The sequence below is a fragment of the Ruditapes philippinarum genome, unplaced genomic scaffold, assembly GCF_026571515.1.
Source record: "Ruditapes philippinarum isolate M1 unplaced genomic scaffold, ASM2657151v2 ctg569_1_1_1_1, whole genome shotgun sequence".
NCBI lineage: Eukaryota > Metazoa > Mollusca > Bivalvia > Venerida > Veneridae > Ruditapes > Ruditapes philippinarum.
The window spans coordinates 71,218-177,181 of NW_026855503.1; the positions used below are offsets into that span (position 1 = coordinate 71,218).

General features: G+C 32.0%; 4 protein-coding genes across 9 annotated transcripts; 2 read left to right on the forward strand and 2 right to left on the reverse strand.

Moving 5' to 3' along the window:
• Positions 1-1,411: 1,411 nt before the first annotated feature.
• Positions 1,412-28,988, reverse strand: LOC132743570 (inhibitor of nuclear factor kappa-B kinase subunit alpha-like). The gene is made up of 20 exons (XM_060732100.1): positions 28,879-28,988; positions 24,341-24,457; positions 23,294-23,509; positions 19,736-19,894; positions 19,220-19,309; positions 17,662-17,786; positions 16,486-16,593; positions 14,771-14,903; positions 13,594-13,785; positions 12,583-12,717; positions 10,230-10,321; positions 9,453-9,554; positions 8,815-8,867; positions 8,364-8,428; positions 6,893-7,005; positions 6,132-6,181; positions 5,466-5,568; positions 4,604-4,748; positions 3,903-4,123; positions 1,412-3,249 (listed from the first exon to the last, which is right to left on the reverse strand). Exons 2-20 carry the CDS (start codon positions 24,428-24,430, stop codon positions 3,147-3,149), a joined length of 2,295 nt encoding a protein of 764 aa, XP_060588083.1. The 5' UTR covers positions 24,431-24,457; positions 28,879-28,988; the 3' UTR covers positions 1,412-3,146.
• A 2,902-nt stretch (positions 28,989-31,890) lies between these two features.
• Positions 31,891-34,277, forward strand: LOC132743571 (agrin-like). Its single transcript, XM_060732101.1, has 4 exons — positions 31,891-32,021; positions 33,027-33,143; positions 33,607-33,771; positions 34,128-34,277. The coding sequence occupies exons 1-4, from the start codon at positions 31,982-31,984 to the stop codon at positions 34,265-34,267; spliced, it is 462 nt and encodes a 153-aa protein (XP_060588084.1). The 5' UTR covers positions 31,891-31,981; the 3' UTR covers positions 34,268-34,277.
• Positions 34,278-39,892: 5,615 nt separating this feature from the next.
• On the reverse strand, positions 39,893-89,782 carry LOC132743572 (protein NDNF-like). Of its 6 annotated transcripts, none has more exons than XM_060732106.1 (4): positions 89,672-89,782; positions 65,530-65,754; positions 46,527-46,642; positions 39,893-42,363 (listed from the first exon to the last, which is right to left on the reverse strand). In XM_060732106.1, the coding sequence occupies exons 2-4, from the start codon at positions 65,745-65,747 to the stop codon at positions 40,997-40,999; spliced, it is 1,701 nt and encodes a 566-aa protein (XP_060588089.1). In that variant the 5' UTR covers positions 65,748-65,754; positions 89,672-89,782; the 3' UTR covers positions 39,893-40,996. The 6 variants fall into 6 exon arrangements, with proteins under 6 accessions (XP_060588089.1, XP_060588085.1, XP_060588086.1 ...); XM_060732102.1 differs by lacking the exon at positions 89,672-89,782 and adding an exon at positions 84,785-84,935; XM_060732103.1 differs by lacking the exon at positions 89,672-89,782 and adding an exon at positions 76,606-77,032.
• A 9,498-nt stretch (positions 89,783-99,280) lies between these two features.
• On the forward strand, positions 99,281-105,868 carry LOC132743565 (putative ankyrin repeat protein RF_0381; the record flags this gene model as incomplete). Its single annotated transcript, XM_060732094.1, is given in 6 exon segments — positions 99,281-99,356; positions 100,312-100,581; positions 102,416-102,534; positions 103,298-103,511; positions 103,977-104,123; positions 105,755-105,868. Coding segments are annotated over 6 exon segments (895 nt in total), but the record flags the coding sequence as incomplete, so codon positions are not given.
• Between the last annotated feature and the right edge of the window lie 96 nt (positions 105,869-105,964).

The window sequence follows — 105,964 nt, forward strand, 5'->3', positions numbered from 1 at the left end:
ACATTCTAACACGACCCGCATTTTTCCCTATTGAACATAGAAGAACCGAAAGTGTGTGTGATTATGCAATGGAGTCACTGTTTGACGTTCTATATTTAGACATGTGACGTAATCATTATACATGTGTCGTAACCACTATAAAATCCGACGCGCTGACAATAAGTACGGAAACTAATCAGGTGCAATTTTGCTTAATAGCAGGTGCGGCAACATTTATTTGTTTCTTTCGTGTTAGAATCGAAATAATATATCCAAATCGGTGATTTTATCACTGGATAACATCACTGTTTGTCATTCGGATGGGCATCATTATATCACTCGGGCTACGCCTTCGTGATATAATTCCTCGCATCCAAACTCCAAACAGTGATGTTATTGAGCGATAAAATCACAGTTTGGGATATATTATTTCTTAAATATATGAACATATTAGCAATGCTTTAAAGTATAAATACAGACAAAAGATGACCTACCTACAATTAGTTACAATAGCTGTCTGTAAAACATCTTGATAGTAAAAAAGAGCCTGGATAATTTTTTTAAAGGATTTTTTAAAAAGGGCCATAATTCTGTTAAAATCAATGTCTGAGTAATGGGCCTTGGTCAGTAACCTATTATGCTCTCAAGTAAGTGTGTAAAGTTTCAACCGATTTTCTCTTTAATTAATAGTCTTGCAGGCAAAACCTTCAATTAAGAGTGACACTGACGCCAGAGTAAGAATATTTGTTCTCCTTTTTCTTCAAATAATCCAGCTAAAAATAATATTAAAAAACAACAACAATGAGATGAAATCATAAGACCTACATTAAACACAGAACAAGCAGAGATAAAACACAAAGTATAAATATAGTCCAATAAAATATAGTCCAATAAAATACAGTCCAATAAAATATAGTCCAATACATAAACAGGGAATGGTTGAAAAACATATATTTACAACAATATACAATAATGCACATGGAAATCAGTATTGGAAATTTTGCATAATTTTCACACACTGCTGTAACATTTTAGAACATTTATACAGTAACAAAAAATGAGCATTAATTAACATCACCTGGCAAATAGAACAATCGTAATGTTGAAATTAATATAGGTCAACTGAGGAAAGTCAAGGGAGGTGACTATAAGAGCCCAAGAAACTTACTGAAGTTAACATATGGACCTTATATAGGACTGGGGATCTCTTTTAGAACAAACAAGTATATAAGGGGAGCGGTGGCCTAGTGGTTAAGGTGTCTGCCTCTCAACCCAGAGATCATGGGTTCGAGCCCTACTCGGGTTACGACCATGTTTCTTCATATGACACCAGTACTGGTTGGTTCCAGGAAGCGGACTCGAAAGTGATTAATATAAGTTGCAAGAACTTGTTTCGCAATCGAGCTTAAATAAATATGTTTAAACCAACAAACAAGTAACAGGTTATTTTTAGCGTTTTCATCAGGTAAGTAGCAATTTAAAATGAAATGAAATTAAGTGCTATCCATTTTTGATTTCTTCCATCCATTAAGATTACAGGTTACCCTGGCAAACATTGTATGTGTAACAATACAAGAGGTGGCTTAGTAAATCTTGTGAATGCCTATTCATACTGGGATAGAGGATTCAACCCCATGTTCAAGTAACAACCATATAAGGCAATGGTTGGTTCCAGAAAAGGACTAGATAATGATTAAAGTTACAAAATCTTGTTTTACAATAAGTATTTGTATGTAGAAATTATCAATCTAAGACGAAAAAAAACCTATTTTCCAGTTAATGATTGGAAACTAAATAATTTTATTATAATAAATTTTAGCCGCCATTATGTATATCATGCATTCATAAGGTAAAGGTAAACTTAACAAGCTATAGGCATTTAGATAATGTATAATAAAACCTTCTAAATATCTTCACTCACACATATACACTGATCCCTTGAACTAAAAAAAAAAAAAAAAATTTGGAGACACAATTTTTGACACCATAGGAAGCCTTTTATGATTGTTATAGAAATACTAAATGTAATATTAGACATGAAAAAAATAAATCTTAAACAGATAATAATGGAAATGTCTATACGAGTTCAATAATATTTCTTAGTGACTACATAACTTAATAGGTATACATATATCTACTACTACAATGTAAGACTAAGATTTAAATGATTTTAAATGAATAATATAAACAATATGTCTGTGAATGTGGCAGCCATTTTTTACCCAATTTAAGAGCATTTTTCAAAGATATTTTTAAATATAAAGTAAGCAAACTGAAATGTACAGGAAAATGAGTTTATCATAAAAATAATGGAAAGATATTGAAAAAGAAAGGCAATTAAAAAAAAATGTACTGTACAATATATTATACAAGTATCCAAGTATCTACATGATCACATAACATCACTTGCATTTACTGTAATTTAACCGTAATATAACCATTAAATATTTCTTTCCATTACACATGTTTCATTGCCTCTCAAATTGCAAATGTTGGATTTTTTACATTTTCTGGCATTACAATTAAATCGTGTCACAAAAAAAAAATTACATTTTCTTCACATTTCATAAAAAATAATTTAAATTTAATCCGGGAATTTTGTTTGTTTGTTTTGGGTTTTACGTCACATCGACACAGTATAGGTCATATCGCGACGTTCCAGCTTTACTGGTGGAGGAAGACCTCAGGTGCCCTTCCGTGCATTATTTCAGGCACGAACAGGTACCTGAGTAGAACCACCGATGTTCCGTAAGCTAGCTGCATAGCTTCCTCACATGAAAGAATCCAAAGTCCCTGTCGAGATTCGAACCCACAGAGGTGAGGGGCAAGTGGTTTGAAGTCAACGACCTTAACCACTCGGCCACGGACGCCCCTTAATCCAGGAATATTATAAGTTTAAAGTAAGCCATTGTTTAATATAACGATTACTCCTGTAAGATACTATATAGGTAAATATTGCATTTATAGCTAATATACATGTTTTAAGACATTTTCACAGATTTCTGTAAAGTAAATGACAAACTGTATTGCTCCTTGTCTGTCTTTGATTCTTCATAACAAATTCTTCATCTAATTGTATTGTTCCACATAGGCCAGGAATCATTCTATGTTAGAACTATTTTGTTTCAATGCAAGGGATGTGTTAAGGAAATGTAATGCTGCAGACGTCATGTGTTTACTGAACTTGCTGTTGTAGATACTTGAAGGTCACTTATCATTGTTGTAAAACTCTCCTGCTCATCCAAAAGGTTTCCTAAAGTCTCTTCAAACCTGACAAGGTATAAAATTCATACAACAAATTCAAATAATCTATTATAATTAGCATTAAAGGTATTTAATTAATACAGTCATCATTTCAATTTGATTTTTCTTAACTTTATAAAGGAGAATTTCATTTAAAAGATTCAGAAATGACATCAGCAAAATAAGGCATCACCCTCAACAGTAGATGCTCCTCCTAGTATTATTCTAGCCACAAAACACTCAGCACTGCTGACAGTCCATACAAAAAGTAGCTAAAGAGCTTTATTACCTTGCAGAATTCTGCCGGAAGAGATCAAAATTAACAACAGAGTATGGTGACATCCAAAATCCAGTTGACAGATGATTAATTCAGTACTTCATTTATCAGGCATTCACCGGTTTTATTTATTTTGTTGGATTTTGTAGTTAAACCAACACACAGTATGATGGTGATTTTCCAATTATACTGATGAACAAATAACTCAAGCGCCAATTAGATATATTATGTTTAGCATGCACCCACAAGTGAGTCGAACCAACAAACCACTATAAGCTAGCTAGTAAATTTCTACTACAACATTGCAATGACTCGCAAGACATTAAAATATTTAATCATACCCTCTTGATGGACAGTTGTAAAGGTCATAAAATAAAAAGACAATAACAAATTTATAACTTACATTTTAGAGGTAGCCCTGCAGTCATCTAAGGCTTTCAGAGACTCTACACTAGCTGACATGCTCATTATAGACTGTAACATACTCGGTGTGCTCATATTACTGTGAGTACTGGTTGACAACTCCGGACTCGGCAACACTGGTGGGGCAACCATACGTGACACATCCATAGAGTCTGTAGGACCCTGTGGTGAGTCTGGTTGAGATTTCTTAACTTGTTGGACCTTGAAGATGAAATAATGAAAAGGGAGTTTCTATTGATAAAGAATATCTTTTGATCTTGGCATGTAATATCATGGTTACACTCAAAATAGAAATCTCTGAGTAACATTAATTTTATAACAATATTTTATCTGCATTCAATAAAACAGATTGATGTAACACACAAATCCACTTAACAAACTGAATAAGTAAGAATGACAATGTTGAAATACAGTAAGTAAAACTTTTATTAAGAATAATCACTAAATGAAGACACCATAGAAAACTTGGTGGTTCCCACAACCATTCACTTCAATGCCTAAGGCAAGTAACTCGACGATAAAAACCAGTTATTTTTCAAACGTTATCTTTCTTTGTGCAACTGTTTCTGAAAAGCAAGATGTTGCATCAATTCTAAGAGTATGTCTTTTAAGGCCATGTTAAAATGTATTTATATGAAAACCTATAACATAAGTTATAGCCTATATGTAAACAAATCTTACAGTGATCTCAAGGAGTTTCCATATTGCAGTTTGTCGTTGTTTTTGATATTCTAACAATTTCTTCGAGTTAGCTTGTATATGTTGTATACATTCCTCTACTTGAGGTAATAACATATGTACATCAGCTTTACAAGCACCAATTTTCCTGAAATGTAACAATTCTTGCACATGTTTACCTCAATTTTAATCACATGTTTACCTCAAGACGTACTCACATGTTTACCTCATAAATAACTCACATGTTAACCTTAATATTTACTCTATTTTTTTTTTTGGTTTACCTCTGATTTACTCATATGTTTACCTCATAATATTTTTTTTTCACATTTACCTCGTAATTTACTCATATACTTACCATGGGTAATTAACCCACATGTTTAACTTTGATTTACTCATATGTTGACCTCATAATGCACTCACATGTTTACAGTAAAATTTACTAATATGCTGAACATATTATTCACTCATATATTTATCTCTTAATTTACTCAAATGTTTAGCAAGTAATACACTCATATGTTTACCTTGTAATTTACCCACATGTTTACCTGTAATTTACCCCCCATGTTGATCTCATAATTTACACATATGTTTACCTCATAATTAACTCAAATATTTACTGTATAATTTACTCATAAACATGTATGTTTAATTTTTTATTTTCCGGAAAGCAAGATTAAATTTTGATCTCTGTCAGCCAATAGTATAGAGCCTGGTCAGGCTGCACAGAATTGCAAACATTCTGTAAGCTATCTGGATAGCTTTGCCATCTGAAAATATCTCAAGTCCCTTGCATTATTTACAACCACAACGGTAAGGGGCAAGTGGTTTAATATAGGGAAAATAACAACATAATAGTTACCCTATATGAGCATATAAATCTGGTAATTTCTTGTCTCTCCACAACACAACCTTCACAACAACAGTAACCATTGGTTTCTGGTCCTTCACAGCATCTCTGTTCTCTACAAGTATTAGTGTAAAACATTTTAGCTTTTAACTATCATGCTACATGTATATGGTTTGATTATATATATATATATATACATGTATAAAAAATATAAAATTAACACGAAAAAGGTAAGACAAGGCAACGTTTCTATTCTATTACAACAGCATGTGTCAACAATTTAAGTATAACACAAGATGGTGTGATATTAAACATTTATTTGGAGAGATTGAGACAGGCAATATCCCTGCTTTAAAGGCATTAAGAAAATGTGAGCATCAACATACATTACAGATGTATTTACTTTAATGATACATGTGAAATACAGAAAATCAATTTTTGTGATGTTATGTATCTTATAACAGTTAGAACCATTGTTTATGTGGTTCATGTATTAAATCTTGTAGCAGTTACAACCATTGTTTATGTGGTCAAAGAAATAGAGAACAATTGCAATCATTGTTTGTATGGTCAGTGTATTTTTTAGCAATTAATTATTTACATCTGACATAAACAAGCATTGTCGATGTTGTACATGCAAAACAGAGTGGTTATTTAAAGAAAAATTTATTTATTTACCTCTGGCAGTTTGTCTGAATTCTTGATAAACACTTCTTGCTTGCTTTGATCTAAAAGTAAATGTAAAAGCCTTTAAAAGGTAATATTCAAACTAAGCTACATCAGAAAATTTAATCTTCCTATTAAGTATATGAAACTTGAATAGTCAGTTCTCAATTTATTGATTCAAAAAGAATTATAAACAGACTATTACCTTGACCTATTGACCTAAAATTAATAGGGGTCAGTTGTTGCCATTGGCAATGTTCAGACCATGTTAAATAAACTTAAACTTATTCCTTTTCAAATTATTGATAAGACAATGATATCTATTAAAGTGTCACTGTGTCTTTCACCTTTGGGCTTATTACAAAAATAAGGCTGATCTACTGGCAATGTCCCTACAAAGATTCACAAAGTTAGGCTGATTACTTTTCAAAATATTTTACTGATAGGACAATGATTTTATTTCAATGGGAAAACTGAATTAGCCCAAAACAAGATACTATGCATAACTAGGCATGGTGACAAACAATCCTGTGAAGTTTCACTGAAATCCCCCCCAGCAGTTTTGGAGATGAAGCGCGGACAAGATTACAAGACAAACAGAAAGATGGACAGTGCAAGTACTATATGCCGCCATTCAGTGGCATAAAATTAGAATCCAGGCTTGACTGCACATTAGTGGCATAGATATTTTATCAACACTGTCAGTGTTACTGATTTAATATATCTAATCAAATATACTGGAACATAAAGTAACAATCAAGATCTATACATACAGTATCTCCAGTGTATCATCCTGCTTCGTTCTAGCAAATGGACTTTTCTGTAGTTCTACTATTTTGGTTTGTAAGGCAACTGCTTGACTTTCTAACTCTGACACTCTTTCTTCCTGCGAAAAAAAAAAAATGTCAGTTAACCATTTACCTGTTGTATCCGAAAGTGATAAGCCTTTGCCAACCGGTAAAGAGCTAGGTTAGCTTTCACTTCTGTATAACCTGACCAGGTGCTTTACTTTAAGTAACTCCTCAATTTTTGTATTTGTTACTGAAATCCCTTAAACTTTGAACACATTGTAACAAATTATAGACATGGCAAATGTATTACACAAATTCAGTATGTTAAGTATTACAATATTAAGAGATAGTTTAATGTTATCTACAATATTTTGTACAATCATAGAACAGAAAGGTTTGATAATTTTGCTAGTTGAAAAGTGCGAGGGTTGTCCCAAAAGTCTGTGAGAAATTTTATAGACAGTTCATTTTTAACGTTAATAGATAATAATTCACACCTATAACAGTTAAGTTTATTATTTAACATTACAACAAATCATTTACAAAATATTTACTCTAGCTACTTAGAAATTTTCAGTATTAACGACATTGGTTTGATTTGCCAGCACATATCAAATAATTTGCATTTTGTTATGAATAGGCTAAACTTAATTATGTATATTTCAAATATCTGATGATGTGTCTGCACAATATCATGTTGACTTCCTCTGCTGCTATGTTTACATCACCTCAGAAAATTTTAGTTAGATAACTTAATAAACGAACAAGTTACAGATAAATTAGAATATCTAATAGAAAATAGGAAGGTTAAAATGGCGACGTTCGAAGAATTTGCGGCCAATGAATAGGTCACTCAGGTTTCATGACTATTTGGAGATGACACATATTACGATTTCCAACAAATATGCCAAATAGAACAGTTTAGCAACATATCCTGAGCATTTGTTTACTAAAGGCATGAACGGAACAAGAGTTCTGCATTACAAAAAGCCGAAATAAGGAAAGCACGGATAGGAAAACCGATCCCTGTCGCCTATTTCCTACAGCTAAAAGCAGGTGCTCCGAGACCCGAGGTTCGCGTATAACAAAAATTAATGTATGCCATCCAAACATTCTACAGACATTAACAACCACATGATACAAGTTTGTAATTGACGATTTATGGATAAAGTTGCACCATTATTGAGTTGAAAGCCATTGAGAGTATTTGAGAAACGAGACTTATGTAGATTTAACTCCGTCTTTGACGTTTGACGTGCGTCGGTTTCAGATAGTTGCCATGGTATTTACGGCATACTTTTGTTGTTTGTTGATATTTTTCGATTTTAATTTGTGAAAGTGTTTCAATAACATGGTTTTATAACATATCAAAATATCAGATGCATACCTCTTTCACTTAGCTTTTAAACAATCTTGTCACAGTATATTTGGACAACCCACATACTATACTTACTATCTGTAAAAATGTCTGGACTTCTTTCTGCATCTTTAACCATTTTGAAAACATAGCGTCTGAACCTTTGATAAAGAAATACAGTTTGTAAATACACATTATACACCACACACACATACATTCTCCTCTTTAAGTAGTGTAGGAATCATTTTCAATATTACTATTACTAAATATAAAAGTCAAATACAATGTTAACGAATCCTATTTCTTACTTATTTTTTTCAGCATATTATATAGCATTTAATATTCGTGTTTTTAAATTGAGACCATAAAAAGTTGTTTGGCAAATGCCCCCGGCCCAGATTCTTGATGGTAACAAACTCATTAATTAGACCAACCAGCTATTAACACCAGATTTGCAAAGTCCCTTCAGTGGCCTCATTAACGAAGTTTTACTGTACATGAAAAATTCAAATTTCAAAGTCAATAAAGGTAGTTTAAAGATACATACTGACTCCACCATTGCTGGCCTGCTCATTGTAAAACATCTTGTCATGCTCTAAGCTGTAAACAAACAAATGTAAATGTCTATATCTTTTTTTTAAAACCAAACATTATTGACAACTGTTAATAGCTAAAATCTGCCTAAAACCCTTTTACATAATTGAAATATTGACATGTTGATTAGTGAATGAAAATGGCTTAATTTTTTTATAGTTAATGGGAGATATGGCCATATAGTTCATGTGTTTGCCAAACAACCCAAGAACTGTGGATTTGAGCCATACATATGTACCTCATGACATAAGTACTGGTTAGTTTCAGGAAATAAACTCTAGATTTGAAGCATGGTGAAGTGGTTGACATGTCAGACTAGTAATCTAGGATCGCTTTTCTGCGTGGGTTCAATCCCATACAGGGGAACTTTGTTTCCTTAAGCAAGAAACTTTTCACTTGTTGCTTAGTACTGGTTGGTTCGAGGAATGAATTCTAGAGTGTGTGTATAAGATATAAGCTTCCTATACAATCAAACTAAAATAAATTCTGAATTAATCAATATCAGGAGTGGTACAAATAAACTTCAGGTCTTCATTACAATTTAGCAAACTATTGATTTAAGTAACAGAAAAGCACCAAGTGCTGACATACCTTTCTAAGAAGAATTTACACTTTGTTTTCATTTGATCAACTTCGTAAGTCATCTTGTTCTTTGCCTTCACAAATATTGAATCTATTCTAATTAAACTTAATCTGAAACATATCAAGACAATTTTTAAATTACATGCTAGTTTATAAGATTATTATACAAGATCATAACAATTTTATCAATAAATTTCGTTTCTACACTCACAATTTGCCATAGAAATGGTTATTATTTGTATCTCTTAAAAGCTTTTTTATTTTTGGTGTACTTTTATAATTTCCAAAAAAAGTTAATCATTGACCAATAATCTTAATCTTTTGCATCTGTTTCTCTTTGGCAATTAGTACAGTTATGGTGAGTTTCTATTTTGCATGGAAGTCAAAATACTACTTTGTTTACATTTCATTTTCTTTATGACAAATAATTTCACATTCAGCACTTTTTCTTCTAGTGATATGAATCTAACCACTCTAAAACCATTATATGAGCCGCGTCACGATGTTGGTTTTGTCCTGACGCGGCTCAATTATGTTTTCATATGCTATATGTTAATTCTAAGATCTACTGTAAAATATGCATAAATGGCATTTGCTCTGCCAGTTACAGGGCAGAATTATAGCGATAAAAACATTTAATTTTGTCAAATACAAAAGAACATGTACATCATTACACATTCAAAAGGTACATTTGATTGGGGATTGGTAACACTTCCATTTGAATTTTTGAACATTTTTGTAATCTTTCATGCAGCTTTGGATATATACTAAATGATTCTAACTTACATTGCAGCTCTTTGACTAAGGACAATTCTTTTAAATTCTAAATACTGATCCTCACAGTAGAATACTGACTCTGCCCAGCATTTCTTTTGATCCTGAAAAGAATATTAGAATTTTAAACATATATCAAAATAAGGTTAAATTGATAGAGAGGTAAACAGGAACATGTTTGTTAAACAAAAATGCCCCCGGCTCATATTCTTGTCAGTAACAATATTTCAAAAAATGTTTAACCATTCACTCAGTTATGGACAGAAAAATTGTCAAAAAATTGTAAACACAAGTTATATAGCTTGACAAAGTCATGGCATTTTGTAATTGTGAAAAATATAAGTTGCCAAGTCATTGCTCTGACTTGTGAAGTTGAAAAATATTCAACATCATGCAAGTTATCTTCCTACCAAATATGAAATACATCTGTCATTAAATAAAGGTTGTATGGGCAAAAGTGTAAAAATCTATTTTGAGCACTGGTGACCTCTATCAAAAGGAAGAATACCATGTAAGTTATCTTCCTACTAAATATGAAATATTTTGTCAATAAATAAAGGCGGTATGGGCAAAAGTGTAAAAATCTATTTTTAGCACTGGTGACCTTGACCCAACTGACCCTTTACTCCAACCAAAGGAAGAATACCATGCAAGTTATCTTCCTACCAAATATGAAATACATCTGTTGATAAATAAAAGCTGTATGGGCAAAAGTGTAAAAAATCTATTTTTAGCACAAGTGACCTTGACCCACTGATCCCTACCCCTATCAAAAGGCTGAATACCATGCAAGTTATCTTCCTACCAAATATAAAATATATATGTCACTTAATAAAGGCTGTATGAGCAAATGTGTAAAAATCTATTTTTAGCACTGGTGACCTTGACCCAACTGACCACTAACTCCATCAAATTTTATGTTTCTATCAATTATAAATAACATCTGTCTATAGAATAAGGTTAATAGACCTGTAAAAATCTATTTTTAACATTGGTGACCTTGACATTGGTAACATTGACCTTGACCCAAATGACCCCTTACTACACCCAAAGGAGGAGGACCTCCCTTGGCATGTTTGTATTAAACTAAGACATCAACTAAAAAATAAAGCCGGTATGAGCAAAAATGTTTATATTTATTTTTTAAACCAGTGACCTTGACCTTGACCCTAGAGACCGCTTACTCCACACCATCAAAGGTATCAACCTTCTAAATATGAAAGATATCATTAAAGAAATTAAGCAATTAGGAGACATTTCAGATGAATCCAACTTGCCGAAATAGGATAACCAGACAAGGCCCTATTTTCAAAGTGAAAAAAGGGAAATAACTGGGAAATATGGATGACACAGTTATATAACTTGGCAATATCATGTACTTTGTATTGATAAGTAAGTGTGGAAATTATAAAGCCATTAGTATAGATAGAACTTAGATATATCAACTTGCCGTTTTAGGTTAACCATTATTCATTTTCTAAGTGCTGAAAAGGGCCATAACTTGGTGCAAATGGAAGCCATAGTTATGTAACTTGCCCAGATCATATACTTTGTATGGATTAGTAAGTGTGTAAATTATGAAGCCATTGGTACAGGTAGAACTTAAGAAAAATCCAACTTGCCGTTCTAGGTTAACCTTGTACGGACAGATGGACAGACAGATGGACGGACAGATGTTCCAACATTTTGGCTTTGGGGGCTATTTTCTTTGTTATTTTCTTTGTTTTCTTAAGGGCTACTAGCCCATAAACCCTTTAATCACGGAATGAACTTATTGTTCTCTTTTGTTCTCTTTACTGTTATATAGCCCCTAAACCCAAATGTTTGCTCAGACAGACGGACGGAGCCTATTACTATATCCCCCTTTTATCTTCGAAAAGGTGGGGGACAATAAGTTGATAGTATTTAGCAGACACAACAACAAACCATGAAAAATTCAAGTTGTTGGCAAGTGCAAGATATATGACCTGCTATTACATATATTTATATAGCAGATAATAAAATGTTCTAGAACAAAATATTATTGTCCATCAAACAAATGTTCATTGTAAATCACTAAAAACTTTATCCTTATTTTTTTTTCAAACAACATTTTATAAGAATATCAAAATGAAACATTTCTATTGTTTTTATCAATATTTGAAATACGTATTGAAAATGTGCCCATTGTACACAAATCCACTTTAAAGTTTTAAATTAATCTCAAAAACAAATCAGTTAGTTAGACATATAAATCACTAATGCTAAAAAAGATATCTTTGTTATTTCACAAAAATAGTATTACATTTTACAGTTTCATATATAACACCTAAAAAATAAAAACAAAAACAAAAAAAAACACCCTGCATTTGTTTGAAAGTCTTACATTAAATGGTATCATAGCTTGAGGTTCTTTGACAATGGTCTGTACTGCCGCAGGTAATAGTTTATTCTTGGTTAGCCCTGCCTCAAAATCTCTGCTACCGTGTTGAAATAAATATACATAACTTCCCTCCTCAGTCTGAAAATACAAGTATAATTGAGCCGCGTCACAACAAAACCAACATAATGTGTTTGCGACCAGCATGGATCCAGACCAGCCTGTGCATCCGCGCAGTCTGATCAGGATCCATGCTGTTCGCTATCAGTTTCTCTACTTGTAGTAGGGTTTATAAGTAAACAGCATGGATCCTGATCAGACTGCGAGGATGTGCAAACTGGTCTGGATCCATGCTGGTCGCAAACGCATTAAGTTGGTTTTGTCGTGAAGCGGCTCATATAGTTATAATTCTGATATCTCAGCAAACTTGGAATTCAAGGTTATATTTTGTCAAGCATTTACAACATTGATGAAGAACATCTAATTGGAAGAGAGAAGAGATCAATATGCCGTGTTAAAACAAAACTTGTCAATAACTGCCAAAGTTAATACTGCCAGAAGGAAGAAAATTGCACCTGAGCAGAACTACCATCCTCTTATAAGCCTGCTGGATATTTTTTTGTCAGAAGTTATCAAAGTCCATTTAGAGTTTTTAAACTAATAGCATTTAAGGGCAAGTAATTCTCTCTATCAGTCACGCTTTCTACTCATTTACCAAGGCCCTTAAGGGTAATATAGTTCAAAAGCATAATCCTAGTCAAGAAATATTCAAATTATGCTTTGATGTAAAGTTAAACAAGGAATAAACAAGGTTATCACTTCTTTTTTTATCAATAACAGATTGTTTAACAATGATTAAATTGACTATTGTTGCTATATATGCAAAAATCTGCACATTATAATCATTTGATCATACAATCCCATTACGAGAGATATATAGTACAACTACACTTCGTACACTGTAACCACTCAGTACAAGTATACAACTCATAATGTGAAATTTCAAACAGAACTTACAGGTTCGAGCCAGCATTGCGAGGCCGGTTTTTCCTTCTCAGGAGTGACCCCGTTAGCGAGTATAATATCTTGTTCTGGTACAGGAATCTTTGTTTCCTCCTCTATACGTTTATGTAGGTCGGACATGTCGTGTTGGTCTATCACAGGGTAGGTTAACAACTCATTCGAAGCTACATTTAGTATGTATATAATCTACAACAAAACATAACAAATGTTTGAATGAATGAATTAACATGTCTTCTTAACATTTACATTGATAGCTTTATACAATAAATACTATACAGCTTAGATCTTTACAAGATTCAAATTCATTTCAATAAATTTCAAATTCAAAACTATGCAGAATTATGTACATGTACATGTATATGGTAAAACATACAAAGTATATAGCCATAAAGTCAAGCACTGGTCTGAACTTTTAGTTGTAATAATCTATTATTAATTTATTGTTCAGGTAACTATTTATTATGTAACTTGATGAAATATTTTCCAATTTGAAAACATTTTTTATCAATGAAATTCCAATTATAATTAGAGACTGACTTTTTATTTGATATGGTCTCAAATTTTGAAACTTTTCAGATCATTTATTTCCATCTAGCACAAAAAGCTACATTCAGAACACAAATCAAACATCTGTATCATTTATCATAAGATCTTAGTCAACCAACACTCTAGCTTTGACCACCCTGAGTTTGTGTAATGAACTAGTCCTTAACTGAAGTTGGCTTAGTTTATTGTGAATTTATGGGATTTCAATATCATATTGTTGTAATAAGTTTAAACCACCTTTAATGTATAAGAAGCTCACAGTATTTTCTGACCATTCTTAGAGCTAAGCTGAGAGGCATACACCTTAACTACTTAGAGTGGAGGGCAAATCGCTAATGTTGAAAGAACTTGGGCCCAACCCATTTGCTATTCATTATTTCAAAAACCTGTTGTCTCTGTTATATTAACATGTATATATTAGCAATAAAATATGATTAAATCAACCACCAGGTGATGGTTTCCCTTAAATGTTTGAACTAAGCAGGCAACAGTGTACAATCAGGTCAGATTACCCAGATAAAAGTCAGATTGCTGAGATAAGCATGTTATACTGGTGACATACACAAGTCAATATAACTGCTGGTAGACTACAGTTAAAACAGATTAAACTTATTGTGATGTTTACCTTCATTTGAAGAATATTATCTAGCATTTGAAATACTGCTGGTCTCCCTGCCTTCACAAGCCCGCCCCCTCTAGCCTTGGGATCCCATCGTAACATGTTCCGCAGCCACTGTTCAAGGTATGTTTGCATAGATCTAGATATAGGGCAGAAAAGTTCAAAATCATGAAACAAATACTCTGAAAAGGTTATCCTGTGCTATAAAATACATATTTAACGAAATGGTTTCTAAACAAATGTCATCTACATAAAATTCTGGTATATAACACTGACATACTTGTATAATATTTCAACATTATGATATATTACATCAACATACTGGTATATTACTTCAACATACTAGTATATTACTTCAACATACTAGTATATTACTTCAACATACTAGTATATTACTTCAACATACTGGTATATTACTTCAACATACTAGTATATTACTTCAACATACTGGTATATTACTTCAACATACTAGTATATTACTTCAACATACTGGTATATTACTTCAACATACTGGTTTTTTACACTGACATACTGGTATATTACTTCAACATACTGGTTTTTCACACTGGCATACTGGTATATTACTTCAACATACTGGTTTTTTACACTGACATACTGGTATATTACTTCAACATACTGGTACATCATACCGTCATACTGGTATATTACTTCAACATACTGGTTTTTTACACTGACATACTGGTATATTACTTCAACATACTGGTTTTTCACACTGGCATACTGGTATATTACTTCAACATACTGGTTTTTCACACTGGCATACTAGTATATTACTTCAACATACTGGTAAATTACTTCAACATACTGGTTTTTTACACTGGCATACTGGTATATTACTTCAACATACTGGTTTTTCACACTGGCATACTGGTATATTACTTCAACATACTGGTATATTACTTCAACATACTGGTACATCATACCGACATGCTGGTATATCACACTGACATACTGGTATATTACTTCAACATACTGGTTTTTCACACTGGCATACTGGTATATTACTTCAACATACTGGTACATCACACCGACATACTGGTATATTACTTCAACATACTGGTTTTTCACACTGGCATACTGGTATATTACTTCAACATACTGGTTTTTCACACTGGCATACTGGTATATTACTTCAACATACTGGTATATTACTTCAACATACTGGTACATCATACCGACATGCTGGTATATCACACTGACATACTGGTATATTACTTCAACATACTGGTTTTTCACACTGGCATACTGGTATATTACTTCAACATACTGGGTACATCACACCGACATACTGGTATATTACTTCAACATACTGGTTTTTTCACACTGGCATACTGGTATATTACTTCAACATACTGGTTTTTCACACTGGCATACTGGTATATTACTTCAACATACTGGTTTTTCACACTGGCATACTGGTATATTACTTCAACATACTGGTATATCACAGGAAACTTACTTGTATATCAGACAAACATAAAGGTATATCACTTCATTATACTGGTATATCAATCTGACAAACTGGTATATCACATTAAAATACTGGTATATAACACTGTCCTATTGGTATATCACTGACATACTGGTGTACAATCAACATAATGGTACATCCTTGACATACTGATATATCAATGAACCATTGGTTAAGAGCATAAATGTTGTCCTGGTGTGCACTAGTGATATAGATTATGTACTATTACCTGCTTAATCTATTTGTTGTTGGTACTGTTTTATAAAACTTTACTTCTCCATGATCATCTATTTTTGCACAAATATCTTCTGGAGATTTCTTGCACACTTCTTTATGCCTAAAAACAATAATTTTTTAGTTTAAATTAACCTTTTGGTACAATGTACTTGACTTTATCACATATAGGGTTGGGAGGCGAAGAAAAAGTTTGAAAGTATTCCTCAAGAACTAATTAAGTAAAAGTAAAAAAAAATTATTAACTAAAGGATAGTTTGTAGTTCATGAGGGAGATAGTACTATAACAATTGGAGCAGGAGTAATGAGACTTTCAGATAAATTTACTGTAAAAGTCTGTGTAAAAACTAAGTTACCACAAGGATGGGGCAATTTTTGACCACAGGATAATTAATTTTGTCACTTTTGGAAAGGTCTACTAGGCAATGCTATGTGCCACTACTAGGCAATGCTATTTGCCAAACATCTAGGCATTTCAGTATTAAACAAGAAGACTTTAACGCATTTTTCAGTATAAGTCTAATTAAACTAAGGGACCATATTTTGACCTGAGGGACAATGTGTATATAACTTTGGTAGAGGACCACAAGGTGATGCCAAGAGCCAAATATCCATGCTCTTGGCATAGTGTTTGTGAGGAGAAATTTTCAAAGATTTCATTATAAAGTCTAATTTAGCTCTTGTGAGTTGTGATCAACTTATACATAAGAATGGAACCATTTATATATCTTTTCCATGGGGAAACCTATGAATCATTCTTGAGAAGTTCAGTCAAAATCAGCTAGTTAAAATGGAGATGTTTAAAGACATTTCGGACATCTGCCATCACGAAAGCTCACATTTGAGCTTTGTGTGCTCAGGTAAGCTAAAAACTATTACAATATTGCTGGTTTCTTCAAGTATGCTTGTAATATAAGCAGTATAGCAGTGTATCATGTAAATATTGTATACATTAAAATCTATGTAGGGCAAACAGACTATGGTATCACCATGAGATTGCTTAAGACAGAAAACTGCTGGTTAATTTGAACTAAAAATCAATATAGAATTCTGTTTAATGGCTAAATGAATGAAAAAAGTATATTTAACATAAAATGACAAATACAATTTGATAGTGATTAAAGTAAAAGTAGCAAAAATCATCAAAATATTCTTAAAGAACTGTACAAACCATTGGACGGGCGGGCTGTTAGGAAGGAATGGACGGTAACCTGTTATACACTCAAACACTACAGTTCCAAATGACCAGTAATCTACTGTGCATGTATACTTCTGACTGGCAAACAGCTCAGGAGCCTATAATAAATTGTGTTATATATGTAGATCAAAAATTTCTTGATATGATACTGGTATTAGTTCAAGAAAGCAAACTCAACAGAGGTTCAAATAAGTTACAGTTGAAACTATAGTAGATTTAAATGTAACAAGTCTTACACATATATTTAAACCTTAATAGAGATTTTCAAGAATTTTATATTCGATAATCTTGTTTAAACACATCATAGTCTTGGTACGATTTTTATGTACAATCCGGTAATAAGGTATGTAACCGTATCGAGTTGGCATTAGAAAGAGAGGTAAAATTTAATTTCATCTGGGTTCTTGTCTCGCTTTACTTTGTTAAAAACATTACAAATAAATCTTAACAAATGAACATTATGAGTCAGCAATAAGAAAATACACATAATTAATTGAAATTACAAAACAAGTGATGGCCCTAAAATTGTTCACCCGTATATAGGCCCCCGAGGCGGGTCAATTCCAATTTTGACCCCAGGGCTTTTATTTGAACAAACTTGGTAGACACTCAGTAGAAGATATTTCAGGCTTAGTATCTCAACTCTAGCTCTTTGGGTTTTTTTAAAAGAAGATTTTTTAAGTTTTTACTATACACATTTAAGGAAAATCAATGACCCTGGGGCAGGGCCAATTGTAATCCCAGGGCCCTTATTTGAACAAACTTGGTAGACACCCATTAGAAAATTTTTCATGCTAAATAATATCTTAGCTCTAGCTCTTAGGCATACATGCCATAACTTAGGGGTTTTTTTTGAAAGAAGATTTTTTTAAGTTTTTATTTTACTATATACATAAAGGGATAAACAATGACCCCCTGAGGTGGGGCCAATTTTGACCCCAGGGCTTTTATTTGAACAAACTTGGTAGACACTCACAAGAAGATATTTCATGCTTAATATCTAAGCACTAGCTATATGCGTTTTTTTAAAAGAAGATTTTTTAAGTTTTTACTGTATACAAATAAGGAAAATCAATAACCCCCTGGGGTGGGGCCAATTTTGACCCCAGGGCTTTTATTTGAACAAACTTTGTAAAAACTGACTAGATGATGTTCCATGCCAAATATTTAAGCTCTACCTCTTTCGTTTTTTTAAAAGGAGATTTTTTAAGTTTTTTCTTTTGGTTGCCATGGCAACCAGAGTTCTGCATGGAATTAAATTCTTTGAACAAATTTTAAAGATGACTACCAAAGTACATTCCTGTGAAGTTTGGATGAAATTGGCTTAGCAGTTTATGAGGAGATGTTGTTTAAAGTAAAAGTTTACAGACGGACAATTGACGCCAGACGAAAAGCGATCACAAAAGCTCACCATGTCATTTTGTGACAGGTGAGCTAAAAAAGATAACTCTATGATGGCAGCCATTACATCAAAGATCTCCAAGAATCATTTTAGTATAACATGTGTATCAAAACTTAGTTAAATACTTACAAGATATTGCAATGTTCCCACAAATGATGTACATACACTGCCCTGATCCAATTCTTTGGCATAACCAAGATCAATTATCTTATACACAACCTATAAAAATCACCAACAAAATAATTCTTACAGATCTATCACTTTAAAGTGCTAACAAATGTTACATATATCCAACTTATATATATACTGGTATATATATCTTACAGCAATTTGATTGGCATTCCTTTATTCAGTCATATACATGTAGTTATAAATTATTTATAACATATTAAAAGAAAAAAATTGGAACAGAAACTGTTGGGTATCTCAGCTATTTTTATTATTCTTTGTTTTGTAGATGAAAATATGTAAAGCTTTGACATTATACCAGTCTGGACTTTTATCTTACAAATATTCATACATAAGTATTACATTGTACCAAAACAAAAATCACTTGAATTTGTCATTTTACTTGAATATGGTATAATGTTATCTATCATTTTCATAAAAACTATAAAATAAGAACTGTTCAGCATTGTTATATACCCTCTCTTCCACGGTATTAAGGACAATATTTTCTGGTTTTAAGTCTCTATGTATGATCTTTTTTCCATGTAGATATTCTAACCCCGCAGAGACGTCATGTATCAGTGAGCGTATTGCAAACTCCTTCAATCCACAACAATTCTGTGGCTGATTTAATATCTGCAATAAAACATTTTTCTTTTTTGTTCATTTCTTTTAAGAAATAAGATATGGTACATTATATCACTATTACGTGACTACACATTAAAGGATTTTTCCTGCTTTGGTGGAGAGAGACCAAAGTTTTCTCTCTGTGATTTACTCCAGACATAAAATGACATCCCAATTGAAGAAATAAGATGAAATTACATACCGTACACTTTTAGCAGGACAGATTTGTGGACTTCAATGAAAATAAGGTGAAGGAAAAATGTATCAAAGTCAAAGTATTTATAAGACATGGCTTCACTGGAAATATATATTTCATCAAAACACACATATGATGTTTCATTCTGACCGTATAAAAACATTTTTCAAGGCTAACATATCTGCCTAACATTTCCATGATGTAGTATTGAATCTACACATATATAATTTTCTGTTTATCACATATTCTAAATAACAACAGTTTACAGAAAGAGTATCATTTTTCATTGACGCACCTGTAGTGTAACGATAATATAAGCGCGCTTCTAATGCTATACTTGTATATAATGTCAAAATAATGATGTCACGTCAAACAGTTTTACACTAGCATGATATTGTTTTTATTAAATGGCTTTATTACACTGCTGCACCATGGTATAGCAGAGATCTGCCAAGAATTTGAAAGTACTGGGCCCAGGGCCCACTTGGTCTGAAAATGATGGGCCATTTTTACCAAAGTATGGGCCTTGGGAAAATAAGTAAACATTGACCAAAATAACTGTTAAAAAGTTTGTAGATAATTGAATTTCCCCCGTAATAAAACTCAAATCATATTTTATGACAAGTGGTTCACTTATAATTCAGTACTTTACCAATAATTAACAAGAACTGTCGGAGGACAGTAAAGCTCGACTATTCGAAAATTTGTCACAAGGGTGTTTCATTGAGTATAATAATGCTTACCTATATGAATACATAAAATTGTCCGAAAAGGTACAAACTCTTCAAGTTTCAATACATTCCCTTCAGTAGTTATGGAGATACAAGCTTACATACAAAAACTTAACCAAGATTTTCTAAGTCGAAAAAGGGGCATAATTATGAAATAAAACAATTCAGAGTTATGGGACTTGTACCAATCACCTTAGATAATCACAGAGACCAAGTGTGTGAAGTTTCAATCCATTCCCTTCAGTAGTTATGGAGATACCAGCTTACACGCAAAAACTTAACCAAAAATTTCTAAGTCGAAAAAGGGGCATAATTATGTTAAAAAGCAAATCCGAGTTATGGGACTTGTGCCAATCATCTAAGATAATCAGAGAGAACAAGTGTGTGTGAAGTTTCAATCCATTACCTTCAGTAGTTATGGAGATACCAGCTTACATGCAAAAACTTAACCAAGACTTTCTAAGTCAAAAAAGGGGCATAATTATGTAAAAAAGCAAATCAGAGTTATGGGACTTGTGCCAATTATCTTAGATAATCACAGAGAACAAGTGTGGGAAGTTTCAATCCATTCCCTTCAGTAGTTATGGAGATACCAGCTTACACGCAAAAACTTAACCAAGAATTTCTAAGTCGAAAAAGGGGCATAATTATGTAAAAAAGCAAATCAGAGTTATGGTACTTGTGCCAATCGTCTTAGATAAACACAGAGAACAAGTGTGTGAAGTTTCAATCAATTCCCTTCTGTAGTTATGGAGATAACAGCTTAAATACACAAACTTAACTAAGAATTTCTAAGTCGAAAAAGGGGCATAATTATGAAAAAAAGCAAACCAGAGTTATGGGACTTGTGCCAATCATCTTAGATAATCACAGAGAACAAGTGTGTGAAGTTTCAATCCATTCCCTTCAGTAGTTATGGAGATACCAGCTTACATACAAAAACTTAACCAAGAATTTCTAAGTCGAAAAAGGGGCATAATTATGAAAAAAAGCAAATCAGAGTTATGGGACTTGTGCCAATCATCTTAGATAATCACAGAGAACAAGTGTGTGAAGTTTCAATCCATTCCCTTCAGTAGTTATGGAGATACCAGCTTACATACAAAAACTTAACCAAGATTTTCTAAGTCGAAAAAGGGGCATAATTATGAAATAAAACAATTCAGAGTTATGGGACTAGTGCCAATCATCTTAGATAATCACAGAGAACAAGTGTGTGAAGTTTCAATCCATTCCCTTCAGTAGTTATGGAGATACCAGCTTACATACAAAAACTTAACCACAGGGACGCCGACGCCGACAAATGGGTGACTGCATTAGCTCGATTATTCTGCGAATAGTCGAGCTAAAAATTATGCCTACATGGTAACTTTCTAACTAATATTAATTGCAGGCAAAAATGAAAATATTTTTTAAATGGCTGCTCAAAAATTTGATATGCAAATTTATTCACATAATTGCTGGTTCTTACTTGTAATGTCTTATATTGTGCATTATCCATTTAATTGTTCCTACTTTGCACCAAATGTCCCTTACCACTGTATATTGACGAATTTTATTGCCCCTTGTATGCCTCTGTGTAGACAGCATACATCAAAGACATTTGCTGACAGACCTTTTGATAATGAAAAAAGTCATGCACAATGTTTCTCTGATTGGTTAATCACCCTGTCAAACATTCTGATGACGAAATATACAACTTTTTTTTATGTACACTTCATCAGCCGAAACTTACGTGAACTTTAGTGACCTAAGCTTAGGGTTGATCAAGTTGAACACCTGTCATATTATACTGTAAATTACAGCATTTCTTAAAATAGCAACACTTTTTTTTTCAGTTACCGATAATCATTTTAAATATTAAGTAGTTGTATAATTTGTTTGTTTGTTTTATCGGATTAAATTTACGGTAGTAGAAATGAGTATCTGTGTGGGAAAGGGATTATGAGAAGAAATGCGGTAAGTAGATAACATGGACAAAAGCTATAGGGGAATGGATAAACTCAAGAATATGCGTAATTACAGGAGCATGGGTAACATGTTGCTGTTGGTACCAGCTTTGACTGGATGACTGAATAACCCAGCAGACAGTTGTGTTTTCTTATAAGTCTGGCACAAATTTTAGATGCGCCCATGGCCCTTTGCTGCCGATTTTCCTGCGCCATTCTCATTTTTTTAGCGCCAATGGCGCAAAATCGCGTCCTCGGCAGATCTCTGGTATAGGATAAAGACAATTTATTACTAACATTGCCAAATCTGTTTGACTCTTTCAATAAATTATTTAAGCTTTTGTATGTCAGCCATTTAGTTGATAATACTATCTGTAATACCAAGTCAATGTCTAAACTAGAAGGTGAGGTATGATTAGTTCAAATTCAAAGAAAATTAATTTCTAAAGATTGAACAATTACTAGCTTGTACTTGTTATCCTCATAAATATCTTACAACTTTTTAAAGTAATACAAAATTTACGACACATACCCTCCTTAAATCTCCCCCAGAGCAGTATTCCATGGCCAGTAACGGTAATTCATTTGGCATAACATCAAGAATGGTTGGTACATCCATGGCAGAGATGACATTCTCATGTTGTAACTTCTGCATAATCTGAATTTCTAAAATCCACCTCTGTTTATGCTTCTCTGTCATCTCATTCTGTAAACGACATCGCTTCAAAGCTATCTTCTCATCAGTCTCCTATATAATACATGATTAATGAACGCAAGAAAACAAATGTAAACTTTGCTTCTTGGCTGTAGAGGTGTCAGTAGGACAGTATGCTTGACTATTCTCAGTGCTTTGTAGTACAACAAGAGCTTGAATAATGTCAGAATTAACAAATAGGAATATTTCATTTGAAATATATATTAACATGTTTAATGAGTCTTGGAAATTGAAAAAGAAATTTAAAAGTTCACAAGTCCTTAATGAATCTTGGACACTTACTTTCCATAATAATTTCAAAGACATGAATTGGATTTCAAGTAAATACCTTCAATAATTTTTAATATTAATGTAAGACAGGTATTAAGTTTTAAATTTACCCTCAGTTGTTTTCTTGACTGATGTTGGATTCAAAATCAAGTTTGCAAAGGGTCATTATTCAGTCAAAATCAATGTCAGAGTTATGGATCTCAACTAATAGACTATGAAAATTAATACCAACCAAAAGGGTATATTTCATCTTCAAATAACATATCAAAGACTAAATCAAACAAATTAATTGCAACATTAAATTTACAAATATGTAAAAAATGATACATATCAATTTTAAAATAGCCAATCCAAAGTCCATTAACAAATGAGGGCTCTTTGACATAATAGAACTGAGAACAACATAAATACTACTTTTCAAAACACTAAGAAAAATTTAATTTTTTATATTCACCACAATGCTTTTGAAAAACAAAAATCAATATGTGAATATATGTCAGTATATATTATATGATTTAAGTTCCTTGTGCAGTGTTGAAAAATAGTTTTATTAAAGAATAATATTAAACTCAATTCTGTATGTGCTGTATATACCTCATTTTTCCACAGTGTGACAGCCCCAAATCCACCTGATCCCAGCATCCTCTCCTCACTCCATGGCCCTTTCTTTATAACCTGAGACATCCTTAACTATTCCTGCACCAGGATGACCTGCAAGTAGTCCAATTACTACAATATTACATCAATATGACACATTGATACATGTATGACTATTCCATATTAGTGTTTGAAAAGTTATGTGGATTACCACAGTAATGTAGAATATTTTGTGCATTTCAAGATAAGATATATTTGTTGATTTGTAAGAACATTAGTCTCTGCTTTGTATGTTGCATGTTTAATTGCATGTAAATAGAAAAAGGCCTTGAGTAAAACTGTGGCTATGAGTCTATAACACATTCTCAGTTGATCATCGTCCCTTTTATTCTGATATATTATGCTATATATTTACCACTACAGGAAGCCACAGGATGTTTTGGAATTAAAAAAGGGGCAAGCCAACTTATTTCCATGAGCAAGAAACTTTACATTCGTTGCATAGTACTGGTTGGTTCAAGGAGTGTTTCATTAAGCTAATACATAGCTTCCAACACAATCGAACTAAAATAAATTTGTATAAACTAAACGATTTATATCAGTATTAAAGTTAAGCATATTTATTGTTGAAATAATAAACAGCAATGAATCTGAGTAGCATTAATTTATTTTTTTTAAGGAAAACAACTAGATGCAAAGTGTGTACAAATGTTCCCAACTATTATTCTTCAAATATCAATTAATCTATGAAGTAAAAGCAATACCTAAATAAATGCTGGTTGGACATGTTGTGATTGTTGCATGTACAATAAATAAACTATAATTATGCCGATTACACAAAACTTTACATGAACCTCTGATTAATGGAAAAACCTCATGCTCTGATTGGCTTAAGAACAAATTGTAAAAACTAGTTAAGCACAGACTTAAAAGTATTAAAACACACTTGCAGATGTGGTATTGTGTATTACTAAAACCAAACCATGACACTCCAATAGCATAACACTATTCTAAAAATAGATTTTATCCAAACACCACTCCATCACCTGTGCTGACTTTTGGACAAGCAATTATGTACACAAAATACATGTTGTTAATCAGCGAATATTAACATTGTTTAAATGCAATATTTTAAGAAATTTTACACAATTGTAAGAAGAAATTAAGTTGGAAATAGAATTTAGTGTGAAAAGGAAAGGGACAACTTAACACTGTCCTTTTAAAAGTGACATTTAAATATAATTGCTGATGATTTTAACCACAAATATTTTGTGTGAGACATATCCAAGGGAAATAAAAATACAAATGACTTTTAATTTATAAGTCATGGTTCTGGTAAGGAAGAGCACGGGACATTAGCATTTTTAGGGGGAAAAATACATATTTTGGGCTAGGGGAAACAGCCTTTAATCGGCTGTAAAATACTGTGAAAAAAATTCATTGAGGTAAAATATTGCTTATTGTAAGATATTAATCTAATGCTAGTAGGACTTGGTGGATAGATTCATGACATCTCCAATCTTCGTATTTTACATAGAAACAAAATTTCCAATGGTATAGACTTAAAAGTTAAACCATACAATATCATCTTACCATTTCAAATTTTGAAACAAAATACTGAAGTAAAACAAAAACAAATTGCCAAGTGCCGGCATTTTTCTAAAATTGACTTGCAGGGAAAGTCTTGTCCCGAAGGTAATTTGTTTTACACCAGATCATCTTTGTTTCCAGATGTTTTTAAAACCCTACAATATAACCATCATCGTTGTTGTACATAAGAATGCTTCCAATCATGCTTTACGTAAGTTTTGCTCCAGGAACATCATTTGCATTGAGAGAATTTGTGAATAAAAGTATTAGTAACCATTATCTTGTATAATCTACATGTAGATTAATCCAGATTCTTTGTCCGAAACTTATCAATGTGTTTAAGAACAGATCTCTTATCAATGACGTAAACGATGCATATGATGCCATATCTCAGATCGTTGCCTTCTTAATTTTGAAGTGGTGCAAGATTTCTAACATTCAACCAATTTAAATGATTTATATGCAGAAAGTCAGTAAATCTTCACCAAGAATGATCCCTGCAGTGGCTGAAATACTACATGATTCTTGTATCAGCATTTCACTCTGTCTAGTGTTTTGCCAAAAGTAACAAGGAACATGAGTGTAGGACAAAAGCCCTCCCAGACAAAAGCCCTCCCGTCAAAAAGTTACAAGGCGGACAAAAGCCCTCCTGTGAAAATGACAAGGCGGACAAAAGCCCTCCCATGAAAATGAAACTGACAGGGCGGACAAAAACCCTCCCGTAAAAATGACTTGGCGGACAAAAGCCCTCCCTTGAAAATAATAGGGCGGACAAAAGCCCTCCCGCAGCAAATACATATATGTATGTTGAATAGTTTATATTTTCTTTTCAATGCACTCAACATATTCACATTGTAATCAAGAATATTTTTGTTTTCCATTGCCATAAGGGTGTTTGTATGAGCTTGAGAACATTCCTGAGAGGCATCTGAATAATTAGTGCTAAAATCTGTAAGTGCATATTTATTCATGTAAATATGAAGGATTACTCCTATCTGAAGTTAAGATTAATAGAGTAATAAATGATGAAAATAAGTTAAAATTAACTTAAAAGTTAAAGACATTTATAACGTGCCTTGAAATGAGTCAATTACTTTTAAAAGTGACTTTGTTTTTAACGACATTCGTGTAAAAAAGTTAAATCGTTAAACATTTCAGGAAGGTATGTGCAGAATAAAAGGTGGTTCTAGCTCATACATATACTTAGGCCAATTGAAAACAACAAGAAATGTACATGTATGTACCAATTTCATTATGTTGAGTGCATTGAAAAAATCACAAGTATTCAACATACATTTTTAATTTTGTTACGGGAGGGCCATACATGTGACAAATGAAATGGACCAAATCTGGATTTTCAGCTGGATTTTGAGGCTCAAAACTGGATTTTTTATTGACTCTAATTTCAATGCGTATTTGGCACATTTGGTTCAAAGAATCTATATTACCCTAAAACCAATAAATGATTATATTTTTTATGATTTTTTTGTTAATCAATATTAATTTATTCACCAAAAAATAAATAAATAGATAAATAAATAAGTGTAGTCATACAGGCTATTTCTAAAACAGGCTATTTCTAAAACAGTCACATTTTCACATTTCATTATTTTCAGTTTAAATTATTATATCTGTCTTTTCAGTCATACAATAATTGGCTAATAATTTAAAACACAAGCTACTTGAAACTACCCGCCTATATGACTGAAATACTGTAGGAAAAAGGCGTAAAATGAAACAAACAAACAAACAAAAATTTGAAAACGTGCAACAACTATTCATGAGCATAAGACTGACAGTTAAATAACATAACGTAAGTAGAAGACTCAAAATAAATGCAAAAATCATTCAGTTAATTAAATCCACATTCTTGCCTCGATGATTGTGTAATTCCTAAACAAAACAAAAAAATTACCCACTCAATGAAAATAGGTTAATTAGACATGGTTTTGCCGCATCTCAAACAGGTTTTTGAACGATCCACTTTAAATGATTCTGCTCACCTTTAATCTTTATCAGTGCGGCACTAATCAAAGGTTGAGCCGAATTCATGCATGTAAATTTACAGGGTCGTTTTGATGACGTAGCGTGTAATACCTTCTGCCAAATTATAAAAGAGGTCAATTGACGGACACACAACACGTGTTAAGTTTAACTTTGGGTGATGGAACTGTTTATTACGACACCTTTCCGTCAATTAGCGACACAACATTTAATCCGCTATAATTTAGGATATGGACAGATAACAATCAATGCCCGGAGGCACGGTTTACATAAAATTTTAGGAACAGGTGCTGTGTTTGATATATTTTATGTTGATTTTTTTTTAAAAATCGGGAATTCAAGCTGTAATATCGGGAATCAGGATCAGTGTCGAAATATCGGGATTTTTAAAAATCTCGCCGGGATATCACATGTATGGAGGGCTTTTGTCCACCTTGTTAATTTGACGGGAGGGCTTTTGTCCTCGCAGTCATTTTCATGGGAGGGCTTTTGTCCGCCTGGTATTTTCATGGGAGGGCTTTTGTCCGCCCTGTCAATTTCACTGGAGGGCTTTTGTCCGCCTTGTCATTTTTTGACGGGAGGGCTTTTGTCCGGGAGGGCTTTTGTCCGTTTCCCAAGGAACCTTATTAAGGTATCATTTCATTTTACTAAATTGACTATTTAAAGCTCAGTAATCATACCGAATATCATGTATTGACAATGGAACAATAGGTGACAGAGGAATCACTAAATTGCTTAATTATTAAACTTAAACAGCGATATTATATCGCATATAATTTGTGTTTTTAAACTGTTAAACTTCGTGTCCGAATATTTGATGTCCGATTACGTAGTAATCTGAAGTAAGTGTGTTTTAAGTGACTTACAACGCATTTCCTGGCTTTATTGTTATATATGTCTTTAAAACACATGATAAATAAGCCCAGACTACAAAATATTACCTTTTTCTTACGAATGAAAGTGAAACTGATACATTTTCGTAAATGAAAACTTTGTCAAAATGGATGGAAATTCCCGTAAGTCACGTGATAAAATCTATTTTAAGCACGGGAAACCCCCAACAAAAAATGAATACACGGTACTAAATTAAATGAACCTGTAGTCTAGAAAATGATAATAAGAACTTGAAGGAAAAGAAATGATTTAAGAATTTACTAAGACAAAGTATATTATTGTAGTATATTACACTCATCTACTTATAACCTGTACAGTAGACCTGGCAGTAAACTTCAGTTAGTTGAAGGTGGCCAGTATATTGGAAGAAGAAGAAGTAGAAATAGTACTTTATTTACGAGAATTATGGTGGTTTCGTCGAACTACCGGTTCGGCGAACTTAATTTTTGAAGAGGTGCGAAAGTGGTTTCGTCGATCACATGTTATATTTTAATTAAAGGCAAAGTATACATGATTCATATATATATATATATAAAGTAGTATTAAATAAAATCCTACATGTTGAAATAACATATATATTGAGACTGTGACAAAAATGTCTATATACCGTACTGGGATCCTTTTTTGACTGGATTTTTGTGAGCAAAAAAGGATCCCATTATTGATAATGCAAAAGAGAAAAGAATCTGAAGTGACATTTAAACCACAAAAACTTAAACTCAACGTGTCGGTTGTCGTCATGATTAATACTTTTGCTAGTAGCACGCGGTTCACCCGACACCCTAGCTTAAGATGAAATTCAATAGTGAATAATAGAACAGAAACATCTTAATTGTTCCTTTAAAAACTAAAGCGCACACTCTCACTCTAGTAACTAAATCGCACCAAATTTGGAAAATATGTTATATTAAATCAAATTGAACGTTTCGAGCCATTTGGCATGATACAAGATTCAATTGATATTCATTTTCCACTCAAGCGAAACGCAATATGTAATCTTGGTCTTTTCGCACGAGAAAATAGCAATGGCTCTTACATGTGACTACTTTAACGCAAACATATTAGCCTCTTATTGGCTAGACGGCATATGAGGTTCACCAGTGTTGATTGTGCGATTTTCTTATTCGTCGATGACAGGAGGATAAAGTTCTGAGAAGTACAATGTAGATGGGTGCACGTGTGTTTCCGGACGCCGTGGGGAACGTAACTGTGATTCAAGCGGATCGTTCAGGTGGTCCCTCGATCATGGTCTGGGCAGGTATCTCTATACATTCCAACACAACGCTTGTTTACATGAAGGTTAGCCTAATTAATTCGGCGTGAACGGTTTGACACATTTTACAGACTTTTTTTCTTACTGTCAACCCGAAAAAGACAGCGCCCGTTCAAAATTATCTCGGTGTCTCTTTGACAAGTCTAATTAGTTGGACTAGATGAAGGTAATCTCAACGGGACCAAGTTACTAGACCAGTTCCTCCGCTCCTTGCCACGCAGCTAGGTCAACACAACCCATGCTGACTGAGAACCGCATACGTGTGCTTCTTGGCCAGCCAAAAGTACGAATTTTAATCCGATTGAAAGTTTGTGGAACTTGTTCAGGAACGTCGACAACCCTTAGATTTGAACGATTTGAACAATCTTTTCAATGTAAGTCATTCAAGTTCGGTACAAATATCCTTAGAGCTTTATCCACAGATACATCCTACCCATAAGAGCCAGAGGCCGTTATGGGGTTGTGGTTGCTACTAAATGATGCCATTAAAAGTTCCCGGTTGTTGATGAAATTTACCCGGAACTTTTTATTCTGTTGGTAATTGTGGCTAAACTCGACATTGATTTTTTTTTTAAATTGCTGTATGTTGGTTAGTATTTATATCAAATAGTAAGCTAAAATCTTGCGTAGAACTTCCCTGATCTTTTTGCTAATAAACAGCACGTTACTATATATGTACTGATAAAATATTACATGAACTACTTCTATATACTGTACATACATTGAAACAAAATTTAAAGAGTCATCGAGTACTTTTAGTGAGATGTTTGCCGGTGTTACTGTAAAGGTCATACAATTTGCCAATTACAGACGTCATCAAAACTTATCTGAAATAATGGTTCAACCTCAAACAAATTCCAATAGCATGAATTTTTAGATTCTTACATGAGTGACGTTGAAAAAGTTAAGAAAAAAAGTCCTTAATTTTGAATGGGAACTTCATAAAAATGGCACATGTTTATCGGCCGCATTTTTCAACAATGAACCGGATGTTTGTCGGCTCTCATGCGACCAACATTATGAAGGAGCAGTGTGTGAAGTAAAACCAAGTACGGTTACAAACGAATCAGCTGCCGTAGCAATAACTTACGTAATATTCCCTGACAAAAAATAAAAAAATAATTGCAAATAAAATATGTAGGCATCGCACACGATACAGAAAGTTATTATCAATAGATAAATAGATTAAATCTGAGCAAATGCATCACAATTTTGCTTCAACTTAAAATTAAACGAAGGTCTGCAACCCGACTTGATATTTTGCATAATAAAAACCAACAAACCATAAGAAAACAAATGAAATGAAATTATTTAATAGTAAAATATAAAACTCATAGTCGTTTAAAAAATGTATACACAAACAAGTCTAGAGTCGTGCATTAAAAAGTACTTGTATTTAAGATGTTTTTAGCACTTGCCGCTCCAGAAGTCAAGTACTGTATTTTATACATATTTTATTGTGTATCTAATTTTAGTTGAACCAGGATAAGCACTCATTCTTATCTCCTACAAATAACATGGCAATACTTTGTTCTATTTCTGTTCTATCCATGGTCGTAGTCAGCTATTGTTTCAAGTGGCCTTCCCCCAGATTATTTTATGTGGAAAATCACTTTGAAAATCAGCTACCTTCATTAAAGACAAGACAGCAAGAAGGAAAGAAAGAGGAAACAGGCGACACAAAACACTACAAAATGAATGATTTTTCAAAATAAATAAAGAAATAAAGAAATAAAAAATATATAAATAAATAAAAATGACAACATATTTTAAGAATGGCAAAACACAATTGATACGTCCCTGCTTACGATGTTTACAAATTGTATAAATTCTTCACAAGGTTCGTGTATTGTTATTATTGACTTGAACACTTGAATATGATTGCTAGAAGTCTTGGTTTTCTACTTTTATTTTGCTGTAAGTTTGAAATTTCTTCTACAGATTTTAGGTGCAATGTTTTTTTTTCAATTAAACGTGGCTTTGCTATCATTGTTGTGTTTGTGGTATTTTTAGTTTTAACTATTTTTGCTTAAATAAAGTTGAAACACCCATAGGACATTTTGCCTGCTTTTTAACTTTGTCTTTTGACGTCTTATCTGTGATACGCTAGCTTCATAACATCTGATCCTGTTTTGTTTAGTTCTGTCCATTGTTTACACGCTTTCTATTATTTGGGGATCATACGCGGCTTCAATCTCCTACGCAGTGATCTCCAATTACAGGATAAGTTACTGGCCGTAGCGTAACCGGTGTGCGGAGTTTGACGCGGCTTATCATAGAATGGACACTGTGTCGCATTGAAGGTTTCATGATAACCGGCGTATGAACGCATCTGCGCATGTTTCTAAATTCAAAATTTTACCATTTCATGTTTAAATGCTGGTGCTATGAGGCGTGGACGATAGTTTGTACTTGGCAGTACCGTCTATGAACAGGCTCAATCAAAACGAGTCTGCAACATTTTCAGTTTTGGCGTTTTAGGCTTTCTTTAGGGATTCTTATTTTCCTTATTTATGTTAAATGCTTTTATCACGTTATGAATATGAATACATTTTATTAAACTCTTTCTATGGAGAAAAAGAAATACTCTTACTATATAAGAAAAAGTTGGTAAATGGACCAAGTTCGGACTAACTGTCTATTAGTAGAGAGATCGAAAATTCGGTAAATATAAAAAAGATATGAAACGGTAACTTTAATAGATTTGACAAGCGCTCTAGCTCATATTTTTATGAAATGGTTGGTTTCTGCCAAGTCGTTGTTTCGTTGTGTCTCCCTGACACCATTCCAGAACACCACACAGGGTGTCAATATGGTACGAACATTTCGTTTTGGTGGGTGCGGAACTAGGTCACATGATTATGAGTTAATATGCCTTTTTCTGTTGTCTCACTAGCTCTAGAATTTCTCTTTTTTTCACAGATGTATGTGCAGGTCCAGTTGACCGAGTCCCTGCTCTGACGGTTGTAAATGATTGTCCTCTTTTTTGTGACGAGAATATTGTGGAACCAATATGTGGATCAGACGGACGAACATATGGTATGAACAAAACTTATTTTTTAGCTATTTCTGTTCAAAAGTACGTATCGTAAAATATCAATATTGAAGATCTGTTGAACTCAAAATGACACGGTAGCAGTGACAATTTGTTGTTACATTAACATATGCTATCACTTAATTATTTGATATGGATATAACGAAAATAAAAAAGCATCGCCCTGGTAAAGTTATATGCTTGAAAGAATGACATGAACGTGTAAATGCAGAACCTGAAATCATCATTTCTTTCTTTAGGTGACCTCTTTCACAACAACAAATCTGGGCCTTTAGAATTAAACTCTATAATTGTTTCAAAATAAGATATACCATTTTCAAAACATTTACTAACATTACTAACATATAAGTACAGTGTACATTGCTTACATATTACATAATATAAGAGCTTTTGACGCTTTATATACTTATCTTCTCACGTCATAATTTTACTTTAATTTTGATATAGATAACGAATGTGAACTTAATCTGGCACAATGCAGAAACCCACGTCTAAAATTTGCATTCAATGGACGCTGCCCAAATCGCGTCGATTCTAGAGGGATAATTTGCACAACGCCCATGTGTCCCCCTTTTGGTGACCCGGTGTGCGGTTCGGACGGACTGACGTATCGTAAGTCAATTTCTATTTAATAATATATAAAATACACGTAACGTATATAAAAAAACATGGCCTTGTGAATTGGCCAATTCATGGTGAACATCGTGTTATTTTATATAATGTATCCGATAAGTTTAACATTGAACACTTTCTGATTTCATGCCCCCCCCCCGCCTATATACATATAATTTTCACATTTTTCTTGACAATACAGTGCTAATATTACAAACACCACGTGTTGTATTCTTATTTTCACAAATATTATACGTCGTATTTTTACATGTTTTTAGTTTTTTTCTTTATATCTAGAATACTAGATGAGGGGTTTGGTTTTGTTTTACTAGGATTACAATTTAATATGTTTTCAGAAAACGAATGTGAGCTGAACAATGCGATGTGCGGCAATGAGAGTCTAAAGAAGGAGAATGAAGGGCCATGCAATCCTGCAGCTTATTTTCCGAAAGTATTTGCTACCTTACATACGTATTTCAAAACATCAACAGATTGATAACCTGAAACATGTGTTGTTGTTTTTTTTTTGTATTTATAACATTGCATTGCTCGTACGTGCGAATACTCATTGCTATGGAAAAAAAAAATCGATACTTATTTTTGGGTAATCGTGATTGTTCTAAAACATTTCCTTAGACAAGTTTAATATCTCGAAAAATATCGTTCTTTGGGAGATTTAATGGTCGCCTGGTACAGTTAAATGATAAAGTATCGAATAAATTAAAATGATGGATTGTGATATTGAACTACATGTCATCGTATAGAGTAAGGGTTCCATACATTTATTTGAATCTTGCCCAATATTTCCACTTCAGCACTAGTGAGGTATCACTATTTGGCATCTCTTCCGCCGTGTCCACTGATAATATTTTACTGATAGAGGACAAAATCATCATTTAAAAGTAAGGTTTTATCAGCGACTTTTTACTGCACCAAACCTGGTCACAAAACCTATTAGACTTAACCAGACATCAATTAGAGTAGGGAATTTGAAACTTCTGCTGTTCAAACAAACACGAATCAAGTACGCGCATTTTCTAGATTTGATAGTTTACATCCTTACTGTATAACGTTTCACACACCGCATTTGTCAATTTTAAACGTTGCTGTTGAAATGATTTGATTATATAAGAATAAATTTTGAAAAAGACCACGTAACTTTTCATAGACCGTTTGCCAGTATGTCTTGTAAGAACAAAGAAATGCTGCAAAAAACATAGGCTTTATGTGTAATAAGCTGTCTTGGTCATTCATTTTGAAACTCATCAATTACAGTAACCTTGGTTTGTTTAACTTCCTCTTTTAAAAACTCTCGATGCAAGATGTCAATTTGCAGTGAGTTAGCTAATAGTATACGGAATGGTGAATTTTCACGAATGTGGAAACGTTCCTGGTGTAGCAAACAAAGTGGTAAAGACTGGTCACTCACTCACGCTCGAGGTTACCGATATACTGAGAATAATTGTTGACAACATATTAACAAGTTATTTTGTACATTTAGAGTCCATTCCGTTTTAATGAACTGCTTTTAAAACCTCTTCGTATTTTAAGTACCCTGCTCTAAGGGGACGATACAATTCATGTCTTCAAATGTAAATTGCAAAGATATTTATGATGTTTTGAGGTCACCTTTAAGTCATTGTCTAACCTTAAGTCTATTAATATTACTTCATATTTTGTCGTATGTATTTTGTATTGCTTTTTTGTTTCAATTTTCAAATAATCAAATTTCCTAAGGAAGTGCTTATTTGACTTTAAAAAAAAATTTGAACGGACTCGATAGCATGGGTTTTTAGTAGGATATAGTTTCATATAATTCAGTACTTTCTGTCTCTTGCCTGTCATGCTCTCCAATTCATGACCGCCAATTCATGGTCGCCAGGGTCAATTATTGTTTATCAGGGATCTATGGATGCACGCCTAGCTTGCATTTAATCTTTCAAATATAAATCGACAATTAGTTGTATCTGATTCCGACATTATAATATAATCATCCCATTAATAACGTGCCAGAATCCGAAGAACTACAAGCAATTTTCAATTTTATATTTGAAATGCGCCGAAGACCTTGAGGGACCGGTTTTTTATTACATCTGGTCCATCTCAAGATTTTATATTCATTTTCTCTTGTTTGTTTCTCGTTAAGGGCTCATTTTGTCTTTTTTCCTAGGATATTGCTATATGTTTCTGCTGGAATGAGACAAAAGTGCTTCATTAAAGGTTCTGAACATGTTTCAAAATAATCATTATTTCTGTCGTAATCTTAAATGTTAAACAATTCTCTAAAGAATTGACCGACCATTTAACAGATGTTTTTGTGATGGGCGGTGATTAAATGTTCTTGTAACTTCCCTTAATGCTTAGAACTTTAGAACTTTTTTTAAAAATTGACCTTCTGAAAATTATTTTATAAAATTGTTAATTGTTGTAACATTTTAATCTGGCAATAAGATGAAAGTTGAATTGTACATTCATTGTATTGTTGATATAAGATACAATCCCAGTATGTTGGCATTAATTACAGTACCTGTCTTGGTCCCCGTCTTGTTGACATACATTTAGATATATATTACCCAGAAGTAAAATTTACCAAACAAGATGAAAGTTTTTTTTTTATTATAATTAACTTGAAATAATTTTTTCTTAAGCAATGCCGGTATAATTCCTTTACTCTAGAAAAAAAAATCAAATTTGATACAGAAAATTGCGGTATAAAAGTAGTAGTATACAGCACGTCGGACCCAATAGCATTATAGTGCACAAACATTAAAACCTTTCTTCTGACATATATTGCAGTCCATGTCCTGTTGGCTTTAATTTCGTACTAGCCCTGTCTTGTTGACATTAATTTAATTATAAATTTGTTCTTTCTGTTGACATAAATAATACATCCTGTCTTAATTACATGAACGAAATTCCTGTCTTGTTGGCATTAACATAAGCTTCCGTATCGTTGGCATCAACATTAGCTCCTGTCTTATTGACATTACCTATGGCTCTTGTCGTGTTGGTATAGTTTATACCTCTTATCTTGTTAACATCAACTTTAGCTTATGTCTTGTTGACATAAACTATAGCTTCTGTCATGTTTACATTAACATTGGCTCTTATCTTAATAAATTATGCATCTTGTCTCGTTGACATAAGCTATTGTCGTATTTAAAAAAATCATAGTTCTTATTAGCTCCTGTCTTGTTGACAAAAACTATGCCTCCTGTCTCGTTGACGTAAACTATAGTTCTTGACGTAATTAAATAATTTATGGTTCTTGTCTTGTTGACATAAAATATTGCCCCTTTCTTGATTACATAATTTATTGTTCCTGTCCTATTGACATTAACCATAGCTCTTGTCTTGTTGACATTCACTATAACTTCAATATTGTTGACATAAACTATGTCGCTTGTTTTTTTGACATATACTATAGCTCCTGTCATGTTGACATAATTTATGGTTCATGTCTTGTTGAGATAAACTATAACTCATGTCTTGATGACATAGTTTATCGCTCCTGTCTTGTGAACATTAAACATAGCTTTTTTTGTTGACATGGACTAAACCTCGTCCCTTGTTGACATTTAATTTAGCTTTGTCCTGCGGATAGAAACTCTAGCTCTTGTCCAGTGGTCAGAAACTCTAGCTCTTGTCTTGCGGACAGAAACTCTAGCTTTTGCCTTGCTGACAGAAACTCTAGCTCTTGGCTCGCGGACAGAAATCTAGCTCCAGAAACTCTACCTCTTGTCTTGTGAACAAAATCTCTAGCTCTTGTCTTGTGGACAGAATCTCTAGCTCTTGTCTTGTGGACAGAATCTCTAGCTCTTGTCTTATGGACAGAAACTCTAGCTCTTGGCTCGCGGACAGAAATCTAGCTCTTGTCTTGTGGACAAAATCTCTAGCTCTTGCCTTGCTGACAGAAACTCTACCTCTTGGCTTGCGGACAGAAACTCTAGCTCTTGTCTTGTGGACAGAATCTCTAGCTCTTGTCTTGTTGACAAAAACTCTAGCTCTTGTCTTGTTAACAAAAACTCTAGCTCTTGTCTTATGGACAGAAACTCTAGCTTTTGCCTTGCTGACAGAAACTCTAGCTCTTGTCTTGCGGACAGAAACTCGAGCTCTTGTCTTGTGGACAGAAAACTCTAGCTCTTGTCTTGTGGACAAAATCTCTAGCTCTTGCCTTGCTGACAGAAAACTCTAGCTCTTGTCTTGTGGACAGAAACTCTAGCTCTTGTCTTGTGGACAGAATCTCTAGCTCTTGCCTTGCTGACAGAAACTCTAGCTCTTGTATTGTGGACAAAATCTCTAGCTCTTGCCTTGCTGACAGAAACTCTAGCTCTTGTCTTGTGGACAGAAACTCTAGCTCTTGTCTTGTGACAAACTCTCTAGCTCTTGCCTTGCTGACAGAAACTCTAGCTCTTGTCTTGTGGACAGAAACTCTAGCTCTTGCCTTGCTGACAGACACTCTAGCTCTTGTCTTGCGGTAGCTCTTGCCTTGCTGACAGAAACTCTAGCTCTTGTCTTGCTGACAGAAACTCTAGCTCTTGCCTTGCTGACAGAAACTCTAGCTCTTGGCTTGCGGACAGAAAATCTAGCTCTTGCCTTGCTGTCAGAAACTCTAGCTCTTGTCTTGCTGACAGAAACTCTAGCTCTTGGCTTGCGGACAGAAACTCTAGCTCTTGCCTTGCTGACAGAAACTCTAGCTCTTGTCTTGCGGACATAAACTCTAGCTCTTGTTTTGTGGACAGAATCTCTAGCTCTTGCCTTGTGGACAGAAACTCTATCTCTTGTCTTTGTTGACAGAAACTTTAGCTCTTGTCTTGTGGACAGAAACTCTAGCTCTTGTCTTGTTGACAGAAACTTTAGCTCTTGCCTTGCGGACAGAAACTCTACATCTTTGCTTGCGGACAGAAACTCTAGCTCTTGCCTTGTTGACAGAAGCTCTAGCTCTTGTCTTGTTGACAGAAAATATAGCTATTGTCTTGTTGACAGAAAATATAGCTTCTGTCTTGTTGACAACACCTGTAGCTTCTCTCTTATTGACATAAGTAACAGTCTTGGTTTTGTTAACAATAATTACAGTCATTATCTCTCTGATATTTGTTGAACATTAAAATGTTTAGCACTTTTTGCTGACATTAAAATGTACATCCATTGTCTAGTTTTCAACAGTACAGCAAATTGAATTTAATTGTTCTTACTGAACACAATCAAAGATGAATGAAAAGTAGAAAAACGCATTATCTTTTATTCATTTTATTTACAACATTTTTTTATAACATATTCATTCAGACGTAACATGTATATAACAATGAAATAATTTATACGGAATTACATAATAATTATAATAATTCACTTAAATACCAGTTTTGATAAAAATTGAAGTGTACTGACCATAATATAAACAAATCTTACAATATGAAATGAGAATGTTACATAATTTGATGGACAAGCCTAAAAATATCAAACCAATACAAAATTAAGAAATGAAATAGGAACGGGGGCTATAATATAATTTTGTAGATATCAACTTAAGTTTTATTTCGTTTACACAAAGAGTAAACTCAATGTTTCATCTGTAACAACTAAACTCGGACAAATTATTGAATCTCTTTTGTTTTCAAAAAATTATTTTTATCTGTATTTAATTATATTTGCAAGAAGTACAAGAAGTACGCCATAAATTGGTAAGATGGTTATAAAATACAATTTTATCATATTAAAGGTAAATTTTGCTGTTTAATTAACTTAACTCTTCACCTGCTGAAACCGGAAGTGATTGGTCTTGGCTTCCAGTATAAAGGGAGACAAGTCTGCAGGTTCTGGCTGGAGGGTAGTGGTTATTCACCTTTTTTGTATTTTAATAATTTAAATTTCTTTAGCTAAACTGTGAGTTAAAAGCTGTGCAAATCTGTATCACATATTCCTCGGGGTAAATGTTAAAATTGAATTGTTTTGATATATTCATCTGATGAATAAATTAATAAACAATCTGCCTATGTAAAAATAAAATTATATTTTTAAGCGTTTACAGCTATTTTTGTTGGTAAATAAACTTTTTGTTTAAACCATTAATCATCCAGGTCTAGGTTTGATGCCCGGTTATTGGCTCGGGATTTCTAATTAAATTATTTTCTTTTTATTTTAGTGTGTATTTCACTCACATTTCGAGCATAATAAGTAGAAGCTTAATGTTTGTGTCTACAAGCATGGAAAAATATATTTAAATGCAATCTGAAATAAATAGAACTGCATGGTACACATTACAATAATGTCAACATTAAAAAAATATTACAGCTTAACAAATGAATAATTGTTTTTATTTATATAATGTTGGTTTCTGTCTCCCTTACACCGTATCTTAAACCACGAATGTACAAAAACACATGTTTACTAATTTATCACGTTTTAAAAAGAAAGAAAAAAACAGTCCGGCAGTATAATGAAGTTGTTAAAAAAATTCATAATTCACGATTGATCCTCTTTATAATGTCTATCAATTTTGCCATCATAGATCCTTCCAATAGCTTATCCTTTATATACAATATATATATATACTTACTTTTCTATTATTGTAGATTCGAGCTGAAATCCTTAAATATAAACAAATTGTTATACCTGTAAAATTTTTAATGAAATCTCAATTTTAAGACATGCATGTTTTTTTTTTATACTGAGTAAACAATTCTTTAATAAGAAGCCAAATTTAGGTTCATGTATTTTCATTAACGGTGCATCAGTTGAACAAACGTTACACAAAGTATAAGCCTGTGACACAATATCTTATATTCACTGACAGATTACACTGTTCTTTTGATTACACATTATTTTGATAGTATGTCAACATGAAATTGATGGAAATGATTTTATACAATGATTGACATATCATGATCAATTCATAAATTGTCATCGTTTCTTTCCCCCAAGTTTCACTTAAGACGGCCGTCTACTTTAAAAATAACACATGTTGTACTTTTAAAAGGTTTGTTTTCGTGCTAAAACGCGTTCCTTTAATTTTGTTCTTTAATAAAAATACACTTTTCATCAGTTCCATACGGATTCTCTCACCAGTACGCTAGACGAAGAATATATGTGTATTTCCAATAAACCAGACACGTGAAAACGGCTTAGACGCCGCCATTAATACTTTCTTGGCACTAAAATAACTTAATCACCTATCCCGCCGGTACTAATAATATATCTTTCTTCCCCGATAATTCAATTTACCAGCTCATGTTGGAAGGTAACAATCCGTTCTAGTTTTCGTCCGTACACTATTGTATGGAAATGAAAAATAATTTCCTTTATTTACAAATACATCGAATATATATTCTGTGTCTGGTTTCAAGCCAGCCACTGTTATAGCTAAAACCGACTTCTCCTTTTTGCGATACCTAAACTTTTTGCACGTTATTTTCTGCGCGCCATTTTGATTCCTATCAAAAGCATCACATTGATTAAGTTTCTTTGAAATGGAAGTAGAATTATCATGTGATGAGGACAGCTCACTTTTATATAAACAATACTTTTGTTTCTTTTCAGTCCCCATCCACGCCACTGTTACACTGTTACAAGTGGACAGGTAGTCAAACACTTTTACTGTCGTATCCTCCGGCAATACTGGCATTTTCTTCGCTTTAATCTTTGAGGTCATTGAAATATACACTGTTTGTCTCTTAGAGACGGATTTTGATAATGCTAAAGTATAAACTCCAGGCTGCACGCCTTTAAATGACAACACTTGTGAAGATTTTATTCTTGATTTATGGAAAGTGCCATTTTTAGCCATAACTTCTACTAAAGTTGTCCCAATACAAGTACTAATCGCAAGATGAACATCTTTTGTCGAGCGTTTTATTTTAAAGGAATATGTATGCTTTTTCTTCTTACGAGAAAAGTTAACACTTGTAAGTTTTCCTTCTTTAAGCCTTGAAAACTTTTTTCGTTTTTGTTTCGTTTTAACAAACACTCCATGATACTGTCTGGATTTGCCGGATTGGTTATTTTTGACATAAACGTCAACAAAATACCCCTTACCATTCCCAATATTATCATATGTGAATTTCTTGTCACTACCCACACATTTATAATGTATGGAGCCTTTCTTCGCTGGCTTAATTGGTTTTGCTGTTTGTCTTACATGTTTTTTCCTATACACATCAGTTGAAAATCCAAATCCGAAATTCGGGGGCAAAGTCGGTTTTGGATCACCATGCAAATGAGATAACACAGAACAAAGGGTTTTGTAACTTCTTTTTCTGTTTACAGCTACACAGTATTCAATATCGTTTCCAAAATGCCTTTCATCAGGGCTTGGATTCCAGACGACTGTGAAACTTTTGGCAGATTTTTCTACTTCTTTAACATGGCTGTCTTGCGGAAGTTCTGGGAACCTGTCAACGTCTGGCGAAGTGGTGGCAAACACTTTAACATAGCTCTCTGTTTTGATTGATGTTATGTCTACCGTATATATACCCTCATCAGGAGCGTCTATCCGTAAAGTTTCGGCAACATCACCCGACAGCGTGTATAGTGTATCCTTGGTGTTGATAACGGGGTGAAAACCCACCACAGAGCTCTCCACACGATTGCCAATTTCTGAAATGATTAACAAAACAAAGCTTTATTGTTCTGGAGCTTAAAACCAACCACTATTTGATGTTGGATACAATGATTAGTTTTACAGACAAAGTGGTTCCGACAAAACAGGTTTTGCAGACATGTCAATGACATATTGCTTGTGAGTATGGTTTATGTTGATTTTCTAACGTTTTGGTATCAACTATTACTACCTCTATCGATACAATTTACTAAAGGAAATAGTATAAAAGTCTTAATATCATTTGTTACATATATTATACATGTATATATCTTTTAAGTTTTGAATAAATGTAAAATAAACAAGCTTGTTTCTGTTTAATTAAAGTGACCTTACGCCCATCCAAGTGCAAATGGTCATTGAATAGTTAATATGAAAATAAAACAATTTGACTTTTTGTGTTCTGTTTTATATTGTACTATGAAAAAAAATCAATTATTAGCATGGTCAACGGAAATGTATATGAATATTGTTCAGAATGAATCGGAAAAAAGTATGGGCAGTCATTTTATAATTCTAGATAGTTTTAATATTGTAACATAAACATTTTTCATTATCAATTATTTGTCAATCACCATTATGATACCCAATCTTTTGAAATATAAAACTTATTCAACATAAATTGACAGTGAAAAAAGTGAGCATATCATTCACTTTAACTCTGCTTTAGTTACCTTAAATAATGAATTTATAGTATATTTTTTATTTCAATTTAAAAGCAGTTATATATAAATGACATTCCGTTTAGTTTATACAAATTTATTTAAGTTAGATTAAAGGAAGATGTATTTTAGTTGTTTTTTTATAGACGCCTGGATATTTAAAAACATACAATCTGTACAGAATTCTTTTGAAAAAGTGGTATATAAATCAGTGCCATTCTTTTATTTATCAGCATGATAATAAAGATAAATTTTATCGTATTTTTTCAGTTCTTTATCTTTATTATTATTTCTTTTCTTTTCGTTTTTTTAAAGAAATTAGTATGAATTGTTCATTTCGTAAATTTACCTTCAATGCATAGCTTTTAAAACAATAAACAAGCCCAATAGTAATACCATCATTTTTTTTGTCTTCCACATAACATTAATGAATACTTTATCTCGCAATGTTTTTTGCGCATACTCGTACTATATCCACCTCATTTGATTGCACAAAAACACATTAGTTGAATCAAATAAATTAGCAAGAATTGCTATTTTCGTATCTCGATGATTCCGTTAAAGACTTTATGCGATTGTTACCAATTACTTTAATTAGTTGATTTTATATTTCTCGTTCGAACTTGCATTTATTTCCTTCACTTAAACCATAGCTTTGTCTGATTTTTGTGCATAAAATGAAAAATGGTACTTCGTAATAAAAGCTTTAAAATGAGCGAAATGTAAGAGCATGCGTTCTTGCCAACCTGTTGATATGAAACATAAGAAAATCCACCACAGAGAACTTTTCATTTCGGATTCTATTCCATTCATTCACATTTTGCGTGTTTTCTGGAACATACATTCACGATCTGTCTATAGCTACATCATCTCTTAAACTGTACTTCTCAAGTATCTTCTGATAGAAATGAATAACTCAGCCATCCCGAGACCCACTAAATTTTCCAATTTGTAAATTGTTTACAGTACAAGTAAAAATTTGTTCGGGAAAAACTTTTTCAGTTTAGGATCGCAAAACATTGAGATAAGATTTGGCAGATTCCCCCCTTGTATCTGCCTGCAACTGTTAAGCATTTCTGTTTTCCTAATGCATTTGTCTAGTACGTTTGAATCAAATCTGACGAAATCTGTGAAAAATATTTTTGGCAGTATCTTTTTGATACCTTATCACCTTCTAGTGATAATCCCGAGAATACAGAAGGATCGGACGGAATTTTCAGTAATTGTCTCCTTTTAATAAAGAACTTTTTATTCCCTGAGTTGTGATCGCGCTTGTAGTAAATATTGCCAAAAATCACAAAATGCATGGATTTCCACATTCAAATTATGATTGATATTCTAATCACTGATAGTACCAGTAGTTAGAATTAATATTATAATTTGATAGAGTTTTATAGGTTACAACTGTGACCTACCAGCACAGCGTCTGGCTGGTCGCCGGTAAGACCCCACAGTAAGGTCATGTAAAACGTAAATAATAAATATGGTATTAAAAGTATAGTTGTTGAATGCTCAGTACTAAGACTGGTCAGCATAGCTTAAGTAATCAAACCAATGTGTCTACTTCATTACATTCTAGCGAAAAAGTGCTATCACGTTTGACACAATGCTGATTACTACAACCACTTGTACAAAGTATATGAATGTCTGGTGTTAATGCACATCACATTACATTAGATAAAAATATCAAATGTTTCATTTCTTTTAATGAAATACATCAACCTTTCTTCAGCTATTCTTTGACAGTACGAGCGAGGATTTTCAAGACGTTTGGTCAACCTGATACGTCACAGATCATAACTGGATAATGAAAGACAAAACGAAACATCCAGCGATGACATGGACAATAAACTTTTTATCGATGCCCACGATGAACTTAAAATCATAATATATTTTGACTACTTCAACTCATTCCCGAAGTGTGAACGACTGCGTTTTTAAATTTAAGATGCATCTACCATAGTTTATGTTGATACAGTGTTATATTTAACATCATTCCTTACAAATCAGTAACGAGGAAGTAATTTGCTCACAACACTCATTAAAATATTTTAAGAGAAAGATCTAAAAATACATGAAACTTTTATCTGTAATGATACTCATGATTTAATCTAAATGGGGCAAGATAATCTTGCATGCCATTACTGATATATATAGAAACAATAATGTAAACAACATATTCACTAAACTCGTGCAATTATGTGCTTGTTTATTATATTCCTAAGAGCATTTAATTATTATTTACTTAAATTTTCACTTCATAAACTGTATTTGAAATTATTCTGCATGTTATGTCAGTCTTCTTTATTAATCTTTCTTTGAACTTTTAATTTTGTTTGTTTTGCTATGAAATATTTCCACTTGTTAAAGGTATGGTGATCAAATATTCACAGTTACATTGGAGCATATGTATCAAATCAAGTTTTTAAAATATGAGCCGCGTCACGACAAAACCAACATAATGCGTTTGCGACCAGCATGGATCCAGACCAGCCTGCGTATCCGCACAGTCTGATCAGGACCCATGCTGTTCGCTTACAAACCCTATAACAAGTAAAGAAACTGATAGCGAACAGCATGGATCCTGGTCAGACAGCGCGGATGCGAAGGCTGGTCTGGATCCATGCTGGTCGCAAACCCATTATGCTGGTTTTGTCGTGACGCGGCTCATATTCAGTTACAAGGTTTGAGTGAGATAGAGAACGTCTTTAAGTACACTGAAAGATACAGTGCATAAAATCGTTTTCCAAAAATATAGCAAAGTGGGCCACATCTTTCAGAGAGTTCCCAAATTGCTTATTTATTTATCTTTATACATATAAAAGCTCTATTAACAGTTTTGATAATTCCCAAAGAACATTCACTCTGAAAGCTGAGCTTCTATCGAATACGTGAAGAAACATCCTTGATAAATAAAAATGCTATATACCGTCTCTAGAGATATTGGATGCTATTAATCAATGTTAAGACAAAATGATTGATGTTGTATATGAGCTGAAGTTAAGGCGATTAATGTGTCTAGTCTAGGATATAAAGTCTATCAGGCTTATTTATGTTACTCATCAGGGACTATTTGCATTACTAAACATGGAAATATAACCTCGATGACTCACGGCATCATTACCAATACGTATATATAACCCGTATTCGGGACATAATAAGCTTTGAATACTGAGTAATATAATGCTGTGTCTGATTTACGTCATTGTATTGTCTGACTAGAAATATGTAAATACAAGAGACAATAACATATTGTATTACATAGAATTTACAATAACCCTGCTGAATCACTAAAATAGACTTGATGTGTTGTTGTTTTGGAACTGTCCTTTTGATTCAATTAACATGGAATTATTAGATTTTTCATCATACGTTGAAGCAACCTGTAGTACAGAGTCTATGCAAATTGCACGGTCGTGTATATACTTACCAGTCAGACTGCACGCTAATGGTACAGGTCTACCGGACGAAATGTGGCAAAAACAAAGAAAAAGAATTACCGTATTGTCCAGCCTCCTTTCTTGGTTTATATGTAACTTGCCAAATGATTGGCGATGCGCACGGTGACACTGTTATTTCTAGTCGGTCTATTTTTGATTCAAGGAGGAAGAAAAATCTAGAAATAGAAAAAGAAAGTTTGATAATTTATGTATCATGTGAAAAGGTGCAATATATAAAGATCACTACCCCACTCTTGAAATGTCTGAATATATTACTGTAAATGGTATTCTACATGATAATTTTATAGTGATTGCATTGAAATAATATATACATACAAAAATAATAAAACACAAGAATAATATAGAAATAAATACCATGAATACCACAACAGAAGCATTAACATATAGCGCATAACACATAACGCATAAATAAATGCATGATTACGTAGCAGTTTCGTACGAAAGCGCACACTCTGCAAGTTTCATGTATTATTTATATACCAAAATGAAAAAAAGGAAAAAAAAAGACAACAAAAAACAAATACAAAAGCTAATAAGTATAAATGTTGAGTTATAAAGTAATGCATGATTTAAAGATTTAACTAATATCCATGTGTTTTCTCTTTAATGTTAGGTTGAAATATATACAAACGGGAAAGATAATGATATTAATTTTTTTATACTCTTTGATTTGTATTAGCGAATAAAATCATATAATAATATAAGGAACCCTTTTATATATTGATTTGTATCGGAGGCACTTAAAGACAGCTCGTTCTGATTTGTATTGACGGTACGTAAACACAACACTTTTTTGTATTGGCGACACGTAAACACAACACTGACTTGTATTGGCGACACGTAAACACAACACTTTTTTGTATTGGCGACACGTTAACACAACACTGTTTTGTATTGGCGACACGTAAACACAACACTTTTTTGTATTGGCGACCGTTAACACAACACTGTTTTGTATTGGCGACACGTAAACAACGCTGATTTGTATTGGCGACACGTAAAAACTTCACTGATTTGTATTTGCAGCACGTAACACAACACTGGTTTGTATTGGCGACACGTAAACACAACGCTGATTTGTATATGCGTAAATGCATGCATAAGTTCGATATGCAGAGAATAAAACAAGGGGCAACAAGTTAACAAAATCACATTTCAGTTGGTGCTGATTAAATCATGAATAATAAATAACTGTTCATGCATAAATTAGTGATATTTCTGTACAGGATGGGGGATGTATACACTTAACGACTTCAACATGCATTGTCAAGTGATTAATTCAAATATGTGGGTGCGACGTAATTTCTAAAATAGAAGTTCCATATGGTAATACATTATTGTGAATTATAAAAGTAGAATTAAGTTATTTTTAAAATGAAACATTAAACAGTCAATTATAATTAAAATATTAAAGTATTAAAAATTAGTTTTATCATTTCTAAGTTGACATTGTTTCATAATTCTGAGTATTTTTTTATTTAGGGCATATATGCAGCGTCCGTAAGTACTTTCACTAATGCAGAAGTTAAGCATAAATGCAATGATTGTATTTTAATTGTTTTAAGATTATCGCATCTGTTAGCAGGACCAAATGTTCCAGTTGCTAAAGTAACTACATGTATTTCAAATACTATTTCATTTTATATTCTTTTGATATTTTAAAAACGAAACGCCTTCCGTGCTAAGAGACAAATCATCATAAATGCAGGATAACGATACTGAGAAATGATATAAATGATAGAATCGCAATACAACATTTTGTAACTTAAACTATGATATCGCAAATACGTGTATTTAACGCAATAGTGTCCAATTTCCAGGCTTCCGAATAAAACAGATTTTGTAGTGAACGTGGACCAATAACTCTTGTGCCACTTATAACCGAAGAATGTTCTTTGATATATATGTCCCTTCTGAGAAACGAAATGATTACTTCCTTATATGCTATACAATTTTTTGTTTAACTGGACAAAAGCAGAGTTCGCCTAGTAACCCAGGCGAAACGCAATTAGGTCATCTAAATGTCAAATTCTAGCCAGGCAGATAATCAAAACCCAAGACCTAGTTTCCTTTATAACATACATGACATAAATGTTAATATATACAATGGAGATATAACTTTTAGACATTTTGTAACCAAGTGGAATAATGAAGTGTTCATACAAAAAGTATCCTTATACAATTCTTTTTTCATTGACTGATTTCTTTCTTTCCCAATTTGGCTCTCAATTTTGGTAAGTATCACGTCTCAGCAAAGGACTGCTACATCATAATAAACTTTGATCATTAACAATATGTGACATACATTATCTTCTACTGCAACTATACATGATTTTATCTAAAAAGAGTTTTTAAAGTTGCAGTTCTTCTATATTAAAGCTGCATAGTAAAAAAATAGTTGTTTCGTTTTTGTTTCCTCCTCCAAAACAGTATTTTAAAAATATCGAGCTTATCAAACGTGTTTCATTGTGACTAAATCTATTAAAACCTAGTTGATATTATTAACTGATTACAAGATTTATTACAAAATTATCAAAACATCATTTAAAATTAAATTAACTATAGTTAATAATATAACATCGTTTTTATGTCTTTATTTCCTTGGTAATTATTTTTCTATAAACATAAATTTAAAAGAAACAAAAAACATCAACTGAAATATCAGGGATAAAGGTTTTAATGTAGCATTTAAAGTAAATTTAAAGAAGCAAAAATTGTTATAGCATTTCATAATTAATTCAACATGCATAGGCATAAACTGAAGAAAAAAAGTCAAATGAATGGTGATATATTAATAATTTGAAATTTGAAAAGTTCTAAATCTTCATAAAAATAAAAAAGAACAGCTCGAATAACATATTAAAATGTGCAATAAATATTTAAAAATGAATATCTTTAGAATAGTCACAATTGAATGACGGCTTTAACAGTATCAGATATTATGCAAAACAAAAATTAAACTAAATAACTGGGGAAAAAGAAATGAGTACGACAACTATGTAAGAAATGTTGCTTAAAGTAAACACAACAAACATGTAAGTATTAAACTCAGTGCAACATAAAAAAAGTCCTGAGAATATTAGGTAGGTCGAAAAAAGATACTTTATTTCAGATTCAGAACTTTAGAAACTGCCAATTTACTTGTATAATAGTACATGTAAAAATGAATGATATACCTCCAACATAAATGAAAAACATTCTACAGATAATTATATACAAGTAGCATATAAATTATTCGAACCAATCGATTATTCGAAGTAAATTTTTAGTCCCTGGCACTTCGCATAAACGGGGCTGGACTATACATGAACAATGTCGTATTGATGATAACTACCTTTTTAATCCGAAGATTAACTTTAACTTCAACAATTTCTCTTATTCAAATACTACCAATTATAACTGCACAATGTTTTATTCTTTACGTATCAATTAAAATTAAAAATCTACGAGGTTACTTTGTAGCGCACCGGAAACTATTTTCCCCAAGAGGCAATTTAAATATAGAAGTACCTCTCATCACCAAAGCAAACATATATCCCTCAACAAAAATGTAAATAAATAATCCCAAATTACAGTTAACACATTATTCCTCTAAAAACAAGGCATATGAATATATAAACAATTTATACTTGTTTTGATGTTTTCTGTTCCCAGGTTGTTTACCACTCTTGACCCCCTAGCACCGCTTTAGCAATGTTCAGAAATGAAGAAATTGTAATTCAACATCGCAAAAGACCAAGCAAAAATTATATGTAAATGATGACTTTTTACCCCCATCATTCAGCATTTCCTATCTATATATCCTTAAACAGGGAAGACAAAAGAAAATATTGCATTGCGCGAAAAATATTGTACAGTCTTTTGTATTTAAACAACAACAACATTCAATAATTAAGTTTTGGTCATTGTTACATATGAGACGATAACAATGTTGTAACAGTTATTATCTTTTATAATAACGATAAGATCAGTGTTTAAAAGCATTTAAACGGTTTGTGTTGATTTTTTTTTTCATTTTCTAAAGACTTAAAGATTGAGTTCTTGATTTCAAGTGAACTAGGGTGTGCAAGAGAAGGATAAATGTAATAAAAAAGTTACATTGACCTTTGTGACTGCTACCAGCGTTTCGGCATGAATGCGCAATAAGTTAAACAGGAACACATATATCGTACACTATAACGTGTGCAATAACTATATAAACCCATACGGAAGACTACCATAGATAGTTTATTTATGCAGTGGAAGACAAAACTGTCGTCTCAGCATGATATCACAGTTTCAAGAACGACAAAGGTCGATTATGGATGCATTAATAACGAATATAAACACACTGTTTATAGAAGTTGTTAAATACCATCAGAGCATTAATGCACATTGAATACACCGCGAAAAACTATCAAAATATCCTGTAAGGTTTAAATATAATCCTTCGTGCACGAATATCTTCCTAAAATTAGAATTAAAATAACATGTACTATGTTTATTACTAAAGAAAAAAATAATATAGTTTCAGTATTTGTAAAGCAATGCTTTTATGATTTATAAGTGACATTTAATTATAAGACCAACACAACTTTCTTTATACGTACTGATTATAAAGTGAATACTTTTTTGATTTTATTATCTCTTGTAATTAAATATTTTTATGCTATCACTTTAGTTCCATTTTCGTCTAAAATTAAATTGAGTTTATATATATTTAATTCAAAATGCCTGTGTATTTAAATAAAAACAACACTTATTATAACATTTATAATAACCAACTTATTGTCAAATCACTAATTTTTGTATATATTCATTTATCACACGCTAATTTCATCAATCAAAACCTTTAAAATCAAATAGAAACCTATGTTTACATAAAACTGAATCTATTTTGCTCTTTCAATTGTTATAATTTTCCGACTAGAAGCAAGCTTTTGTTTTTGAGCATTATGTAACTTGTATTTAATTTACTTGCAAAATATCTTTGTTGACTTTATGTTGAATACTGCTTAAGCCGGTGCTAGGGGGCGTGGGCAGTAGTTTCCATTTTCAAGTATTGTCATTGAACAGACTCAGTCAATTGTGCTGATTTATACTTTCTTTAGGGATTCTATTTCTCTCTACTTTTACAAGAACCGATATAAAATATGGAAAATAGGAAATGTACCTATTTTACATTACTTTATATTTGTACGTTTGATATCAGCTATGTGCTCCTGTCTGTTTCGCCATGTCATTGTGTTTATTAAAATAACATTAACAATAAACCAATCACGATAGTGTCAACAAATAGTATATTTAGTTACATATTTTCGTAATCCGCACAGCGTAGTACCGATTTGTTGAAAATATTTTCAATGAATGGACTAGATAAAAAGTATACGCAAAAATGTATGAATAAATGAAATATATTGTGACAATATTACTATGTTATGAATTGCTTGCAAAATGATAAATGATGCCGCTGCCAAAAATAAAAATTGTAAACGTTCTTATACCATTAACCTGGTGTATTCATGGCATGGATTTGTCCTGCTTTTAATTTGGTAAAAATCGATTTGAATTTTGAAGGATTTCAAAACTAAATGCACAAATGTATAGAAGTTTGTCAGATTGCATGGGTGTGCAGGTTGGCTTGGCTCTACTGGTCGCTGGCTCTATACTGGTCGCTGGCTCTATACTGGTCGCTGGCTCTATACTGGTCGCTGGCTCTATACTGGTCGCAAAGAGAACCAGGTTAAGCGTTGGTGTGATTGAAGTGAATAGTAGGTTTGTTATTTTTATGGAAATTGTCATAGCAAACATTTGTCCTTTCTCGTTGTTGCAATGAAAGCAAACAGACGATTTAAATAGCTAGAAGATAGTATAAAACAAAGTGATCCCTCGGAAGCATTAATTACACCAAACAACAAAATTACATGAAAATTGTAGACTCGATTTGATTGAGTCTTTACATGAAAACAATCAACAGGATATTGACTACCAGTCTCACGAAAATTATAATGACATTACAACTGACCACAAACATTGCTTATTACTAGCGGTAACTGCTTGACAAACATGTTTTAGTTATATAAGCATAGCCGGTGCACATTATATATCTTTGTATGTTAGTATATCCTTTTTGTCATGTGTATGTATATCAAAATTTTCCACATGACAAACGTGTGTTTATCAATGCAATGCTTATGTGATATATTTTTTCGTCGTCTTATTAACTGCAAACGTGTCAGTATTTTAGTTATATAGATACCCTTATACATTTGTCTATAGTATTTGCTATAACAACTTTTGACAAGTTAATTTGCTCAGTATAAACGGTTGTTAGGTTATATCCAAACATAGAGGCTAGAGTAATATTGCAAATGCACCGCATACAACCTAGAACAAATTTAGAACTAATAGCAATTCCTTTGAGGGGAGAATAAAATTTACTTCATAAACTTAGAGTAGCCGTGTATATACATATAATAATCCAATGAAAATTTATGTTACAAACATGCAGTAATATAATAAAATGTATAACTAATGCTAAAATAAGTGAACAAAGTAGCACGGTAGCTACGATAGTGTAGAATAAAACGTTAATATGAACATAAACATCATCAGGCATCATATCAGACCACCTGTTAGATAAGTAGCAAAGAATGAGCAATTTAGCATTAATATTGTTTTATCAGGCAAGATTAAATGTAACGAGTTTAGGTTACGAGTATCTGTAGGATAAATATTTAGGGCATGTAGGTTCATGGCCTGATTATAATTTGAAGCTGATATGATCTGTGTCTGGATAATCTAGCAGACTATGAGCCTGATAAATGATAAAGGATTAGCACAATGGTTTTATATGAGCAGAGTTTTTGTTATATTCGTACACTATATGTGTAAAAATGATGTTAACTTGAACGACTTTTTTTAAACGCAATTGTTGCTGTTAAAGATTAATGTTATTAACGTTAATATAATGCTGAAATTAAGGTGTTAAAGAAACAGCTCTATGGTAAAGTCGAATTGCTGATAACCAACAAGTTATATTGAATTAGAAATGACTATTTTTAGTAGAAAGCTTGCGAATGGTGGGTTTTATTATCCAATAGCCACTACTGAAGTTTTCTCTGTGGTGTCTACTATCTAAAAGTATCAATGCACCGATATTGTACAGTCATATAGATTATATAAGAAAATGAAATGGAAAATCTAAACAAAAAATATATCCCGAAATACTACTTTGTATAAGACATATCATGTTCTGCGGGGTTTTAAATTGGAACTAACAAATCATCCATTACATTTTCAATGAATGAATAAACCCACTGAATCATTTAATTAGATCTAGCTTAAAGATTGATTCAATGTATTCAAATCATATACATGTACAGCAATTTAAATATTAAAAATCAACCGAGACTAACATACACACATAATTATCACAACATAATTATGTAAACAAAATCTAAAATGAACTAATTCCATTTGCATATTTCGTTTGAAAGGAATACAGTTACAAACACGACATGTTTGACGACATAGAAAAGGAAAGAGACAACGGAGAACACTTTATGAACAAAGCAATCGTCACAGATTCAAAACGGAGACAAGGTAGAGCATTCTTCACTATCGAAAACACTATGCTAGTATGTTGCTTCCAATACTTGGAATAAAATGAATTTAATAAGAACAACTATTTGCATCCATGTGCATGGATATATTTGTGTTAATATTTAAACAAAAATATGTTTAGCTTTCCCCTGCAACTTCTGAGAACAAAACTGTTATTTTGCATAAAAGATGAGTGCTCCTATTTGATCAAAAATATTCTGTTATCACCTGAGTCTTAGATAGTTTCACCTTGCTAGTAACAACTTTTACAACTACACATACTCGTTCTTTAAAAATTCTTAATCTCAACAATGCCGGGAACAAAGAGTATTATTAATAAGTAGAGTACATGCCTATCAGACAAAATCAAAATTAATAGGTGATAACACTTATTAGACACCCATTGCCTTGCTTATCAAATACCTCAGACAGACGTTCATTACACTGTTTATAAAATGAGTGTTCTCATTAACAAGTGGTATTTATGTGATATTGAAAGTGCAAGTAATGATTATATCAGACTATTGGATGGGATTATGTCATTTTGAATATCGATAAAGAAGGCATTAGACTGATTGCAGAGGATTTAAGTTCGTGGATTTGGCAAGACTCCACGTGGTATTATCGCTGTAGACAATTTGCGCAATATATTATCCCCCGGAAGGGTAATCGACCTAATGATCAGCGAAGGTGCCTCAAATCACATGAATTATTACATTATTACGAGCTAATTGTCAGGCGAAAGATCAGATGTTGACCTTCGCAGACTTCAAACAAATTGACCATCGTCTACAATTTTTATTTACACTGCAAGGAATGAGTCATGTCAATTCCAGAACTTTACTTGCTGAATTTCTCAAATGTGCTTGTCCAGCTTCTATTTTTTGAAACTGTCCATCATTCAGTTTTTGGATAGATTAAAATTCCATTTTGGTCAGCAAAACTGTATAGAAACTGACAGAGGACTGCATCTGCAGGTTAAAAGTTAAAGACTACATTTTGTATCAAAGAAAAATGATGAATACGCGACCCTAAGTAAGTGATGATATTATTGTAAAGTCAAGTGTCTGGTAGATTCTACATTTTTAAATGATTAAATGTTGAATTCTGTTTAAACCGACATCCCAGTAACGTCCATAAATATGCTCAGTCAAACCGAGCCTGCAACATTTACAACTTTGCCGTTTTTCTCTTTTTCAACGCACGCCAACTTAAAGAAACAAAATAACAGTGAATTTGAAGTAAACTTAACCAAAGTGAAGGTTAAATAAGTCCTACTGGGGTCAAAAGATTCTTAAGACATAAAAATTAGATTTCTTATTTAGAACAAGTGAAGCACCTTAAATGGAAAAAAAATATGAAAAGGATAATAAAAAAGCATGCTCAGAGATAAATTGAGAATCAATTTATTTATGTGCGAATTTTATCCCGATTTATGTGAAAATCGTTGCAAGAGTTGATGTTTTGGTCAATTTGAACAAAAGCAACAAAAAACAAGAGCACCGCATCGTCTGTTAAAAGATCTAAGCTAAAAGGACATAAATCTAAAGATATAGATTTCGGAATAATGCCCCTTGTCATGATAAGCAAGCATTTCAAGTTAATGGGGCTACATTCAAGTCTTTTTGCACGAAGACAACGACGAAGACGCAACAGCGATCATAACAGCTCGACTTTTTCTTCTTAATTAAATGCTTCACAAATATCGAGAAGAAATCCAGTCCCGTCATGTACAAAGAAACTTCATTTTATGTTGAACACAGTAAATAATCGATATGTATAGTTTTTTCAGGCATAACATGATAAGAAAAATTAATATATGTTATTTTTAGAAAAAGAAATCTAATAAAATAATTAAAGCGTACAATGCATATTCCACTTTTGGTTATATCGTGGAAATAAATAATAATATGTTACCAGTCGTGTTTGCACTATTATAGGCATTGACGTTATTCGGGAGCATGGTAAGCTCAAAGGGTTAACAAGTGTGAGCGATGTATCTACGTGTGGAATGTTAAGAGCTGGAAATCAAAGGCCTATCTCTTCCTCTCATGTTACACAATGTGTCAGTCAGGTAGAGAAATTCGACAAAGACAAAAAAAGAGAGCATCTAACAAATTGCTGTTTCAAGTGCCACTTAATTTTCTGAAATTGCAAGCAACAATTACAAGAAAGAGTGACACTTAAGTGCCTAACATTCTTCCACGTTTGCAACAGCATCTTCTATTGCTTTTTTAAACAATTCACTAGTTGGAAACACATTATAATCTTGCTCATGAGGTAAAGCCAATAAGTATACACTTTGTTTTAGTATTTTTAAGTATGAATGGTATTAAAAGATGAATTGTTCCTTAATAAGTAAGTGGCCAGATACTCGTCATCATTGCATCATACTAAAATATGGGGAAGCCGTTGCCAGTGAGCACGGGAAGGTTTCAAAGCGTTGCCCAAACACAATCCCGACCAAACCCGTCATGTCTCAAGTTTTTCGAATAGATTAACATTTCATTTTTTATCATATCAGTACAATGTTTTATAAACGTTTTGCCGTATAGGAAATCTCATTGTTTGTTATATCAAGTTTGTTTACTGTTCAAAATATATATTCATAAAAGAAAACGCAAATTGAATCCACAGGGTAAATAGCGTTCATGTCCTTGAATTCTCGGTCCTCATCTAGTTATTCATTATAAAATGTACTAGGTAAGTTCCTTGTAACATCTTTAAAGTCTAACGCTTTTTACTATCATTTACATAAGATTTAGCTCGGCGCCAAAAACATAAATTAAGAAAACAACAATATTAGTGTAACGTTCGGTAGACAGGTACCGTATCTATTATCTATTAGTGTGTGGAAGTAATTACAGATAGAAGATCGCACTTATCCCCTGGAGTGGAGAGAATAGCTTTCTCTAAGTCGGGATTAACACGCGAACAACGCGGTGCTAACAGGTTGTAAAGAAACGCTCGGGGTAAAAACTTGTTCTCGTAAAGAATTGATAAGAGTATATGTAAATATCTGCTTGATAGGTAAAGTCCTCAGGACATTGCTAGTAGGGTTGCAGCTACAATCTCTATCAGGGGCTTTGTCCGGCACTGGTGCAATAGACAATTTCATGATATAATAGTCTGAATTTACATAAAATAAAAAATTTCTTTGTGTATCATTTAAAGGACAAGCATGCGGTAGCTTTATTATATCATCCATGTAAAGGACATAATAATATAATTAGATCAAAGCTAGAGCTTCATAAAAAGGATATATATATATATATATATATATATATATATATATATATATATATATACATATATATATATATATATATATATATATATATATATATATATATGGTAGTTAAAGCTTAAATCTTTACTAGTAATATATGTAGCCTATATCCGGACATTTTTTGGGGGAATTTTGTGTAAATGTCGTGTGTTAAATTTTTTAATTTTACTGTTTTGGGCGTTCTTTATGGATTTTGTCTTCCCCCTTCTATGTTTATGTTATTTGTAAGTCGGATTATCTGAGAAATGTGAAAATGTTAGATGCAATACCATGCCCTACATGTATACACTGGTTGTCATTTCAAACCCCTGGATCTTACTGCGCCAATATGTAGAACAGCTCTTGTCTTAGGCACGAAATCATTTCCACTTAAAATGACATTTTTTTACAATGAACGGAAGGTGCCAAATAGTCAGTTCTTTCATTTCCCTTTGAACATTGTTAGGCTGTATGCCACACACGATAAAGCCGTGAATCAAGAATGTCTGATCCTGCTTCCCTAAGTCTTTTTGATGTTCTATTGCGTAAGTGTAAATATTAGAAATAAAGAGTCACGCACAAGCAAAATGTCAATATAAGAGTTATTATAGTAACAATAATGTAAGAGTTATTCTCTTTTCAATATAAACCACCTAACGTATTTGTTTTGAGTTACTCCAGATTGCTGCCAATAGACTAAATATTTGGTCTCTAACGCGCAGGTACATTATACAACTTTCTCAAAGCTGGATGAATTGTATGAAACAATAAAAAAACTCAGACGCTATTGTATATTCTACGTTAATACGAGATTACACGAGATTACACGAGATTACAGGCTGTTTTAATTAAAGACGAAAAACTTCTGAAGCCAAACATGAAGTGTCTTGCGTACATTTATTATACACCACTTTTAAGTGCCCTTAGCCCGTATGACATTTGGCTTTTTATTTTTATTTATTAATGAGTAGGTATCTGGGCCATACCTTTAGTTCATTCAAGATTCTCTATCCGATTCAGACAGCAATATTATGGTCTACATTTGTAAACAAAAGGCGGTGTGAAGATTTAGCCACAAACAACACCTTTTAGTGGGTCATTTTTTTTTTCACAAAAAGAAAGGAGCGAATTTGGTCCACAAATACTAGTCATTTGTAACGTTAACGACGTAGTGTTTATAACATTTGTTTACAGAAAGTATGACAATTTTAAAAGAAATATCCAAGTGCTGGATGCAAACTCAATCTTCGCTATCTATGGGTTATTTAAGTCAGATATTTTCAAAGGAGGCTCGATTAAAGGATCGTACTTTGTTATTGTTATTTCCTCGTTTTTGATACATCATTGTGTATAGTTTATATCAGATATGAGAATGTGACCCTGGTGACCTAACGTTTACATTTATGGATCAAAACTGTTCTCGATATAGAAATAATTTGTTTATACTGTTTAAAACAAATATTTTCTTTTCATATCAAATATATCATCCAATTCTTCTTCTTTATACTCAACAAATAAAGTAAAATGGGTAACAATTTAATCGAGTCTGGAATGAATATGTTAAAGTGCATAAAGCTATATTCATACTACCTGCAGTTTCCAAAAAAAAGTTTTGAAGAATAATAACACCAAAATGCCTCTATAGCAATAATAAAGAAGTAATTGGTATTTGTCCTCAACAACGATTGGCGCATGCACAAAATCAAAGCTATACGGTAAACCCCACATAATATTTTGTTCCGGGACGTTTAATTCTGTTTACATACAAAATCCATGTGTAACAGAAATATTCTAAGTAACAATATGGAAACGATCTTACGATTATAGAAACAACACAATTGTACTGTTTTAAAATTTATAAAAATATTCCATTAGATACAGCTTTATACACTTTATGATTCTGACTTTTAAAAATTAAATTTCTACATTGAATGTGATTATACTGTACAATTGATTAAGAGGAATACACCCAATGTGTTTAATCTTGCACACAAAAAAGTTAGATAACTTTTGTATTGATAATTAATTGTTTGTGCTTTAAGCTTTCTATTTGTAAGAATAACTGTAAGTGTTACATAATTATCAGGCAGTTATTACATTCAAACAATATCAGCAGATAGATACAAATTTTCTAATCACCCAAGGATTGAACCGTTCACGTTTCCTATGATATAATTTAATTTTGCATTTACTTATAGAAGAAGCATCATATTTTGGTATCATACATATAGATAGACCAACGCAATACCATATACCTCTTTCAATACCATATACCTCTTTCGTAAGGATATGCTTCATAATTTTCACAGTGAAACACAATTTAAAATCCATCTTTTATGCTTACATATATTTAGTCGAGGAAACCTTCCACATCATCCAGATAAAACAACCGTCAATGAGATAATAAAGAAACGGATGCGGTCTAATAGGTGCGCAGTATAATCTCAAATAATTCTGTTATATTAAAACTCTTTCCAAAAGTAATTCCGAAGATTAAATAAGAGCATTTTTTTAAACCTATTACCTGTATGTTTTGATGGTACGTTATAATATAATGCGGAAATGGGTAATGGATCTCTTCTATGTTCCTGTTACTCTATGTTCATGTTATAAAGTACATAATTATGTAACAAGCGATAATTAGGTATTTTCTGTAACACTTTTCATACAACTAGTTTATACAAAGTATGAATCATTCTAGATTTGACTTACAGTCTACATATTAGCCTATATAAGACTGCATAAGTTAATAAGACAGCACAATGTATGTAAGAAAGTATCAAGATAATGCCTACCTCCTTACGTCTTTGTAAATAACATGCATATATTTTGAACATTGAGTTATTCTATTGCTAATAACGAATGGTCTTGATATCGAAACAAATGCTCAACTCAATAAACTAATTTAGGCAAAGCTAAGTTTAGATTTTGCTCAAATCGGTACTCATTTGGGATGGGTTTATGGGGGTTCGTAACATGCATAATCCAATTGTTGGGATTTGAGATTATCAATGTATTCTATCTTCAATTAAAATTCTTTTTATATTGTTGTTCTCCATTACTTCCTTGTAACTTGTGACCATCTCATATATTTGTTATAAAAAGTCTCAAGATGAAACAAAAGGAAATTGCCACCTGTTACACATTATCGTATCATTGAACACAACTCAAACCGCAATAAAATAGATGACTACAGAACCATATTGGAAGATGTCTGAAAATATTTTGATACCGACCCTACAAGTCAGATGAGCAAGGAATGCGCGCACGTGATTTTAAGATTTTCAGAATGGCATTGCGGTAAGGATTTAGAATTTCAGTTGTGCGGATCTAATTCGAAAACGCATGCACAAACTATGACAGAAATGTTAAGGTACATTGGGAACTAACGAAAAGCACGTAAAAATCGTGATCACATTCGTAGAAGAGTACTTAACATGCCTGAGATAGGCACTGATGCTGATTTAGTTAATTCTGTGGTAAAATTCATTCAGATAGCAAAGTAGAAGATAGAATATGATTTTATATGATTTTAACATTGTCATATAAACGTGAACATTTTAACATTGTCATATAAACATGAAGATTTTAACATTGTCATATTGTGTGTGATGTTCCGTAAAAATAGTTCTAGAAAGTGGCCAACAACATCAACTTTTTGAATTAAGAAAATTTCGTTTACGTGGCTATTAAGAAGATTTGGCAAAACTTTAGAATCCATTTCATCAATTTCAGATTTATTCGTCGATTATTCATAAGCATCTTGAAAGAGTTTTAATATTAAGAAAAAATGCAACGTAGATTACTTTCCTTTGAAAAGATTTTAATCTAGTCCTAATTTCCACGCGATATCTCATTAAACGACCTTGGATCAAAACAATTATATGATTTGCCAATTGAAATATGGCCAATCAGTTCACAACTTAACACCAACTTGCCTTTTTAAAAAGAGGCTGATATTTGGCAGCCTGAAAGATGCACTATAAGCCTTGTCGATTTAACTTATAGATAATGCTTATGTTGCTACGTTGATATAATTGACACTAAAAACTAATTCCATACTAATTCCGTACAGCAGTAGCAAATAGCGTAGAACATTTGAAGATAACTTTCGACTTTGACCTACGATAAATAGCTCGTTTATCTTAATACACGTCCCTAGCTTTTGTTATGTCTATATAGGCTATAAAATATGTTATCTTATCGACTAGTGACAAGATAATAGATCTTTACTGTCAAATCTGTGATCATGGTGTGCCAATTCTAACAGGTAAAAACCGTACTTCAAGAAGAAAGGCATTTTCTTGATCTGACTTTATAGCAGAGCTAAAAGTCAGCATCAATTAGCAGGAATTATGTTGTAATTGTGGAATGGTTACAAGTCCTCGTATAATTCCTATGTTTTACCACTTACAAAGACAATGCTAATTATTTGTCTGTGTGACGGTCTTACCAAAGCATGCAGTTCAAAAATATAATGCCTTCAATAGAATATATTTTCCTGAGATGTATTTTTTTTTCTTTTGGTATGTCTCCCAATTGCTAACAAAGCCTTGTTTTCTTTCAAATTTCATCCAATCAAGGATTTCTCTGCACGTTTTGTACAATCAATCAATAGCAGAATATGTATTGTGGAATGTTCAATCTGATAATTCTATACCTTCAACAAGTATTATATTAAAATGTTATGACAACTAGAATGCAGTTAAAAATGGAATTTTTTCCAATTATACATTTAGAATGGATAGATTAAAAGGTATCTTTTTATTTCAGAAGTAACATACGTTTTGATTTTAAAAAATCGAATTTAACAACATTTTCAGTTCACAATAGCAGGATTTGGATTGTAACAAGATGAGGAAAAAATAAAAGGATTCACATATGTTTGGTCATTTATAAAATATGTACAAGTGATCTTGTGCAAACGTAAAATAGAAATAGCATAACATCAAATTGCGGCATCATTATTTCATACATAATTCATATTGATTTATAATGATGCTGTCCTTTTACGTTGAATGACAAAGCAATATTTTAAACCCATTATATCAGCCTGTTAATAGCAGTCATCGATAATTTGCGACCAATGTTATATAATTTGAAAACAAATATCCTTGCACGTATCAACAAATAAACTAGTGAAAGGTAATAGGTTCTTAGTAATGTATCATCATTTTTTAAAGGTAGACATTGTAATGTTCTGTGAAGGCGGACGAATGTGGACATATAGGACAAAAAACCACGACGCAGTATTCCAAATGACACCATTTTATCAAACGTGTGTACATAGTCATATGAAACAGCATATTTATGTGTTGTGGTCGTAAAGTGTCACCCAATATAATCGTTTTTCCATATTTAAAATTGGTATATTATATTCAACCGTTTTATTTGTGTGTTGTTGTTTTTTAATTATTTTTTTTTTCATTTAAAAAAAAAAACCGTGTTAAATATGGTTCTAAGATTATCATAAATATCTGCTAGGGTTAGGGTTAGGGTTCGATTGTTTGTTCGATTGTATTGTGTGTTCATTAACCAAGGAATTTGCTTCGCATTTCGTAATGCTTCATTGTAAGATCTACTATAACAATCATTATGATGCAGAGACATACAATGTATATATAATTGTAATAAATATTCAGGATTGTACAAACGTTTTAAATGAAGTATTAACTAAATAAAAGCTGAATATCTGTATTTGCAGTCGAGCCCCAAACCTATTGTTTATTCTTTCTTTTTACTTCAAAGAAGTATATGTCTTGGAACATAATGAGGAAAACGTTTTAACAAGTACTATAAGTTACCAACATAACCTTTTTCGTTCTCTATATCAAATTGCTTCACACCAGTTCTAAAGGCTCTTCAATTTTAATAATTGTTTTACCTGAATGATTTAATGTACATAATTAAACAGCAGGTAATATATACAAGATAATTGATTCTGACATAGCGGCTCTTTAGGAAGCTTTGCTCTGTGGTAATTGGCAGCAGAGCTATTAATTTCATTTTTCTAGCAACCACAAGGTATACTTTAAGATGATTATCAGTGAACGGCATGCTACACAAGATAACTACAATGTTGATACAACTTGTTCACTATCTGAGACCTATCAATATCGATGAAAACCATACATCAATTAAATTTGCAGGCCTGCGTCTGCGTGTATGATTGTGCCACTATAGAAAGCGTCTGTGTTCGTTGCCTTGATTCTGAGAAAAGATTTGATTATAATAAAAATGTATCTGCTGTTTGAAATAGTGTAAATTAGATTTAAAAAAAAACTATTCATTTCAAGTGTTTAGTTGTGTTTGTTTTCAAGTTTTTAAGTCCAATTTGCACTTTGTGATTTTTTTCTACATGAAACTTGAATTTAAACAAACAATAGAAATAAATAATATTATGTTGGAATTACGACATTAGAATAAATATATTGGCTTACATACAGAAATAATTTTTATTTCAGGGACCACCCCAAATCAATTATTTTGTAGATACTAGTACATGTAATTAATTTTGAATATTTTATGAAATATATGTAATATCAACAAGATGTTTCACAATATCACATAACAAACATATCAGTTCGTCTATAATTGTATGCTTTACTGTTTTATTTTTTTTAATAAAAGCAACATTATTTACATGTTATTTTAGTATTATAATAAATCTGGCTAAAATAACATTTTGTTGACAGAAACAGAAAATCATTTGTTGTATTATAATACGTGAAAATTTATATTCATAACAAAAATGTAATAAGTCAACAAAAATGAAACCGAAATACTTAAAATATAGCAAATGAGTACAACTGACACTTTATGTCACAAAAAGTTAATAAAACGTCAACATACCATGTTAAATATGCCTGCACAATTTTAATATTTCCGTGATATTTCATTCAGAAAATAGTTGAGTTGGTAGTTGTTAATGCTAATAATGAACATACGCATGGCTTGTTAGCGTCGTTAACGTCATTATGGTACTACGTATGTATTACATCTTACGTGTGTTTTGTAATGTAAGGTCCTTTAGTCTGAAACTGTTAAAGACTATATAAAGGCTAGTTTTGATAAAAAAAAATGAGCTTTAAAAATAAAATCAATATATTTTAAATCGGACGTTTGCTTACGGATATCTATTACTACACAAGCAGGATAATAAAAAACACTCTATTTTTATCTATAACTTTAATGAAATTTATATTATCCCACCCAGCCACTGTGGGGTTTTTATTGTAGTTTTTTTTTCCATACATTTATTTTCATTTCTTTAATTTTCAATGTTTTACTGACGATGCAATACATTTATTTTTATGTTTTATGTTTTAATGACGATGCAATACAGTTATTTTCATCTTTTATGTTTTAGTGGTGACGATGCAATCGGTCGCAGAAAATACGGAATATTTGTTAAAAAATATTGTGTTAAAACCAAATAACCAATTCTTTGAATACTTTGTTTAAAAGTATCAATTTCACATAAGTTTCAGTCTCCAAATACCAAGGAATGCATACATAAAAGAAGAAAAACAATTTACAAAAAAAAGAAAAGAAAAGATAACTGATAAGATGCTAAACTTTATGTTTAATATGTTGACAATAAAGTATTTTGGTTGTGAAACTGAGATGACATATTTTCAAATACACATGTATATAAAGACATTTATATCATTTATTCCTTATCAAAAGTATTCGCTAATCTTCGATAAAATGTTCAGTCTCTGAAAATAGAAAATAACAGAGCTGCGGTTGAGATTTTTTTTAATGAATATCTTTCAACCAATTCTATGCAGTTGCGAATGCAACGAACCACAAAACTGATCAAGGTGTGTATGCCATGTTCCTTATTACAAAGATAACAATAATATGTTTTTGTCTTAGGAGAGTTCCGCAAAAAAGTTCAAGGAATCCGTTGTTGAACATTGTTCATTTCTTTTATTGCCCATGTTTTGTTGCATAGAAATAATATTTGTCCGCTTTTTGCATCATCAAAATATTCTTGATGTATGAATAGCATCCAAAATAAATCTTTCTGGAGAACATCTATTCGTTATGTGTTTATTATCGTTCGGTATATACAGTTTTGTACGGTATAAGTGACGGTATCTTTTAAGAATGGCAAAACATCGAATACACTGTGCGATCTTTCCTTCATTGTTTACATTGGAAAACAAAATGATTTGTACTTACTTTTTAGTTGTATTGAGAAACAGGTACGGGGAAACTTCTATACCGTCCGGAATTCTGTTATTGTCATAAAACAAATTCTTCTGGTTGATTCCGAACGCATAGTCCGTGCCTCGTGTTGGAATCTCTTGGTTGTTACTATATTTAGCTATGAATATCCACAAGAACACTCGTATGAGCAGAACTGTACATCCGGTACTGTCAGGGAAGTGTCGCCACATTATTGTCCTGGAAATATATGAGTGAAATACATTTAAATTATATTCAAAAGGCAATATCTATATCGTGTGCTTTTGCTTACTAAATGAACTGATCTTTGGAATATATTAGATTTTGCTAAGGTGTTGTATGCCTTGTTAAGCATGTTTGTTTTGTCTTCAAATAATTCGTTGAGCTTTGCTGAGTTGCGCAATAATTATTCACATATCAAAGATAAGAAATTTACAAAATAGCAGACGAAATATAATCTTATATTGCATAATTAAGCTTACAATGTAATACACACATGAACTTTCGTCAAAAAGGCAAAATCATAATACATTTTAAAAAGACTTTCATAACAGTAAATATGAGTGTTTCAATGTATACTGCCGAACAAACGGTTTGCTTGGATTGTGAAGTTAGTCCAATTATTAGACTATTATTCACGAGGTGTATACGTTAAAATGGTGTAATTATATTTAAAATGCATTTTATTTTTTAATCCTACATCAATGCAATTTTGATTTGACCTTACTTTTTCAAGTTAGTTTTTTAAGGAGCATGCCTCCAAATCCCTGCTCATTTTTGTGAAAATTTTGAAAATGTTAAAAATTAAATATTACGAAGTGAGCACAGAAATCAAAATTCACACAATGCAATCGGCACTTAATATCCACCAAAAAATAACATAAAAGAGGTCACGATATGCAAAAATATAGCCTTTACTGCGTTAACACCGAAGTATAAATATGATGGAAAATACTGCAAAATCTGTCATTAATCGCACATAACATGGAAATTATTTCTTTTATCTTAAATCGTTTTATATTTCTTAAAAATTCCTCAAGTTTGATTTTCTTGAAATATTTGGCTCATCTGGAGGCATGCACCTTTAAAACAACATGCTAAAATATAATATTATGTAATCTGAGTGAAAAGTAAAAATGGTACATATCATTGATTAGTACATGCATTTATTTGTTACAGCACTTATGTAACTCTTTTACATTCTTTGCTTTAGTTTCATCCACATGTTGTTCACATGATTTGTTTACAACTCTTCCGTGTACAACACAAAACTAAAGTAAATTACAAGAGACAACTAACATAGTGATAGGTATGTTAACACCAGTAGTTAAATTAGTACTCCCACTACTTCACTCTTGTTTGAAGTGATTAGAGTATCATTATGTATGCTAATGTAACTTCACTGTAGGATATAATCCTTAATAACAACTCGTCCCCAGTTCCACCTTCACTGTAGGCAACAACGTTTGTGTTACTCTACTAGCTTTTATATTATTCGTAATTTAAATTTAGAGAGTCTTTGACTCTTTGAGAGACATATGCAAAACAAATATGCACAGTACCTTTATATGCTGACTTGTTCATAATGTTAACAATTTGTCGTTCAAGTTGATTGTTTTACTGCGTCACGTAGCGCAGTTGAAAATGTTGTTAACAATATCCTCATCAACTTTTATTGCTAGTTAAGCGTCAGAGTTATGATTACACAGTATCAATCAAAACACCTTAAGTATATTTTAATCAGTATGATCGGTTCGAATTCCTTTATTTTAATGATCAAATGACAATGTAATTTTTCTGAATATATATAGGCAGGACGCGTGAAAAACATGCCCCAATTTTTGTGGACCGGTGAACTATTTTCGTTAACAGACCACAGACGTGTTGCAAAGAGAACTTCTGTCATACATTCTATGCGCAATATTGATAAAAGTACGTGTATAACTAACACCAACAATTTATTCAAAGGTCAAAAGTTCATATATATCTGTGCAATAATGACTTTGCAAATTATTTTGAAGCAAATGTACTACAGACGTATTAATATTAATAATAATACTGCAGTTGACTGAAGAATCTGCTGACCCTTTCAACATAACATAAAATAGTTGACTCTGCATTAAATTACACAAATAATTGTATTGCATAATACCTTTGAAGGAAAGCAAGATATCTGTTCTGTTCTGATAAATATGTACTGCATAAACATGTTCGTATACATGTTATATACGATCATATAATGGAATTATATTATATAAAGACATGAAAAAATAGGCAACAAAAATTATAAATATTTTTGTATTTTATTAAAATTTCTGATTAGTTTATTTTATACATTAATGTTGTGCTATTTATGGTTTTATTTAGCCTACTCTTCATATTGTCTATATCGTAAAGGAGATTGTCAGAAAGATAGTCGAACAAGAGAAATAATGTCTAAAATACATTATGTTTATTACGACAAATCTATATTATTAAGACTTTAAGTAAAACTATAGAAATACAATGTATCATTATACTGCATTTATAACAATTATAAACTCGGGAGTATCATACTAGTAAATTAAATTCAACGTTCCGTTATTTTTTTTTCTCATTATCTTTACATTATTTATCAACAATTTACTAGTTTATGCAAATTTATAATTTCAATTATGCCTCTTAGCAAACTATAATGCCGCGTAGGTTGTTCTTGCCAGTAGAAAATTAGATAATACGCATTGTTTAATTAAATCTGTTTTATAGTGATTCTAACGGCAATATCAACCTACGCTGTCCTTTCAGACCCATCCCAAACTAGAATAAATAAGAAATTTGTCATGTAAGACATGAAGAATAAACCAAACGTTAATGATTCTTACATGATTCTGTTCCTTGTCATGATCAAATATAACGTTATATGCTCACAAATCTCTTTCCAGGCTATTTGCATATAAATGAAATGTCTCTTTATAGGCAAACGCCGTTCCTGCTAAATTCCCAGACAATCCCAGAGATGTTCATTCATTGATATGTCTTTCTCGAGCAGACAAATGTCCACATTCAATTAGCATCTGATACAGAGTTTTTCAATTCTAATTCTGAGGAAGTTATGAATGACCCATGTATATCTCAAATAAGATGGCCTCGTTGTAAGAAACTTACCCACGTGTTAGTACGAATAAAACTTTTTCGTTACAATATTGTTCTATGTTTTCGTCTGTTAGACATTTACAAAGCTCATTCACTAACGAATTATATCAAATTATGCATATGAAGAAATAAATAAATTGCCGGAATGAATAAATATGCATTTAATCTGCCACTTTAGACGAAATGAATACAATAAAGCTGTAACCTTTACAGTGGTATCTCATTTTCTAACCTTTGAATACAATTACTTATACAAATGAATACGACTTAACTTATATCTTATATTTCATTCATATAAATGATGACGTCAACAAAACTACAAGGTCACGTAGCTTTGATATATACAATACTACTTCTTATGATTTGTATCAGAAACATTTTGTCTATGTTTTATAATTCTTACTGTTTTAAGAATTTCAGTGCGAAAATGGAGATCATTATAATAAAGTTCCTCCATAAATTTCAACAGAGCTTCCATAATTGTATACATCAAAATATTTAATTGGTTGGTAGAAAATTAGTAAATGTTTCAGTATTTTATATGCACATTGGTTTGGTATATAGTACTCAAGACCAGATTATTGCCATTTTATTAAAACAAATTAAAACTTAATACAAATTTCATTTAAGTCCAGTCACTTCACTAAGACTGTATCGAAATATTAGCAAGACGTTTTTACCCTTTAGCTAATCTTTATAAAATGATTTATTCCACTTTATACCAACCAATCAAAACTGTGTATTGTTCTTTATCAGATAAGACAAAAACTTAACTAAATATCTTTATATCCGAATTCCCAACATAAACATATGATATATGGCATATTTTCTAATATTTCACAACGAAACTAAAATATTAAACATATTAAGCACGTTTATATAACATTAAATGCATGTAAATTGTAAATTTTGAATGAAATACTGCGCTCTCACCATAACATTATTATTTCAATTATTATTCCATTGAAAGAAATTTACGTAGATACATTATGGCTTGTGTAAATCAAGATTAGAATATTCTTAACAGTAATTACCTCTATATCTAACTCATACGTCCGTTTCACAATTCTTCACGTTAAACAACAAAAATTAAAATCGCATGTCTGAATACGACATTGAACATCTTGTATATAACTAACAAAATGAACGAAAAAAAAATTACCTGCACAAATTGTCAACTATCAGAAAGGTCATGTTACTTGAATTAATAAATAAAATATTACTGGTATAAACAAAATAAAATACTAATTACCAGGTTAAAGTTCATTTGAATCATACTATCCAGTAGAAAATGGTCACATTTAGTAAATTTGACAGAACCACGATTTGAAAGTCCGTACGGTGCGTATCTAAGTATTGTAATACAAGATATATGAAATTTTAATTGGATTCCACCAAACAAGGGTTCCTTAACCCCTATGTACTTTTAAACTAACAGTTAACAATAGAAGTACGTTACGTCTCTCTCCTCTCCAACGTTCTAGCCTTCTATACCATACTATAGTGTGGGCAAACTCTTCATTTATTAAAGTATTCTGTTTCAATAAGTAGAAATTGATACGCCGATGACTTTTTAACTTTTAAAAATGTCAATTTTACATGCAATTTAGGCCCCCTGTATGTATAATTATCACATTCTATGAGGCTTCTCAGTTTGAAAAGATAGAGCAATGGCTTTTTTAAACTTTATATCTTCAAGGCTTTATTGAAGGGGGTCCGCATTTAATATTGTAAAAATAGATAAAACTCCTGTATGGTCGAAAATTTAACAATTATCACTAATAAGTATACTCCCCTTGTGATCGTAGGCATTAGTATTGAAGATAAACTTAGCCAATAAGTATTTGTTTGAAATCTGCAGTGATAAAACGAAATTTAAATATAAAAGAGACGAAATTCTCGATGCGATATTTATTATCGCACCGATCACTGATCATTTAACTGATTGAATAACAAATTTCCCGTCGATAATACAAAACACGCGCTTATACTTTGTGAAAGAAGAGAAAACAATCTCGCTTAAGGTTATTTTGACAGTTGAGAAAAGAGTTTTTTCTTTCGAAAAATATTTCACGATTTAATTCATTACAACGCCCTGATATATATGCAAAATATCTCTATTTTTTCTATTTCCGTTGATATATGTTCAAATCTTTCTGATAGGAATTTATTCTCCATAGGCAATGTAATATTTCAATGCAAAAATAAAGTTATCAAAATACGAACCGAATGGTAATATTCAAACAAAGACTGGCTATTTTACATACGCTGTCAAATATAACAATTGTAGTACATGTATATACAAACGATATTCCGTCGTTCAATAAAACATTTGTACATAAATCGAATGCATATTTTATTGACCAGATTAATTCAACAAGGCATTATTGTTGAAATTAGCACCCCACCCCACCAACTAACAACAACAAAGCAAAGAGCCACCCCCTCCACCCCCCCCCCCCCCCCCCAAAAAAAAAAAAAAAAAAAATCATATGATACCACATCACTAAATGAAATGTTAGTACTGAATTCTGATGTATTTTCTTTCTTTCCGTTCTTACTAAGAACCTATTCAATATAGTAGGTTTTGCCTATGCTGATGTCAGATTTTCTTTTCTTTTATACCTTTTTGAATATGAAATTCTGCAGCTCTTGAGCCCAATTGTAGACAAAACAGAATTTATGAACAAAAGTATCCAACAAAAGTTTAAAGATACATATGAATCTATCTAATAACAACATATGTAAATCATTGCAATAGTTATTAAACAAAGGATAGCTTCAGAGGCAAGTATTACAATGTATAAGTCGCCTCGGACATACTAAAGTCATACCTTTTGCATATCAAATTCATACAAGATCAAACGGCAAAAGCGGATGCGTTAACACTAACAATTAAAGCTATTCTGATTATGTCGCCGATATGCTCTACTATTTTGAGCGTTTGTGTTCCTTGCACGTGATTCACGTATTTAAGGCATGAATATAGTAATAAAAATGTATGTTGTTTCCATATTTAAGTCATAACATGTTCCTTATATTGCGTTATAAACAGCTCCTACATGAAATAAATAGTTTATAACTGTTACTACTGAGTCATTCACGATAAATCCAGATAGGACATTAGTTATACTAAAATTTATTCTACCATTTTATGCATTTAAAATTTAACTTACAGCTTTATGCCTCCAGATAATCAAAAATATTTAAAAAAAGCAAAAAAAAATAAATAAATAAATAAACCTTGAGTAAAAGATTTTTTGGAATAGTAAAACGATTGAAGATTCAAGAAATAATTTACATGTTATGTGCGATAGATGATTTACTGATTTTACAGTATCTATTACTATAATGTATTACTACATGATCTACAGTATTATCTATAAGGTCTATTTTTTTAACATTTTGACCTTTTTTGGTAATTTTCGTAGATTATAAGTGTTGTTAAGAAATTGAAAATTACTTCCTTTGTTCATTTAAGATATTGTATTTGTTAATACATTTCAAAATATTTCATAAAAATTAGCTAAGATTAAATAAGATGTACGTCAAGGCAACAGCTAGCCATCATTTAAAACTTACACGCACTCAGCTTTAAAAATATATATTATATATCAGAGTACAGAATTAACTCTCTTCATTTTATGGATATTGTTTCTATTAGGTAAATGATAGTTTACACCATATCCCGTCAAACCACATATAACGCATAAGCTCACAGAACACATCTACTGTTCAAACACTTCTACCTATTAGCCCATATTTATCCCATCCCGCCCAACCACTGTTACCCATAATCGCATATTACATCATATCTCGACCAATAACTAATCTTACTCATAAGTCCACATAACACCCTATCGAGCCCAACCACCTTTACTAATAAGCACATATAGCACCCCTATATCCCGCTCTGTTTCTTCCAACCATAAACCCACACTACGCCGTATCCTGCTTATAAGCCCTCTTACCATGATCATTCCACTCTAGGTAAGCTGTTTTATTTAGTCACGACTTTGAATATCTAAAGACGTAAATATAGCCCTAACAAGCTGTCCGAATATTTATTTCTTAAAGTAACCAATCACCGTCATCATATCAAAATTTAATTTGCTAAGAAGGCATGTTTTTTACCCGTTAAGTACAAATGAACCGCGTCACGACAAAACCAACAGCTGTTCGCTTACAAACCCTATAACGAATAGAGACACTGATAGCGAACAGTATGGATCCTTATCAGACTGCGCGGATGCACAGGCTGGTCTAGATCCATGCTGGTCGCAAACCCATTATGTTGGTTTTGTCATGACGCGGCTCAAATATGGTCTCACTTCTTATGTTTGCGACACGGACTGTATTTCGTAAAGGACCAGAAAGTACAGCTGTCCTGTATCATTGTATTAAATCTCAGTCGAGACGTCAGACAAGTATCATGCTTAAAGTTAACTTCTGTTAATTCAGCCCTTTTTAATCTTGACCTTGGGTTGCCACTTCACAACCTGAAAACATTTCCTTATTCAGATTAAACACTGGAGATAGAAGCGTGCTAACTTAACACTGGAGATATAGACGCTTGTTAAACTTAATATTTATTGCTATCCCGACAATCATATCTACCTAAACATTTAACAGTCCAATGCCGATTAAACGTACAGACAGGAATGTGTCTGCTTTTAAAATAAAAATGCGATGTTTAATTTCATAGATGACACAGACAGTTCCGAGTATAAATGGGGATGTAATACTTGATTATATGTTCGACCGCTCACTAGTCAAAGGTACAATATACTTAAAACGTCTTTTATCACTGAGTTAAAAGCGGATTGCTTTATGTAATCAAGTATGTGGAATGTCGGTTGATTACAGAGGCACATGGACAGGTCGCTTTAACTAGGGTATATAAACCGAATTTACCCAAATGCTACGTGAAGCAACGAGGTATAGGGATCTGACTGAAAAATGACAGCTGTTTTCTAAACTGTCCTCAGTAATGACTTATTGCAAACAGCATATCCTGCTACCTCTATTAGATTTATGTCTCTGTGTATGTATGTTTTATATACATTTAAATGTAAATCATGTCTAGATGAGACTATAATAAATAATATATAAATCATGATAGTCATTGCATCATAATATTAAGTTTTCAAAACAATCATTGTTTTAATTTCTAAAATAAAACTCGTTCCTTTTTCAAATTCTTAACGCTCAAACACGAATAATCAATGAATAATATATTTACGCCAACCTATCCAAAACTTTCATCTTAGTTGTACGACTAAGTGTGGCTGCATTCAATTTGAAGTTATAAATGACTTTGCCTCATGAGAGAATAACATATATCAAGTGTGTTCCTTAAAACAGATAGTCATAACTATTGTCAAGTAGTTAAGTTTCGTATGAAATATAAGTATGAAATAAGTATGAAATATCCAGTATTGCTAACTAAAACTTCATACACTTGACCGATTCTTCGTTAAAGGATAAAAATGTAAAAGAAAAGAAAGACACTCAAATTATGTATAACCTATGGACGATGAAGTCATACATCTACAATAAGTGGATATCAATGTTTAACATATCATATCTTTTTTATTCTCAATTGTCGCATTATATTTCTTTTACTTAAAAATACCCACAGTCATAACAGTACAATATGTGCCCTGGGGTCGTCATCCTATCTAGCAAAGTTTACAATCAGGAAAATTTGCATTTTTTGTACAATATATCTTACAGATATACAAATCCATCCCTGTTTAGTAAAACCCAGGAATATAAGATTTCCTTGTAAATTAAACCGAAACTATCAAAGTAAGACATGAAACTTGTTGTTATATTTTTCTGATCCTTCGGGTTTATTGATGCCAGCACTAGCAAGTGTTGAAAATTGAGAACCGCTCAAGCCGGTGCTGGGTGGGGTGATGGATGTTGCACTTATTCCTTATTCCTCATGTACAGACTCGATCAAACCTAGTCTGCAATTTTCAAGTAATTTTGTTGTAATTAATGCTTCCGATGGATCACTTTGTTTCCAGATTATTTTTTTTTACAAAATATGAAACAAATTGAAAAAAACGTTCATTTGTCAAATCAAAATTAAATTGCACGCAGGTTATCATTTTAATATGCATAAAGATGATTCAATTGTCGCTTAAAATGCAAAGAGCATCGTGTACACAGAAAAAGATTAAACTAAGCACATAACATAAGAGAATGAATCGACAAATTAGACTGATTTGAAATGCAAAAACAATTACATGCCCAAACGATTATCTAAATAGCAGATTATACCTAAGCGAGAAAACTGTCTTGTATATTATAATGACATTACCATACTTTACAACGCTTAAACACGAGCAAGACAACATCAGCCACGGCGTTGTTAAAAATATATGATCAGTTATTGATCAAATGATTTTTTTTTAAATTTCGTTTTTGTCTTATTAAGTTATTATCACAATTGTTATTTATTATCATTATTTCTATGTTAGAATTATAAAATAATATGTTGTTAAGTAGTTATGTTTGAATTTTTGAATTCAACAAACGATAAACACTGAAAAAAATCATAACGTACGTTACCTAAAATAATGTATCGCGAGCAATTAAAAAAATATATATAAACTCGGTTTCACTGGGTCCGTTCACGAGAGCCAATAAAAGGTGCAACATCTCTAGCCCCGCAGTATGTTATTTTCAAACACCAATTATAGTAACGGAATCAATGGTATTGTAGGATTATACCACTGAGTACACATTTGAACTGACAATTTTAAGAAATTTAGAATATGTTTACTTGGATTATTAAGGAATCTAGATTATCAAATAAATCATCTTGAGTGTCTTAATTACTTTATACTAGATACGATATAAAATATATGATAAAACTACACCCTTTATTCAGGAATAATTATTGCAATATAAACTACTTTAATAAAATATATTTTTAAATAACTGTAATTCTGATAAGCTTCTGTATAAAGCTATAAAAACATTTCAACGATTGGTAAATCAACTGTAATTAATAAATTACAACGTTAGAAAAAGCGTATGTCTAAATTAAGAATCTATATCATCTTTTCTTGCATATCCTGTATAAACCTACTCACGTCATGAAATTATAATAACTATGCTGAAATTTACAACAAAGCACGTTAATAACCCTATAAAATTTGCATTAAAACACCACTTAAAATTAAAGAATCAAAATAACAAACGCGAAAACAATCAAATATTCTTACACAAAACTTGACATTGTGACAACCATTCTATGATACGACAGTTCTTCTTGTGTTCAATTGAATCGCTCAATCAATGGGTTTCCATAAGGCTTGATTACAGTTACTGTAATAATTTAATCGATCTATATTGCAAAACATTCAAACCAACCGCGATTTAAGAGTCTGGTTCATTATAAAATCATAAAAACACCATACTCCTAACATAAAGTTAAACACTTTATTCTCTTTAAATTCTTGATTTTTGTACACCCACGTTTACGAAAGTCTTGACATAAAACAATGCTAATCGTAATTTTGGATGTATTTATTATGCTTACCAAAAATTAATATCCTATTAAAGCGGGGAATGATTAAATCCCTTTGTCTTCAGAACTGAATTGTACTTTTAAAGACGCATTGATATTGCGTGGTTATCACAAGTACGTGCGCGTTGCTGTATCTCGAACTGTATTAACAGTTTACAATTGAAAATTCAAATCAATTAACATGAATCGCAGAAGATCCAACGAGAGCGAATATCTAAAAAAGTTCTCCAAGATCTTGTTCGAAAAATTTGGTTGCTTAAAATAGTAAAATCCATCAATTTGCCTAGGTTTCGTGCAAGGATTCTATAAACACAGTAAGAAGCTGTTAGCGGAGATGGGGTATGCCGTTTACTGCTTTTCTAGATACATAGACAGACGTAATGTAAACTTACCATCAAATTTCGGAAATTCATCTCCTAAAATATTATCATATCAACTCCAACAAGATAAAATGGTGTACTTAGAGATCTCCAACGATTTTTGTAGAATAAACATTTGAAAAAAACAAAATTCACAAAAATATTTTTCATAATTCCATAACTTTAGATTAATTTGCATTATGTGCAATCCATCACTTTTATATTGTTAAGATAAAATATAAAATGGAACTTATAACGCTTGATGATAGTTTTCTATGGATTCAGAGAACGCAGAATATGCCTTATATATAGATAGATATATTCCGCATCCATTTATCAATAATCCGTTAAAATGAATAAGCGCACGAGAATTATACTATGATAGCGTAATGGCACAATTTTACTGTTGGAAGGTGGTTTTTGCCACACGATGATAGTGGTTATTGTAGCGGAGCGATCTAATCATACACCAGTACTACACTATATACTTGTTGTATACCTGTCTACCAAGTTAAAAACTTTCCCTACCGTAATCTTTACAATCATTTCACATATCATAAGCTTTATAGACAACTGTATATCAAACAATATATACATACTACGAGAATGTAACTACTTTATATTATGTGCACGCCCACTTTGATACCTTTATCTAATAGTACACCGTATTTTGATATAACACCATCACTATAACAATTTGCAATAGGACTTATATTCCGATTGTTTAAATAACTCAAACAATCACAATTGGACTTATTGACACACTTAGGTACACAGACAGTTAAATATCAGGGCACTCTTAAATGGCTCTTTTATAAATTAAATGAAATGATAAATATATAATAGGAATGTCTTATATAGTAAAAGGCATTTATTGATATCCTTAAAAACTGCTTGCATCAAAGTTTCATCAGTCAGTAAGAAATACTATGAAATCGAAATGAATGTATGTAATGCCGAACACACAAAATCACTCGAAACTTAACTAATTCTCTGGTGGAAACTATGTGGTCAGCTTGCCGAAAAACTGGAACAATCAAGAATTATTATGGTCATGAAGTTTCTTATGAATAAAATATATGCAATCGTTATAAAGTGGAAATTCATTTTATCGTAGTCAATCATTTAAGAATCAGTTTTTGCCGATAAGGAAAGACAAATGAAAGTTAGTGAGTATCATGGAATATATTAGAAAGTACAAAATATGTACGCACCGACTTAAACCTGTTTTCAATCCTCAACACTGACAAAAAAGGAATCAATGATTCTTAAAAGACCAGAAAAAAGTCTATAAAAACTATTAATGATCAAGACTTAAACTAAGTCGTGTGGATATGGCAACTGTGTGAATTAAAATTTGGAAAAGGGAGAAAAGCAATGAAAACAATGTTAAAAAATGAACTTTACAGACTCGGTTTGATTAATGAAGTCTGTTCCAGAGAGGTATTAAAAGGTGCAACATCTCCTATGTCCCCCTTGCGACAACTGAAGTAGATAATATCTACCAAAGATTATCTAACCTTCGCAATAGAACTACCGTAAGTATTTTGAATATATCTTAAAATGGGAGATCCATCAAAAGCAATAAATATAAAATTTATACGTGAAAATCGCAGATTCATTTTGATTAAGTCTGTTCGTGAAAGAAATGAAACATCTCCAATGATGCTGAGAATCTCTGTAACAAAACTGCAACAAGAATGTGTTGATCTTATCAGTTTATGAAAGACTTTCGAGTCTGAAATGTTACGTTTATTGGAAGTTATACGGTATACCTGGGAAAAACAAGGCACGCGATGGAGCGCAGTCATTATTTTCGCAGAGGCAATTTGTATCATCAAAGAAAATTAACGGTACTATCATATTACTGCCTGGAACCGAAGACGAGAAGAAGCCGTTAAAGATACTGCTACCGTATCTTTATTACTATTTTATATGTTTTTAAATCGTACTTTATAGCATTTAATGCTTTCCCTATATCTAAATGGTGACCTTGTAATATCAGCATTTATTCTTTTTTTGTTGTTCATTTCCATGACCGAAATGTTTTATCTGTTTTTTTATTTCGAATATTATCGTAATCTAATTTCGTTCCCCAATATTGAAAACAGTAACAAAGTTTTATCACAGTTATGAACATGGTGGTTTGTGATATGACGATAGTCTATGTTTTTTCTTAGATAAAAATTGGCTACAATTATTTATAAATTCTAATTTGGATTTGGTGGATTTAAAATCACAATGTGTCGGCCGTTACTAACGAACGTGTATTGCTTGTATCAAAATAATTTATTATGAACACATGAGACAATTTGCCAGACTTTTATAAGAACTGAAAGCCGGTGCTAGGGTGCTTGGTCAGTAGCTTCAATCAAAGCGAGCCTGCAATTAATATTTTCAAATTTGCCGTCTTTGGTCTTTCTTAGAAGATATGACAGGTAAACGTCAGGGAAGCGAATTTAAATGATAGGCAGACCGGACTCGGAAAAAAGTTGATCGTAATTTATACAATGACTTAACACAAGAGCAAAATTCTACTGGAAATAGTCACTCTTTATTTTCATTTTTAAGTAGACAGTTATTTAGGTTATGTTCATTGAGTGCAAGTAATCAACTGGTATAAAGTAACAGAATAGAGATATCATTTTACGTCGGCTTTGCTTCAGTAACAGCTTATAAAATTTTATGACTAAAAACGTCGGAAAAATCCAATTCATTTGTGCATTAGTAGTCTCCAATTACAAGTCTGAACTTGATCATTCCTACGTGTAAAATGATATATGTAAATAGATAAGTTATATAAAGCCCTTACATACTTATATCACAGACAATTATGTAGAAGGTGGAAATATGCTAGTAATGATGTTTAGCAAATTACCATGAGAACGCTCTACCATTTTTAGCATGTCTGCATTATTTGGACATAATTAAAAATTATTGGTTGTACAAGAACGCCTAGAATATCTCCAAAATGATTGCAGTACTTTAGCATTTAGTGGGGACGTGGGGATGTTTGGATATCAATGATTATTTTTTTTTATTAACTTCTTGTATTTGGCCATATTTGACTTGTATAATATAATTTTGTCCTTGATACAATATTGTCTGTATTGAAAGTCTGTTTTTCTTAACAGTTTATATCATATTTTCTTTCGGTCATTTCTTTCGGTTATGATGTTATATTTCATTCACCCATTTCCAACTTAACCAGATACAATATTATAATTATTCTTTGAACGCACTGGCATAAAACCACTTTACATTATATTAAATGATAAAAATATATATATTTAACTATAAAGGTTAATTGGAACTTAAATGGACACTCAGCATTGTAAGTAAAATGGTTGCCCATTCGGCGAAATCATTGACGGTAGTGCTTTGAATACATGTTACATACCATCTACACAACCTATGCAATATCACACGCATAATTTAACTTTTAAACATATGCTGTGCCCTGTTGTGGCCGTTCTATTAAATTCCGTGCGTTTGAGCATTCAACACAACATTAGTGTTGTACCGGTGGAACATGTATTCTTTTAATTACGCAATTTCTCTATTGATAATAAATATTGTTCTGTTACCCGTAGGATATTAGCTTGCCTTATAAATGTGTTATGTGACATATGTCTGTGGCAGAGACATGCTAAATCATCTATGATAACATCTCAAATTTCACTATATTTAGTTATGTCGTTGCCTCATGGCATACCCGTTGTTCTCTACGAATATTTCTAACGTATTTATCTATACCATTAGATTTTTGCCAGGTTTGCTCAAAGCGGTGCTAGGGTGTGTGTCTGAAAGTACGCATTAACCGGTGATGAAGCTCAATCAAACCGTGTTTAGCATCAGTTTCGCTGTTCTTTACATTGCACCATTGCTCAATGTTTTATTACACAATTATTTCATCATAAGGGTAAATAATTCATTCACCTGCAAAACAGAATACTACCAAACGGTTTCTTCTAATAAACATCCCAATGGCTAGGCAATGTGAAAATTATAACATTGTATTCTCAGCTTTCATACTTAAGTACATTGCTCAGCATTTTACTGATGAGCCTTCCAGCTGTTGGAGTTTTCCCAGCTGTAATAACTTGTGTATTAGATTATATCATGATTTATGAAATCATTCAAAATAACGATGATGTCGCCTGCTAAAAGATGGGGACCCATTGCTCCGTTATGTTCCCGCCATGAAATGTTACATACTGGTATCATTGGTATAATGTTCGAGAAACCATGAAGACAACAAGATGTGCTTTTTGTAGATAAACTTAGCTATGTCAAATATGAAAACATTTTAATACTCGTAAGTGCAAAGATGGTTTTCATTGCAACAAACCAAAACTCATAATCGTAATTTAACTTAGTTTCTCAGTACACGTATCGTTTTTTTCATGTCATGCTTTGTTTTTGTATTTGACTATTTATTGAAACAGATGTTGAATAGTGACGTATTGAATGACGTGACTATATTGTGGTATCCGTTACATAACGATAGTGTGGTAAATATACTTGTATATCTTTTGTGAATCCTACAAGTTTGCTCGATATTCTTAGCACTGCCGTCAAAATATTTGGCCGTTATGAAGGTTGGGCGACAGTTTCATTATACATGTATATAACTGGATAACCTTTTGAAAGGCAACTTTAGCATTTCGTTTGCTTCTACATGTAAGCAGTTTCTAAACATAAAACCGTTGTGGACTGTTTAGTTTTTATATTATTCTGTGTAGATAAACTAAGCTATGTCAATTACGAAACAATTTTAATACTCGTAAGTGCAAAGATACAAAACTCATTGCAACAAACCAAAACCGCAAAACCTTTTAACAATGCATATTTGTCAAAGATAGACCGAAAAAGAGACAAAAGGAATCCCTAAAGAACGCCTAAAATTAAAATTGAAAATGTTGATGACACTGATTGAGCCCCTTCATGGACGGTATTGGAAAGTGAAATCTACAAACCCCGTCCCCTTGCATTGGTTTATGAAGAATTCAACATCTAACTTAAAATTATGAAATTTCTTAATTTAGAATAATTAATGTCACAAATTAATACCATAAATATTATTTAACGAAGAAATGCATCATAGCTGGAGGCGTTTGAAAATTACCCAATTATAACACGCAGATTTTAAATTCGTAAACAAACACTGCGATATGATTTGACGATGTTTTAACAAATATAAAATGTTCTTAGATACATATAAAACTGAAGAGTCATTTCATGCCATATAATAAAATTCATCTATTTTACATGTGTGATTATATTTGCACTTAAAATTTCATAGATGACATCTTATATGATCAAATGTCATACGTTATAAACATTTCATCTAGTAATCATGAATTAAGACACCCTATAACGAAATCCGAATTGTAATTTAAACACTGTTAAATGAATTTCAATTTAATTTAATGGCTTTAATACAGCCTAAGTTTACACTTTTAAATTATCCAGACATGCATTGTCATTCTGAGACGGACAGCTCACACGAAGATAGTTCCTTGTTTTTATAGACTGCGCATTTATACACTCTTGCAATTACTACACGATATCAAACACCGAAGAACTGCAATCCAGTGAAATAGAATAATTTAAAGAAATAAAATGTTCTTAAGTTCTTTTTTCTGTTCTTTAGTTGATATTTAGTTGATACCAAGGGGGTGGAATTCTTGGAAACATAATATATTGTTTTAATTGAAGCAAATGTAGGTCAGTAAGCCACCAAAACCAATGCTCTCGACCTATTTATCGTTTATCATTTTTATTATTTTAAACGCATCCAACGCCATGACCGGGGAAGAAAAAAAAAACCCTTGCTCCAATTCATTACAGGATTTTTTAAGCCATGTGGTTTCTCTAACAGAGAACAACACTATTATTCATGTTCAGCATTCTCCTTGCCAGATACGGAAATGTAATGTTGTGTTGCCATTTCAACAAAACATTTTTTCGCAACTTAACGATTGGACGTTGTTTTTTTTTTTCACAGTCTAAATTAACCTGAATATATTTCTCGTCTATCTGCACTTTATATAAGTTAAAGTTAAATAAGCCCCCGGTGCCAATCTATGACATCCACAGAAGCGTGGAAGTAAATGAATAAATGTTTATAATGCAACGTGACTATGATAATGTAGCTGCTCGTGCTGTGTCATCGAGTTTGTTTATATATTTTCAGTGACTTTATTCGATTACCTGATCATACATGTTAAAAAAACTATAATTTCTGCATATTTACCACACTTTCATAATTTCAATACTATATTTTTTTTCAAGAAAAAGCATTAGAAAAATCATTCAAAATATTTTAAATATTAAAATCTGAACACCATATCAAACAAATTTGATTTCTCGCATCATTTCATATATATTCTCAGAAATATGGGATTGGTAATATTAGCAATTATTTTTTATTTCAATACTTAGAATTTTAACACGCAGTGGCAACTTTTAATACGAACAATGCAGACCACAACAGCCTGCACATCCGTGTCGTCTGATCAAGGTCAGCAGGGTTACCTAACCCTAAGCCCAGTTTGCTAATTTAGACTATATACACTTTATTTTGAAATTGTCCCGGTTTAATCTAGACTGGAAGATGAGATGTCCGTTTAAGATATTCAGCGTGGTAAAATTTTGAAACATATAATGCGTTAGCAACGAGTACTGGAAACCGGAATAACGCTTGCATGACACAGTGGTGATGAATTGTTTATCAAGATATGTTCATTTAGTAAACAATAAAACAGCTACTCTACAAACCAGATGCGTTTCGCACTCAGTAGAGGTTTTCCATTAAACACATCGTGTGGGTCTGGATCAGTAATGATACTGGTCGATCATCTATGTAAAACAAATCTTAAAAACATAGAACTTTCACATATTATGTTCTGTTAAAATTAAAGAAGTAATATAAACATTTTTGCACGTTCCCGTTTCTATTGAATTCGCTCCTTACCGATTACACTACAGTAAAAAAAGGTATAAAAAGGAAAACAATTATATAGCAAACTTTCGTTGATAAAGTACAGTTTGGCTCGTTGAAGATACGGTTTATGCACTTGTTTAAATGCCATCCTTACACAACTGTATAGAGGACATAGCTCGTATGGACCATTCACTAACGTTCTCAAACTGAGAAAAAAACTCAATCTAAGTTTCTATGTTGAGAAAAATCTCAGATGATTTGAGCTGAAATTTTGACTTTGAGAACGTTAGTGAAAACTGGGCCTGTTTGCTTTTATTTAATGAAGATTTGTATATTATAAGATGGGCACGGATTTTCAAAGTTTGATGGCATGATATCGTCGCAAAGGAAGAACCAACATTTATCATTGTACTTCAATAGAAATAAGGTAAAAGTTCTGGAAAGAAAGCAAAAAAAAAAAAAAAAAAAAAAAAAAAAAAAAAAAACAAACAAAAAAAACCCCCAAAAAAACCATCTCAAATCTCAAATTTGGGGTTTGATTGAGTCTGTACATAAGTGCTTATGGAAATTGCGAAATATCCCCCCCCCCAGCACCGGCTTTAACGATATTCAATGTTCAGCGCTGAATGTTTTATAAATTAATGATGCTAAATGGCCAGAATAATGCTAAGATAACATGCGTGGCAACAGTTAACAGTTGCGTACTGCAAAAAACAACTGATATTCCATATTCATTATATTTATATTGTCGTCGAGAGAATGTTTCTTAATATATAATTTTTACTAGGCGCCGACGGGGAAAACTAACTACTATACATGTAGTAACCAAAGCATCTCGGATAGTGTAATAGCACAAGTCAGTCATTGTCAAGACAAGTAACACCAAACTTAGCATTGACCGCGTTGTGAATATAAATATTCATATACTGTCTTAATGAAAAAAAAACATCCGGAACATTAAATTGTTTTAGAATAAATTAAAGGTTGTGACTTCTATAAGATTGAATGATTTCCTGGTCTCCTTCGTTAATAAAACACGCGAGTGCAAGTTTAAATGGTAAATTGGTAAAAGAACAAATGTTTTATTTCAAATACGTTATGTGTCCGCTAGACGTTAAGGGGTTATATGTACTCTTTTGTCAGAACCGATACAGATGAAAAGTAGTCCGGAAAACAAGTAAATATTGCACTCGATTTATGAAGTGGTACTCTAAATATTAATTACAAAAATCCAATGTTTAAATCTAAGAGTAAATAACTAACCTTTGGAGGAAAGAAATATCCATTGACCAAGCGGCTTGGTCCGTACCATAGGAATCAACATCCTAATGGAGAACTATTTTAATTAACAGTCCCGCCGATTTTAGAATGTGTCAACATTTGTTTTAACATATATATTCTATATAATAATAATTCACTAGCTTTACGCTAGACATATATGTGTGAAATATTTTTTTCAAAATAAAAATGCTATCAAATTCTGTCCATATTTTAATTTAAGGAAATTCCTTTCTATATGTTTTTATGAAAGGTACACATTTTACAAATGTTCGGACGGATTTGTGGCGCATGAATACGAGAATCACAATAGCAGTGTAAACATGGGTAATTATTATTAGTTAATAAATCTCTATATATCCAACTAAGTTACACATGTGGTGGCCAAATCTTATTTTCCTACAGTGGAAACTTAATTAAATTAGATAAACATTTATTTTATTTACTAGCACATAGCATTACTGTCAACAATGTACTGAACAAACCTACACTCGAGTGCAATTTATATTTTCACTTTGATCTCGTAAAAAGTAAAAATTGTGTTAATGTTATAATAGTGTATGGTATTTTTTAAAGATCCGGGATACAATTCGAGTAATTTCGTTTGAGAATGTTGTGAAAATATCCATTCGTTAATAAACATTTAATCAGCTTATACGGGAAAATAATGATAAAATAACGTTTAAACTTAAAAAATATCTAAAAAAAAATAAGGATAAGAAAGCACCTTTATACAACTAACATGAGTTATAAGCTATTTTATAAGTTTTAAAATGATCGGATACAAGCGCGTACATACACAAAATTATAGGCAACGCCGATACTTTTGTTGTTTGTTTCTTTTATCTTTAGTTCAGAAACATGGGCATATAAAAGAGAAATTATAATATCTATTTATATTTGGCCTTAAACGAGAAACGGAATGTACTATTTACGGAGATTTTCTTTTATATAAAATCTACTTATTATTCACGTCAGTTGCCTCAACGTTGTAATCATTTACCTTTCATTCAAAGGCAGGTTGAAATTTCAGAACTACGAAAAGGAGAAATTTAAACCAGAGATGAACGTCTATAAGGTATGATTGTTACACTACAAAGCCCGAGGGATAACGTACTTGTACGATTTCAAACAAGTTGCAAGATTTATAAAAGAAATGCTAAACTTCGTCACATTTTCTAAATGGCTTAATTCAAAGTATTATTTGACACTTTTGAAAGTTTAAATAATTAAAGTATTTACTCTGTTACATGAACTCTATCATACTCAAATGACGCAGTAGGTAGGTACAATAATAATGTAATGTTGGTGTTTTTATTCTGTAAGTAAATCACCACCATAATTTTAGAGTTATCCGATATATTAAGCCAGGAATTTAAAGTAATATACGATATATCGTATAATGCCCTAAACATAAAACTTGATTGAACGAAAAATAGGTTGAAGAATGCTGACGTCAGGAGAAACAAATTTTACGAATATTTTGAGATAAAACTCCTATATCGTATTGATTGCAACGCCATTACGAAGTAGTCTGTATAACGGATTAACAGGGGTGATGATATAACTAAAGATAAGCCATGATTTCTGATTTTAGACATTATTCGTGGTGGTCTTCAAACAACCTCTACTTTTACTTTATGTACAGCGTCTTACTGCATAATTGTATATAACGCGCAATGCATTAGAGTTCAATATACCACGGTCTTATTTTTGAAAATTTTTATTATGGAATCATAAATAAATAAATAAAAAATAACAGACAAAAGCTTTCTTTAGGTGGCAAATAACTCTTATTGGTCATATTAATTTCAAAAATAGCAGACGATACACGTGATCACCTTGTGAAATGTATTAGCAATTCGCATTAACGTCAACTGACATCATTACTACTTTCTACGTTTTCATATAGGCCTAAAAGAGTTGTATTTACGTCATAAAAAGTAACCTTAAAGCAAAAAGCTAATACCATTTCCCATTCGTCTAGTTTTCTTACAAATCGCCTTCAGAGAGAAATGTCCTATTAATCGAACTCATGAATTTCAGGTTCGGAAACATCGTTTCTTTGACGGCCTTGCATGTAATCGTTGGCTCTAATTTTATTATGTTATACAAGCTTGATTATATTGAGTTAAAATAAGATAAACTGAATCGGGAAATACCAAAATTTAAGAACAGAACGAAGTTTTTGGCTCAACGCATTAGCTTCAAGCTGTAAACATACTTGTTTTCTTCTTTTCTTCTCTGCATTTTTTATACACTCTATATGGTACAAGTACAAAGTTTAGAGCATTAGAATATGATACTAAAACACTAAAGTGTTATTGAGCTTTTTAAAGGATATAATATTTGTAGGATAAAATTCTTGCTCATTTATGTCATGTCAAAACAATACGTCAATAGAACTGTTTACGCTTACTATACAGATGAAAGCTTTAAAGCTACTATCCCCATACACGGTAATTTCACCTTTAAAAAATAGATATCAAAAGATTACATTAAACGACAGGTTTAAAATGTAACATGAAACTCGATGATAAATATGTTTCTTATTCCCTGAATTAACAGCTTATAAAATTTGTGGCATTTTATCCTGGCGTTGCAGCTGCCTATTATATGAGCCGCGTCACGACAAAACCAACATAGTGCGTTTGCGACCAGCATGGATCCAGACCAGCCTGCGCATCAGCGCAGTCTGATCAGGATCAATGCTGTTCGCTTACCAACTCTATTACAAGTAGAAGAACTGATAGCGAACAGCATGGATCCTGATCAGACTGCGCGGATGCGCAGGCTGGTCTGGATCCATGCTGGTTGCAAACCCAGTTTTGTCGTGACGCGGCTCATATATTTTGTGTGTGGGTTAGTAGCTTTATAATGGCAGTACCGATTCGTTCATAATCCCCGGTCGACACTATTTCCATCAAAATGAATTTTAAAAAGGAAATATTTTTGGAATTTAATCTAATTGCAAGATCACTTTGACAGAATTTATGCTGCATAAAATCCAAACAATAATTGATAATAAATTATGGCGGGTTTACATTAGTTACACGTCTATTTAGACATTAAAGTTTTGTGTGTTTTATTTCAAGGCGTTACCGAATGTATAATATTACAATGTTTAAATCTGTATCATCTAAAGTAATATGTTAATTAAAGACTATTGAATAAAGCTGCTTTTCAGGCGTGATAATCCGTTTTTCAAATTGTATTTTATTTATAAATCGTCTCTTCACGCAGTTTAGTCTAATGCGTGCTTTTATTTCTGATTATATGATTCCAGTTTGCGACTTGTATCAATAACATTAATATATGGATTACTGAACCATTAAAACGCTGCACTTTTTGCTGTAAAGATTACCTTAAGGAAATCTGATGTGCGAACAAACAGTAATAATATGATGTCTAGTTCGGATAAATCCCGATGCTGGACGTGCAAAACCCTGAATAACAACTTTTCTGCTTCCGTTTTTACTTGTTTTTTTTTTCTTTTTCTTTTTTGCATGTATTATTTTTTTCCATATCACGTTTGTGCGTAGTTTCATTTTGAAATTGATATAATTTAACCTTTATACCATTTTGTAAATACATACATTTTGCAGATAATATGAATATCTGGCCAAGCCTTTCTCTCTGATTACCAGAAAATGAAGCCGTAATTGAATACTGGTGTTTTGTTTATTTCTCTCAACGTCATTGTATAAATTATATTTCGTGTATTAATATGATCATATAAACAACAGACAACCATCCCTCAACAGCCTCGGTAGGCGTATTTTAAAAGATCTGCTAGATCCGATTTCGATACATAGACGACAAAAAATAGAAAAATTGTCATAAATGACTGTAAATAAGTAAGTTATTGAACAATCAACCCACGCAAGGCTTCCCGGATCAAGGCAGACTTAAGTGGGCTCCGTATCTATTATATGTTTCCGTCCACTATCAGAGTTTGGAAGAGGGTTTATTATCCCTGTGATATGCATTAACGTTGTATGAATACCATTAATTCCATTTTCTAATAACGAGAGATATCATTTTTATCTCGTAAAATTACTCCCCCAATTCTTCACTTATTTATATTCTATGAGTTATGATATTAAAAGCATCCCACATGCTTGTTGTTTTTTGGCTGGTGTTTTAATGCAATAATAATAGATACTGGTTTTAATGTAAGGGGTGACTGTGGGTGAATGATTTAGGACTTATTTATCTTGTATATGCATCATGCATCATTACATAGCAATCGGACAATAAAATAATTAACTTTTTACAAGTGCGCTCAGATAAGATTAAAGTGTAGCGTCGAATATTTACGATCAAGTTCGTAGAGTACTTTGAACATAAGTGATGGTTAAACAAATAATGTTTTATAAAGAACGGAGTCTCTTAAATTTTAATTGAGGATTAATTGATTAATAAACAATCATTTAGCATCTTCAAAATTATTATTAAATCCTTTTGCACCGTTTTTTTAATTAACATTTGAATCGTTCCGTTATTCGTCTTTCTTCTACGTATATCTTATATGAAAATATGAATAATAACTTGCAATTACTATGCACGTTAAATGTGGAGGATTCATTTTGATATATATTCTAATTTAGACAAATATCTTTTAAAAGAAAGGGGGAAGCATCCGTCCTAATATATATACATATTTTTTAAAACAATTTTCATATCGCAAAAAAATGTAAAATAAAGGCTTATTCAGATTTCATTAAAATTTCACATTAAGTAACTAGTAAGTGCCAACTATTTTAAATTTGTTTGCATAAGTCAGTGTGCACTGAAAATCCGTGTAAACAAGGCGGGGTATACGGTACATTACCATAGTAATAATTGAGCAATTTTAAAGTTATTACTTACCCGGAGCTCCTTTGATAATTTATCCAATAACATAGTTGTCAAAGTAAAAGTAAACTATCGATAGGAAGATGGGACAATAAATTGTTGAGTGATTATACCAAGATATGTACCTCGTTGCGGGAGGCACTTTGGCATTCTTTCATTTATACCATCTGTAAACAAAGAACGAGTTTTGGTATTTTAATGACATAATCCATTTTGAACATGAAAACCCTTGATTATCAGCTTGTATTTATCTGAGACTTGTATTTTTATAGATATGCTATGAAAATCTGTTTGTGTATCAATTTGGCTTAAGTGCCGGATTGTTGTTTTGTTTCGAGTGCCTGGTTTTGATATAGAAGGTACGTTCAGATTATAAAGGTAGCTGTTACCCCTGTGATAAAAGTGTAGTTTTATTTGATGTTATTAGTATAAAGAAGGAATGAAATTTGTCAGAAAGGAACTAAAATATGCATAACACTGTATGCCTGTCCTGCTTCATAATAAATATATCACTGTAGTTTTTGACGCATTCTTTTTCATTAGTAACGTCTTACAAGTTGATAAGTGGTAGAAATTCCTTCATTCTTCTACAAATTATAATACTTTGTGTTAAAAGACAATTATTTAGTTTGATATTGCTGACTAATTATTTTTTGTCAATTTCATGAGAACGTCATGTGCTCTGTCTGTAGCGGTGACTCAGTTATAACTGTTATAATTTTAATGACGGGGCATGGAGGGGGGTAAATTTTAGTTTTACCATTATAATTTAATGAAGTAGGCCTAATTATAAAATAACACCCTTTTAAGTATATCAAAAGTGTTATTCTTTACCTTCATAAGAAAAAGAGCTTGAGTTAAGGAGAGAGATATATATTTATATATTCGGAGCAGACGGCCGAGTTAGTGGCAGAAGACGTGTCCAAGTCATTCTATGTACAATGAGTGACTACTTGATCTGTCGTGACTAATCCGAGAGGGTTTTGCCCTACACACCGCCGCTGAAAGAATGATGCGTTGCCTTTCCAACCTGCTAGATAGACCTTCGAGACGAATGAAGGGCCTTTACAACATAGAAAGACTTCATGAAAAGACAACACCGAGGCTAACAGGAAGTGATCGAGAAGACTAAACTTTATAAATCATCATTATGGTCCCTTAGGACGACTGCTCTCTACAAATGAGAAAAAGATTTAAACTTTTAAATAATATTGACAAATTAGTATATTAAGATGCATACAATAATCAGTTATCTAGTTATAGGTTTGATAAGAAACTCATAAACAATACCCCTGACCCAAAACAAACAATAACAAATTTTCGGTTCATCACAAGCAAATGATATGCTTGTTAAATCAATAAAAACTACTGATGATATTTTAGTCTGGTATCAAATAGTGGTATTCATGGACCTTAATTTTGTTTTAAGTGTGTTCATACGCGAGATATGTAGAGAATGCTTTTAAAATTGACTTTTGACCAGGAATAGGCAATACACTCTTACGAAAGACATTATCTGGGCAATAAAATGAATCAATAATATATCAAATAAGGAAGTTAATGATCCCAAAATATATTTGCTATATCATAATGAGTATTAAATGTTTTCGATTTTTTTGCCTCGTTTCAAAACGAAAGTGCAATTTAAAAGAGAATTTGATTTGTAATGTTGTAATTATCATTACAATAGGGGTATGTAGTATATTGACTCGGTCTCACGCGTGGCAAGATTGCCCATTTTTAGTAAAAAAAATGTATGCGAATACCGTTTACTTCTCAACCATGTCATTAAAAAGCAATTAAATTAGGTGGATGCAAAGTAAACACAAAAATGGTTAAACAAACTAAATTATTTATCTCAGTGTACCAAATCCTTTGATGAAATGAAAATTAAATTTTTAATATTAGAGAGTTTCATTCCAGATTATTAATATTATTAATGGAAATTGCATTATTAAGGGGAGATAATTATATAATGATGTCAGCCACTGGAGATAAATGCAATGATGTATCCGCGACTAACATAGCTGAACTTTGAGAACTTTGAGTCTCGATTATTGGTTTGAGATGTAAGAAGTTTATGATGAAAAACCTGTTTGGCGTTGATGACTGCAAAAGTCGCCAAGGAAACAACTTTGACCTTACAAACACAAGTCTCTAGTAATTATTTTGTTAATTACGTAGAATGTTGCCAAGTTATAAACTCTATTCACTCATTAATATCAATATTGTTTCTAAAACCACGAAAAAAAAAAAAAATACTTACAAAACGTTGTAACGGAAAGCAATCAATCTATTAAAACATAAAATTTTAACATGTAAACTTTGTGCTATAATTATGACCACTTTGCTGTTCTTTATGTGTTTAAGATATACAGCTACCACAAAGAAGACCGATGAACCCGCTTCCCCAGTCACGTATGAACTAATACAAAACGTTAATTGTAATGACATATTTTAATTTTTTTAAATAAATAAGTAAATAAATAAATAAATGAATGAATGAATGAATGAATGAATGAATGAATGAATGAATGAATGAATGAATGAATGAATGAATGAATGAATGAATGAATGAATGAATCATTGATATATATCTCTGTTATCAATTTAACAAAACTATCATTTGAGCCAAGTCATGACAAAACCAACATAATGGGTTTCCGACCAGCATGGATCCAGACCAGCTTGCGCATCCGAGCAGTCTGATCAGGATCCATGCTGTTCGCTTACAAACCCTATAGCAAGTAGAGAAACTGATAGCGAACAGCATGGATCCTGATCAGACTGCGCGGATGCGCAAGCTGGTCTGGATTCATGCTGGTCGCAAACCCATTATGTTGGTTTTGTCATGGCGTGGCTCATTTGTTAACAATATAACGATTGTCATAACGGTTAGCTTGATCATAATTAAACAGAAAACTGCACATAGATCTGTAACCTTAATATAATTGCTTTAATAGTGTACTCGTCCCCAATATATAAACTTATAGGAAAACACTTCAAGTGCCTGTAATAGTTTTTGGTGATAAGAACAATCATTTTTCCAGGAAAAGAAGTGGAATAACCATTCGCCCCCGCCCCCACCCCACCCCCACAAACACAGAGCTAATAGATATATTTCTTTTAAAACAATTTTCAAGAACCATGGCCCTATTGAAATTTGATCACAGATAGTATATATATAGTCGGTCCTATTTCCACATTTACCATCATCCGTGACTGTGTATTCATTCATTGGAATAGATTGTGCTAATGCCTCCTAGGAGGAAATTATTTTTGAAAAAGAATAACTTCAGTATGTCTACGTGCATTTAATTCAGTTGAAAAATCAAATAAATAAATAGATAAATAAATTTAAATTGCATCTGGCAATCTTCGAAATCGCTGCTTTCTTTCACATTATATACACTTTCTATTAATAGAACCTTTCTCTTTTCTCATTTCCGAAATAACTTTTAAATACAAAAAATTTCTAATGGAATATTGCTGTTTCTAAATTTTTGAAATTCTTAAAATTACAATAATTATATATATTTCCAATATAAGCGTACAATTTTAGCTTATATCATTTGAACTGTTAGATTGACGGTGGCAATAGGTTCTGTCTAGGCGACATCAATTTTACTATCACAAAACATGTAATTTATATAGATTTGATTATATTATAAATTATTTCTATTTTAACATTCATATTTCTAACCCTTAGCCTGCTGGCGGCAACTGAATCTACACATGTGACCAGTACAGACCAGTATATACCAGTATATACCAAGATCAGACCAGTACAGACCAGAACAAACCACTATAGACCAGTACTGACCAGTATATACCAAAAGATCAGACCAGTACATACCAATTCAATTCAATTCAATTCTTTTTTTCTTTTTTCTACCAGTATATACCAATATAGACCAGTATAGACAGGTATATACCAAGATCAGACCAGTATAGACCAGTACAGACGAGTATAAACCAGTATAGACCAGTACAGACTAATACAAACCAGTATAGACCTAGATTAGACGGTGCAACCACATCCGTGTCGTCAGATCTTCGTCAGATCTTGGGTTGCCTAGTGCCCTGTCCTGTCTTTTTGTTTAGGGTCCTCCCGGGTCACCGCCTTTCCTTGTTGATCTTATTCTTCATATTTTCCACAGTTTGCTAATCAGTAAATTAATAAATATAAATTTTGAAATTTTACCTTACATGCATAAAGTTTTGGCCAGACTGAAATATGGACAAGTGCATTCACAATATGTTAATTGTACACATGTGATAATGGTATATGCTATACAAGGATACTTTTCCAAATATTTAATGGTAAGAATTTAACAAAATTATAGATGATCAATAACTTTTTCAGCTGTAATCGAATCGGATGATCCATATAGATAAGTTCACATGTATGCATCATGCATGTTACCTAGTTATCCGCATTCTTTCATATATTACCGTTTTTGTAAGTCAAGTATACTCGTTTATGATTAAGATTATTAGTTTTTAGATTTTAATGAAGGCATTTACAAAAGAATCAGTGATTTTTTAAAAGAATGAAACATTACAAAAATACTAGCTTAGTCTTAAGGAGGAGTAATACATTTCATGTTTCTTGCATAGTAACCCTCGAGTTAATTAAAATTTTGCCAATAAAATGAGTGGTATAGCTAAGGTAAAATTATCACTTTATCAGTAATATTTTATTACATTATTAAATTATTAGATGTATGCAAGTCTAGTTCTTTACGTATTGCAAATGGTAGGCTTGGTCGCGACTATAATAATGGAAACTATACTTATATATGTTCATCGGGATCTAGTGTCATTGACTATCTATTGTTGAAAGAGCAATATTTCAGTTTAGTTAGCGATTTCTCTGTACAGAGTTTTAATGAATGGTCTGATCATGCTCCTATATCAGTTTCTATTAAATGCCACGTATTGCACGAGGATAATGATATTTATTATGAAAGCATTAGTTAACGATGGAATGACGAGTTATGGAACGAATTCCGTAGAGGTCTTATATCACAACTACCACGTTTAAATACTATTACCGAAAATGTTGATTTTAACGATAGATTACAGTTAAATTCATGTATAGAATCCTTTGTAAATGTTGTGAGAAGCGTGGCAGATCCATTATTTTGTAAACGTAGAATAACATATATTACACCACGTGTCGATGGTAAACTATGTAAAAAGGCGGAATGGTTTGATGAAGATTGCAAACGTTCAAAAGAGGTATATTTAAATTCTGTATATGAATATGATATGTGTAAAAATGATGTAAATAGAATAGAATTTTGTAATAATAAACTAATTTATAACAATGTTGTCAAAAAAAAAGAAACGTAGTTATGAGTTAAAAAAATTAAGAGAAATTGAACGCCTTCGTCACTGTAAACCTAAGGATTTTTGGAAATTGTTTACTAAAAAGGCGATACATAAGAATAGTGTTTCCATAGAAGATTTTTATGAGCATTTTTCTACTAATCTAATGAGTTGCCAAATGTTTTGCATGCCGAAAGTGAATTATTTTGTGAAAATTTAGATTTTTTTAGTAATGATGTACTGTACGAGGAGCTAGATGAACCTATAAAAGTTGATGAGATAAAGTGTGTTATTCGTCATTTAAAGAAAAATAAGGCTTTTGCGGGTGACCAGTTATTGAATGAGTATTTTATAAATTCGTCCGATATTTTATCATCGCATTTAGTTGATATTTTAAATGTGGCTTTTTTCCAGATTCATGGATGGAAAGTATTATTGTACCTCTGTTTAAGAAAAATGACCCTGCACTTGCTAGTAACTATAGAGGAATCAGTCTCGTTAGTTGTTTTTCAAAGATATTTACAGGTGTTCTGAATAACAGATTGACAAAATGGTCTGAAGAAAACGACAAAATTAGTGATGCACAATTTGGTTTCAGGAAGGGTCGCTCCACAGTTGATGCTATTTTTGTTTTAAATGCTGTTGTTAATAAAATTTTTTATGAAAATGGACGTCTGGCATGTGCCTTTATAGATTTTCAAAAGGCTTTTGATAGTGTTTATCGTAATGGTTTATGGTTTAAACTATATAATATTGGTGTACGTGGAAAAACTTTAAGAATCATCCACGATATGTACTCTAAAGTAAAATCACGAATAAGGGGCTGTAAATCATATTCAGATTTCCTGGAATGTTCAATTGGTCTTAAACAAGGGGAGGTAATGTCCCCGATATTGTTTTCTATGTTTTTAGAAGATTTAGAAATGTATTTATTAAATGATATTAATTCTGGTTTAACATTAGATGATATTACATTTATTCTCATGTTATTTGCTGATGATATTGTCATATTAAGTAAATCCCCTGAAGACTTACAAAATAGTTTAAATACATTACATAATTACTGTACTTTATGGGGCCTTAAAGTAAATGAAGGTAAAAGTAAAATTATGGTTTTTAGGAAGAGGGGTCCGATAAGAAATAATGAGTATTGGACATATAATGATATTCCCTTAGAAATAGTCGACAATTTTAATTATTTAGGTACTGTTTTCAACTATACAGGTAGTTTTACTTTAAATCAAGAGTATTTAGTAGGGAAAGCCCTAAAGGCGTTAAATGTTTTATTGTTCAATTTAAAACAGACACCAGTTAAAGTACATCTAAAATTTTGTAAGTCCATGTTATGTGTTAAGCAGTCAACTAGCAGCATGGCTATTTATGGTGAGCTGAAAAGGTACCCATTATATGTAAACAGATATGTACGTATTATCAAATTTTGGTCAAATATTGTAAACAGTAATAATGTTATACTTAGATACTTATATACATCAATGTTAAATGATATTAATAGAGGAAAAAAATAACTGGTTGTCTAATGTGAAATCATTGTTAGATAATGCAGGTTTGTCATATATATGGTATAATCCAAGTATTTATAACCTTAAAAATGTACATTTATTATTTAAGCAAACTCTTATTGATCAATTCATCCAGTCATGGTATCATAATGTAACAACTAGCCCGAGCCTAGGCACATATAGACTTTTTAAGACGTCATTTGATTACTCACTGTATCTTGATAAAATTCCTGAGAAATTTAGGATTGCTTTTGCAAAATTAAGATTGTCTTCACACCAACTTAGAATAGAAACTGGACGGTATGGTAATTGTAGAACTGAACGTAGTGAGCGATATTGTCTTATTTGTAATTCACGTGATATAGAAGACGAATTTCATTTTGTTTGTATTTGTAATGCTTATAATGATATACGTAAACAGTACTTAAAGAAATATTATTATAATAGACCTAGTGTCCATAAATTCGTTGAACTAATACAGAATACCAACAGCAACATGCAACTTAAATTATGTAAATATATATATGAAGCGTTTGAAATACGTCCGGGTATTGTTAATATGATATCTGAATAAGCTTATTACTATATATACCTTTATCAATAAAAAAATATACTAATTGTCCGTGTTAAAATTCAATAATTTCATGAAACATTTGACTGATTTTGACTGTTATTTAGCTGTAAGTCATTAAATATACAAAATCTCCATTAGTTCAACCTCCTTGTTTTCTCGCTTCCGTTTTCTTTCTTGTTTTGACTATATGTATCATATTTTCCGCTAAAAATATAATTGTATATAAATTTGTGTCATGTTGACAAGTTATATTGTATCATTGTATATATGTATTGTGTAGCAAGAAACGTCATGTTTACGTTACAAAATAAAATATTTTGAATCTTGAATCTTGAATTATTAAACTGGCCATTATAAAATATTACTTTAAATGCATAGTGTCCGGAAATAAAGACAGGCGCATTTTAATTATACTTTATCAACTGTTCATTAAAACGTACAATGTAGACGCAGTTTTAAATGAAATATTATTTTGCCAAATATTTTCGATTTACGTGATAGAAGAACAATTTTGAAAAATTCGATTGGTTTTCAGTGATTTAATGAAACAGATCTATTACAAAAAGTAATGGTTAATTTTCATTCTACCTTTCAGGAAAACAAAACTGTAGCAAATGTTAAGGTTTCAATTGAAGTTACACGGAATTTGTTATATCTTTCGCATTATTAATAACTTAGAGCTGTTTGATATACATTTGTATTTTAGAAATATTGGGAAAAAAAGAATTACCATATTTTACTGTGTTTCGGTTTTGTTTTCTTATCACTAGTGTTTAAATCTTTAAAAAAAATGAGAATACATATCAACAAAGCAAGGCGACGTTCACAGAACGCAGCCCAGCACAATCCAGTCACACCAGCAAGCCAGCAGCGCACGCAGAATGCACCGAACTAAATTTTTTTTATTTCTGTCTTTTGACAGCTTATCTGTGATATGCAGGCTTCATAATCTGGTCCCCTTTCAAAATTCTATTTTATTTAGTTTTGCCTAGGCACATGCATTTATTTGGGATCATGGAATGGCACCAACGTGTCACATTGAAGACTCCATAATAATCGCCGTATGAACACATCTGCGGATGTTACAAAATTCAAAAAATGTCCAATTCGATCATGTGAAATGTTGAATTCTGCTTAAGCCGGTGCAAGGGGGCGTGGGCGGAAAACAGGCTCATTCAAACCGGGCCTGCAACATTTTCAAATTTGTCGTGTCGGGCTTTTTTTTTTAGAGATTCTGTTTTTATTTCTTCTATATTATAGCTAGAAAATATACATGTACTATAAAATCATGTCTGTCTTCTTTGTTGAATAAAATGTACTGAATTTTATAATCTTTATATAAAATTACTTGTTATATGTCTTTTTATGTTTATTGAAAGCATTGTTGCAAATAAGATTATATTTTTTTATAAATATCTAATATATATAATTTTAAAAATATTTGAAAAAACCAAAATTATTCGATTAAAATAAGTTATGAAGATGGGGTATTTATGAAAAAAGCCCTGCAGATTTTGTTCAATTGTTATCACAGAGTTGAAATTTAAGTCTCTGTTGTTATCAATTAATTAAAACACGGATTTATATTACTGTAATATAAATCAGTGATTAAAACAATACTTTTAGGAGTATATTCTTTTTGCCATTTAAAAAGAAAACATATACACACACAACAATTGAATATTTTTTATATAGTTTTGATGTTTCATAGGTAAATCTATATCAATTTTGCAAAAATTAGTTTTTGACTCAATTTCTTAGTTTATTTTCTATAACATCCTAAATTAATGTGATCGTCGATCTCATTATTATTGTGACTTATATGTCATAATACATGTAATATGGTCCTTGGTTGAAAATAAAAGTTATTCTATTCTATTTGTTTCTATTCTATTTGTTTCTATTCTATGTGTTTCGATATTATTATCAATATATCATATACACATAATTGCTCTTGTATGGATCTCCAATGTTGAAAGGTCAATTTATATAGATGGTGTATATAGATCTGTGTACAGTACTGTAAAACATCTTGTTTACTCTTCTTTTACTGCAAATGAAATCTTTTTGCTATGAAATAGGACTGTCTTTGTGTGAGACTAATGAATTTCGTCATCAAGATTCAAAGATTTCCATACAAACTAAACATGCATTTAATACTTTAGAACCTAAGGATATTTCCGTGATTTCAATATTTATCGGAAAGTTCACTAACTTTTCGGGTTAAAAGCCAGTCCAAATATGGCCACTAATGGAAGAAGAAATGCAAGAGGTATGCAAATGCTTTACTTGTACATATAAGTCTGATTTATATGCTGTAAATTACGTTAAAATAAAATTACCTTCTAAATTAAACAAAAGCTGTTATTAAATTGAGCATCCTGCCAGTGTTGCACGTCATTAAATGTTGAAATGCAGTGTTATTCGGATAGTGCAATTTCGACTAACAGCAATTGAGTTATTGACAGTTAATTTAGAATGTCGCCAAGTTTGATTTGTTTTGCATCTTTGACTTTAAACAAATTCATTTAGAACAAGTCCTGAATCTATATTTATAATGAATAATTATTAAATCATAGATGAAGAACATACAACCATTTTGTCCCCAGTTTTATAATTTAATTTTGACTTTAAATTTTAAATGAATCATTGAATGGTTGAAGTCTATTTACTTCCATTAATGTCAAATCTATGGTGGCTGATTTGGAACGTTTTGTGTGTCGTGTTGTCGCTAGCGACAAGATGAAAAGGCGATAACGATATAGGTTGCGTTGCAGCTATCGACAATGCAACACGCAATGTACCAAATCAGCCACCATACAAACCCCTCACGGGAATGTAGACATGACTCTAGACTTCAGAGGCAGCTATGAGATACAAGGGAATCTGGGAACCAGTCCCTAGCTCTGTTTGAATAGACCACTTGGTTCTTTTACATGCCTAATGTTTAGCACTGATACATGGAAGGATTACCTGGATTTCTGACAAGTACACCTCTAGGTAGGTGGGAAATACTGAAAATGTCTCTGAAAAATCCAAAGGGTGTCACCAAGGATCGAACCCTGGACCACAGGAGTGATAGTCAGTGGTCTAACCAAGTGAGCTATCGCGCCACCTATCGTGTTGAAGTGTCTTAGTCAATTTTTTTGAGATTCTAGCTATTTTATTTTGTCTCTATCAGATAGAGTTAATTATATTGGACAACAAAGACAATACTGATTTTTCAGATAATTCCCGAGCTGGTTTTGAGAAGCGAGAGAAAAGACGTCAAATACGAGCTTTACAAGAAGCTATTGACAGGCACTCGACTGAGGATGTACAGGAAATAGTTCAGGATGAGTTTGATGTTGACTTCCAATACCGCAGTCAGACAGCCTTACAGCTTGCAGTCAAGGAGGGATGTTATGATATTTGTAAGATATTGATACAGAAAGGAGCTAATGTAAATATGGCTGATGCTGAACAGAACAATCTATTAAATATGGCCGCATGGAGAGGTAATAGCTGGAATTAACTAAAAAATGTGTCACTTTGTTTATAATCTGCAATATGTTTCTGTTCAAACATTTTTGTCTTGGTTAAATTTCACCAGCCTATATCTGCCAAAAGCAGGAGACCCTTGACAATATTGTGCTGAAATTTGCTTTCTGCAAAATAAAATATGTACAGGGCTCGAGCTACTGGGCGATTCGGGCGAAATAGTCGCCGAATTCCGTCTGACTTCGCCTACATTCTACATGAAAGCGAAGATGAAGTCGCCCGATTTTATTGATCCATTATTGAAAATTACCAACAATAACTGTGAATAACATGTTGTGTGTGTTTGCTTTGTTTACCCTCGCCGCCGGAAAAAGGGACTGTCATGCATCTCAATCAACGCGTATGTCATTAATCCGTTTGTTTACCAACATGTCATAAAAGTCTAATTAACAGACACTCGAGGAACAATTAGACTCCGCCCACGGCGAGATTACGATACGTGCGAGAAACCAATCGTAATTCACGTTTCAATCGAGGCGACATTATTAAACCAATCATTAAATCGCTAACATACAACTACCAGTAACAATTATTTATGATGGACGGATCAAACGTCAATTAAATTTTCACTATAGAATGATTGTCAGAATTAAGAGGCCCGCTCGACATATAACTGTAACGGTAATTTTAAATGAAAGTTATGATAACCTTTTTTGTCGACGAGTTAAATTTGATAAAATTGACGGCGTATTACACTGTATTTATTACAAATGTAGTTAAATTAAAGATCGTTTCTTTCGTTATCTACTTTCATTTTCTTTACAACATAAGTGAATATGAATATAATGTTCGACGCAAGCTTTTTAATAGTAAATCAGAAGGGAATAACTGTTAATCCACCCATGATATGATCCATTATAGGAATCAACTATGGCTTTTTTACTTTATTTAATGCAATGGTTGCATTACATGATACTCATTCTTATTATTACTTGTTTCAAACTACTTTTAAATTAAAATTGAATATTCTGTTGTAACACAAATCCAATTCATTTAATAAGATATGTACAGTGAGTCAACATAATTTCAATAACATACAAAAAACATCGATAAATGAATCTCCTCACTTCTCCCTAAAGTCTCCCCACTTCTCCCTAAAGCAGCTGGAGGGAGAAGTGACTTCTCCCTAAATTTTGAGCCTAGCTTGAGCCCTGATGTATTAATTAACAATGTGAGGTTTTTCAATTTTGTAAGTTCATGTATTTGCAGTAGGGCTGCAGCAATATAGATAACCTTCTGTATGGTTCAATTTTTATTATAACCTAGTACCTACTTGATTAAAGAATGTTTGATTTGAATATCTGCATTATACTTTAAATAATGATTTAGAAGTTATTTCAAAATGTGATTTTGATTCTTACAAGTTGTTTTGCTGCTGGATAAAATGATTGTTATTGTATGGTTAATGTTTGCTTTGAATAATAAGTAATTGATAATAAATGACTAGGAAGTTTAAAAACATTTGAATAAAGTTTAAAACTGCACGTCTATTAAAAATTTAATTATATTTTGTCATTCTTTGAAAAGCATTAGCCATTCAAATCTGACCTCAGTAGTTTTGTTGGTATAGGCGAAAGACCTACTGTAGACCACACTTATATTTACTTTACTTATATTAACTTGTCATTTTAATCAATTAATTAACAATTAATAACACAATTAATAACAAATTGTAATTCAGGTCAGATGATTGGATGCAGTGCATTCAGATATATCATAGGTGTTACAATGTTTTATTTATTGAATGATGAACTGAATTTTTCTAAAAATTTCTATCACTTTTTATTTTAGGACATTTAGAAATAGCAGAACTACTGATTGAAAATGGTGCTGATATAGATGATCAAAACATTAACGGATATACTGCAATACACACTTGTGCTTCACAAGGTCAAACAGATGTTCTACAGGTATTGTAGAGAAGGTTGTTTCCATTGTTTCTTGGTGTTTATGTGCTCAAATAATTTTTTTCCCAGTGAACCATATGATTGACAATTTGCCCTTGAGTTTTTACTGACTGTTTTTGATAGTTTCTTTTTTTATTGACAAATAACTTTAATATCTATCTAAGATATTTGGTGTGTTGGCCCACTCAATGAACCTTTACTGTGGACTTTCAGAGTGAATGGAGCAAGGTCTTTGAGACAAGAAATACATTTTCTAGTTAGCTTTGTCAAAGCAACATAGAAGAGTAAAAAAAAACATAAGTGTTACCAATGCTTTTTTTTTTTTTTTTTATAAACTTTAGTAAATGACCTGACTGTCTGTCCATTCATTTGTACAAGGTTAAGTTATGATGGCAAGTTGGATATACATGTATCTTAAGTTCTAACCATACTAAGTAACCTCAATTTGATGCACTTTATGTCATTTATTATGCCCACCCTTATCATAGCTCCTATTAGTACCACTAGGTTAATATTCGCAATAATATTTACTAAACAGTACAAAGGCCATTATACTAATAAGGTAACATATCTTTATAGTACATGTACATATAGTTACTTTTTACACATTTTCTCCTTAATTTTCTTGTGTTTAATTTTATGTATGTGGTTATATTTTATAGTATTGTTGATTATTTCTCAACTTCATCAAGTAGCATAAAACTATGTTTAATGAAAACTTAAATCAAAATCTTTTAAGTTATTCTGTTGTTATTTTTCTCTCCAGCTTTTGATATCATCAAATGCAGATTTAGATTTAAATAACAGAAATAGCCAGACAGCTTTACATGTGGCCGTGAGAGAGAGAAATTCAGAAATAGTTCAGTTACTTCTACTAGGAGGATGTAAAATGGACAAGATAGATGATAAGAGAAAGACGCCACTCATGTACGCAGCCGAGTTTGGCTTTAATGATGTTGTGCAAATTCTTATCAATGGAGGTACAAACCAGTCTTTTCAACTGTAATTGTCAGACCTTTGTGTTTTATTGTCATTTCTTGCAGAAAGATTTCAAAAAGTCATAAATATTTATGTACAATATAAAGCTATATTATACGATTGTTTGTACTCTGTATTATATCCTTATTTCAAAAAGCCATTGATATTCATGTACAATACAAATCTATATCATTCGATTTTTGTACTCTGTAAAAGTATTTTGATCTTGCCAAAGTGGATTTTGCCATGTCAAGATTGCACAAGATGGTAATTGCCCATTGTGATCAGACTCATCACAATTCATAATAGACAGTTTAAAGTGCTTATCATTGTTGTTTGATAAGACATTTGATTATAGTGATTTGCACTCAGTTTTAGACCTTTCCCATTAGAATGCCTTAGAATATTAAAATAACAATTGAAAGGTCCAACTTCTTATAAAATGTCATACAATTTTGATATAACAGGTGCTAGTATTAATGTTCAGGACAAGATAGGAAGTACAGCATTGTTCCTAGCAGTACAGAATGGACACCTTAATGTTGTACAAACATTGGCCAAAGCAGGAGCCAATGTTAACCTTCCAGTCACTAAAGGTGCAACACCACTCTTAGGTAACATATATATTTTTGTTATGTTAGATAATTACTAAGTTTGTTCTTTGTTATCTTTGTTTGTTATTTTTTAAAACAAATGATCTAATTATATAGAAGTAGCTGTACCAAAGTATAGAACATTCACTGCACAGCATCTAAACAGTTCAGTCAGTATTGAAGTATTGATAGAGGATATTTGTTTGTTAGGCATGTAAGATTGAAATATATTTCACTAAGTGAACACCAGATGCAATATTTTCACGAGAGGCATAACCCTGAGTAAAAATATAATAGCTGGTGTTTTGGAATGCAATATATTTCAATTCTATATGTAAAACAAATAAATTTTCTTTTTATTTCATACTTTTTAAGTGATTTTAAGTATTTTTTACTGATTTTTCTGCGTAACGTCGCGCATTATCCTTTATCACATCATGACGTCACATCATCAATTTAGAAATACAGTTCTGTTTAATTTCTCTAATTTTGTTACATTTTAAAATGTTGCATGATGACATCAACTTTCTTTTCCTAAAGAAGCAACATTTACATTATAACTGCCTTTATTTCAGCCTGTTATTTAAATTTAGTTATAATATTCTTTTCATCCGAATCAGTTATAGGTCGATTACAGTGAAATTATATTTTATAAATTTACTAGTGGTTTATCAGAATATAATCATCTGATACGTTTGACTCTCAATAAGTCAAAATCGCTTTACTCAAAATTCCGCCTTAGTCGAATAATTTCTAAAGTCCCGTCAAATTTCCTTCTTTATCTTTGTATTTTAACTCCGCTTAGGTCAAATTTTGACTTACCGAGACTCCTGTTTAGTCGAAAAGAAAATTTAGTCCCGTCAATTAAAGTCCACATATTTTCATCTCAATTAGTCGAAGTGTGAAAACAGCCAACTGATCAAAGGTCGGCGACATCAAGGTGAGATGTTGTCGCTCGTGATTTACACGCTTCATAGTAATTTTTAATTGCCGGTCATCATGTATTATTAACACGTCGTAAAAGTGTCTTTAATCCGTTTCACGACTTAATTGGTTTTAACAGTTAGATAACTAAATTAAAATTTTATTACATTTCTTTAAAAAAATTGACTCGTGCCAGTCTGACGGGTGTTAGTCAAATAACAGCCTAGTCAAATAACAGCCTAGGTATTGATGTGTATTATCAACGTAAATTATATTTGTATAATTAATGTTCCGTCATATTGCATACATTAATTTGTACTTCCGGTTCACGATAGTTGCTAATTTCGTTTTCGTCCGATGATCAATTAAGTCAAATATAATTGTGTGTTTATGTTTCACTATTAATATACATGTATTAAATTTTTAATGATATATTTTTGTTCATTTATAATTTGTAGTTGAAAGTGATTTACCGTCATTTCAATGGTTAAATATTGCAGCATTGCCGCTAACAGCAATAAGAAACCTACTTCTTTGCACATTCAATCAGGTACATGTATATACATGTACGAAGTCAACGTAATGGCGGTAGTTCCACGTTACTCGAATTCCGTTTCTCTCGAAGTAAAATACCTAGTCCCTTGGATTTCGAGTAACCGAGAGTCAACTGTATATTACAGTAAAACACAGGAAAGCATGAAATAATATTATATAATGAATGATTTTAGAGAGTATAAGCCAGGATCATACAGATATTGCTGTTTATCTGATAGATGTTAAATGTGATGTCAACCAAACTGACAGACTTCATCAAGCTCCCATACACTCTGCTGTTGCCAAAGGTAAAATAATAGCATCTACTGTACAGCCATACAGCCTTCAATATAAAATTCATGACTATGTTGTTTTGTTATCAGGTGTCACTTTCAATTCTTCAA

Excerpts from the sequence above, each read along its gene's own strand:
- LOC132743570 (XM_060732100.1), bottom strand. The coding sequence starts at position 24,430 with ATGTCTCAGGTTATAAAGAAAGGGCCATGGAGTGAGGAGAGGATGCTG. Across the intron at positions 19,310-19,735 it reads TTAATACCGTGGAAGAGAGG|GTTGTGTATAAGATAATTGA; the intron begins GTATATAACAAT and ends TGATTTTTATAG. Across the intron at positions 10,322-12,582 it reads AAGCTATGATACCATTTAAT|GATCAAAAGAAATGCTGGGC; the intron begins GTAAGACTTTCA and ends TATTCTTTTCAG.
- LOC132743571 (XM_060732101.1), top strand. The coding sequence starts at position 31,982 with ATGATTGCTAGAAGTCTTGGTTTTCTACTTTTATTTTGCT. Across the intron at positions 32,022-33,026 it reads TTTTCTACTTTTATTTTGCT|ATGTATGTGCAGGTCCAGTT; the intron begins GTAAGTTTGAAA and ends TTTTTTTCACAG. Across the intron at positions 33,144-33,606 it reads ATCAGACGGACGAACATATG|ATAACGAATGTGAACTTAAT; the intron begins GTATGAACAAAA and ends ATTTTGATATAG.
- LOC132743572 (XM_060732102.1), bottom strand. The coding sequence starts at position 84,807 with ATGGATATTTCTTTCCTCCAAAG. Across the intron at positions 46,643-65,529 it reads TTTCTCAATACAACTAAAAA|ATTTTTCTTCCTCCTTGAAT; the intron begins GTAAGTACAAAT and ends TTCTATTTCTAG. Across the intron at positions 42,364-46,526 it reads AAAGGAGGCTGGACAATACG|AAATTGGCAATCGTGTGGAG; the intron begins GTAATTCTTTTT and ends TAATCATTTCAG.